Source organism: Canis aureus, chromosome 2, assembly GCF_053574225.1.
Source record: "Canis aureus isolate CA01 chromosome 2, VMU_Caureus_v.1.0, whole genome shotgun sequence".
Lineage (NCBI taxonomy): Eukaryota > Metazoa > Chordata > Mammalia > Carnivora > Canidae > Canis > Canis aureus.
Window position 1 is genome coordinate 53,607,693 of NC_135612.1, and position 128,127 is coordinate 53,735,819.

Sequence of the window (128,127 nt, forward strand, 5' to 3'; positions counted from 1 at the left end):
AGCACCTGCCAAGGGGTACATGGAACTGGAAGTGAGATTGGCCAAGACAGGGCTCAGGGTCAGAGGGACAGGGCTGCAGTGGGCAGGGGTGAGGCAGGGGTGGACACAGAGCTAAGGAGTCAAAGTCTGTAGCAGGAGCAATTAAACCCCCCAAGCTCCCACTTCTCTTCTGGCAGCAGGCAGCACCCTGCCCTCCCCACCCTCACCATGGGTGAGGCCCAATGTGTGGGGACTCAGAACTGGCAGTCACCAGACACAGGGGAAGGGTTGGCAGACTGCAGAGAGGCCCAGAGGTGAAAGTTTATATCCCGAATGCAGAGATCTCCAGTTTCTTCCCTGACCCTCAATCCCAAAGAATGAGCATCACCAGCTTTGTTATATAAGATAGAAGATGACTCTCTGGTCTCAGAGAAATACACTCATAGATACTAAATTTTTTTCTTTTTCTTTTTTTAGTAATCTCTATATTCAATGTGAGGCTCGAACTCACAACCCCAAGATCAAGAGTTGTGTGGTTTTCTAACTGAGCCAGCCAGGTGCCCAGTGGCTACTAATATTTGAGGGTCCCCATGAGGAATCACTTGGCTACCCAGTCATCCCACCTCCCCAACGAGACCTGCAGGTGACACATGTGACCTTTGCACGGAACTTCCAATGGCTTTTTATTGCCTCACCTTCAAATCCGAAGGGGGCAGCATAGCCTCTGATGTGGTCTCTCCAAAGACCAAAAACACCAGAAGACTCAGGAAACAAGTCAATGGAAAAAAAAGAAAGCTTTGTAAAAGCCTGAGACGAATACCTTCTGAATGTCCAGAGAAGATTTGCATAAGATGCTAGAACCAGGACCAGGACTTGGAAGTTTAAACGCGTGACAGAAGAAATGCCAGCAGTCTGTAGCAGAGAGGTGGCCTGCCAGGCGGAGAGGTGGTGCATCACAGAGGGCAGAACAGAAAGTCAGCGAGCTGGAAGCTGGAAGTCAGAGGACAATCAGAGGGCCAACACAAGAACAGTAAGTTGGATTAACAGGGGCCTGGGAAGGAGAGAACCCAACAGCAAGGAGGGGAGGGATGTCTTAGGAAGCAATGCTAAAAGGTCCAGATGGAAAGGGGAGGAGGAGGAGAAAGACTCATGCAAAGGCCCACTAGGATTGAGAAAAGAGCCCACAGGATTCTAGAAGGGAGAGAACAGCCACATTCAAATAACCAGGAATGAGCAAGACTCTGAGCTTCTCAATAGCAACACAAGAGGCTGGGAGTCCGTAGAGCAAGGCCTGAAAATCTCTGAGGAACAATTTCCAACCTAGAACCTTCCAAACCCAGGTAAATTCTGGGTCCAGGGGCACCTGAGTGGCTCAGTAGTTGAGCATTCGCCTTCAGCTCAAGTCATGATCCCGAGGTTCTGGGATCGAGTCCCACATGGGGCTCCCAGCAAGGAGCCTGCTTCTCCCTCTCCCTATGTCTCTGCCTCTCTTTCTGTGTCTCTCATGAATAAATAAATAAAATCTTAAAGGAAAATAAAAATTTTTTAAGTAAAAATGATCTCTTCAAGGGGCACCTGGGTGGCTCAGACTGTTAAGTGCCTCATTATTTATTTCTTTTCTTTTCTTTCTTTCTTTCTTTCTTTTTTTTTTTTTTTTTTTTTGGATACTTGTTTGATTTCAGCTCAGGTCATGATTTCAGGGTGGTGAGATTGAGCCCCACGTTAGGCTCCATTCTGGGCGCAGAGTCCAGATTTGGTTAAGATTCTCCCTCTCCCTCTGCCCCCCACCCAATCTCACCCATTAGGTCACTTTCTCTCTCTCTCTCAAAAAACAAACAAAAAGATCTCTTCAAGTATCATCTAAGGGCTGTGTACTATTCCATGAAATGGATCTTGTAGTTTACTTAACCAATCCCCAGCTGTTGGACATTTAAGGTCTTAGGTGCCTTTTTTTTTTTTTTTTTTTTTTTCGGTGAACCTGCCGAGTTTCCCTCTGGTCTCCCCCATGGGAGCCTCAACATATGTGCTCCCTGCTGCCACCCCAAGCTCACAGCTGTTAATACCTGCACCTCCCACCTGCACCTCCCTCATTTCACAGAGGGGTTCACTGGGGCTGATGAGAGTTGGCCAAAGCCATACAGCTGGTAAAAGTGGGGCCCTCCAACTCCCAGCTCAGTGGCTTTTTCTGTGCTCCTGACAGTGCTAATTTCCAAAACAACAAACCCCGCTAGAAGTCTGGGTCCTTTCTTTGTCCTCCCCAACCTGTTCAGTTTGTCAATCCCTGCTCCCTTCATCCCACAGCCCTCTCGCCTCTCTGAAGGGTCCCACCACCCCAGACCATGTTTCTGTTAACCCCCTAATGATGCAATTCCAGGCAATGAGTCAAGTGGTCCTTGGATCCTGCCATGACCTCCTGTACCTTCATGGGGCCGTAGACCTCAGAGCGGTCGAACATGAGCTTGAAGTAGCTCAGGCTGCTCAGGGCGGCCTCCCAGGGCATGTACTCTGTCTCTTGGTTCAGGAAGAGGGTGCTGTTCAGCGCCAGAGTGACAGGGACGATTTGGGCACTGGGGACAAACAGAGAGGCTCAAGTAAGTCAGCCACACTAACGGAACCCTGACCCGTTCGTGGAACCTGAGGTCGTGGAGCCCCAGCTGCGCCAGCTCTGGGGTTCACTGGATGAGCTGAGGGACATGGATGCTGGCCACTACCACAAACAAGGCCAGCTCAGGCCCTGCCCTCAGCCGCTGCCAATCACGTTCCCTTGCGTATTATCCCCATTTTACAAACAGGAAACTGAGGCTCAGAGAGGTCATGTGATTTGCCTAAGGCCACAGAGCTGAGATTCCTAAGTACAAAAAGTCTGTGCTCCTTATTCGGCCCACCTCTTCTCTGATTTTCTTGGCTCTCCGTCCCTTCCTTCCCCCTCCTTCTCACAGGCTGTGTGTGCACATTTGGTTCATAAATGTCCACGTCTCTGGGGACATCACTTAAATCAGAGGGCTGAGCACCTGCTGGGGATGCAGTAGGTACAGCATCTCCTGTCCTGGCCTGCTCAGATTTTTTTTTTTTTTTTTAGCACTTAGCATGGCCGCCTGGCACCCTGTGAAGCTTCAGAAAAAGCCTGGTGCTGTGCAGCACAGCATGGTGCTAGAGGTAGACAGGCCTGCGTCTGGCCCTCAGGGGCTACTTCTGTGTGACCTTAGGTAAAGCACTCAAACTAAGTCTCAGATGCCTTATCTGGGGGTGTGCAGCAGCTCAGGGAGCCTGCTGCCCTGTGCCCCGGATGGTAAGGCCAACAGGAAGAGTGCTGCTCTTGTTATGGGGCACCTCTTGCTAATGTCACCAGGCCTGAGTTGGGCTGTGCCCAAGAGGGAAAGGGTACTCACCTGGCCAGGTCGAAGGTGTCATGGATGACCTGAGCCCGGTTGATGACAGGGATGACCTAGAAGGGGCAACAGAGGATGTGACCTCAGGTTGGCGGTGGGGGCAGGCCCGGCTGTCTGGTGCACCATCCTTGGCCCGGGCCTGGTAGGAGGACAATTGGGTGGGGGCGGGGTGGGGGCAGACACCCACCGACAGGTCTGTCTGCAGCTGAGTATGGATCTTCTTCCAGTTGTTCTGGTCATAGTTCACCAGGTAGTAGCCCGTCACATTGAGGTTCAGCAGGACCCACTCATCACCGGTGGTTTTGAACAGGTCATTCTGGACTGTGGGGAGAGACCAGCACTGGATGGTGCTGCTCAGAAGGCCACAGGCTGACCCTTGGCCTTGGTGAGAGCAGCCTCCCATGTAGCCTCTGGCACTGTCTGGCCCTGAAGCCCTGGGTGATGCCGAGGAGTGGGGAGGAGAAGAAGCACAGGACTGCCGGTGACTTCAGATGGACCTAGTGCCATCTCTGCCCCTCACTGCCCACCCTGCCTCCCATAGGATCCACATGGCTGGGTCAGTGACAGCCACCCAGATATCTCCATCCGCACTCCCCAGGCTACTGCTCCTCCTCCCCAGCTCATAACAGCAACATCATCCCCCAGTCACTGAGGAGGAGGCTCAGGCAATGCCTCCCAGCCAGTCAACCCCTCAGTGTTGCCCCTCTCTTCCCTCCCTTCCAGCCTTTCTCCGGGCAGCCAGAGGAAGTCCTTCCATAGAGGTGGTCCTTGCCCACTTCCCACCTTCCCTGGCTTCTCCTGGCCTGAAGACACAGCCACTGTGTCCTGCAGCCTGCAGGGACCTCAGGAACCAGCCTTACCTTGAGGGCACACCTCTGCCCAAGTCACAGGCCTTACTTCTCTCCTGCCTCTATGCCTTGCACTTACTATTATCTCTGCCACCATGGGCCTGGCCAACTCCTTCTCTTCCTCTAAGACTCTGCTCACCTCCTCCAGGAAGCCTTCTCTCACCTCTCCATGAAGCCAAATCTTTCTTATTCCTGGCTTCCTGCCCCATGCCCCGGAAGCTGTACATGCCTCGGTTAAAGCATTCAACATGGCTCTGGAAAGTTCTAACTGCTTATCTTCCTTCTCTTCACCTGCAGTTCTGGCCTAGGCCAAGGATGAATTACCTTGAGCTTGGCGTCCTCAGTAACTGGCAGAGCAGGGCTGTTCATACTTTGTGCCAGGTACTGTTTTAAACATTTCATGTAGATTCTCTTCTTTAGTCCTCACACAACTCACACAACTAGATATTGTTCTCAGCCCCATTTTATAGATGAGGAAATGGAGACCAGAGAGGGATAATAACTTGCCAAGAGTCACACAGCAGATTAAAACTTAGGACCAAAGCAGTTGGCTCCATTAATTGAATGAAATGATGAAGGAAGCCATCACTGAGACCTGTCTTGACCCTCAGAATGTGGGCCAGGAGATGTGGGCCCAGGAATATGGGGTGGAACTTCTGTCCCCTAGGGCAGGGCTGGATTACCTTTTGCATTGTCTGGCATCCAGTAGTGTGCCTGCTGTGTGCCACTTTTGACAGAAGAGATGGGTATAATCCACAGGTAGCTGCAACAAGAGCCCCCAAACCAGGTGGTGAGAGATAGCAGCTCCTGGACATGGTCAGTGATGAGCAGCCCAGGCCCCGCTCCCCATTTCTGCCCAGCTCCAGCACAAAACACTCCCATCTTCCCAGCCAGAGAGGGAGAGCCTGGCTCCAGCCCCTGGGGCTGGGGCCACCGCAGGCCAGGACCTGCAATGGTTAAGGGGTGCCATGGCAACTGCCCCTCAGAGCCCTCACTGGGACGCCTGGGTCAGCGACCCTGTCTGCTCACTTGAACTTTGAGGGGCGGGTGACGTTGGACTGAGGGTCAAGAAGGAAGTGCTTCTGGGAGAGGGTGCCTGTGGTGGTGTCCACAGTGACGACGGGGAAGCCCATCTGCAGGATCCAGCGGTCCATGATGGCGCTCACTGTGTAAGGCAGGTTGATGGCTGTCTGATTGCCTAAAGCCTGGGGCAGAGCAAGATATAGCGGCCATCAGCGGACCACCCCTCCTACCTCGCCCATCCTCAGCAGCCTCCGTACACCTGGCACCACCCTGCAGGGAGGCAAGAGGGAGGTGGTCCTCAGCCAGGCTCTGCCTCTCCTTGGCTGCCAATGGTTGGGTAGGCTGAGAACTTCCAGGTGTTTGGTGCGTTGCACTTCGGTTAAGCAAATCTAAGCCCCCCCACTCCCTGCTTCTGTGGCCTAACGGGAGGTGGGTATGGGAGGGGGGCGTCCAGCATGAACAACCCCGGAGGAGGAGAGGGGAGAGGAACAGGCAGGGTGCAGAGTGAGGGAGAGGATGAGAGTGTGGGTGGTCTGGGCATAGGCTTAGTGTGGTTGCTATAGTCTTCTCAGGTCTTTTTTTCATCTTTTCCCATGTACATACGTTGCTTTTATAATAACAGCAAAAAGCCAACAACATCTGTTAATAACTGAGAAAATAAAGACAGGAAAGAGGAAGAAGAGTGTCAGAAGGGCAGAAGCTGAGCAGGGAGGGGAGCTGGGGGCTGCTGCAGAGAGAGGGGGCTCAGGGACAGAGCAGGTAGAAGGGAGGGGTGGAGCTAGAGGGGCACGTGGTTTGGAGGAGGGCTCAGCTTTGCAGGAAGGAAGGAGAGGGAGACTGAGGCAGGCCAGGAAGACAGTGGAGCCAGGATGTGGAGGGAAGGGACAAAGGCAGTGAGGTAGGTGCCCCTGTCAGCAGGTTGTGGGAGGTTCCGGGAGGGGGGATGTAGGGGTGGGGGTGGACCAGCCTCCTGGCAGATAGAAGTTGGGCTGCAGACCAGCCAGTGGGGGGCACTAGAGGCCATCTGTGATCCCATGACAAGGCCCTGGGTCTCCCCTCCCTGCTGGGACTGGGCTCGGGATTCTGGAGGGGTCCATCAGGCTGTTGGAAGGAAGGGGAAGTGATGGGAAGATGGGAGGATGCAGACTCCAGCCCTAAGAAAGGCAGGGAGGGGAGAGTGGAGGTGGGGAAGGTCAGAGGGTCTGCCCAGACAGGGCTGCGTGGGGTCTGAGTGGACAAGAATACAAAGCAGGGCTGGGTGGCAAGGTCAAAGTTGGTGCTGGGGGTGCCGGAGTGTGCACAGTCATGCCTGGGAGGGACCCATCGGGGCACAGGGCAGCCAGGAGTGCTGAGTAAGTAGAATGACTAACTCCAAAGTTCGAGGCAGAAGAGGCTTAGGAACTTTGCAGGCTGGTTGATGAGGGCAATCCTTGGCTTGCATCATGGAGCTCACTACAGTGGGGGGCGAGTTGCCTGCCAGGGATCCTGACCCTTGGTCTCCTAACACCTCCTTCATGGAGCTGTATCATTGCACCCATTTTACAGATGAGCAACCGAGGCTTCAAATGACCTGTCTGGGCTGGTAACCAGTGGAGCTGGACACATTCTCTCCCACATGTGCTGCCCCTGGGGACTTACAGCATCTCAGGACCCCAATAAAACCGCTCTAGGGGGCTGGCTTTACTGACCCACTGCAGGTGGTTCCACAGGTCCAGGTAGATGGTGTTTTGGTAGGCAAAGGTATGAAGGTAGGACTGTGGAAAGACAGGCCACAGTGAGCACAGAACCGGTGCTCCCCAGCCTTTCCCACTGAGCCCCTGTGGTGGGGGGCGGGGCTCGGGGACACAGGGCAGGGGCTGGGGGCAACCCACACCCCCATGGCTGGCCAAGGGTACTCACTGCCACACCCTTCTTGAACAGGTCCTCAGTCAGGAAGCTGGAGAGCATCCTGAGAACAGAAGCTCCCTGGGGAAGGGCAGGGATCTCAGAAAGCAGTGCTGTGCCAGCAGGACCCCGTGTCCCCCCTTGGCCAGGGCGGGTGCTCCCAGAGCCCTGGTTGGGGTGGCTTCTGTGGGCTGAGTCCCTGCTCCCTCTGCCTGCCTCCCCATTGTCTCAGTACCTTGCTGTAGGAGATGGAGTCGAACACCTCACTGATCTGGGCCGGGGTGTTGACCTCGCTGGCAGGCGAGGACAGAGGGTGGGAAGAGGCCAGCGCATCTACCGCCATCACACGGTATACTTCATTCAGCACTATGAGGTCTTTCTGCAAATCCCCAGTGGCCATGAGGAGGGACCAACCTGGTGGGGGGTGACCACCGACCCTGCACACAGGGGCCCCCCCTTCCCCCTCCACTAGGCAGCTGGCTCACCAGATTCCAGGTAGGCTCTGCATAGTCAGCGCCCAGGTACTCCACGTAGGAGGCAAAGCCCTCATTCAGCCACAGGTCATTCCACCATTCCAAGGTCACCAGATTCCCAAACCACTGTTGGGGAGGGAAGGTCAACCCAGTTAGCCACTCTGGCTCTGTGACCCAGAACTCCCCTTCAGTGAGCGTCCCCCATGTGCCAGGTGCTGGGCAGGACTCCCCTCTGCTGTTAGTCCAGGGTGGGGTCCAGATACCCAGGACAGAGTGAGGACTTGTGCCCTCTCCTCCCAGAGCCCCCCTGCTCACTTCCCAGCACTCTCTGGGATGGGGGGGTGCTACCTGGTGGGCCAGCTCATGAGCAATCACAGTGACCACGCGCTCCTTGTTGCCGATGGAGGAAGACTGCGGGTCATACAACAGCGCACTCTCCCGGTAGGTCACCAGCCCCCAGTTCTCCATGGCACCAGCATTGAAGTCAGGTAAGGCAATCTGGTCTGGGAGGGCAAGGCCATTGGCAGGATGGCCTCTGGGGAGGAAGCCCCATCCTCTGCCCCCACCCCAAGGCCCCTCACTCACCAGATTTATTGAGGGGGTAGGGTGTGTCATAATGTCTGGAAAAGAAGTCTAGGATGGGGCCTGTCACCCCCAGGGCATAATTTCCATGGCCTTGGTCCATCGCACTTGGCCGAGCCCAGATCCGGATCTGCAAAGACAAGGAAGGTAGGTCAGAGGTCCCTCCTGGGTTCTGGTGCAGATGGGCTGAGCCCCAGGGGCCCAGTAGGCTAGTGAGGGCATCAACTGAGTTAAACTGAGAGCTGTGGGCAGCAGAGGAAAAGGCTGGTGGTCTCTGAGGGGCTTTGAGTCTTAGGGAGGAGGCTTTGGGAATAATAGCAGTCATGGCCACCATATGTCTGGCACCCACATGTTAGGAACACCCCTCATGAGGAGAGACCCATTTTTCAGATGCAAAGACTGAGGGTTAGCATTTAAGACACTTGTCCAAGATCACTCAGAGCTGGGATTCAAACAAATCTGGGGCTTAGATGAAAATGAATTAAAACAAGACTATCTCTCCGGCCAGGACCAATCCCAGGGGAAGGACAGGTGGGCCCAGCTTCTTACCAGGACATTACTGGGCGTGTTCTCCTGCACATTCTTAAACTCGCTAACGATGTAGGCCAGCAGGTAAGTAGACATGATAGGCGTGGTTTCAAACTCAGTGACATTCCAGTTGGGTTCTTCGGTAAAAGGGACACTGGGACCTAGGCATGGAGCATTTGAGCACATAGAGATGCCTCCTCTCCCTTGCCCTGCCTCCTAGCCCTGGAGGTGCCTCCTTCCTAAGGGTGTGTGGCTCTGGGACAGACTCACTCACCTCTGGGCAGCATGTTAGACAGGGCCACAAGGTTGCTGGGGTGGATGAGGGTGATGTTGAACGTGGCCTTCATGGCTGGCTCATCAAAGCACGGGAAGGATTTCCGGGCATCTGCAGCCTGCATCTGTGTTGTGGCCAGCACCCTGTCCAAACCAGGATATTAGAGCGGGTGCCGGTGGAACGCCTGCACCCGTGAGGGTGAGCAAGGTGGGGTGGGGGATTTAGGGTGTGTTGCTGGGCATGTGGGAGAAGGGGTGCATGAAAGTCCGGTCTGGCCTCATCCCTGCCCTCCCAACTTCCAACTTCTGGATCCCGACAGGCCGCTCCTTTGAGAGATCAGAGTCAAAGTCCTGGCAGGGTAATACAGGTCTCCCTGTATTAGCCGGGAGACCTTGGGCAAGTTTTTCTCCTGTGAGCCCCAGTTTTCCTATCTGTTCAGAGGCTCTTTTACCACTTTCCCCTGACTCCCTATTGCGGGGAATGGGGGCCCCCAGGAGAGGGCTGCTTTCTAGGTAGCCGCTCCACCAGTACCTGTGGACGCAGTCATGAACCAGCAAAAGCCTCCAGGAAGTTCAAAGGCCTGCCAGTCCAAGCCCTCCCTCCCTCGGCCCCCAGGATCCAGCTCTGCCTCAGCATCTAGGACCTGCCCACCCCCCACCTCCCTACCCCCAGGTGCAGACCCAGCCACAACTCACTTTTTGACACCATTCTCTGTATACTCGCTGCGGTAGAAGCCCGCCAGGTCGTCGGCCAGCTCCCCCTCAAACTTACTGTCCATCTCATATTGGCTGTTGACCTGCAGTGGCTCCCGCAGGTGCACCACCAGGTACTCGGTGACCTCCACCAGCTCGGTCCTGTCAATGGCAGGAGCCTGGGAACCCCCCACGCCCCGCAGGGCCACCCGCTGCCCCTGGATGTTGGTGTAGTTCAGCTTCTTGCTGTGGATGATGATCATGCTGGTGGACTCCTTGCACGTGAAGCGAACTGTGCTGGAGCCTTTGAAGGTGTACAGGCCATTACTGTTAGGGGTGAGGTATGGCCTCAGCGTCACGTTGTAGGAGCTCGGAATCAGAGTCTTGGGCAGGCGGTAATGGTTCCAAGGTTTGCTTTGGTCCAAGGTGGTAGCCGCGGTGGTGCTGGGGTTTGTGGGGCTCACCGGGGAGCTCACCGGGGAGCTCACTGGGGAGCTCTCAGCGTTCTTGTTTTTCTCCTGGGCATACACCACAGACAGAGCGATGATGGTGGACACGGCCGCAATGCCCAGGACGATGGCCAGGATGCCCAGAGCCTTGGAAATGTAGAAGCCCTTGGCCATGGTGAGGGCAGGGGCGGGGAAGCTGGGGGAGGTTCAGGACGGCGAGAAGCAAGCGAGCCTCGGCCAGACTTATATCCCTGGGAGGGAGAAGGAGGAGCCCCACAGCCCACAGACTGGGCAAAAAATTAACCAGGGCTCACACAGGCAAAGGTCAGTGGATGGGGCAGGGGCACCCTGTGCTCAGGTTCCGGAGAGGGAGGAGATCCAGACACAGCGCGCCGGGGTGCCTGCTGGGGAGCAAACGGCGTCCGGTCATAGGCTGCAGGAAGAGGGTGCAGGGAGAAGGAGCAGCGGGGCCGGGTAGCAGTGAGCCTGCATGCTGTGACAGTGGGGACAGAAGCAGATCAGATGAGGTCAGAGTCAAGGAAGGACTTCCCAGGAGTGGGAGGTGGGAGATGCAGAGGAGAGTCAGTTTCTGGTTTGAGTCAGGTGTGTCTCGGGTCACCCCTATGGTTTGGATCCTGGCAGGACACCCAGGGCTCCTCAGTGGCACGGTCCTAGCCTCCCTTGCGATCTTCCAGGGCAGGAGGTCTCTCCTTCTCATCGCTTCTTGCCAAAAACTTCTATCCCAACTCTCCAGCATATTGAGGAGGAAGAAGATGTTTTGCCTTTTTTTTTTTTTTTTTTTTTTTAAGAGAGGAGGCTGGTGGAGGTTTACCCTCTTCCCAGCTGTGAGCTTAGGCAGGTAATTTTACCTTGCTGAGAGCTCTCTCCTCATAAATAGAAAATAGGACTCACCTTTCAGCTTTGTTGCACAGATTTAACAAGAAAATATATTAAACACTACAGAGCAGAACCCAAACACCATTCCCTTCTTCCTTACTCAGAGCATGGCATGGCCTCTTTTCCTATCCTTAGTAGCAATGAAGTTACTACTTATCATACGTAATAAAATAATGTTCAATATCACTCTTCTTATCTAGCAGCCCAGTGTCTCAGACATTGACTTCTATGTCCAATTCTGCCCCCATCCCCTCATCTCACCATGTCCTTGGTCAAAACCACTCTCCTTGTTTATGCAGATACTATCCCCTCATGGACTCGCCACTTCCACTCAGGCCCCCTCAAACCTGTTTGTCACAAGAACTGGATCACTTTTCATCATAGCTTGCTTGCTGGGGCACCTGGCTGGCTCAGTCAGTGGAACATGCTGCCCTTGATCTCAGGGTCATGAGTTCAAGCCCCATGTTGTAGGTAGAGAGGACTTAAAAATAAAATCTTTAAAAAACTCCAAAACTTCCCATTTTGCTCACAAAATCCAGATTAAATCTTCTAAAGGTCCCACAAATTCAGGTGACATCAGCCTGCTCACTTCCCAGCCTCATCTTCACCACATTCCCTTGACAGTGGTCCAGCCACTCTGGTCTTCAGCCCTTCTGCTACAGGCCCTTTGCACATGCTGGCCCAATGCCTGGATCATCTTCTCCTCCTTCTTTTTCTAGTTATTTCCTATTCATCCTTTAAGTCTTTCTCAGAGAAGCCACCTCAACCTTCCTGACCAGGTCAAGTCCCTATTGGTTCCAGTAGTCCCACAAACCTCTTCATCAAAGCTCTATAACTCAGTTGTTAGTTTTCCGTTTGATCTGTGTGGTAAAGACTTGAGTCCTGTCTCTCTCTCAGCAACTGCTGTCCTCATGAAAGCTGGCCTTTGGCTACTTCCTGGTATGCCTGGCACATAGCAGGTGCTCAATACATATTTGTTGAACGCACACATGCATGAATTGATTCAGGAGTCACTGCTTATTTGAAGTCTTTCTAGTCCATTTCCATCCCTGTCCCTGTCCCCACTCTGGCCCTGAGAGAAATGCCTGCCTGAACCTTCCTGCCCCTTCTCTGAACCTTCCTCCAAACATGCAGACAAGCAGTGCTCTTATTCAGGCCAAATGTATCTCAGGGCTCACATATGCCTGTTCCATCAGCTTGTAAGCTCCTTAAGAACCTCATTCATCTACCACTCCCTGCCTTGGCTTGGGTCAGCCTTCCCCTGAGCCTGAGAGAATGCTTCGTAGATGAAAGCTCACATGAATTGAATGGACACCTACATTGATTTATTCATGCATAACTACAAGAATGAAGGACTGCCACCTGTCATCTAGCCAGCGGAGGTGAGGGTCTGAGTGCGGGATCTTCAGGGGAATCCTTCGTGCCCATCTTTCAGATTGGGGGTGTTCTGAGCCCTTGACATGTATTTCTTTACTTCTCTCTAGAGACCTACCTTTGGAGCCCTGGTCTGGACAGTGTGTACTTCCCACTGTGGGGGCCAAAAGCCACCCTCCTCAGGCCTGGGCTGATGGCCAAGACCCACTAATAGGAAGCCAAGTGCCCAAGAAAAGGCTTCAGCTAGGGCGCGGTGACAGAGGGAACAGTGGCTCCCATGGGTGATGTGGCATGTGCTCCCAGGCTCCTACTATCGAGGCCAGGATTTGCCTAAGGAGGACATCTTTCTAGTAACCCTGTAGGCTGGCACCGAGTGCTACACGTCCCCCTAAACCAAGTTTAAATCTGACCCTGACTGGGCCTGCAGCCCCCCACCTCTGAGGCAGAAAGACCCACAAGCCCACTTGGCCTAATCCCTTCTCCAAACAAAGAAAGAGGCCCTGCCTGGCCCACTATGATCTCTTCCTGTTTGTTTTGGACATGGACCACACGCCCAGCTGGCTACAATCTTCACTATTTTGGAAAGAGCCTCTGGTTTTCAAAGTTGGTACAGCAGGCGGCTTATTGCCTTGTAATGAGGGGTCCCTGCTCCAGGCACCATGCCAGCTCAGGCTGGGGGCACAGGGAGAGGCATGCTCCATAGCCCATGGAGCTATGGCCCAAGCCTGGCCATCTTCACACCCCCCGAGCAGTGATGGCTGTCCCCAAGCTCACCACATACCTCAGTTGAAGAATTTTCCTTTCCTGATCAAACTCAATCTCTGGCTCCTCACTGCCTGTAGAATGAAATCTCAGTCTTGAGTCTGAAGACCTTCTGTGAACTTGACCGTCTGGCCTCTCCTCTTTCCAATGCCTATTGTGGCTCCAACTGCAGTCATTTCCCTACACTTGCTGGGCCTTTTCACTCACCCTGTTTCTGCTACTAGGAATGCCTTTCCTCTCCCTCCTGTCAAACTCCTACTCATCCTTCAAAACCCAGCTCAAATGTCACTGCCTTCTTGTGCATGGGGACCGGGACCTCTCGCCTTTCTGTGCTTCCCTGGCCTCTGGTCCACATCTCTATCACAGCATTCATGGATAGACCATCTATGTGTTCAAAAGCCTGACACTGGACCCAAGCACCTTAAAGGAAGACCCTAATTTTGTAGGCCTCCTCCATTTCCAACACAGGGCAGGAGTCCAGCAAATACTGGCTAAATGAATAAGCATACAATCCTTGCCATGGCTTCTAGGTCTGACATGGTACAGCTCTCCAAGATTCTCTGGTCTCATCTCAAGCTTTTTCCCCCTATCACCCTCTGGGCTCTGCCCACTGGCCTCTTTCTGTTCCTCAAGCTCACCACATTCTCCCCCTTCCAGCCGCATATCGCAATCCCCTCCCCACCTGCAACAGCTCTGGGAGGCTTCTGTGTTTCCCTCACCTATCCCCCTGGAGGCCCACTGCAGTGATGCTGTCCCAGGACAGTCCTCCCAGCACTCCCAAGACTCTGAGCATCATGGGGATAGTATCCCCTACACGAGGGAAGCACCTAGTACACAGCAGGCAGGTACCACATGCTTGTGAAATGGATGCATCAAAAAGAAAATGAGCCAGTGGTTGAAAGATGGAACTCACCCATAGTTCAGACACTTGATTCTCGGGGAAGATTCCACCCCCCACCCCACCCACATACCTCATACTCCTTGGGCTCTTGGATCACCTTCATGAGTTTTGCCATACCTGTGATACTCTTGTATATTATTCACTTAATATTTTTCTTGTGTTTTTAAAGATTTTATTTATTTGTTTGTTTGAAAAAGAGAGCGCACACATGTATAGGAGCAAGGGAAGAAGAGAGAAGCAAAGGTGGAAGGAGAGGGAGGGAGATTCCCAAGCAGACTCCACACTGAGCATGGAGCCCAACATGGGGCTCCATCTCACAACCCTGAGATCATGACCTGAGCCGAAATCAAGAGTCAGATTCTCAACTGAGTCCCCCAGGCACCCCAATATTTTTCTTCAAATCAATCGCTTCTTATTCTCTTGACCCATAATTACCAGGAACTCATGATTAGTTGTGTGAAGCTATCGTTTTTTTCCTGGGTACAACTTAATTAATGATTATTGATTTAAAAACTATTCATCTAGGTGGCCTCTCAAATCATCTTGCACTCACTTTGGAAATCACTGCTCCACCCTGTCTGGTTCTGGGGGTGGCGCCCCCCATGGGCTGTCTTTGGAATGGGACCCTTCTGCAGGTGAGCAAAATGTGTGTCCTTTTACTGTTCATCTCTTGATGAGGGAGAAGCTGCGGATCTCCAGCCTCATTGCAACCAAAGCAGCCTTTCTATGGGTTTATATGTTTCTGTCTATGTTTTGGTTTAGAGAACAAAAGTTCTTCTAAATTAAAAAAAAAAATTAAGGTTGACAACTTGGAGAATATTAAAGGCATAGATAGCCACACATGTAGGAGACATCAGCTGAACAAGAAAAGTCTCAGAGGTAGGGGGTACAAACTACTTTTTATTCTAACATGGGAAGACCAGGAGCCTGGGAGGGAGTGTGGTGGGGAGAGCCCAGGAATAGCAGTCGGGTGTGATCCAGGCTCCCTCCCAGCTTACCTCCCCTGGGTAAGCTGCTACTTAACACTCAGTTTCCCCTTGTCACCTGTAGGGTCAGGCAGGCTGGGTCCTAAAGTCTGAAGCCCAAATGTCTGTCCCGAAGGAATCATGTGGGGGAGGCAGGGACGAGGCTAGGGCCCCAGCATAGGGCACACCCTGGCCCCTCCAGCCCCTGGCCTACTCCCAAGCTTCTGAGGCCTCCATCTGCAGCTGCATGAGGCTGGGTGTGGGCCAGCCCCCAGGGTGCTTCCTCTGGGAGCATCAGATACTGTCTGTCCTGTGAGAACTCAGAAGGCCCTGATGGGAAGTTAGCTCCTGCAGTGGATTTTCTAACCCAACGAAGAGCACTCAGGAGGGAAAGAGCAGAGAGGCCCTGGTGGGATGGGGGTGGAGGGTGGGGAGTACACCAGCTGAGGAGGGACCATTCTGGGCTGTGGATCTTGCCTGACAGCTCCCATCTGTGTAACTGAGCATCTATTATGGGCCCCACCAGGATAATCACCACCAATGGGCTGCTGAGGAAACCAAAGCAAAAGGAGATTAAGTGACTTGCTCAAGGTCACACAGCTAGTTAGTGGCAGCTTCTGTAGGCTTAACTATACATGCACCTTCCCAAAATCATAAAACACTCTCCCAACCCATCCTGCATCTTCTCCTGGTTGGAGGAGACAAACACCTTTTAGCACAACAGAAGAAGAGTAAGTCACAAAGGCAGATCTGGGCAGGATGAAAGGTCTGATCACCTTTTAGGGGAACTGTATGTCCCTTGTGAATTTTTATTTTATTTTATTTTTGAGAGAGTGAGAGTGAGCACGCATGCACATGCTTACAGGGGCCCTTACACACACCCCTTACAGGGGTGAAGTAGAGGCAGAGGGAAAGAGAGAGAATCCCAAGCAGGCCTCAAGCTCAGCATAAAGCTCACGGGGCTTAATCACACATTAAGAGATCTCACATGAGATCATGATCTGAGCTGAAATCAAGAGTCAGACGCTGAACTGACTGAGCCACCCAGGTGCCCCCTCTTTCTGAATGTTATAGGTACATTAAGGGTCATGGAGCTGAAGCAGCTGTTGTAGTGAATGACCAAGATGCTGAAAATCTGATGCAAGCCAGCTTGGGGGCTCTGCAAGTGTGCTATGAGCCCCATGCCTCCAGACCAGGACTGGAAGCCAGGGGTGGCTCTAGGAACACGAAGTGGAACTTCTTGGCAGCAGGGCAGTGCTGGGGGCTGCTACCAGGCACAGGCCTGTGGAAGACCCCAGCTATACTTCCATGGCTGCAGCTGGGGCCACTGTGGGGTCTTTGATGATACCTGCAGTGGGGCCCAGGCAGGTGGTAATGGCTGTCAGTATGGATGACAGCACCAAGGGGCCTCGGTGTGAGCAGCTGGCCCACTGTCCCTGCCATCCCTCTCAGACTGTCCAAGAGCACCCAGCAAGGGGTCCTGGACCTTCCACCAGAGCCACAAGCTGAGGAACTATGCCCAATTCCACTCCCCTGGCCCCTTCCAATGTGGGGACCCCTGCTATCGCCTCAGAATGCTTAGCAATAAAACTTCAAGCAGAAGGGCTGGAAGACCTGACTAGGGGTGCGGGAGTGGTAAGGAGCTGGGCCCCTGGCCCCCAGCGGCTGGGGTGGGTGGTGGGAATCCAGAGTGGAGCTGGGTGGCCTCACACAGTTAGGCCTGTTCCCCATGTGCGAAATGGAAGCAGCTCAACCTTCTTCCACGATGGTCTAGTCTTAGACTCCAAGACTCCATAGGAAAGTGGGCTAGTAGGCCACAAGATCACCGTGGGCTGTCTGCCAAAAGAATTCCTCACACTTCTGGTGGTGACACCTCGGAAGGAGCAGCAGGCACCTGGTCCCGCGGCAAAGACGGCAAAAAGAAGCCCCTGAAGCAGCCCGAGAAGCTGGCCAAGGAGGGGGGTCAAGATAAAGCACTCAGGCAGGAACAGAAACAGGAGCAGGAGAAACTCCTACCACCCCCACCCCGCCCCGCCCCGGGCTCCCCCAGGGGAAGGGGAAGCCCCCCCCCCCCCATAGGTGCAATGAAGAACTCTGGCATCAGAAGCCCTTCCCGTGCCTGGGGCAGTGGGCGATGCTTCATTCCATTCCTGGGGAAACATCTGGGTTCCCTACCACAACATCTGTTGCCACCTACATCTAGAACGGAGTGTTGCCTTGGAACCTTGTACACTTAGGAATAAACTTTTGTAAAAAGAAGAGGAGGAGGAGAGGCGGGAGAGGAGAAGAGAGAAGTTTTCGCTCTCCCTGGGCCTCAGTGTACACGTCTGAGAAGGGGGCGCCGGCAGCAGACGTGGGGTGCTCTGCTTGCGCTTGCGTCCTTGTCCCCCGCTCGCTCGGGCTGCCGCCCCCGCGGCCCCGCAGCCGCCCCGCAGCCGCCCCGCAGCCCCTCCACGCCCCACTTGCCTGCAGCCGCAGAGGCGCCCGACCCAGGCCGCTGGGAGCTTCTCCCCGACTACGCCGCGCGCGGCGAGCCCGGCGGCCACCGACACTGCCCCTCCAGGGCCTGACTCCTCCTTTCCCCGGCTTTTTAAAGGGAAGTAACCTGACCCGACCACTACTCCTCAGGGTTAACCCCTTTCAGGCCGCGCGCCCGCAGCTCCGCCGGGACCCGTGCCCCCCCAGCCCTCCCATTCCCCGGAGCCCCCCGCGGGTGGGGAGCCGCTCCGCCGGGCCCGGCCGCGCCGCCTGGAAGCGCGCTTGGGTCCCCGATCCCTTGCGCACCCCCCACCGCGCTGCCCAGCGAGCCCAGCTGGGGCCCAAAGCCCCAGCGCCCCGCCCCTCCACATCTGGACAGCACGTGCCCCTGAGGGAGGGGCGCAGCGCTTCGCCCAGGGAGTTGAGGGTGGGGGTGGGGGCAGAGCACCACTCCAGAAAGCCGACTGGCGTCCCCTGAACATGAGTGTTCCAGATAACGGAATCATGCATGCCACCACAGAATTGAACTTTGGTAACACCTTCATCATCAAGAAGGCAGAGACGCAGCAGGACTTAGCTAAATAAATAAATACATACGTACATAAATTAAAAAAAAAAAAAAAAAAGACCAGAGCCAGAACTATGCATGTGCTTCTCCTTCAGATTCTGCTTCCAGGCGTTGTGCAACCAAGGGCAGGGCACTCTTCTTCCAGGGGCGTCGTTCTGCTGGGCAGTACCAGATCACACTCTCTTCCTTCCCTCTGGCTGCTGTAACAAATTAGCACAAACTTCACAATGCCCATTTATTACCTTACAGTTCCATTAGTCAAATCCAAAATGGGTTAAACTAGGCTAATCTCAGGGGTGTCCGCAGGGCCTCCTCCTGGAGGTTCTATGGAGCATCTACTTCTCTGCCTTTTCCAGGTTGCAGAGGCCACCCACATTCCTTGGTTTGTGGCTGCCACCAGTTTTTCAAAGCTGGCAATGGTCCCATCTTTCTGACATTGTATCAATCCAACACTAACTCTTCTTCGCCTCCTGCTTCTACTTTTAAGATCCTTGTGATTACAGTGTCCGCCAAGATAATCTCCCTATTTTAACATCACCTGGTTAGCTATTTTAATTCCATCTGCAACTTTCATTCCTCTGTCACGTAGCTGTAACGTGGTCACAGATTCTGGGGACTAGGAGGACATCTTTGGGGACAGGGGCATTATTCTGCCTACCACAGTATTCAGGATGCCTGCCAGAACCTCAGGTTGAGGAGCACATCTAGAGATCACCTGATCTAATCCACGCCTCCTTATCCATTGCTGGGGTCTGTGGGACAGTTAGCACTGTGCTGCATGGTCCAGACTCACTTTCTAACTCCATTTTATGATACTTTCACTTGCTCTTCCTTTGGAAACCGTACTGTGGACCAGGGTGCCTCTAAGCAGCAGTCTTGTTTCTGCTTCCTAATTTGTTGCCGTGCTCTTAAAAGCCAGATCACAAAGTTTATTGGAATATAGACATGTGTGTAAAGTAAGAGTAGGTAGGCTCTGAGTGAGACCCTAGCAGCTACTGTAGGTTTTCCTTCTCTTTCTCAGGTCTCATCCTGTCTCACCCCCTCCTCCAGCATATTTCACATTATCTGCTCTATGGCTATAAAGCCAAGGAAAGGTTCACTCAGGCCAGGAGAGAATCTTCCACCCTAGGTCCCTGCCACTCTGCCTTAGGCTCTGAGGACATTTTGAGAGGAGTAAACATGCCTCTGTGGCAGAAGTGCAGCCCAACTTTCAGGAGGGCAGTTTGGGGACAGGAATGAAGGCTGCTTTCAGGAATCTAGCCCAATGAAATAGATTATTTGGGGAACCTGGACAGCTCAGTTGCTTAAGCTTCTGACTTCAGCTTGGGTCATGATATTGGGATCGAGCCCCATGTCGGACTCCTCACTATGTGGGGAGCCTGCTTGTTCCTCATCCCTCTCCCTGCGCCCCTCCCCCTGCTTGTGCTCTGTCTCTCTCTCAAATAAATAAATAAATAAATAAACAAACAAACAAATAAAAATTTTAAAAGAATATTTATGGACAAGGCTCTTTACTGAAGTATGACTTATAATTCAGGAAAATCAGAAATAGCCTAAATGTTCAGCTACAGATGATTGGTTAAATAAATTATGGTTTTCTCATATGATGAAGTATATCCCGTCATGAAAAACAAATCATGTTTTCTAACTACTAAATGGACCCATGGGAGAATTAAAAAAACAAAACAAAAACAAAATAAAAAGCCAAAAAGCACAAATCCCAGAGTGGGGAAGTCCTTTCTAAGTATTACACGAAACCTAAAGTCTCAAAAGATTCATAAATTTGATTACAAAAACAACTAAAAATTTCGGCATCACAAAAACTACAGCAAGCAAAGTCAAAAGAAAAACTTTAAACTAGGAGCAGTGTGTAGAGGGCCGGGGCTGGGGGGATGGTTGTGCAACTCATGACACAGGCAGAGGGATGACTTCTCTAGTATATGAAGAGTATCCACAAATTATTATTTTTTAAAAAGATTTTATTTATTTATTCATGAGAGAGAGAGAGAGAGACAGAGAGGCAGAGAGACAAGCAGGCTCCATGCAGGAAGCCTGATGTGGGACTCAATCCTGGGACCCTGGGATCACGCCCTGAGCCAAAGGCAGACGCTTAACTGCTGAGCCACCCAGGCGTCCCTCCACAAATTATTTTTAAGTGAATCAGCAATGACTGAAGTAGAAATAGCCAAAGGATATGAAGAAACAGTTCATAGGAAAAGGGGAAATTCAATTTCTTAAATATGTGAAAAGATGCTCAAAACTCCCTTATAAAGGATAAATGAAAACTTTATCTCCAATGATACTGTTGTTCACTTACCAGATCAGCAAAGACAACAAGGTTTGGTAACATACTGGGTTTGCAAGTGTGGGAGAGAACAGACACCCTCCCACCTGGCTGGTTGGTGTGTAAACTGATTTAACCTTGACAGAAGGAATTTGGCAATATTTATCAAACATATAAACACACGTCCCCTTTGACTCAGCACTTCCACTTCTGGAGATTTATCCTACAGATATCCTCACATAGAAGTGAAATGGTGAATGCATCAGGCTTTTCACTGCAAAATCATCTGTAGTTGGAATGAACCTAAACATTCAGGATAACCTTCTTGTGTGTCTGTGCAACAAGGAATGTGGGTAGCTATGAAAAAAAAAGAACTAGTGTGCTACCTATAACAATCTCTAAGACACGCTGTTAAGCAATAAAACTAATAAATAAAATTTTAAAAAATATTTTATTTTGGGGAAGCCCCAATGGCTTAGTGGTTTAGCGCCTCTCTCTCTCTCTCTCTGCCTCTCTCTCTCTGTTTCTAATAAATAAATAAAATCATTTTTTAAAAAAGAAGATTTTATTTATGTATTCATGAGAGACACACAGAGAGAGGCAGAGACACAGGCAGAGGAAGAAGCAGGCTCCCTGTGGGGAGCCTGATGTAGGACTCCATCGCAGGACCCCAGGATCACAACCTGAGCCCAAGGCAGATGCTCAACCACTGAGCCACCCAGGTGCCCCAATAAATACATTTTTTAAAAAAGGAAATAAACAGATCAATGTCCAAGTAGATTATCAATTGTATTTTAAGCAGGAGAAAGCACATAATTCACTTTCACATATGTAAATAATGATTCTAAAGCTACACAAGACACTGATAACACTGGTTGTTTTCCAGGAAGGGAATGGGGGAGCTAGCAAACAAGGCAGAAAGCAGATTTTTCCATGTATCCTTTCATTTTTTGGCACATTGAGCCACGTGAATATGCTGTGTATTCAAAATATAAATAAAAGTGCAAGACAAAAAGACCAGAGGATTAACAGATTTTGCAATATAAAAATTGTTTAACTTTTCTATATTTGCAGATGAAATGACTTGATGTCTGGGGTTTGCTTGGAAATAATCCAGGCACAGGGGTATGTCAGGGCTGGCTGCTCAATATAGCATGATTTAAAGTAGGGGAAAATCACAAGCAACCTTAATATTCAGTAATTGGGGATTGATTAAATAAATTAAGGTCCTCCGTGTGGACAAAAAAAAAATACTATGTCATCATTTTAAAAATAACAAATCATGTTTTGGAAGTAGTAAAAGAATCTGTTTTTGTTTTGTTAATAAACATGGACTGGAAGGACCTTTCTAAGAATTATGCCAAGCCCAAAAGTCACAAAAGGAAAGTAAGTAATTTGACGTGTAAGCAAAAATCTCTGCATTACAAAAACCACTGCAAGCAACATCAAAAGGGAAACTTTATACTGGGGGGAACATCAGCCTTATCTTGATCACTGTCTGGGAGCTCAAAGGTGGGTACACTGGGAGTTTATTATACTGTTCTTATTATGTTGAGTATGTTTTCAAATTTCTGTGATAATTTAAAAATGATTTAAGTATATATGCACTTCTACGTGGCAAAAGACAACTGCCCTGGACTATAATATTTGCAACACATATAACAAAGAATATCAATAACATTCAAAAAGTTGCTACAAGGTGATTTTTAAAAATAAGGATCTCACAATTCAAAACTGGTGGAAGGGTTAGATTCAAAGACTTGTGGAAGAAGAAACTAAAACGGCCAATTGATATATGAAAAAATGTTCAATCTTAGTCCTATTCAGGAAACCATTTCAAAGCAAGGAGATGTCAGATTTTCCCCAGGATACTGGCAAAGGTTTAGACAATTGACCACACCTAGAGTTGGCCAGGGTGTGAGGGTCGCATTCCTGGAACACTTGTGAATTGTTCTGAGTGCTGGAGAAAGTAAAATGGCAATTTTACTGTTAAACATGTAAGGACATGGTGCCTGGGTGGCTCAGTCAATTCAGCATCTGACTCTTGGTTTCAGCTCAGATCATGATCTCAAAGTCATGAGAAGGAGCCCTGCGTTGGGCTCCACGCTCAGTGGGGAGTTTGCTGAAGATTCTCTCCCTCTGACCCTTCCCCTCCTCTGAAAATAAATTAATAAATCTTTTGAAAAATGCAAGGATGTGTAGGAGGAGGCTTATTGAAGCATTCCTTGTCATAGGAAAAATTAAAAGGCCAAAGGGTCCGCAGCATGCCATTTAAACAAATGATTATAAACATCCCAGGAAGCACAGCAGTTAGACAGAATGAGTTAATTCTGTATATTTACCTTGGAAAGATGTCCATGGATATTTTTAAGTAAAAAAAAGAAAAAGAAAAAGCATGTGCTAAAGGAACATGCGTACTATTGTTCTTCGTAAGAGCTCTTATCTTCGTAAGCACTCTCCTGGGGGTGGTGTCATGAGTGTTGGGATGAGTGGAAAGTCACGTGCCCATTGATTAACCTGTGTTCTCAGTGAGGTCAGTTTGCTGCTGCAGGGGGCTGGGGGGAGGGCAAAGAGACTGCCCCTATTTTCTTATACATCTGTGTACTCTTTAAATTATAGAACAAACCTACTATCTTTGTAGCAACCACCACCCCAAACAGTAAAATACTATTTAGAAAAGAAAAGGATACAAAAAAGCCCTGGGGAAGGGGGAGATGGGGGGAGTCAGCCCCCCCCCCCCCCCCGCCCTGCGTGGGGCACCTGGGTGTTCCTGATCCCGCTGCAAGCTCTGGAGCAGCTGTGCAGAGCCCTGGCCTAATGTCAGGGTGGGGTAGGGACCAGCCCAAGGCAGCTCAGTGAAGGTTCCCTCTCAAGCCCCCTCCTCCAAGCTGGAGTCCCTTGAGGACCAAGGAGTCCCTTCAAGGTCTCCATCTCCCCATGAGTTCATAAAGAGAGTGGAAGTAGGCAGGAGAGGGGTGGGGACTCCTGGGGTCCTCAGCCTCGAACACCAGCAGCATTCAGTTTCCTCATCTCTCAGGGTCCCTTCCCTCCACACTCCTCCCTCTCCTGGGGGAACAATGTAGCCTAGAACTGAACACCTATTGTGAGCAAGTGATTTAACTCTGAGGCCAACACAGTTCCTGCCCAGGAGCCTCAAACAGTGAAGAGAGAAAGGGTTACAGTTATTCATTCACTCGTTTGGTTGGTCAATCAACAGACATTTAAGGAGCACACACTGTGTGCGTGTGGACACCAAGCGTGGCTCTGTGGACACAGGTGGCACCTGTCCTGGGGGACTCGTGGTCTACTGAGGCAGCAGTAGCAGAGATCATAAACTCCAAGGGTGCAGGGGCCAGTCGGTACTGTTTTCCACGGGGCCCCAGTGCCTAGCGTGAGACTTGGCACATTTATCAGATGAATGAAGGAATCAAGTTCCACGTCATTGTTGTGACGACAGCAAGAGGTCTGCTCTGTGCCTGGGAAGGGCAGGAGAGGGTCAGTGAACAGGGGGAGCTATTTGAATTGAGTCTTGAGGATGGAGTTGAATTAGCCTAGTGGACAGGTGGAGGAAGCTTGTCTGGAGCAGAGGGACCAGCATCTGCAAAGGCAGGGGGTCAAGTGCATGATGGGGCATCAGGCTGGGGCATCAGGCTGGGGCAGGTGAGGATGGGACATTAGAGCCTTGGATGCCATGCTGAGGATTTTAGACTCTGCTCCTAGGGGATGCTGAGTCTCTGATGAATTTTGAGAGAAAGACCCTACTGGAGATAGATTTGCCTTTTAGAGCACGCTCCTGGAGACAGTTTGGGTCCCCTTTGGAGGGGAGTCAGGTGGGAGGCAGGGAGCCTGATGGGAGGGGGCCAGGCTTTCCAGAGGTGGAGGAACTCAGTGGACGAGGGAGGAGGGAGGGCTTTGCCTTCACCAAGGGGGCAGTCTGAGGATATTGAGGAGGCTTGGTAACCAGGAGCTGCAGGCTTGAAGAGGTAGATTTTCCAAGAAGGAAGGAAGGTGAACCCGTTGGCTGCTGGAGCTGGGATTCTTGTATTATTATTCCTCCTTGCTGTTGTTTTCAAGAATTCAGTTTGGGTTTTATTATAAAATTGATTAAAAACACATTGTTGGAAATAAAGGAGGACAAAGAGCAGCTTTGAGAGCAAACTGCCTTGGCTCAGGCAGGAAGCAGGAAAGGATTTTGATGTGAGGCTGGGCCCAGCAGGGTCCTGGACCTCAGAAGGGACAGATTGGACCCAGAGCACAGTGGGAGGGACAGAGGTCCCGAGCCCGGGTGAGAAGGACAGGCATGCAGGGTAGGAAGGCAGTGAGCCCTGAACCCCTTGGTGGGCTCCCACTTTAGTGCTCTCTCAGCCCCCCAGTCCAGGGAGTCTCCTCAGGGCAGGAGAGGGCAGGGCAGGGCAGGGTGCTCAGTAGGAGGCCAGCTTTGCAGTCAGACACATGGCCTCCTTTCAGGGTCTGACGCATACAAATGAGTTAACTGACTTTGAGTGGTTACTTACCCTGGAGCCTTCACCTTCCTCATCTGTGAAATGGGCACAGTCCCTTGTGGGGCTGTTGTGAAAACTATATGAGAAACAGTGTGTCCAGAGCATTTGAAACCCTCACTGATGACTCCACCGTGGAAGTGTCCATCTTTGACCAGCTCTGCAAGGTGTAAACTTGCACCTCTGGCCATGCACCTTCCTGGGCCTCTTTCCCCAGCAATGGTCAGCTCTGGGGGGGGGGGGTTCCCCATCTGCCCCTGTGACCATCCCTCCTACCTCCTTTCCCAGACCCCCCTGTCTCCTGAAAGTGCCCTTTCCTGTGCCCCCCTCCTGGAGCCCAGCTCTCCCATCCCTCTAAGAGCTCCAGATCCTCTGCCCACCTCCCACCTGCGTCTTGTCTATCCTTTGCCCTCTGCAGGCCTTCCTGTGCCCTCCCTGCCTGAACCCACCCGAGGTCACTGGGCAGCCCCGCTCTCTGGCTCTCCCTCTGTTCGTCCCCCTGCCAGTTTGTGAACCTCCTTTCCCATTGCCCTGTGCAGTGGAGGACTCTGTAATATGCTGGTTTTCACCTCCACTGTTTTGGTTTCCTAGGGCTTCAGTAACAAATGACCACAAACTGGGTGGCCCAAAACCATAAAAATGTATTCTCTCACTGTTTAGAGACCAGATGTCTGAAATCCAGGTGTCACCAGGGCCATGCTCCCTCCAAGGCTCCAGGTGAGGATCCTTCAGTGCTCTTCCAGCTTCTGGTGGTTCCAGGAGGTCCTTGGCTTGTGACTGTGTCCCTCCAATCTTTGCATCTATGATCATATGGCCTTCTCCTCTATGCATCTCTTATAAGGGCAGTTGTCGTTGGAGTTGGGGCTTACCTAAATAATCCAAGATGACCTCATCTCCAGAATTTTCACTTACTTATATCAAATATCCTTTTCCCAAATAAGGTCACATTCACAGGTTCTGGGGATTAGGAGGTGGACATACTTTCTGGAGAGCCACCATTCCACCCATCCTTAGCCTCTTCCAGGTCAGCCTCTGCCCACGCCCCATGTGGCTCACCTAGAGCACACCAACCCCTCACTCCACACCCCCTGTCCCAGCCTCCCCTGCTTCAGCATCAGACGGGTCCTTCCTCCCTGCTCTTGGGGCCCCAACCACCTCACACCAGGGAGACCTGCTCCAACTTGTCACCTCTGGGACCTCGTCCTCTTGCTCTGGCAGCCTGAACCCTTTTCTAGAATTCCCTTCTCTGAAACCCCAGACCTTGGACAGTCTGACCCCTTTTACAACCCAGGGAGCTCTCCACTCACACCTTCTACTGACCAGCTGAGAGGCTGTCAGGCTGTGCAATTCCTGGAAGTTCTGCTTTTCAGAGCCCTTGGGAGGTCCTGGGGCCTCCACCTATCCAGCTTCACCCCTAGTGCTCCAGGGCTCCCAAGAATGGCACCAAGCTGTTTTGGGAAAGAGGCCCACCCACCCTTGGCCTAGGTCTCTGGAGATGGGTTGGCCCTCTCCCTGGCACTCAGACCTGCACTGTGGTCCCCAGGACTAGCTGTGCACAGGAGAGGTGAGGCCATGGGCCTGGTGATCGCTGAAGCCCACTCCAGGTTTCTGGGGGCCTGGGGTCTGCACGTGGCTGAAGGTGAAGGTTTCAGGAAAGAGGCCAGACCCTGTGACCAACAGTGGTCAGAGTTGTGGGGGACAGAGTGTGGACAGTGACTGTTAAGAATCAGGCTGTGACAACTTATTAGCTGAGTGATTGGTCAGGTAGCTCCTATGTGCCTCAGTTTCCTCATCTGCCAAGAGAAACAGCACTCTGCCTCCCAGGGGTGTGATCAGGCTTTAAGTGAAGAAATACATTGGGCAGCCCTGGGCCTCAGTGCCCAGCTGTGCTTGCCCCTACCGCCCCTGCCACCCTCACCCCTGCTGGTAGCCAGACCCTAGGGCTCGGTGATGGGGATGGTTAAATGTTTAACAAGCAGCCAGTGGCGGGCATGAGGTAGCCCTGAGTTAGCATTTTCTGATCTCCATGTATAATTAACCCCCCTACATCTAAGTTTAGCTCCAGGCAGAGTTGGGAAAAGATGCTGGGGGCGGGGCACAGCATTGTAGAATGCTCCACCATAGGACACGATCAGCATGTGGAATCTCAAGGGCATAAATACCGGTCAAATGTGGGAACATAATTAGGAAGCCATGAGTTTTGAGTATTACCTTTGTTTTTGCTATACTTTATTTAATTGTAAGCATTATAATTTAATTTTTAATAATGGCTGTGCCTCACAACTGACTCACAAACTGTGTAATTCTCACAAGCTGGGACACACTGACTCTAGCCCCCCACTGCTGCCATGCACTCTTCCAGGAGAGGTAGAGTTGGTCTGAAAACTGGGGTCTGGGGTCTGCCCACTTCCCCTCTGTCCCAGGCTGACTCTCAGGGAGCATGTTTAAGCAGGGGCTGTCTCTGGGGTTCCTGTATGTAGCCCATGTCCGTATCCTGCCAGCCATTTGGATTCCCTCAAGGTTGAAAGGCACAGGTTTTGGATTCAGGTACACTGGGTTCAAATTCTGGATCCATCCTTTAGTAGCTGTGTGACCATCAGCACGTGATCTAAACCCAAAGAGCCCCATCTTCCTCATCTGTGAGATAGAGATAAGGATTTTATTAGAATTCTGATCTAACAGAGGTGGGTAGAGTGGAGTACACTTGACATATGGTAAACTCCTTAAAGTATACAAGTCCTGGCAGGTACATATTCATGACTCTGTCTCTACAAGTAAGATACCAAAGGTATCTGTTGACCCAAAGTCTCCTCGTGCCCCTTTGTGATCCCTCCCTCCCACCCCACCTCCTCTCCATCCCACCTCCTCCCCATCCCACATCCTCCCCACTCTACCTTCTCCCCACCCCATCACCAGCTACTAGCCTGCTTTCTGTCATTATGGATTAGTTTATGTTTCTAGAATTGTACATAAATTCAATCACGTATCTGGCTGCTGCTCTCACAGAGTTGTGTGTGGATTAACCCCACAGTCCCCAGGACAGAGGAAGCACCCCAAACCCAGAAGCTGCTGAGGCAGTCAGCTGAGGTCATGCTACACTGCAGTAATAAACAGCTCCAACACTTTACGTCTTACAACAAGGCTTGTGTCTTGTCCATGCTGCATGTGTCGTGGGTTGGCTGTAGCTCTGCACCAAGTCAGCTCCACACCCAGGATGAAGGAGCGGGCCCCCATCTGGGACACCACTGGTTCTCTGGGCAGAGATGAAAGCAGATATGGGAGCACCATACCATGATTCCAGAAGTTTCTCCTTAGAGGTGGCGTACCTCACTTATGGTCAGGTCACTGACCAAAGCAAGCCTGATGGTAAAGTTGTGGGAGGTGTCCTGTTCCTCCAGAGCAGAGAGAGGCAGTGGATCTTTTTGATCAGTAATAATGTCTACCACCGATGCTTTCCCTATTATTACCATTGTTTCTGAAACAACCCTTTCTACGAGATGGAGATTGTGCAAAGGCTCCACACACGTGGTCCAGCTTGACGTCCCAGGCACCATCACCCCATGCTGGACTCTCTTCTCCCCATGACAATATCCCCCTATTCACCAGTGCCCAGTTCACTGTTTTAGAAATGTAGAGATTAGCTAAGTCCACCAGACCCCACATCTCGGTTATCCTTGGCCACAGCTCTCTCTGCACCCTCCTTCCCACTGAGCCCCAGAAACGCTCCTTCCACAGCCCCCACTCTCCTAATCATTCTCTGAGGACATGGTTTCCCTTTCCTTCCATGACCTGGCCTCTCACAGACTTTGCCCACTGCATCTCATCTCTCCTTGCTCAGTTCCCCAAACCTAACTTATTGCACCCCTAATCTTGCTCTTCCCATGGCGCCTGGCAACACAGGGCCCCATCATCCACATGGCTGCCCAAAGCTCTGGTCATCACGTTCCTCCATGCCACATGACAAGCCGCAAGCCTTGTCAGCTCTAACCCCACTACATTCTGTGCATCCTCAGAGACCGACAAGTGACAAGGACAATGGTAATGACACTGACCTAACATTTATTCAGCTCATACCATGAGTCAGACACTATCCCAAGTGCTTCCCATGGATTCTTTTTTTTTTTCTCTTAAATCCATGGTATTTTGTAATGAAGTTTAAGAATATGAAATCATGTGAAGAACTCAATGAAGAAACTTCACAAAGTGAACACACAAGCAAAATCAGCACCCAGATCAAGAAAGTGAACATGCCCAGCGCCCCAGGAGCCCCCCTCCTGCCCACTTCCGCCTTTAGCCTTCCAGGAGGACACCTGCTATCCCAGCTTCTACCACCATTCGTTCAGAGCGCCTGTGTTTGCAGGTGCAAAGAAATGAAATCAGTCTATGTGGTTTTGTGCCTGGCTTTTTATGCCTGGTATTATGTTCACTAGATTTATCCATGATGTCATATGCAGGTGTAGCTGGCTTTTTCTCATTCCTGGGTACGTACTTATTCATTCATTCCATTTATATTTCGAAAGATTTTATTTGGGCAGCCCGGGTGGCTCAGCAGTTTAGTGCTGCCGTCAACCCAGGGCCTGATCCTGGAAACCCAGGATCGAGTCCCACATCAGGCTCCCTGCACGGAGCCTGCTTCTTCCCCTGCCTGTGTCTCTGCCTCTGTGTGTGTGTGTGTGTGTGTGTGTGTGTGTGTGTGTGTGTGTGATGAATAAATAAAAACTTTAAAAAATTTTAAAAAAAAGATTTTAATCATTTATGGGGGGGGGGAGAGAGAGAGAGAGCACAAGCAGGGGGAGGGGCAAAGGGAGAGGGAGTAGCAGCAGGGAGCCCGATGTGGGGTTCTATCCCAGGACCCCAGGATCATGATGTGAGCCAAAGGCAGACTACTTAACTGATTGAGGCAGCCAGGAGACCCCATGTATTCCATTCAGATGGGCACTTGGTTGTTCCTCTTCCTTGGCAATTATACATAGGGCTATCAACATTTTTGTCCACATCTTTTGGTAGGACACATGCACTCATTTGGTACCACTGAGTCACATGATAAGCATATGTTAACTCCAGTGGATTCCACCAGACAGTTTCCCACCAGCTGTAAAGGAAAGTTCTGCATTAACTCTTGACCCACACAATAGCCCTTGGCATGCAATGTGGTGGACAGCTGTCTCTACCTCGCTTGGCAAGCTCCCCACTGTGTGAGGCTGGGGCCAGCCTCCTCTACTTCTGCTGCCAGCCCCTGGGCCCTGGCTTCACCAATCAAAGGCACCTGCCTAGGAATCTGTGTCTTCAAGGATGGACAGCAGGGTCTGTGGCCCTGAAGTCCAGGGTTGGCAGTGTTGGTGACATGTTCCAGAGGATCTTTTTTTTCTCCCTTTGTGTCTGGGTCAGCTTGGTTTTGAGCTTTCCACCTTCCTTTTGAGTCTGTGAGAGCTTCACCATAGCCCTTCAGGAAGTTTTTAGGTTGGTTCTATTGTTTGTAACCAAGAACCCCAACTGATTCAAGGGAGCTATTTTATTCCCATTTCAGAGGTGAAGAAACAGAAACACAGAGGATTAAGTATGTTGCCTAAGGTCACACAGCTGACTTGCTGGAGCCAGGACTCAAACCAAGTTTATACCCCATTTAGGGCTTTCTGTCTATATGATCAGTGTTTCTCATACACTATTCCTACAGCTTGAAGCAGGCAGCTAAATGACTCACGCAGGGTCACATAGAGAATCATGAAGTCAGATCCCATGACTCCCACCTCAGAGCTTCCTGGCCTGAAGCCTGGAGTGAGTGTGGAGCTTCAGTCCTTTGAGAGGGAAACAGGGACATGCATTCAAGCGTTGAATCATTATTTATGTACTAACGGCTAATGGGGATCAGGCATTGTGCTGGGTACCAGCAAAATAGCAGCAGAAAATAGTGAAAAAAGCAGAGGAGACATTACATATGCTATCATGTCAGATAACAAGTGCCACGAAGGACAAAGGGGGGTGGTGGAGAGGGAGTGACTGGAAAAACAGGCAGGACAAGGAGGTCCTCTGAAGACAGTTGAGCAGAGACTCCCAAAGTAAGGAAGACCAGAAGACTGGCCATTGGGAGGCAAGGGTGAAGGCCCTGCAGTGGCAGTGAGCCCTGCATGTTCACGGAACCATGAAGGCCATTGTGGTTGGAGCAGGGAAATCAGATGGAGGAGCAGGAGAGGAGGACAGAGAGACAGGTAGGGGCCAGCTAGGCGGGGCCTTGTGCTTTGTTCAGAGGCTAGTGGAAAGCCTTTGGAAGGTATTAAACACTGCAGGGCAGTGTTGTGGTCTGCTGAATGCTTTAGAAGGTTCAGTCTGGCTGCTGGGTGATAAAACAAGCTATAAGGAGGCAAAGGAGGGGTAGAACAACAATTTAGGGGCTGTGATGGTGTCCAGGAAGGGATGAGGGCAGGGGGTGGGGCATGGAGGTAACCTGTGGGTTCTGGGACAGTCGGTTGGTTGTGAGACAGTATTTGTGAGTGGTGGGCAGTGGCTCCTGGGGAGGCGGCTTACCTTTGAGGGCTCTGAAGGAGTCAGAACATAGTGGTTTGGGCCACCTGAGCTTCATCCAGGCACAAGGCTGGGGACTGTAGGCTCAGGACAAAGGTACCACTTCTGAGGACACATGGGAGCTAGAGGTCACTTGGAAGACCAGGGGAGCCCAGCCTGGCCTTGGATTCGTGGCCCTTCTAGGGCCACATGAGCCTAGAGCAGCTCAGCAGGGCTGGGTGGGAGCTGGGAATGAGGTGGCTAACCGGGAAGAATTATGACCCTGAGTGAGCACTGCAGCTCAGGTGGGGCTGACAGGGAGGGCCCCCTCTGGGTTCTCAAACTGAGCCAGGGACAGCATGATGCCAGGTAGCACCACTGTAGCACTTGCCTGCTTGGCACAGACTTTGGACTCTGGGATTTCCTTCCAAAGCTGTAATGTCATCGTGCACTTTAAACAGTTGATGGCTTGGTCGGCACTTACGAGGGCCCAGAAGGGCCTGGCTGCTCGAGAGAAGGCAGTTAGAGGCTAGGAAATTCAGGCAGGGAATTTCAGCAGAAAACACCCCCAAGTGCCAGCCCAGCACCTGAGCGGGAGCCTCCTTCCCAGGGGATGGGTGCTGGGGAAGAAGGTATGCCCATACCTCCCAGCCACATAAAGGAATTTCCAGGAAAGCTGGCTAAACAGCTGGCACCTCAAAACAAAACAAAACAAACAAACAAAAAAAAAACCCAACTTGCCTCACTTTCCCCAGCAAGAATTACTTCCCAGGCTGTATGTGTCGCCATCTTTGGGCAGCCAGAGCGAGATTCGTGTGGCCTGTGGCTAGCTGGGGGAGGCCAGGGGAGGAGACCAGGGCTGAGAACTAAGAAGCTGGAGGGAAGCTCGCCCAGTCTGCCCAGGGCAAAAGCAGTGATCTCGACCATGGCATGTGCCCTGGGTTTGTGGCTGTCTCTTCACCGCCAGCTTCACTGCCTGCTTGTGAGGGTCCAGAGATAGGGTATGGGGAGGCTTCCTCCACTGCATCGCCCCATGTTGGAGGAGGCACGCTGGCTCACGTAGCCACACAGGCAAATCCAGGGGCTTATCTTGGCTGCACCCACGGTGGTAAAGGAGTGGCTCCTCCTGGGTCCTCTTCTATTGCCTCAAGAGAGACAAGGTCCTTCCTGGTGGCAGATCGACATGGACCACTGGTAACACCCCTATTCCCTGTCTCGTACCTCCACTCTGAGGAGTCACTGCCTGAGCCATGCTGGCAGGTAAATATTTTGAGGATCATCTCAATCTGGAGGACCAGTGGACTCCAGTCTTTGAGAATTTACCTGTTCTACCTTTATATCATTTTCAGCTGTGTCTTGATGTCAGGTGTTTGCAGAGGGCATTCATTTTCAGCCATGCAGAAGAAAACCTTCCACCTGCCCTCTTAAAGCCAGGGGCCAATTCTAGGAGGCAGGAGAGGGCATTCCTGTTCTCAAGTGCTCTCAGGAGGCCAGATGATGTCAGAGTTGAACAACAAAGTAAGATTTGCTCTAGCGAAGGCTCAGAGATTCCACTTCTCGTGGAAAGTGTGGAGTCCCTACAGAACTCCAACTCTCAGCCAGGCCTGCTTGTCCAGAGGCCCTCACCCCAGTCCTGGACAAACACAGACACCTTCCACTTCCCTGCTGCCTGGGAGGGGGTTCCAGACTGCGGCTCCCACACTTCAGGTCCTAACGATCAGAAGTTTGCTCTTCTGTCTTCAAACTCCTCATTGTAAGAAAAGCTTTGCTTTCCAGAGACTTCCCCACTTCCACTATGGCTTTACCCAGGGGTGGCCTGTGGATAGGAGCCTGGCCTCACTGCTGGGGCTGGGCCAGCAGCCTGCCCTCTGAGGCCCACCTCGGGTCCCCTCCCACCTTCCAAACCTCCTAGTTTACTGCATCTTCTGTCACTCTCTGCAAAACGCCCAGTGGTGACATCAGCCAGGGATTGGGGGCCCTCCGTGGTCTATAGCAGTTCTGTTAACCCTCACAACCCCTGGAGGCAGGGGTCCCTGGTTCCCGCTTTTTATGGCTGAGGATGCTGATCTTCTGCAGGCTGTGTATGTCCCAGAGTGGGGTTGTGGCCTACACAGACATGTTCAAATATGTCTTGCAGTTCAAATATGCCTTGCCACTTGGCTGGAGCCACCCTTCAACACCCTTCCTGAACTGTGTTGTCTCACATGTGGACAACTATGAGCCCAGAGACCATGTCCTCAGCCCCTTGGCCTCTTACTGAAGGCCCCTTGACTGGAGGTGCTGCACCGTCTCCTCTCCCTTCCCCTGCCCACAGGCCATGTCCACACTACGCACCCCTGCAGCTTCAACCGGTTTCCTCTCCTGCCTCCTCCCAGGCTCCCTGTTGGCTGGTGGATGTCTGCCCCAGCTACTCTCAGGCAACTCCAGTCTAACATGTTCACATCCAAAGTCTGGGTTTCTCTTCCTCCCAAACCACCTCCTCCCCTCTCAAGTAATTCCCTCGCCGGTCTTCCAGTAACTCGGGTTCCTTAGTCATCAGCTTTGTCGCTTTCCTCCCCCTCAGTTTCCACAGGCCATCACCTGGTCCTTTCCTTCCTGCTGCTCCCAGCGCCATTGCCCTGGTTCTCCTTCCCGAAGGACTAGCACAGGGCCCCAGAGAGCACAAGTTATACATTACCGTAAGATGGAATTGCAGTTTGCCTTGACTCTCACTTACCAGCTCCTGATGGAGCAGTATGCACCAGGCACCGTCCACACAGTACCAAACAAAGGATGAGCCTCCCTCATCGCCCCCAGGGGCATACATCCTATCTGGGGACAGACAGTAGCTACTGTCTGTAGCCCAAATATATATATTTCAGAGTGCCATGGAAAAAGAAAATGCAGGGCAAGGATAGGGATGCAGAAGTCAGGAAGCTACTTTATGTGGGGTGGTCTGAGAGGCCCCTCTTCTGTCCAGTGGGGGACATGCTATAACAGGCTGAGATCAATCACCAAAGTCAAAAGGAATTTAACTCTTTCAGAAAGAGAACACTCTCAAGTTTTGGTTATAAAAATCCAGGGACTTTATTTCTTAATCCTTTAAATTGGAAACCCGTGTTGCTACTAGAGGTAGGGGGCTCTGTGGTTTATGGGAACAGAGTGGGAATCTGGCTGAACAGCCTTCTGTTATCTTAAATTTTGAACTACATGAACAGATTTCCTTCTTAAAACATGATTCACTGAAATAGGAAAGAATGTGCAGTCTTTCGGAAAAGATTAATCATTTCTATGGAACCATTTCCTTAAAGGGGGCCTGTCTGCGTATCTGCTGACAGCTCCCAGAACAGAGCAGATGTGAACCCTCTCGTGCTCCTTAGAGGGCAAAATCTCACACTGGGGGACAGCCATTTAGCAGCCTGTGAGCATGGGCCAGGTGGCACAAGGGCGTGTGTGGGCACTAGAATAACCATGAGCACAGGGAGACAGGCACCCCTGGGAGGCAGGGCAGGTGTGGGAGGCTGAAACAAACACAGTGCTGTGACCAGGCCAAGAAGAAAAGTTAAGTAATTAGGTGCCTTGTATAGATGAATGTGTGTCCTTCAGATTTTGATGCTGAAGGAAGTCTAATCCCCAGTGTGATGGTTTTGAGGGGCGGGGAGGAGCTTTGGGAGGTTGTTAGATTTGGATGAGGTCAGGGGGGTGGAGCTCCCACGATGGGACTGGCATCCTTATAAGGGGATGGAGAACCCAGAGCTTTCTCTCTCTGCCACGTGAGGACACAGCAAGAAGACGGCAGCCCATGAAACAGGAAGCAGGTTCTCAGGAGACATCAGATCTGCTGGCATCTTGATCCTGATCAGACTGCAGACTGTGAGAAATGTTTGTTCAAACACCATCCAGTCCATGGTCTTTTTGTTATAGCAGCTTGAACTAAGACAAGCTATTTAGAGTATTGCCCAGAAAGGCATGATGGGGCTATTGGGGGTGGGAAATGGTTCTTGTCCTTTAAATATTCCATATTAACATAGTCACCAACTCCAGACTGCTAGCCACTCAATGTGGGCACTCAGAGGTACTCAGCAGAGACAAGAGTACAAATTCAGACTACAAATTCAGACTGCTAGCCACTCAATGTGGGCACTCAGAGGTACTCAGCAGAGACAAGAGCAGGAAGCTGAGCCTGTCATGTGCCAGGCACTCAGAAACTGCGTAACAAAATTTTTTAATTAGGGGCAGTGAGCACTGAAAACCCAGTATTCTGTCCCACGTCAGGAGGCCCTCAGTGTAAACAGTCCAGGGACTCCAAAATTTAGGCCCAGTCTCTATATTCATAATTGACATTTCTCAGCGGAATCTATATCCTTCTTCAAAAAAGGCATATAGGGATGCTTGGGTGGCTAAGTGGTTAAGCATTACACCCACTCAGGGCGTGATCCTGGGGCCCTGGGATCAAGTCCTGCATTGGGCTCCCTGCAGGGAGCCTGCTTCTCCCTCTACCTGTGTCTCTGCCTCTCTCTGTGTGTCTCTCATGAATAAATAAAGAAAATCTTATTTAAAAAAAAAGGCATACAATTTCCTCTTAATTTAAAAAAACAAAAAAAGAAAAGAGAAGTTTATGGCTTTGCTGGTAGCAGGCAAGAGAGCTGGCTGGATTTACAGGTAACCTCAAGTAGTTAATGAAGTTACTGTGGCTTGTCCAAAGGCACAGAGTTTTCCAAATAAAATGCTAGGATGAAGTTTTAGGCTACTTTTAGAGGCAGTCTGAGGAATGTCACTGGGATGCTCCACTTGTTGGGAGTCTACGGGACCTGTCAGTGGTCAGTGGTTCGTGGGAGCAGAGCAGAAACCAATGGTTTCTGGCAGCTAAAAACATTTGAAGGTTGTCCATGGAAATCTAGTATATCCAGCTGTCCTGAAGTAGTACACGAAACCACAAAACTAAATAAATGCAAGAAAAAGGACTAGGTTCTAGCTTTGTGACTCTCAATCCAACACTGAACACTCTGGGCTACTGTTCCCTCATCAGTTCCATGGAGCAAGTAAGGGGCCTCCAGCTGTTGCCCTCAAGGACATTGTCATTGGTCCACTGAGCAAATCAGGCTTGGCTTCATCAGTGTTTATGAGAAGCCACTAATCTGTTTCCTTATCTGTAACAAAAAGGATAAAATTGAAGAAGCCATCACGAGCAGTAAAGGAAAATGGAATTTAGATTTAGGCAGAGTCTCAATTCTTAGTCCTATATAAGCAGGTTACTTGACCTGAGCCTTACTCTCTTCACCTGCAAAATGGAGACAATCCTGTCTGTTCTAAGGGCTATAGAAGGATCTTGCTCACAAGGCCTTACGGTAGGTGCAAAGTAAGTATCAGTCTTCTTCCTTCTTATTCCACATTCGGAAATGTGAGGGGGGGGATATGAATGTGCTGAAATGTCTACTAAAAAAAATTAAACCCTTCAAAAAAAAAATGGTATCAGTGGGGACATCAGATAGAGTAACCTCCATCTCTGACAGAAGAGGGCCTAACTTCTGATCACCACACTCATCTCCGAGGCTATCAGGGACAGTCTGAAGGAGTGAGGACAAGAGACTGCAGGGAGCAGTGGGCGCCAAGGACAGAAGCACTGTGGTCCCATGGGCACCACCTCAGATGGGCTCTGCAGCAGCAGCAGGAGACTCAGGCGGGCAGTCTGGGCCCTCTGTCAGCAGGCACAGGAAACCTCCAGACTGGGGGGCTTTGCCATGATGCAGTGAGCTCCCTAACGTCCTGAGACCTGGCCCCCTGACGCAGCACAGGAAGAGGCACTACTCTAAAGTGCAGTTTTAGCTCTAAATTAACCACAGACAGAAAGATTCTCAGCACACAGAAAAATTTACAAGTTTCCAAAGCCAGCTATGGGAGGCAGTCACCTGAGGGGAATGGCGAGGGCCCATAAGCAGAGCTTAGGAAGGGACTCCTCCCAAGTTAGGGAGATGATGCTACACAGCCACCAGTCCTGGCCAGCACGCTTTCCATGTCCCCAACCTTCCCAGTGCCAGTTCTAGAACAAGTGATCCCAGCTTAGGTTCTCATACTCCACAAACTGGTACAGATGGCAATGGCTTTCCTGTATGGAGAAAACTCATCATTTATAACACAGCAACTGACCCGTCTGCTCCTCGTGAGAAGAATGTATTTTAAACCTCGAAAGAGTCATAATTCTGAGATGTTCCACATGTTGTCAGTTTTGCCTTCCACAGACACGGGGCCTCTCCCTGTGGATGAGGGACCCTGTGGCTGTGCTGAAGAAACAGCCGTGGGGAAGGGGGTGTTCTCCCTCCTGGCATGCGCCAGGTTCATGATCTGGAGTGTGTCCTGGGCAAACCGAGCTAGGGCAGTGGCAGTGAGGGAAACATTCTGTAGGTGGTGGTAACCAGAAAACTTGCCTATACGAAAGAACTCTGGGCATGACAACCCTAGTAGAGCCAGCAGGCAACTCCAGTTCTCATAAAACTCTGCCCTTGTTTGCCACTCACTACGTACCCTCATATGAAGTGTCAGCCCTTTCCTAGCTATGGCACCCTGCCAGCAAGTGAATGCTATAGGTCCCCAGGAGCCTCGCAGTGCTAAGGATGAAGACTCTAGTCAGGGAATGTCCTAGTGGTGGGTTCTAGGAAGCAGGTGGGTCCCAGTATAGTGCCCAGTCCCTGGAAGTGGCTACAGGTGCGAGGTAAAGGTACAAGTGGCTCGGGCATACTGACCCCCACGGAGGAAGCCAGGGCCCCCTCCCACATCTGCAGCAGCCACATGTATCAGAGGCCGGCAAGGTGGGACATATGAGAACCAGGTACATGCTAGCCATGAACCCAGGATTCCCTCCCACCCCCAACTCCACGGCTGCAGGTGTCAGGGCCCCAGGGCCTGACCCTTCTAAGGCTCAGGTGGGCTCTGTGGCAGGACCAGCTTGACTTGCTTCAAGGACTGCAGTTCAGTAGCTGTGGACTCTCAGACAAACTGGGACAGGTTGGGGACTTTGATGTTCAGATCACCAATGTTGATGTTGCGAGGAATCTCTGGCAGATTGATGTTTTTTACAGCAGACACGGCCCGGGCAGGGGCTGCGGAAAGACCACCCTGAGGAGAGACAGGAGGGGCATGAGACACGCTCAGCATCATCTGTCTAATGCTTAGGAACACAAGTGACGGAGACCTGGAACCGTCCATACTAAGTATACACAATGCGTGTTTTGATTTTTCCTCCTTATCCCTCAAAGATAGCCAACATAATGATCTTGAGGTTAGATGGGAGCTGTGGGGTAGGGACCTACACTCCGTGCTCTCAGAGGAGCTGTGGCTTATGCAGTGTTGTAGCCCCAGCACCTAAGAGTCCCCTGCATGCTGCAGGCGCTTAATAAATGCTTGCTGCAATAAACCTGAGATGGTTTAACCAAATCATAGTATTGGGGCACTTTTCAGGCTCTGAAACAAAATGCTTTCTTGAAGAGACTCTCAGAGACAAGTGTCATCACAGGGAAATTCATTCATTCATTCATTCATTCATTCATTTCACAGGGAAATTCTTAAAAGTAAAAGGAAGTCAGCGCTTCGGGCAACTGCTTGCCAACTAACACAGTGAGATGGGAAAGAGCTGGCTTTGGAAATGTCATGTGGCGACAAGTGGGAGGAAGGATGTGGGTCCGATGTACCCACACCCATAGAAAGGCTGGTTAATAAACAGAGGAAGGTGTCCATGTTCGGCAAGCCCCTCTGGCTCATCCATGGAGGGCAGAGAAGGGGAGGAACCAATAAGACTTTCAGAACCATTTCCTCCTTAGTGACTGCTTTTAGGAGACCAACTCCAGTTACACTCTCGCCCAGCACGTCTCCATTCTTCCGCTTTCCAAACCCCTTGCCTCTGACTCACTTACTATTCCTGGAAGCTTCCCAGCCTGTATCTCTAAAAAAACTGTCATGCCACTCTAGCTGTGGACTGGAAAAGCTTCTTTAGCAGGGCTACCAGTCCTCAAAGAGGAATTCCTGGTTTTGCAAGATCAAGTTCCATTTCAAAAGGCAATGAAGCCAAAAAAAAAAAAGGCAATGAAGCCTTTAAGACACTCAGCTCGTTAAAGAGGTAACTTCTTTTGTTCTCTCTGTCACGTATGAAGGTATATGCCTGTAGCCTCTACTCTCTGGTAAGGCTTATGGAGGTGACGGAGAGACTTCAGATGAGTAGGACAGAATTTATTGTGAGTTTTTTTTTTAAGTAACCTCTATGCCCAACGTTGGGGTCCAAACTTAGAACCCCAAGATCAGCATGCTCCATCAACTGAGCCAGCCAGGCATCCCTACTGAGCACTATACAGTGTTATTTGCAAACACTCTACTGCCCGAGTATAAAGCTAACTGGAAATAAGGAAACTGGCAACTCTGAGGTCTCAAAGACACCGAAAGAAATGGCCATGGGTAGATCAGACTGCCATAGCACTAAGAAACCATGCTGGGACCAGGAAAGGGCATTCTGGCTCCCTCCAGGGAATGTACAGCTTTAAAAGGAGGAATGACAAACCACAAATATGGGCCATAATCCCCATGTTGTCTGTCTTCCAGCGCCATCTGACTTTCCCGTTCATACTTTTAGCCATAATTCTTACAGGTTTAATTTTCACCACTGGCCTTCATATCAATTGGTTTTGATGGACCAAGGAAGAAAGAAGAGCATAAATATCCCTAAGGTTCCATAGCAACACAAGCCAACACACATATCCATTCCCTATTCTGCCTCAGTCTCTTCGAACTGGCTGGGGCAAAATCATAGTGATGCACTCACCTCGGATTTCTCCAGTCTGTTTTGAGCTTCAATCTGAGCCACAATTTCATTCATGTTGGTTTCCAATACCATCCCACCCATCACCACCTCCTGAAGGATGTAGTGCACCTAAAGAGGAAATAAAAATAAGAAGGGTTAGAGCACTCTGTGGTAGCTGGGGTGTGGCCCAAACAGAGACCTCATGGCTTTTCCTGCACCAGCCCAGCAGCTGGACCTGACACTAGCTCCTGATTCCCAACAGATATCTGAGCCCCTTGGTCATTGACCTCTCCAGTGAGAGCAGACAGATGCTCCGCACGTCTCAGCATTCTCTAACATGAACCTCTTCCATGAGCAGTGATAGCTCATTCTTACCAGCTGAATTGCCTGGCCACACTCAAGGCTGAGAGCACAGGCTCCAAAGTCAGACAGATCTTATTTAAATTTCAGCTCCGCTCTCTGTTAGCTGAGTGATTTGGGGCAAACTACCCTTTCAGTTCTCCAATTTCCTTCCAGAATTATGAGGACTGACTGCGATAACCTGTATCTAACACCTGGCCTGATGTCTGCCCCACAATGGTTTTTTTTTTTTTTTTTTTTTTTTTTAAAGATTTTACTCATCCATTCATGAAAGACACACACAGAGAGAGAGAGAGGCAGAGACACAGGCAGAGGGAGAAGCAGACTCCACGCAGGGAGCCCAACATGGGACTCGATCCAGGTCTCCAGGATCATGCCCTGGGCCGAAGGCAGGCACCAAACTGCTGAGCCACCCGGGCTGCCCCCCACAATGGGTTCTAAATGAGTCAGGATGGCTTTCATTACTAGTATCCCCATCATTGTCACCATTGATGACTAGTCCAGAACAAGCCCTGCCCAAGGGGTGTCTCCCAGCCTTCCTAAGATAGACCCTACAGAGCCTGTGCTCTACCGGGGGCAAAACAGGCCACTCCTTTGTACTTGTCCTCATCCCTTCCTTAGAGCCTGGATAAGAAACCAGCCTCAGCATGAATACTTCTCTGGTCAGCAGGCTCACGTGTGGGCCCAGGTTCCATCCAGCCAGTACTTCCCAGCAAAGCTGAATCTCCGTGTACTCGACTGCTGTGCCAGTGGCCGTGCTGCTGACTCAACCACTGTACCCTACAGTGCAGCAGGAAGGTGGCCATGGAAACCCCCAGAGGGTTAGAGGTCACAGGTACCTGCCAGGGTGAGGGGTGGAACTTCCTCTTTCCAATCAAATCATATAAACATGGCCTTTGAGGTGCTTTCAGTCATGCTGGAAAGATCACAGGGACCACCTTCTATTATTAATTAAGCACCAAATTAGCAGTCTGAGAAGGAAGAGGGCAATGGCTTCAAGGACCAGAGAGAATCACTGAGATGGTGGGAGGGCTGAGTGGGGCTCTGACATCAAAGAAGCAGAGAGAAGGACTTTAGGTGAAAGGCACCGGAGGAAGCAATTCAGCTAGTGTTGGGTATGAGGAGCACTGGATCTGGCAGGAATTGCAGATTTATGCAACAGTCTAGAGACAATGCCAACAAGGTAGTTTGGGCCTAATGTCTGGGTACTACTGCCATTTGGGGCTGGATAATTTTCTGTTGCAGGGGCCTGTCCAGTACATTGTATCATATTTAGCAGCACCCCTAGACTCTGCTCACTACTTTCCACTAGCGCCCCTCCAGCTGTGACAACCAAAAATGCTTCCAGACACGGTCAATGTCTCCTGGTGAAATCGCCCCCAGATAAGACTCATTGGTCTAGCATCTAGAATGGACCATGGAGGATCTGAGGGCCAATTTATACTGCAGACAATGGAGAGTCAAGACAGTATATATGTCCATGTGCCTATGTGTGTGCATTTCTTTTTTTTTTTTTTTTAAGATTTTATTCATTTATTCACGAGAGACACAGAAAGAGTGAGAGAGAGAGAGGTAAAAAACACAGGCAGAGGGAGAAGCAGGCTCCATGCAGGGAGCCCGATGTGGGACTCGATCCCGGGTCTCCGGGATCACGCCCTGGGCTGAAGGCGGCGCTAAACTGCTGAGCCACCCGGGCTGCCCTGTGTGTGCATTTTTGACACACGAAGCTCTCTGGCACATCAGTCCCTGGTATTTTGCCCAGATGTAACTAGGGTACTTCTTCTGGCTTCAGGGAGGAAGTGTAATAAAAACATATGTTTTTGGATACCTGGGTGGCTCAGCTGGTTAACTACCTGACTCAATTTCGGCTCAGGTCATGATCTTGGGGTGGTAAAACTGAGCCCCTTGTTGGACTCTGTGCTTAGCAGGGAGTCTGCTTGAGATTCTCTCTCCCTCTGTTCCTCCCTACAGTGTGCTCTCGCTCTCTCTCTTGATATATATATGTATATGTATATATATATATATATATATATATACATATACATATAAATAAATAAATAAATAAATAAATACATAAATAAAATCTTTTTAAAAATCATTGTTTAAATACAAAGTATATTGGTATGGTTGTTCCTCAAAAATTTTTAAAAAAAGAGAATAACCATATAATCAAACAATTCCACCTCTGGACACATACTCAGAAGAATTAAAACCAAGTATTCCAAAAGACACTTGTATGCCTGTCTTCACAGCAGCATTATCCACAGAACAACCAAAAGGCAGAAGAACCCAAGTGCTCATCAATGGCTGAGTGGATGTGACATGTATGTACAAAGGAATATTATTTGGTCTTAAAAAGTTAGAAACCTCGGACACCAGCTACCACCTGGATTAACCCTGAAGACCTTACACTAAGTAAAATAAGCCAGAAACAGAAGGACAGATACAGATGATTTCCTGATCTGAGGTACCTAGTACCCAAAAATAGAGGCAGAAAGTAGAATGGTGGTTGCCAGGCCTGACGGGAGGAGGGAATGGGGACAGTTTCAGTTGTACAAGATGAAGAGTTCTGGAGAAGACTTGCACAACCATGTGAATGTACTTAACATTGCTCAACAGTACACTTCAAAATGAAGATGGTAAACTTTATGTTACATAAAATTTACCACAACTAAAAGAAACAATTCTCTATACCAGTACTCCTAGTATTTTATTCCTTTTGTTTAATGAGCCCCTTCTTCATGGGCTTCTACTTCTTGTTGAGCATCTACTATACAATGAACACTTCGCGTGTAACTTAATTTTATAATATCCATGTGAGGTAGGTAATATAATCTTCACTTTATATATGAGGAAGTTGATGTACGGAAAAGTCAATCAACTATTCTGATGTCACATGTATTAGTAGCAGAACAGAGCACCGAGTCTAGGTCTGACTGACTCCAGAGCTCATGTTCTACAGGCTTTCCACCATTGTTCCTCAAAATCCCTAATGGTGTCTTTCATCCTGTCCATCCCTTACCGCTAGTCCATATGGAATCATTTTAAGACTTGCTTTTGGTATGTCAGAGATCTTGTGTGAATTCTTCCATGCTCTAACCCCAAGGCCTAGAACAATGCCTACTGAGAAGTAGGTATGTTGACTGAACAATGCCTAGTGAGAAGTAGGCATCTTTCCTAAGTCTGAGTAGTATATTCCTGGGGCTTTAGGTGCTTGGGAGATGGATGGCAGTGTGGTGGTGGAGGCTTGATGAGAAGGTGTAGTAAAAGGCCTAATACAGGATATCATGGTGACCAGCAACTGGTTAATAAAAAAACATCAGTTAAGATTTCTTTTAACATTGTATCACAAAATCATAATTTTAAGGTGCTATTCAAGATGTGTTTCTAAAAGCAAAAAGGAAAAATAAAAATGCAAACTCCATTTTTAAAATTTTTTTAAAAACTTTTATTTATTTACTAGACAGAGAGAGAGTACAAGTGGGGGGCCGGAGGGTGGCAGGCAGAGGGGGAGAGAGAAGCAGGCTCCCCACTGAGCAGGGAGCCTAATGTGGGGCTTGATCCCAGGAACTCAGGATCATGACCTGAGCCGAAGGCAGATGCTTAACTGACTGAGCCACCAGGTACCCCTCAAACTCCATTTTCAACACAACTGGAAGACAACCTAAATCTGACTCTAAGCTAGAAAAGCTGTCAAAAGTAGGGAGCGCAAACAAGATTCCTTTCCTTCACAGAAAGAAAAGAGGGGTGCCTGAGTGGCTCGGTGGTTGAGCATCTGCCTTTGAGTCAAGAGGCCTGATCCCAGAGTCCTGGGATCGAGTCCCGCATCAGGTTCCTCGAAGGGAGCCTGCTTCTCCCTCTGCGTATGTCTCTGCCTCTCTCCGTGTTTCTCATTAATAAATAAATAAAGATCTTAAAAAAAAAGAAGGAGAAGAAAAGATACTATGGAAATGGGACACGGGAGCTGGAGAGAAAGACCTGCCAAAATATACTTCCTGTAGGTAAAGGGCATGTTCTTTGGAACCAAACAGATTCCTTGTCTTGAGAGGCAGGAATTTCCATGGATCTGGAACTACTTGAGAAACCACACAAACAAGCTATATTCGCCTAACAGAGTTAAACTCTGTGGCAGCGTCTGCGTCGTGGAAAAGCTCACAGATGCCTATCTCTGCTGGCTGGATAGAGATAAAGGGTAAATGAACTCACCCAGAATCCTAAATCATGAGAATGACCACAGCCAGGCTGGAACACAGACTTGGCACCTCTTCTAAACAAGCATCCTGCAAACAGCTAGTCCCTGAAAAACTCACCTATTTAAAGATGAGTTATAAAAATGAAATCTGCACAGGATATATACAAAGATACAACAAGAAAAAATTAAGGAAGAAACTGGAAAACCAAAGGCAGACTAAGTCTACACACTGGAAAACGCTGTCACAGAGCAAATGAATGGCAATAAAATTTTTTACAAAACTGAAAAAAGAAAACCACAGAGCAAGCACTCAGAGCAGAAGAGCAAGAGCTCACAGGAGAGGTAGGGAGATGACAGTGTGAAGAGAAGGTGTCGACTAGCACAGCTCAGGGCAAAAGTGGAAGGAAAAAATGACCCCAAATGAGGGTGAAACCAGAAGGAACAAAAGGGAGAAGAGACATTGTGGAAAGAATGGTAAGGAACCAAATGGAGGGACATGAAAAAAGCACATAAAATGAAACAGAAAAGGGGTTCAACAGAATAGAGAGAAGGGGAGCTACAGAAGACTGCCAAGGACTCCAGTGTATGCAGAAACAAGATCTGTAACATGCAGCAAACAAACAGGCAGATCTACTGGAAGATCTACTGCAGGATGTTATGAAACCAAAATCCACATACTAAAAGGGCACACTGCACCCCAGGAAAACTTCCAGAACAGTCAGTGCTAAGACAGACCCCAAGGGTAAGATTTCTGCAACTAGGCAAAAAGATCAAATCACTTACAAGAGGGGCAAACTCTTAAAAATTCCCACAGTAAAATCCAGCACTAGCAGAAAAAGATGCAGTACTTACACAATTCCCAAAAAGAGAAAGTGCAATCCAAGAACTCTGTATGAGGCTGAGCAATAACAGAGGCCAATGCTACATGCCTTATGATGTCGAAAAACTACAGCTATAAAAAATTAGGACGAGGGCAGGAGACAGGAAGGAGGGAGAACAAGAACCCTGATTCTCTCCTCCTCAGTCACTGAGAACCAGAGGGTATCATCTAAAACAACAACTCATGTAATAAAGATACAGTTATCATGACTTTTACTGTGACCCCTCTCTCACCATGTCCAAGCCCAGAGTCACCTGCTATCAACAAAACTTTAAGAGCCACCAAACTTGTGACTTGGGGCCAACAAGATCTTCCCTGCAGACCAGAGTTCTATGCCACTTTTCTTCCATAAAAGTCACCCATATGCATCAGTTTCTCTAAAGCAGGGAGAACTCAGACCCCCATAAAGCAGTAAGCACAGACTCCTAGATTTTTAGGAGCCTCCACTTCTAGTCTTCTACACCTATCTTGCCCAAACCTGATTCAATTTCATTTCCTTTTTTAAGTAACTAGCCTTTCTAAAGGGTTCACCTTAGTTTTCAGAGAACAATTCTCTTTGCTCATTTATGGTTTACCTGTATACTATTAAGTTATATAATTACAATATCAGTTTGTCACCACAGGTCTACAAATATCACAGCTGATCTTTGGTCAGCATAGTGACTCATGTGCTATAAATGAGCAAAGGATGAGCAACTAAGAGTCAGCTTACCAGCTGCCTGGGTTAATCCAAGTCCATGAAGATGCCTTCCACTGAGCATGAAGTACACTGTGAAAGAGGAGTAACATTTCTTCAAGTGGAGACAGAGGGGACATGACAGAGTTGGAGGTTGCTAAGCATGGGTGTGTAGAAAAGGCAGCCAAGAGTCAGAACCACACACACACACACACACACACACACACACACAAATATGACTTAGCAATAAAGACGAATGAGATCTTACCATTTATAACACAGATAGACCCAGAGGGTATTATGCTACGTGAAGTGAGTCAGAGAAAGACAAATACTATATGATTTCAATAATACGTGGAATTTAAGAAACTAAACAAACGAACAAGGAAAAAAGAGATATACAAAAAACCAGATTCTTTAAAACAGGGAACAAACTGGTAGTCACCAGAGGGGAGGTGGTGGGGGGAGGGGTAAAATAGATAAAGAGGATCATGACTACACCTGCCATGGTGAGCACTGAGTAATGTATAGAATTGTTGAACCACTATATTTTACACCTGAAAATAATGTAACACTGTGTTGTTAATTATACTCAAACAAAAAAAAAAAAAAGAAAAATCAATATTAAACTCATGTACCTAAGAAACTAGATACAGGCAGATCACAAAGAATGGTTCTGTTAAATGATCAGAGTTGATGGATGGACTGACTTTGAGGACACCAGCAGAAATATAGGTGAGTACCTCAGAGAACACAGAGAGTCAAAAGTACCAAACCAACAAAAAGGAGACAGGGGAAAAGGAAATCTAAAATCTGAGTAATGCAGGTGGCAATAAAATTCACAAGAATAGAAGAAAGCGAAGAGTTAAAGGTCCTCAGGAGCCCTAAACCCAGCCTAACACCATGTGCGCTGAACAAACATGAATTATCAAGTAATAATAATTCATAGCTCTCTGATATTTTCACAACTGCCTAAAACAATGACAACAGCAAAATTCATTCAGAAGTACCTGTTAAGAGAATTTAAACAAAAGCACTACTGATTTCTTAGTTCTTGGCAAATCTAATGGTAATCTGACTTAGGAAATAATCACAACCAGGAGTTTCAATTGAACATAAGATTAAGATAACCCCAATAAACCAACTGGTCAACTTGATGTAAGAGGAAGGCAACAGAAAAGATACTAGGTGATGAATCTGAAATCTTAACAGGTAAAATGCAGGGTGGAAATGATATTTTATAAGATCAAAGAAGCATAAATTTGTGGCCATACTTTATTTTACCTTATTTTTATTTTATTTATTTATTTATTTTTAATTTTTTTTTTTTTTTTTTTTTTTTTTTTTTTTTATGATAGACACACAGTGAGAGAGAGAGAGGCAGAGACACAGGCAGAGGGTGAAGCAGGCTCCACGCACCGGGAGCCTGACGTGGGGTTTGATCCCGGGTCTCCAGGATTGCGCCCTGGGCCAAAGGCAGGCGCTAAACCGCTGCGCCACCCAGGGATCCCCTATTTTACCTTATTTTTAAAAGATTTTATTTATTTGACAGAGAGAGAGAGAGAGAGTACACAAGCAGGGGGAGCAGCAGAGGGAGAGGGAAAAGCAGACTCCCCACTAAATAGGAAGTCCAGTGCAGGGCTCAATCCCAAGACCCCGGGATCATGACTCCAGCTGAAGGCAGATGCTTAACCGACTAAGCCAGCCAGGTGCCCCTATGGTCACACTTTAATGAGCAAAAATTGGTTTTTATAGTTCTGTCCTATTTAAATTTTTCTCCTAAAATCCCTCAAAACAATCAAAAAGAAAGATATAGCTGAGTCCTGAACAACAAGAGTTTGAACTTTGTGGGTCCACTTATACAGATTTTTTTAAATAAATACACTCCAGTAGTGTTGATGTATTTTCTTTTCCTTACAATTTTTAAGATTTTATTTACTACTTGATGGAGAGAAAGCACCAGCGGGGGAGCTGGAGAGGGGGAGGGTGAAGCAGCCTCCCTGCTGAGCAAGGAGCCCAATGTGGGGCTCTATCCCAGGACCCTGGGATCATGACCCGAGCTGAAGGCAGAAGCTTAACCAACTGAGCCACCCAGGCGCCCTCCCTTATGATTTTCTTAATAACAATTTTTCTTCTCTGGCTTATTTTTTTTTAAGATTGATTGATTGATTGATTGATTTATGATAGTCACAGAGAGAGAGAGAGAGAGAGAGAGAGAGGCAGAGAGAGACATAGGCAGAGGAAGAAGCAGGCTCCATGCACCGGGAGCCCGACGTGGGATTCGATCCTGCGTCTCCAGGATCTCGCCCTGGGCCAAAGGCAGGCGCTAAACTGCTGCGCCACCCAGGGATCCCAAGATTTATTTATTTATTCGTGAGAGACAGAGAGAGAGACAGAGAGAGAGAGAGAGGCAGAGACACAGACAGAGGGAGAAGCAGGCTCTTCACAGGAGTCCAATGAAGGACTTGATCCCCAATCCCAGGAAAATGATCTGAGTCAAAGGCAGCCGCCCAACCGCTGAGCCACCCAGGCATCCCTCTGGCTTATTTTATTGTAAGAATATGGGAGAGAATACATATAACATACAAAATATGTTTTAATCAACGTTCATGTTATTGGTAAGGCTTCTGGTCAACAGGTGGTTATTAGTAGTTAAGTTTCTGGGATAGTCAAAAGTTTTATTTGGATTCTTGTGTTGTGGATTGGTGCTCCCAACCCTGCATTGTTCAAGGATCAAATGTAATTACCAGAATCAAAATGACTATTCCTCTGGGGTGCCTGGGTGGCTCACTGGTTAAGCTTTTGCCTTCAGCATGATCCCAGGGTCTGGGATTAAGCCCTGGGGCTGGCTCCCTCCTCAGCAGGGATAATCTGCCTTTCCCTTTCCCTGCCCCCTACCCCAATCAATCAAATCTTTAAAAAAAAAAAAAAAAAGTCTATACCTCTAAAGGCAATCTAACCTGCTATTAAACCTCTGTACTATCTTCCTAACACATCTGGATAACGGTCTTCTTTGTTTCTCTTTTCTAGGAAGCTGTTACATTGTCCTCTCTCCCCTGAAGATATCTACTTCTAGAACTGGATCCTATGGGCATCTGATGTGACCTCAATATAAGTTAACTGTCTGAGACCTTCCCCGTCTCATTTCCTACAGGCAATAATGAGTGTCCTTCAGGATGGAGACCTACAAGATTGTGGCTTGTAGGGCGCCCCTAGGAAGTTTTTCTGTGACCCAGTTCATGGAGAGATGAAACAGGAAGAACAAATCTGGTGTGTCTGAGGATTCAGCAGTGCTTGGGCACAAGTTCTGGGATTCCTACTAGGAAGTGTGATTCTCCTGTTTTGAAGAGCCTGAGTCAGAGGTTCTGGACCAACAGAGGCTTGGCCAGCAGTTCCACTGCAAAGATGCAAAGAAAGGGGAAAATGATACAGGGAGGCAACAGTGGAGAGTTTAATGACTATTGAACATGTTGGGACCCCCTAAAGCAAAGAAAGCCCTTTTCCAAACTGGAACAAGGGCTGGCACTGCTACTGACTCTGCGGAGATTTCTAATCCTAACCTTTACTACCTTCTACCATTCTTTATGCTGATCATAGAAATCAGATTGACAGAAATCATTTCTGTCAAGAAATGCTATAAAAATCAGAGACATTCTTCTAGGATCTGAGGTGCTGAATACCCATGGCTTGGGTCAAGTAAACTCAAGAAAAGCTAAAGACTCTCTTGGTTGAGACCATCACATTCTTCTCAGTGATAGTACTGGGGCCAGTATGCATTTATACTGAGGTACTTAATATAGTTCACTGTCATATTTTTTACTTGTCTGCCTCTTCCCCTAGACCATGATTTTCCTTAAGGGTACATTTTTTTTTTGTTTTTGTTTTTTTTTTTAACATTCAATTAATTAATTTCAGAGAGTAAGCGAGTGAGAGAGCAGAAGGAGGAACAGAGAGAGGGGGGCAAGCAGACTCCAACTGAGCAAGGAGCCCAACTTGGGGCTCAATCCCATGACCTTGAGATCATGTCCTTAGCTGAAACCAACCGTCAGGTCAATTGAATGTGTCACCCAGGTCCCTTGAGGGTAGATTCTAGGTCATATTCATCTTTGGGCCTCCAGTGCTAAGCACTGTGCTTGGTAACAGCAGAGCCTTCATTAATGCTGGCTGAATGGATGAAAGAAGCTCGTCTGGTTCAGAAGTCCTGATTTTGAGGAGACACAGCTTTTTGAGTTGGTCTGGTTTCCCATTTTGGCACTGAGAAACAAACTCTACTGCCCAGAACACAGAGTTATCCTCTACAGATAAAAGTGGGTTAAAATAAACTTGTTAGTTTTGTGTCAGGATCGAGAGTCTAAGAGGGTACATAAAAGTATCACTTCAAGGATAGAGATGCTCCTTAGATAGGGACACAGCTCCGGAACTGCTGGGGATGGAGATAAGTTGATTTCAACATCCCTATCCAAGGACAGAGGATTCCAGGATCTGCCAGAGTTCTACACTTGGTTATGTTTCTCACTAAGTCAAAAAAATTCCGAATCCAATCCTAGCTCAACATCTCTATCACTAAAACCAAACTGATCTGGAGCTTAAAGATAACAAACAAGACATTATTTTCTCCTCTAGTGAAAACACAGTCTTCACATCTTAAACTGCCATGTTCCATAAGTTTAAGTATTAAACTTACAATTAATTTTTCTATAGATATAAGTAAGGTTCTCATGCTAGCAGCTCATAAAAGCAGACTTAAATCCATAATGGTACCCAGAATATGGTACCAGTGAGCAGCCCTATGTCTACAGCTAAATAAATTTCTTTACAAATTTATAAAGTAAAATATATAAATTTCTATATCAGTTTCTTTTAATTAATTAATTAATTAATTAATTAATTAATTTATGATAGAGAGAGAGAGAGAGAGAGAGGCAGAGACACAGGAGGAGGGAGAAGCAGGCTCCATGCCGGGAGCCCGACACAGGACTCGATCCCGGGACTCCAGGACCACGCCCTGGGCCAAAGGCAGGCACCAAACCGCTGAGCCACACAGGGATCCCCTATATCAGTTTCTTTAGTAAAATGCAGTTCTTATTGGGATGACAGGAGCCTATCTAGTAGAACTCCTCACGCAGAGGGGATCAGTAAGATCTTCTGAGATACTAGTAGCACATTAAGCTTAGCACACCATACTCTAAGCTTAATCATATCCACAGAAACCTCTAGACTAGATAAACCCTTCCCCAGATTTTTGCATTAGAGGACAAAAGCCTATAGTACCACAAAAGGCAAGGGCTCCATTATCCATACTTTCATTTTTTTCTAAAAACTGTGTTATCACACAGAAAATAGTTAAAAACTAATCAAACAAAAAGAGCATGGTCACAGTCCTTATACTGGAACAGGAGGATATCAATATTTTAATATCTAAGTTTTAAGAAAGAATCACTGATAAGATATAGCTAAGTGCTGGGGTGCCTGCCTGGTTCAGTTAGAAGAGCATGTGGCTCTTGATCTCAGGGTTGTGAGTTCAAGCCTCACATCAAGCACAGAGATTACTTAAAAAAAAAAAAAAAAAAAAAAGCAAATGCTGATAACTTTTTTGACCTCTTCCTGGTTTGGCTGGGAGGAAGGCTCCTAGGAAAGCCCAGGAATTAATGAAAGCCTCTGGAGAGTAAGGAGAGAAGAAATTCTTGGTAGGACGAGGTCTGCATCATCCACCTCCTTGTCCATGCTAGAGTGTAGTGGCTCTCAACAGACCAAAGCATGAAGGATACTCTAAGTGGGCTCAGTACTGACAGTAGAAAAGAAATCATTTGAGTCATCTTGGCCAAGAGTCAGCCTCTAGTTCCCATATTTTCAATTTTAGAGAGAAATGAAAAGGGGAAGAGGACATAAAAGGCCTTTCAGAAACCTGATACCTAAGCCTTCTCTCTTCTCCCTACTTTCATTCCAAAGTCCAATATTTTATCAGTGTTTTGAAACATGCTAAGGACTGCCCATCCTCAACTCTGTGGTTTGCCTTTCATCTCACCTGTCTACAAATGAACCATGGTAATTAGACTTAACCACTGTCAGTCAAGTGTCTATGTAGATGCAACTGCAAAGAACAATATGGATCACACAGAGAAGTACCAGGCATACTTGATTCCACTAGGAAGTTGATTCTCTAGCTAGAGAGACAAAGCCATCTATGAAAAGCCCACAGCAAATATCATTCTCCATGGAGAAAAACTGAGAGCCTTACCCCTACGATCAGGAACACGACAGGGATGTCCACTCTCACCACTGTTATTCAACATAGTACTAGAAGGCCTAGCTTCAGCAATCAGACAAAAGAAATAAAAGGCATTCAAATTAGCAAAGAAGTAAAACTCTCTCTCTTCATAGATGACTGTATATAGAAAACTCAAAAGACTCCACCCCAAGATTGCTAAAATTCATACAGCAATTTAGCAATGTGACAGGATACAAAATCAATGCACAGAAATCAGTGGCATTTCTTTTTTTTTTTTTTTTTTAATTTTTATTTATTTATGATAGTCACAGAGAGAGAGAGAGAGAGAGGCAGAGACACAGGCAGAGGGAGAAGCAGGCTCCATGCACCGGGAGCCCGATGTGGGATTCGATCCCGGGCCTCCAGGATCACGCCCCAGGCCAAAGGCAGGCGCTAAACCACTGCGCCACCCAGGGATCCCCATCAGTGGCATTTCTATACACTAACAATGAGACTAAACAAAGAGAAATTGGGGATCCCTGGGTGGCTCAGCGGTTTGGCACCTGTCTTCGGTCCAGGCATGATCTTGGGAGTCCCGGGATCGAGTCCCGGGATCGAGTCCCACATCGGGCTCCCTGCATGGAGCCTGCTTCTCCCTCTGCCTGTGTCTCTGCCTCTCTCTCTCTCTCTCTCTGTGTATGTCTATCATGAATAAATAAATAAATAAAAATCTTAAAAAAAAAAAAAGAAAGCGAAATTAAGGAATCAATCCCATTTACAATTGCAACCAAAATCATAAGATACCTAGGAATAAACCTAACCAAAGAGGTAAAGGATCTCTACCCTAAAAACTACAGAACACTTCTGAAAGAAATTGAGGAAGACACAAAGACATGTAAAAATATTCCATGCTCATGGATTGGAAGAATGAATATTATGAAAATGTCTATGCTACCCAGGGTAATTTATACGTCCAATGCAATCCCTATCAAAATACCATGGACTTTCTTCAGAGGGTTGGAAAAAATAATCTTAAGATTTGTGTGGAATCAGAAAAGACCCCGAATAGCCAGGGGAATATTGAAAAAGAAAAATCTGGGGGCATCACAATGCCGGATTTCAAGCTGTACTACAAAGCTGTGATCATCAAGATAGTGTGGTATAGGCACAAAAACAGACACATAGATCAATGGAACAGAACAGAGATCCCAGAAATGGACTGTCAACTCTATGGTCAACTAATATTCGACAAAGCAGGAAAGAATATCCAATGGAAAAAGGACAGTCTTTTCAATAAATGGTGCTGGGAAAATTGGACAGCCACACGCAGAAGAATGAAACTAGACCATTCTCTTATACCATATAGAAAGATAAACTCAAAATGGATGAAAGACCTAAATCTGAGACAGGAATCCATCAAAATCTTAGAGGAAAACACAGCCAGCAACCTTATTTACCTCAGCCACAGCAACTTCTTACTAGACTTGTCTGTAAAGGTAAGGGAAACAAAAGCAAAAATGAACTACTAGGACTTCATCAAGATAAAAAGCTTCTGGGGACACCTGGGTGGCTCAACGGTTTGGCACCTGCCTTCGGCCCAGGGTGTGATCCTGGGGACCCAGGATCGAGTCCTATGTCAGGCTTCCTGCATGGAGCCTGCTTTTCTCTCTCTCTCTCACTCTCATAAGTAAATAAAATATTAAAAAAAAAAAAAAGAAAAGAAAAAAGGACAAATACCCACCATTTGCTTTGACATGGATGGAACTAGAGGGTATTATGTTGAGTGAAGTAAGTCAATTGGAGAAGGACAATCATCATATGGTTTCACTCACACAGGGAATATAAGAAATAGTGAAAGGGATTATAAGGAGAAGGAGGGAAAATGAGTGGGAAAAATTAAAGAGGGTGAAAAACATGAGAGACTCCTAACTCCGGGAAACAAACAAAGGGTAGTGGAAGGGGAGGCGGGAGGGGGCATGGAGTACTGGGTGACAGGCACTGAGGAGGGCACTTGATGGGATGAGCACTGGGTGTTATACTATATGTTGGCAAAACGAACTTTAATTTAAAAAAAAAGAAATGCTTTATATATCCATAAAAAAAGAGTCAAACAGTAAATTAGCATTCCATTAAACTATTTTAACGGAAACCTTCAAGAATATAGACAATCTGAGTAAACATTTTTCGAAAGAAGACATACAGATGGCCAATACATACGCGAAACGATGCTCAAAATCACTAATTCTCAGAGAAATGCAAATCAACACCGCAGGAGATCACCTCACATCAGAGTGGCTAATATCAAAAAGACAAGAAGTAATTTGAGTATTGGTGAGGATGTGGAGAAAAGGGAATCGTCATGCATTGTTGGTGGGATGTAAACTGATGCAGCCACCTTGGAAAACAGTATGGATACGGAGGTTCTTCAAAAAATTAAAAATAGATTCAGCAATTCCACTTCTGGATATTTAGCTGAAGAAAATACAAACATGAACTTGAAAAGATGTATGTACTCTCATGCTCACCATAGTATTATTTACAATAGCCAAGATATGAAAAAAATCTGTGTTCATCAATGTATGAATGGATAAAGAAACGGCAGAATATATATACATGACAGATTATTATTCAGCCACAAAAAGGAAATTTTGCCATTTGTGACAACATGAATGGACCTTGAGGGCATTATACTAAATGAAATAAGTCAGAAAAAGAAAGACAAATATTGTATGACCTCTTATATATGGAATCTTTTTTTAAAGTTTAATTAATTTATTTTAGAGAGAGAGAGCATACGTGCACCTGCAAGTGGGGGAAGAGGCAGACAGGGAGGCAAAGGATCCCAAGCAGACCCCACAGAGTGTGGAGCCCCACACAGAGCTTGATCTCACAACCCTAAGATCATGACCTAAGCCGAAACCAAGAGTTGGACGCTTAACTGAGTCAACCAAGTGCCCCTCTAATATATGGAATCTTAAAAACAAATAAACAAACAAACTAATAGAGAACAGATGGTGGTTGTCAGAGGTAGGAGGAAAGGGGATGATGGTGAAGGGGATGGGAGAAATATGTGAAGGAGGTCACAAAGTAAAAAAATTTTTAAAAGAGCGATACAATATGTATTACTGATATGCCAGAAAAAGAAATGGAACAATAGAAGAGAGAAAGTATACTCAAAGATTAATTAAAAAAACATGTAATTTGATTTTACATATTGAAAAGATCAGATGATATCCCAGAAAAACTGATTCAGAATGATTAACACAAGACTAGGAGCTTCAGGGGACACATGGGTGGCTCAGTGGTTGGGCACCTGCCTTTGGCTCAGGGTGTGACCCTTGGGTCTGGGACCAAGTCCCATATCGGGCTCCCTGCAACGAGCCTGCTTCTCCCTCTGCCTGTGTCTCTGCCTCTCCCTTTCTGTGTCTCTCATGAATAAAAAAAATCTTATAAAAAAAAAAAAAGACTAAGAGCTTCAGGTTTTATATTGTTTCGAGGGATGAGAAAACTGACTTCCAAATTGGAATTTGTAGATTGATGCACCCAGCTATCATAAAAAATTAAAGGGCAAGCAAGGCAAAAAGAAAACCAAAAAAGAAGCAAGAAGTGTTTTATGATGCACACTTGTGTGTGTGTGTGTGTGCGCGTGTATATGCTTATGTATAAATGAGATAAACGACAGCAATGACACAAGGGACAGCAGAGAGGCATTAGGATTATTTTGCTACTATAAGATATCTGCACTGCCAAAAAATTATGCTGTAAAGAAATATTACCTAACAAAACTATGGATGCTGAATTACTAGGTAAAAAATAAACTGGGTATAGAATAGTAAGAAAAGACCGAAAAAGTATACTTCACATTCCTATGACTTCTAAAACAGAGTATCATGAACACAATTTAGCTTTTTCTTTGCTGCTCGCTGTTAACTTCTGTCAGTGAATGCACTCTGACTCTGAGATACCCTCTGGGAATGCAGGCACAGGGCTGTCTGGTCCCAAGCAACTCTGCTGAAGTAAAGAAAGCAGGCAAAGAAACAAACTGCTTTGTAAAGTTCGATTTTTCTGTTTTCCTTGTTATGAGTGTCTCCTGAACTACATTTATGACCTTCCTTAATCTTCAGATGGAGACAGGACATTTGCACTGTTTCCTCCAGATGTCCTCTTGTCATGTAACTCCACAAACCTCAATTCCTCGCCCTTGATTTTCCTTCCTTTTCACATTCACATAATCACACATTCTTTCAGTGAAACAGGAAGGGAATCTAGCGGAATCTCATCTTACATGAGTTTAAGCTGTAAGCCATCAAAAGAGGTAGAAACATACGTAGCCCCCCATCCCTGACATTGCCGTAGTCTTCCTTCCTCAATGGCACTGCTGCTTTTTTTCTTCCAGCTAGCACTAGCTAGGGACCATACAGACTGAAATCTGTATTGTGTCTATAAGCATTAAAGTCACTCCAAGCAGCAGAAGATGCTTATGAGAGGCACTTGACAGCCACATTAAGAGCAGAGACAGAGAAGAGCCGATCCCAGGCTCCTATTTCACACTCACTCCAGGCACACATGAATGGAGCAGAATTGTGCATGACATCAGTCTGTATTTGGAATTTTCATCCTTTATCTTTTTTCCAAATGGTGAGAGTTGAATCTGTATGAGCTAAATATGTTCATCTGAGCCCACCTGTACTCCCTACACACAAGAGGATGTGTTAGTTCGGGGCATTCACTCATTTTCACCAGAAGAATGTGACCTCAAGCAGTATCTGTTTTCAAATATGCTTAACATCACAAAATGGTAAGAGCTGGAAGGAGGAAATGAAGATAAGATGTGAACCCTGTCCTCAAAGGGTTTAGAATCAAGTAAGGAAGATAAAGCATGGACAAAATGAACTGATAAAAGGAAGGCTGTAATAGTACTCTGATCCTAGTACAAAATGCTACGGAAGTTCAGAGGAGGGTGGGCCTCAAACTGGTAAATGGAGGAGAAGGTATATGGGCAGAGGAGACGGCACATTGCCCTGTAACTCATGAACTATTCTCCATGCTCCCCTAACAGTTCTTTAATAAAAGGACTCCTCACTCACTGGCTTCATGTTTGACACTGTTTGAGTGTTTACAGTTGACTACAGCAAAGCATGCTCATTGTATATTATTCCTTTTTTCCAATTTTTTTCTTTTTCCCAAAGAATGCCTATTGTGAGTCAGAATGCTCCGTGAAATAAGTTCTTAAAGATATGCCAGCAAGACTTTCTTACTTGTCTACTGTTTCATCCTCCTTCACCTCCTGCCTATCTTCAGTATTTTGCAATGCTGGTCCCAAATGGTAAGCACAGTACTGGGTAAAGGAAATGACCCAGGCCTTGTCCTCTTGAGTTTCATCCTCTCTTTGATTGGTTATCTACTAACAAAACATGACCCAGATACATTTCTTTCCACACTGAGGATGCTAGAGCAGGAGACGACACTAAGGGCAACATGTGGCTCTGGAACCAGCAAATCCAGGGTCTGAATTCCGTCTCTGCTACGTATCAGAATTGTGTGGCCTTCGAGAAACTGAGGTTTCCTATCTCTGAGCTCAGCTTCTTCTTTGGTAAAATGGAGAGAACTAGAGTTCTTACCTGAGAACTAGAGTTTTTGCCTAATCTAAAGACAAAATAAAATGATGCAGGAAATAAATGAGACATTGTATTTCAGGCACTTAGCTATTATGTGCTTGAAATGTAAATAAGCATTTGATGAATACTAGTTAATAATTAGTATTATTTTTAATTTTTATTTATTTATTCATGAGAGAGAGAGAGACACACACACACACAGGCAAAGGGAGAAGCAGGCTCCCTGCGAGGAGCCAAATGTGGGACTCGATCCCAGGACCCCAGGATCACAACCTGAGCCAAAGGCAGACTTTCAACCACTGAGCCACCCAGGCGTCCTGTCAATAGAGTAATTATAATCAAAATCATCTTGTCCAACCTCCTTCCCAATGCAGGAATTTATTCTTTAGGTCTTGAGGCAGAACAGATCCTTCCCCTAAGTGGAGAGAGTCCACTGCGTTTCTAAGCTGCCCAGCCTACTGTGGAGCAACAGTAATTGTCAGAAATGTTCTTAATTGTTCTGAGCTGTGATGTGCTTGGAACCATTTCCATCCCCTGCCCTTACCTCTGCCTGCTGAAGCCGCAAAAAATAAGTCCCTGCCTTCTACTCTGGGATTATCACTCTTCTTTATCTGACCAAATGGCAGGAAGTCAAGTAAGGGAAGCACAATTTATTTGACCATCAAGAAAAAATTTCAAGTGCCATGCTCTAATCCACAAACCTGTTTTTAAGGAGATGATCTACATCCCCTTAGCTCCCATTCCTTCTAAAGCACTGCTCCTGGGATGGTCATGGGCCCTGCTCCACTCTCTCTAGCCCTTTACATGCTGGATCAGAAACTTATGAATTTATTACATCCCTAAATACAAGTTATATCAGTAACTCAGTATTGCTGTAGCACAAAGTTCAAAGCAGGAAATGGTGAGAGAGAGGCAGGCTGGGACAGGTGTCAGAGGTCTTCGTAAACAATGTGAAAAGGCCTCAGTGCCATTACTTTGGCAATGGTCCCCAACTCTTTCTACACTAATGAAAATGCATTTGTATGACACGCTTCCTCAATCACACAGGTGTCATTTCGCATTCATAAGGCTTCTCAGGAGGCAGGGCAAGGAGTGAGGCAGGGGATGGAAATGGTTCTCTCTTTAAGAATCACTACTGTGGGACACCTTCTCTTTAAGAATCACTACTGTGGGACACCTGGGTAGCTCAGCGGTTTACAGCCGGCCTCTGGCCCAGGGCATGATCCTGGAGTCCTGGGATCAAGTCCCACATCGGGCTCCTTGCATGGAGCCTGCTTCTCCCTCTGCCTGTGTCTCTGCCTCTCTCTCTCTCTCTCTCTCTCTCTTTCTCTCTGTGTCTCTCATGAATAAATAAATAAACCTTAAAAAAACAAAAAGAATCACTACTGTATAGGATACAGAGCCACCGAATAACTCAAACAAGGGAGGCAGACAGTGAAAACACATTTTTAATGTCATTAGGCAGGTGTGTAAAGCACGGATTTAAGGGAGTAATATTGGAGGCAGAGAGAACAGTGGGAAAAAAGTAAAAATAAAGACAAGATCACTATTTCTTGAGATAGACAACCACTTACTAACTCCAATCCTCAAAATAACCAAAAGTGGTGGCTGTTACTGTATTTCACCAAAGTCAAGTTACTGTACTCCACCAATTATAAAAACACCATTATTTTATGTACCACTAAAAGAGAAAAATATTGCCAATTAAACTATGAAGTGCCAGTGAAGTAAGACAAATCCTGACCTGGGACATGAACGTGACAAATATACCAAAAATGGGAGTGCAAGAATCAATGAAGTATGGTATCATCTCTGTTTTACAACTGATGACAGTGAGGCACTAGGATGTTTTTCTTCAAGAGGGTTGCTTATGTAGCACAACTAGAATCCAGTAAAGACAGAAGTCTACAAAGTCACTTCAGGCAGAACTTCCTCAAGGAATATAGGAACTCCTTCTGCATCCATTCAAAGACTATCCATCTCCCAAGGGAGCAAGAGCAAAGCAGAGTCCTACCTTGAAACTAGTGAGCATGCACAGGTCATAAACCTTAAAAGTCAAGGATTAATTAAAATCTGGTTTACAAAAAGAGGCCTCTCACTGTGCTGATCAGATATATCTAAAAAGCACTTTGAAAAGATTTTTAAAAACCACACATAGAGAGCAGCCCAGGTGGCTCAGCATTTTAGAACCGACTTCAGCCCAGGGCATGATCCTGGAGACCCAGGATCGAGTCCGATGTCGAGCTCCCTGCATGGAGCCTGCTTCGCCCTCTGCCTGTGTCTCTGCACCTCTCTCTCTGTGTCTCTCATGAATAAATAAATAAAATCTTAAAAAAAAAAAAAAACCCACACAAAGAGAATTAGGACACAAATTTATTACATGTCAACTGATCAACTATATTTCAGTGCCCTGTGCTGTTCAGAAAATCAACAAAGCATTACAAACTGACGCTCTTCCAAGAATTTTCAATATACTGGAAACAACGGAGACTAAAAACTTTAGAAGAAGGGCAAGACAAATAACCTGAAGAACTAGAACACTGAAATTCAGAGAAGACTTCATCAAAGGGCTGGGCCTTGAAGCCTGGAAAGCCTGACACGACGAAAAGTGAGGGTGTTGGGAGGAAGGGGGACTGGTGTGGGCACAGGCAAAGAGGTACAAATTGGCATAGTATGTATGGAAGTATGTATGGAAGACCTGTCTGATGGGCCTGAGAGGTCTGTGTCCCAAAGCAGAGAGATCCTAAGGGCAATGAGGGTCCACAATCCAGAGATCCTTGGACACAAAAGGGAAGAATGTCAACAGGAGGAAAAATGGGAGAAATATTTTCTATGGAAGATTAGACCAGTGAGGGAGGTTGGTGGAGAGACTGGATATAGCTGCTAGAACTATAATGTTAGTTACCTGGATTCAGGTCAGAGGAAGAAAAAAAAGAAAAAAGAGAAGAAAAAGAAGAAGTAGACCTTCTGAAAATACTGAAAGAACCAAGACCACCTGGTGATCACTTGGAACTGGAAGGTAAAGCAGGCATCTCTGAGACTGCATGCCCTGAAGGAAGATAATGTACTGACATGCTGGGGAAGTTGAGAAGATACTGGGTGGAGAAGTAGTGGGTGAAAGGTAGGCAGGAGAGGAGGTAGAGTGGGGAGGAGAATATGGGTGTGGTGGCAGATCATCCAGATGAAGGAGTATCGCACACTTTGGGAAATACAGCCTTTAACTTGGTTAGAATGAAATGTAGATGTCATGGGACACCTAGGTGTCTGCTGGTTGGGTGTCTGACTGTTGGCTTTGGCTCGAGTCATGTCCTTGGGGTCATGGGATTGAGCTGGGATTTTCTGCTTTTCCCTTTACCCCTCCCCCTGCTTGGCACATGCACTCTTGCTCTCTTGCTGTCTCTATAAAATAAAATTAAATAAATAAATAAATAAAATCTTTTTTTTTTTTAAAGAAAGAAATGTAGATATCATCACCATTTTGATCAAAGCATATGTGTGCTCAAGGTTGAATGCATAAAGAGAAAGCCAGCAGGGTGCCCAGGGACTGAGATATGGGCTACACACCCATTTTTCTCACTCTGTAGCTAGGAAAAGGAGCACCAGTCTTAAAGCCCAGGGGATCGGGCCCAGTCAGCAGAGAGCCTTCCTTTCTTGAGGTTTCCATAATCAACATTAAACATGACACATACAGGGTAAATTCAGGCATGTAGATTCTGAAAAATCTAAAGGGCCACACTTATGTAGTGACTGGGCAAAAAAACAGGCAAGTGCTCAGCTCCTGGCTTTGACAGGATAACTCTTCTTTAGTACTCTCAGCAGTTAAACCAGTGGGGGTGGACCAGGGCAGGCCTCTACCACAGCTGCTGAAAATATCTCATGGTACCATGGCACAACTAGCTGACATCACAAATGGGTTCAATAATTTGTTCTCCTCAGAATGTGAACCTTAATTCTTGAGGTCATAAATAGATAAGGCCACAAAGATTTCACAATGACTGAGAATTAAATGGAGTATATTGCTTTCACCAAGCCTATAGATCCATCTGCTTTCAGGCTTATAAATGTATCCTAAGGCACACTCTGGGCCATTACCCTTGCTCTGCACATACTCCCTTGGCCCTCCCCACTTGTGCTCTGGGCATAAATCATAGTTCCTAGGCTAGGGTAAAGGGACTAATTTGCAAACCATCTATCAATTTATCTGGCTTCAAGCTCAGACTCTGCCTTAGAGCAACAGAGAGCGATTTAACTGTTTACAATGCTAGGCAATAAAGCTTGTATAGAAAGAGAATTGCCTATATTCTTCAGTGGAGTTGGCCTTAAGACCCCAAGTAATAAACAGGCAATACATTGTCAAAAGTACAAACATTTGTCAAAAGTAATTCCCCACACTTACCTAGTTCCCCTCCCCAGAGGCAATAACTCTAATTTCTTCTGTAACAATGGCTTACAATGACCTAACTCTTATTACACAGGTGACCCTTGAATTACTTGGGAGCTAGGAGCACTGACCAACACCGCCCCCTTCAACACACAGAGTAAAAAATCTGCATGGAAATTCTGACTTTCCCAAAACTTAACTCCTAATAGCCTACTGTTAAATGGGAGCCTTGCTGATAATATAAACAGTCAAGTAACATGTACTTTGTATGCTGTAACGTATTCTATAGTGTATTCTTACAATAAAGCTAGAGAAAACATTAAGAAAATCATAAGGAAGAGAAAATATAGAGTACTAGACTATATTTATTAAAAAAATAAAAACAAAAACTTGCATATAAGTGGGCCCATACAGTTCAAAACCATGTTGTTCAACGGTCACTATACCTCCCGTTTCTCACTTCCATCCAGCCATACTGGCCTGCAGGTCACTGTACCTGCTATTCTATCTACCCAGAATGCTTCTGTCCAGAAAGCCACATCTTGCTCACTTCTCCTAGTTTTTTGGATATTTACTCACATGCCACCTTATCAGAGATACCTTCCCCAGCCACCAGATATACCCAACCCTTAGCCGGCTCTATTTTCTCCCCTGCCTTATTACCACCTGATCTATATTTTGTCTTCCCCTACCAGATAAAAGGTTCATCAAGATAGGAATGTTTTATTAACTTTCCCAAGCACCTAGAATAGTGGATGGATAAATGTACTCAACGATTGAGTAACTAGAATGTTACCAAGTACTGTTAACCAGATTCACAGTAGTGAACGAGATAGTCTGATCTCCACCTTAATAATGGTATGAGGGAGAAAATGGGCAAACAAACAAGAGCTATGTGCTACCATGATTCCCTGTCCACATGTAAGTTCCTAAGGCATAACTCATACAGTTCCTATGTGGCGGAACCAGGATTCAAGCCCAGGGATGCAGGCTCTGGACTCTGTGCTCTTAATCAGATAAGTAAGCAAAAACACACTACATTAAAGGCAATGGCAAAAGTAGTTGAAGGGTGCTGAGGGGCGGGGGAGAACAAGGCAAGATACTCATTTCCATCTATGCGTAGGGAGAGGAATGTCAGAAAGGTTTTTTGAAGACTAGCTTCCTTGAAGGGTGAGTCAGAGTTGTCAGTCTGGGGATGCAGGGGGCTAGAGATTCAGTTTGGGACATAAGCGAGTTTGAACTGAAGTGAGTTCGGTTGGTAATTTAGAAGTTACCAACAGAGATAACTGTATGAGATTTCCTGAGAGTGTCTAAAAGAAAAGAGAAGAGGGATTAATATACGAGGGGTCAGCAGCCCAAAAAGCCAGATGGAATGGTCAGTACAGTTGAACGTGTGCAATGGGGACTAGGAACCAATAATGTTTTAAGGAGGAAGTGTGGAAATGGCTTGATGAGAAGGTCCCTGGGAAATGCCCACTGGACTCACCACCACAGAGGATGAGGCTCTCTACAGTCTGCTCACTATTCACTCCTTCAAACTGTGCCAGCACCCCATAGGGCATCTGCACATGTATCAGGCAGGAGCCCTACTGGCATTTAGTCTAGGGGGTCAGGGATGCTAAATACCAGCAATTCTATGAAAACCTACACTACCCAAAAGGTCAATAAGGCTCCATTGGCAGACCCTGAGTAGCTGAATGTTTGGTTGGGTCCAAGTCTCCCCTAATGTTCACAAACTCCTGCCCACCCTTTGCCATACCTTCATTTCCTACTGCTTTATCTCTTTGAATTCTGGTTTTAGAATGAAAAATGAACAATTCTTTGATTGTCTACATATCTATCATAATATTCATGCTTTAAAACTGTCAAATTCTGAAATTTAATGAAAGAACGTGGGTTTTTAATGTTCTAAGCATTTCAGCCTGAGACTTGGCTTGCTGATTTTTTTTTGTAAATTTATTTTTTATTGGTGTTCAACTTGCCAACATATAGAATAACACCCAGTGCTCATCCCATCAAGTGCCCCCCTCAGTGCCCATCACCCAGTCACCCCCACTGCCCCACCCACCTCCCTTTCAACCACCCCTAGTTCATTTCCCAGAGTTTGGAGTCTCATGTTCTGTCTCCCTTTCTGATATTTCCCACTCATTTTTCTCCTTTCCCCTTTGTTCCCTTTCACTATTTTTTATATTCCCCAAATGAGTGAGACCATATAATGTTTGTCCTTCTCTGATTGACTTATTTCACTCAGCATAATACCCTCCAGTTCCATCCATGTTGAAGCAAATGGTGGGTATTTGTCATTTCTAATGGCTGAGTAATATTCCATCGTATACATATACCGCATCTTCTTTATCCATTCATCTTTCGATGGACACCGAGGCTCCTTCCACAGTTTGGCTATTGTGGCCATTGCTGCTATAAACCTCGGAGTGCAGGTGTCCCGGCGTTTCACTGCATCTGTATCTTTGGGGTAAATCCCCAGCAATGCAATTGCTGGGTCATAGGGCAGATCTATTTTTAACTCTTTGAGGAACCTCCACACAGTTTTCCAGAGTGGCTGCACCAGTTCACATTCCCACCAACAGTGCAAGAGGGTGGCTTGCCGATTTGTTATACAGGAATATTACCACCTCCTTTACAAAAGATGACTGGGCATAAAGTTCCCAGGGAAATGTCTGGCACCAGGCAGCTGCCCAATCAATATTAATTTCCCTTTCTGTGACTACCCCTCCTCTTGATGAGTGCTCTACTCAGGAATTTATACAGCCTTCATTGTTCCTCTGTGGCAGCACTGATCTTCCACCTCAGGCTGCTAGGGTTTTTCCCCAGCTATTTGACTTTGGGCTGCCACACCTATGGTACTCTCCCAAGCTCACCCATGTTGTTACCAGAACAGACCGCTGCACTCACAGGCTGCCTAACACGCTCCCATGTCTAGGACCCGACACCTAGCCAAAAGTGGAGATGGGCCACCATCTACCCTGCCTACCTCCATTTCAGAGCCTAGCCTCAGAAATAGCCATCTCTTCAAAGTCCCACTCTTCTTTCTACCTCTGATTACATATCATTAAATAAAAGAACTCATGATTAGGTACTATATTTTTCTACATACATTTTCTATATATATATAAGCATACATATATACTTTAGTTTTATGAAATACTACATGCAAAGATAATATATATGTGTGTATATATATACACATGTGACTAAATGCAGTGCTTGTGTTCACTTCTATAAAAGGTGGTGTAAAAAGAGAGCCCCCTCATATAACACGCTGCCTACTGAGAAATTACACTCAACTTATGGAATCTTTTCCAAAAATGTTGCTTACTAAGGAATGCCTCTATGGGACCCACCTTTCTAGCTGGACTATGAGCTTCTTGAGGGTTGGGCATTTGTTCCATTTTTGTATCTCCATATCTAGCACAGCGTCCTTCTCATTAATGTTTCTTATTCATCTAATAACCAGAGGGAGGAAAAAGACAAAAAACATTCTCAACAGACATTAGTACTTTAGGTCAGAGAACCAAGGTAAGGATAGACAATTTGAGGAAAGCCTCTATAAGGAAGGAGGCAACTGTCTCCCAGATATGGAAGCAATTTATTCTGTTGAGAAATTTTAATTTTTTTAAAGGAATTTTAATTTCTTAAACACCTTAACTTTACATGATAGGTATAGGATATGAATGCCATAAATTCTGGTAGAGAAACTGAAAAGCTGCCACATGAGATGCATGAGATGAGATTGACTTTAAGAGTCAATCATGCTTCCTTCTTACATGAGCATTCTTCTATTTTTCAGATAACAAAACTTCTAAGTTCTTGCTTATAAAGTGATTCTGAAAATGTCAGCTTTTCTTCTAAGAAAATACACGAAAAAAGTGTGGTAGTCATTAGTATTATTTCTAACTATTTCAGGTTCCCTCTAACCCTGGGTGCATTGGAGGAGTGCACTTCTCTAGTCACTTAGGTGTAGGCAGGTAACTTCCCCGGACCAATGAAATTTGAGTACGGTGGGGTGGTGTGTCATTTTAAGAGCCAGGACACAAGTGCCCAGCTGGAAGTAGAGGTTGAGGAGGCTTTCATCAGCCTAAACACCCAAGTGACTATAGTGAACAGAGACACCACAATGGCCACACAGCATAAGTGAGGAAACCCTTGGCTATATAAGCTACTGGAATTATGGAGTTATATATTACCTTGTCTACCTAGATTGATACAAACATCAAGCCTGGCAAAGGGTTCTCAACTAGGGATTAAGAAATTCTGGGTTTTGTCTCAGAATAGGCCAATTCTCTCTTGAATCATCAAGGATAACAGTAAGAACAATAGAATTAATCTCAATCCCAGCCTTTTAGGGGGCCTACAAATCAACAATATATAATTTGTTTTATCTGCAACATATCCCAGTAATATCATTAGTAATAAGCCTTGCCATTGACTACAATCTTGACAAACAGTGGGTTTTATTGAAAAGGAAGGATAACAAACGGAGGCCTCTAAAGGTCAGATTTTACTGTGTTGTGTACACTGTCATCCTATTGCCCTTAACCATTAATAAGGAATGATTAAACAAAGTAAATAGGCTCTGTGCAATTTCAATTGGCAGACAATGAGGCAGTGCAAAGTTCAAGTAAGGAAAGTAAAATGTGTAGTGTAGCAGACAGTAAGAGTGGTTTGGAGCAGTCTTAGCTTTTCTTTCTTTCTAAACAAAGTATAGTGACATAGGAAATTTAAGAAATCATCATTGCTAGTCTCTGTCAGTTGTTCTGAAAGGATAAGATATTGGCCTCTGAAAAATATTCTGTTACAGAATTCTTATCTATCAAGCATCAGTAGAGAAGGGCTCAGGATGTGATGGGACAAAAGGCTGGCCTATGCTCCCCTCCTCTCTCTTAGGCATTTTCAGAAAGAAATAAGTAGCCAAGGATGCTTAGCAGGCCAACTAGCACCTTCTCAAGCACTAAAACTCAAACAGAATGTCTTATTCTTCTACGCCAAAACAGCAACTCCTTCATCACTAAAAACACACAAAATATGTGTCCCTCACTTTTTCTTCCATTCTTGGAGACTAGCAATCAGAATACCTGCTTTATGTCACTAGGGTGTGGAGGACCTGACTGTCATTAAGGTGTGGAGAACCTTAATGGGCTCTGTTATCACAAGCTGTGTTCCCAGAAGGGACATTAAATGAGCACCCTCCTTTATTACGTTTATGATCCTTTCATCTTGGGCTCACCAGTTCTTTCTAATCTTGAGCAATCAGCATTTTTCCATTTCAGCAGCCTATACTTAGCAGAGATTTTTAAATTCCATACTGAGGTTTCTTGGCTTCAGACTCACCCAAAAGCATATGTTCCAAGTCTCCTGAGACAGCATTGCAAACTCAAGACTAGAAAAAGGCTAGATAAATTCCCTTGGCACCACCACTGAATTATAATTCTGATGACCAAATCTTGAAAGCCCAATGAGTGCCAAATCCAGCTTTGCTGATGAAGCACTAGTAGATCAAAATGTTAGGCTACCCACATAGTTTTCTTTGAACAAAACTCAATTCACCATAATTAACATCAACACCCAACTTAGTCATGACATTGAGCTGTGTTTGGGGATTTCTGAAAGCAAAAGGGAACTAACTATCCCAGGCAAGATAAGCTCCAAATGGCACAGTCTGTATTGAAGACTATCCCAAAGACTGTGAAATCAGACTTCATCCAGCCTGCAGCAGTTTAAATCATGAACAACCTTTTGAGTCTAGTTACCTGGGAATCTTTGGGACACTCATGTGACGACTACCCTACCCCACTCAGGTACCATGCTGGATTTAGTAAGGACGACAGGGCAAACCACGGTCTAACCAAGTAGGGAAAACATACCAACTTATATAGACTAAGGTACACATAGCCAGAAATAGCACTATAAATGGTCCACAGAGATCATGATAGGCTAGTGTAAGGAAGACAAGCTTTAGGGGGTAGGATTCGAGCTGAGCCTGAAAGACAGGCTGGATTCAGTTATAAAAAGATGTAAAAAAGCAATTCAGGCAGATTCTGAGCAGGAATTACAACATGACTAAGACTAGTCCAGTCTGGCTGCAGCAAGAGGTATCTGGCAAGAAGTAATGGTAAGCAAGGCTAAGATAAAATAGGGACAATTGTCGACACCCTTGAATGTCTGGCCAGCAGATCAAGGCTTGATAACAGGGACCAAAACTGGTCTGTGTTCAAGGGAACAGATAGTCCAACAGGGGCTTTAGGGAAAAAAATATAATTATGACATGCAGGGTCAACAAGAAGATAATGGAAATAAGGTTTGAAAGCCTGACAGACACAACTGAAACCATAACTAAAGACAGTGCTTGACCCATAGTTGGAACCATAATGGACATAATGGACATTACTGGGGTAAGAGAGGAAATTTAAATATGAGCTATGTATTGAGTAACAACATTTATTAGTTATGTTAAGTATGTTAAATATGTTAAGCATATTATGGTTAATTTATTACATTAATTACAGAATTATGTACAATATATTATATAAGACAATGTCCTTGCTCTCAGATGTCTGCTGAAGTATTTAGGGATGAGAGGTCATGATGTCCGCCACTAACTCAGATGGGTAGAGAAGAAAAGCATATATGTATGTAGAGAGATATAAAAGCAAGTATGCCAAATGTGAATAACTGGTGAATGTAAGAATGGATATAAGGAGTCTATGGAGAGAAGCAACAGATTTTAGCAACTGATTGGCTATTGGTGGTAAAGAGGGGCAAGGTTTTGAGGTTTTGAGTACATTTGCCAGAGTATGATAGCAGCACCACTGGAAAAGGAAGGCTGGAGGAGGAAATGGTTTTTAGGAGACACATGCTGAGTCTGGCTTTGTCTAAAAAGTAGCAGGGAGAAATAAAATGCTGGAATGAAAGGAGGAAGAAATGCCATCTGGCAGTGGGAAATTCAAAGATGGAACTCAGGCCATACCGGACTAGAAATTATAAGTTTGGGACTTACCCAGGCAGATAATAATTTAAGTCAAAGAAAAGGATGAGATCTAGGCTAAAAACAGGACAGCAAGAACGAGGTAAGAGATGACTGACAACGTAAGTTAGTGAGAGAGGTGGAAAGAGAATAAGAGAACAGCCAGGAGGCTTCTATGTAACAGAAGCAAAAAGTGGAGAAAGGACTAAGAAGGCAGTGCTCCACGGAAGGATCAGTAACATTGAGTGCTACAGAAATCTTCCAGGTGATACCGGCAAATAGGATTAGGAAATCATCAGTGCCTTTTGGGTCAGAGTGAAAACCTGGTAACAGGGCTCTGGAAAGGGAACAGATGAGGCAGAAATTCAAGACTGAGTGCAAATCACTCACGCATTCAAGACGTTCACCTTAAATGCAAGGGTGGAGATAAGACACCAGTTACTCTTTTAGTAGCAGCAGGACAGGGAGCTGGGTTCTGTGACGGAGTGCAGCCACAGCAGAAGGAACAGGTACAGACATTGTGGTGTATGCCAGGGAGAGACAGGAAAAGGATCTGGTTCTACATGTGGAATGAAAGAAACACTTTCCTCTAAGCCAGGAAGAAAGGAAGAGCGAGGAGGTAAAGAGACTTAGGATAGAGAGGTTTCTTCAAGGTGACATTCCTATTGTCCTCTGACAGGTCCTTTACCTACCTATCAGTAGAAGATACACCTGAATTTGCAACCACTCTACATGAGGGCACATCACCTGCTGGAAGACACCTTCAGAGACTATAAAGGTGAGCAGGGTGAGGCCCTGGCTCCTTGTGCCATCACATTCCAAAAATCTCAGGAAATATGGACGATAATTTCTTGACGTTAGGAACTAAAAATAGTTTTATAAACTATAAAAGGAATCTGCAGCAGCAGCAGCAAACTACTTTATGGAGCTTATTTGAAGATAAGACACAGAAGAAAGAAAAAAAATTTGATGGCTTTTTATTTCCTTTTAAAGCCACGCCCACTAGCAGAGATGGACTCTGGGTTTGAACTATGGCTTTCCTTAAGAGAAATTATAATATAGCGCCTTGAACAACTAACAAGCTTAAAGCAACTCTAAATGCTTGCAAAGAGGGCCAAAAAGGTCTCTGAAGTTTCTAAGATTCTTTCCTTTGAAAAGGGAGAGGGACCACCTCAAAAGCACCAGTGAGCTCTGGATGCCTTGAGCCTGTCAAGGAGTCCCAAGGCAAGGATCTCCAGTAAAAATGAGCTTCTGTGATTCTCTTGTACCAGGTTGTTCACAGACCCTCAGAGCCAAGCTAGGTGTTGAGAGAGAAAACTTCATTCCTTTCAACATCCAACCATAAGAATACACTCCCTGCATTCGCCAGAGTGTCATCTGAGAAACAGGAGAGCTGATGGAGACTCAAAATGACAAGAAAGTCCTCTAGATGGCAATGGCAATGGCAGATTTATGAACAACTACCTCGCTGGGATGAAAAGAGTAATGAAGGATCATGGCTCAGCAAGAAGCCATTGTCTCTTAAAAAAATCATTCACTCTCTCCACAGGCCACAGAGCATTGTGATGACAATCAACTGAAGAAAACCAGGACCAAGCACATCTAAGGTGAACAGCACAGGATACACCATAAGCTCAGCTCCATAAAATACACATGGCAGTTCCTGGCCCCTCGCTGGCTATCTCCCAACTTTAACTTGACACATGAGGACACAAGCCATGTCAAAATTATGTCAGCAGCAGATCTGAGAACATGTACTTTGCACCACTTCAATTCTGCCTGATAGTCTGCTTCCCTACAGAATATCACCAACCTCAAACTACGTTATAAATGTCTGAGTCACTCTATATTACTCTTTGGGAAAGTTATAAACTTTACTGGCAAGATGAAAGACCGTGTGTCATGATTCTTCCGAAGTTTCATTGTCACTAGATTATGCCAAGGAAACTCATTTTACTATCAACATGAAACAATTTCTCTCACCTTTGTTGTGGCAGCCAGTCATTACAGTGACATTACTGCCTTCTACCAAAAAATCTGTCTGTAAAAAAAATGAACTGTGACATAGGCCCAGTAATCTCATGTGTGTGTTAAAAGTGGTAACTGATCTTGGCAAAACACTCCCAAAACTATTAATAAATTCTTAAATGAAACACGTCTGGGACTATACTTAGAGTAAAAAGCCAAAAGAAAGAACATAAAAGTGTAGAGGTAGATAGAGATATACTAGGCTTTTAGTTTTCTTTTCTTTCTTTTTTTTTTTTTTAAGATTTTAGTTATTTGTTCATGAGAGACACAGAGAGAGAGGCAGAGACATAGGCAGAGGGAAAAGCAGGCTCCTTAAGGGGAGCCTGATGTGGTACTCGATCCCAGGACCGTGGGATCATGACCTGAGCCAAAGGCAGACGCTCGACCACTGAGCCACCCAGGCATCCTAGGCTTTTAATTTTCTAATAACGCTGGTTAGAAAGAGAAGGTACCTTATCCATATGGAAGATCAAATCCAATTCACAAACATTTTCAAAACACTTATCCAAGGTCTCCACAAAAACCTAGGAAACAAGGAAAAATAGATCAAGAAATAGGAACATATTCACATCTTTATAAATGTCACATTTAAAAGTAAAGGGCGGCAGTCATGATACTATTTACCTTAGGATAAATCTCAAAACAAACCAAAAAACTACCAATTTTAGGCAATCATCTTGCCTATCCCAATTTAGAGGGCACAGTCTAAGACAGGACAGTCTTGTTTTTGGTAGAGCAATACAACTGGTATTAAACACACGGGGTTTTCTTCCCCTCTCTATAAGGTGCTAATTTACATAGGAAAATAACAAATTGAAATATCAACTACTTGCAGTATTATGTCCTTTCCACAAGCCTCCATATATACCCATACAAAAAATTTTTATTATGGTATTGTCATAGTTTTGTCCTAATTTCAATTAACTCAAAACACCTTTCCACGAATCAATTAACATACAACTTTTTTTTAACTTAATATAACATTTAAACAGAAAAGTGTATAAATGATAAGGGTGCAGCTTAATGAACGTTCAGAATGAACATACCACATAACCAACCACCATCCAGATATTGCAATGGAATATTAACAGTTCCTAGATGATCTCCTCATGTCCCTTCAGACAAAACACCCTCTCCAAAGGTAGCCACCATCCTGATTCCTATCATCACAGCTTAGTTCTGCCTGTGAACTTACATAGGTGATTTCATACATGTCTGCTTTTTGTCTGACTTTTGTTCAACAGTGCTTGTGAATTCTTCTGTGTTGTCATAAAAGAGCTTGTTCATATTCACTGCTGAACAGTATTTAATAGAAATATTTATGTGTTCTCCTACAGATGGGACATTTGAGTTGTTTTCAGCTTTTGACTGGGTATAAACTAATATAAGTGGAAATCATATTTCTAACCACTTTGGAAAACTATTTGACATTATTTATATTATTTATTTACTTGCTACTCATTGTATTAGCAATTCTACTCCTAAGTACATACCCACCACAAATGTACACATGTATATGCCAAAAAAACATATAATAATTTCATAACAGCACTATCCATAACTTTTCACATTTTTAGCAGTGGCTGAATATTTTTCTGAAAGGATAACATCCTTGAACAGAGGCTTATTTTCAATCCTGTGCTAGGTGGGCATTTGGTGAGCTCTTACAATCCAGCAACTCCAAGTCCTTCAGTATGGGAAAATTTTATCAAATAATTTAGTTAAGAATTTCCTCCCTTTCCTGTCCCTAATATGTCTTTTGGAGCTGCTTCTACTGAGGTATTTGACCTCTTCAATTTCTTATCCTTTCTTTTCTTTCTTTAAGGAATGAATGAATTAATTAATTAATTTATTTATTTATTTGAGAGAGAGAACAAGAACAAGCAAGAGGAGTGGTTGACAGAGGGAGAGGGAGAAGCAGGCTCCCAGATGAGCAAGAAGCCTGACACAGGTCTCCATCCCAGGACTCTGGGATCATGACCTGAATTGAGTCACCCAGGCATCCCTTCTCATCCTTTCCCTTCCAGTTTTCTCTCAGGTTTTTAATTTTTCTAAAAAAAATTTTATTTGACACAGAGAGAGAGTGCACGCACACATGTGTACAAGCAGAGAGAGTGCACGCACGCGTGTGTACAAGCAGAAGCAGAGGGAGACGCAAGCTTCCTGCTGAGCAGGGAGCCTGATGAGGGAGCTTGATCCCAGGACCCCAGGATCATGACCCAAGGCAGACTCTTAACTGACTGAGCCACTCAGGTGTCCAGGTCTTTAATTTCTAAAAGAACATTTTGTTCCATTTTTCTTTTTTATTTAGCAGTCCGTTTTTTATTTCCCTGTGGCTTAAAGACAGGTTTGTTTGTTTTATTGTTTTCCTTTCTTTTATGGTCTCTATCTCCTCTACATTGCTCTTTATGGTTTGTTCATTTAAGCTCCATCTGCAATGTTAGAGGCTTTTATCAGATTACTGATCATCCTTGTTTTTTTAATCAGAAGAATCAAAGGCTGATTGGAAGCTCCACAACTCTAACTATTTGCTGGGGATCCTCCCCTTCATCCCCTTAAGCCTTTTTAAAATTCCTTCCCCTTAGATTGCTCAGATTTCCCAAAGAAATTTTACGATTTCCAGCCTGAAGACTAAAAGACTAGCTACCCAAAATTTGGGTGCTAAGTGGTGGCAAAGGGCTAGGAAGTCAGTATACAACATTTACAAGGCACATGTTCATTTGATCCCCATGACATGCACCATCAATCATGTCTGGTGTCCCCCAAACCGGATAACCAGAACTAGGGAAAGGATTTAGGGATCTAACTGGTTCTCAGGCATCTTTCCCTGCCCACTCCACACCACACCCAGTGGCTGTGGTGCCAGCTCAGTGCCTTGTGAGGCTTCCATGCAGTGTAGCAGTTTGGCTGTCAGCCTTCTCTAGGCTGGCCCAGGATGTGGCTTCCTTGGACTTACCAAGTCAATTACCAAGCATCCATATTCTTTCCTCCTTCCAAAAAGTTACTTGCTATTGTTTCCTCTCCTGTTCTATCCTTGTGTATATATATACATGGCCTCTAGTTTTAAAAGAAAAAAATGAACTTAGAAATCTGGAAGTTCCCAATAGGACTTAAAAGAATGACTAGTGTTACTAGGTATCAAAATTCACTGCATAGCTTTGCTCATTAAAATAGTAAAATACTAACATAGGAATAAAAGTATGGGACAGTATATAAAATACTGATATTTATAGATGTGTATGAGAAAATACATTCCCTTCCCCGAAGATGTAGCAAATCATTTTAATTACTGTCAAACGCATAATCCAAAAAAAAAAAAAAAACGCATAATCCAGTTTTGGAAATTTGTTAAAGGGTTAAAATTCATACAAAACCTACTATAAATTAAGACAAAGGTAAATTAAAGTGCATTGTATCTATGTCTTAAAGCAAAACCTTCCATAAAAAGCAAAAGTGGGCTTTTGCCTTAAAGCTTAATAATGCTGGCTCTAGAAGTCTATGCAATTATGAACAAAAATGAATTCTCTGAAATTATTGGGTCAATAGACCAAATTCAAATCATGATAAAATCTACCATCGGCTTGAATTCTGTACTTCAAGAATTTCAGACAAGTTATGCTGAAAAGCCACTGTTGAGAAATCCAGTGAAGCACAGGGACACATCATGGGCATATCATGGGTTTTGAAGCCTAAGAAAATTAAAAAGTTGACTTTGTGTGTAATATTTTCAGAGGTACTCTAGGAAGACCAAAAGCATGAAAGCCACAGCAGTCTCTGAAAGAGTCACTGTAGCCTGCAGTTGCCCGGCTGCTTCCACGCCCAGCTGCTTCCAAGCCCAGAGCTTCCATACCTGTTGCCACATTCATGTAGCCTCCAGTGGCTGACACCACTAAATCCTCTTCCTCTCCCTTTACTGCGCATTGCCTTTCCTCTTCCCTGCCCTACCAGGTTTGGGGACACACTTCATCATACATGGGGCCTCTCATGCCAAGAAAATACAATTTTTGACAAAGTGATTTGACAAAATTTTTAATTGGTGGGGAAAAGATGCAATAGTTGACCGTACTGGGACAAATGGCTATTCTTCAGGGGAAAAATTAAAGGTAGCTACCTGTCCCAATACAGACATAAAACACCTTACAGATACTACTGAGCTAAATGTTAAAAACAAACTAGAAAAGCAATGGAAGATCCCCTTTGTGCCCCTCAGGTCTTGCAAAGGGAGCAGATTTAGTCAGTCCATGGGAAGCTTCTGGGTGGCTGGTATTGTTAAAATAGCACTGCCACAGCAACCAGGACTCTGGAGTAAGATGCCTGGAACATCACATAGGTGAGGAAAAGGAGACTGTATTTCTTAACAGCACTGTGCCAAGGGCCTGCTTTTATTAAAGAGGGTTAATGAAATTAAGATTGGTGTATTAGTTATCTTGGGCTGCCATAACAAAACACCACAGGCTATGTGGCTTAAACAACAGAAATTTATTTTCTCAGTGTCGAAGGCTAACAATCCCAGATCAAGGTCTGGCAGAACTGGTTCCTTGATGAGGGATTTCCTCCAGGCTCACAGACAGCCACCTTCTCACTGTCTTTGAAGGGACTTTCTATGGTTTGTGCACATGGAAAGAGAGAAATCTCTAGTGTCTGTTCCATTTCTTTTTTTTTTTTTAATTAATTTATTTATTTACGATAGTCACACAGAGAGAGAGAGAGGCAGAGGGAGAAGCAGGCTCCATGCACCGGGAGCCCAACATGGGATTCGATCCCGGGTCTCCAGGATCGCGCCCTGGGCCAAAGGCAGGCGCTAAACCACTGCGCCACCCAGGGATCCCTCTTCCACTTCTTATAAGAACACAAATTGTATCGGATCAGAGCCCCACCCCTATGACGTCATTTAACCATAATAACGTCCTTGAAAGCACTCATTTCTAAATATAGTCACACTGGGGGTTAGGGCCTCAACATATAAATTTGAGGAGACCCAATTTAATCCCTAAAAACTGGGTTCTCAAATAGGCCAGTAATACAGAATGAGATGGGATAGCTTCAGAAAAGATATTCCCAGATAAAGATAAAAAAGAGCAGTCAGATGTATCTGTTTCTTTTAGAGCTTCAAGATACCATCATTCAAGATCATGATCAAGATCAAAAGAACATAAAATTCAGATAATGTAGGAAGAAAATGCAGGAGCCAGAGCAGAAGCAAAGAATATGCTAATGTATGAACAAACTGAAGATGCTACAGACTCAGATAGCAAAATAATAAGACATGAATCTAAAAATAAATCCTATAAGAAATACAAACTTGAGGAACATAATGACAAAGAACACTTTTCTTATAAAGGAAAGGAGAGGCTAAATTCATCTGAAAATGGTGTGGACAAAAAAAAAAAAAAAGAAAAGAAAAGAAAAAGAAAGAAAAGAAAATGGTGTGGACAGACACAAACACAAAGAAAGTAAGTCATCAAGAGGCAGAAGTCACTCAAGACCTACCGTCTCATTAAAGGCATCATCACAATAGAAGCAGGGAGTGGAAATGATCAAGAAGTCATAATCTAGAAGCAGAAAAACGAAGGAACAATGATCCAGAAGCAGGGGAAGCACTGTGGATCAGATCTAATTCCTGCTCAGCACCAACAGGCATAGGGGTAGAAGCAGGAGCAGCACAGGAAGAGATGACAGGTAGAAAGAAGACAATAGAAAAGGAGAAGTTTTTTTTTTTTTTTTAAGATTTATTTATTTATTTATGATAGACAGAGAGAGAGAGAGAGAGAGGCAGAGACACAGGCAGAGGGAGAAGCAGGCTCCATGCCAGGAGCCTGACGCGGGACTCGATCCCGGGACTCCAGGACCGCCCTGGGTCAAAGGCAGGTGCTAAACCGCTGAGCTACCCAGGGATCCCTAGAATTCACAAAACTTTAAGCCAAACTCCTAGTCTAGCCTTCTTCAGAGACAGAAATAGCTATGGTTGCACAAAAAGCTTTAGCTAGGGGCCTGGAAAGGGCAGAGGCTGAAAATGACAAGACTGGCAAGAGGCAGTTGTTGAAAAACAAAAACAAGAAACAGCCACAGCGACAGGAGGCTGTTCTCAATGCTCTGGCCTTGTGGGTGGTACAGCAAGCTCCCCTTGTCCGTGGGGGAGCACCCTGGGACCCCTGTGGGTGCTGAAACCACAAGCAATACCCAACCCTGTACAGACTATGGCCTATATGCATACATTTGTGATGGTTTAGTTTATGAGGCCCACTAAGAAATGAACAATAGAACAATTATAATAATATATTGTAACAAAAGTTACACAAATCTGGTCTCTTCCTTGCTCTCTCAAGATTTTACTGTTCTATACTCACTCTTCCTGTGATGACAAGAGATAAAAACATGCCTGCATGGTGAGATGAAGTGAGGTGAGTGATATAAGTGCTGTGACATAGTATCAGGCTACTACTGACCCTCTGATAAGTCAGAAGGACAAGCTTCTGGACCTTGGTTGACCCATGTGACTAAAGCCAGGAAAAGCGAAGCTGTGCATAGTGGGGGACTACTATGACTCCTCAAACAGCTATGGCTCAAATGTTAGCCCAAACTAACACTTTGGCAGAGATCAGAATAATCTTATCTAGTTATTACAACCTAGTAGTTGTGAATCCAGTGAAACCAGCTGAACAAGAGGAAAAAGCAGACGCTTCAGCATGGCAAGAAAGAAGGGGACAAATCCCAGCCTCCTTAAAATATAGAATATACTGAATTTTGAAAACAACCAAAATATCAAATTTAGAAAACTAAGTGGTATTGCAAGTGAAGATGAAGATGGATATAGCTCAGCTGATGTAGAAAGTTCCAAAACTAAGCAACAGGAAGAAGTATGGTTGACTCTAGAACATGGAGATTAGAAGCGCTGACCCTCCCACACTTCCCACACAGTCAAAAATCCATCTATAACTTGATTCCCCCCAAATTTAACTACTGATAGCCTACTACTAGTAGCTGGAAGTCTTACCAATAACAATCAACCAACATATATTGTGTATGTTATATGTATTATACACTGCATTGTTACACTAAAGTAAGCTAAAAAAATGTTATTAAGATCATAAGGAAAATATACTTACAGTAGTGCACTATAATATTTTTTTACTCAAGAAAATCCATGTATAAGTGGGTCTAGCACAGTTCAAGGGTCAACTGTATTTGGAAATCTAGCTATCAGTATGAAATGGCAAGATCGTAAACCTACACATAATGCAAGGAATGGATTCAGCTTGAAAAAAAAAATCACACTTTTAAAGTCTGGACTTTACAGACTTCTTGTTCTGATGTCAGGTCCTTGTACACCAGATGGCTGGCATTCTAGCTTGCATGGGTATCATACTGACTTTAATTTATTGAAAAATAGGATTCTCACTACAAAAATAAAAAAGGTAATTGTGTGATGCAATAAGAAGTGTTAGCTAATGATACAGTGCTAACCATTTTGCAACATGTAAGTGCACTGAACCAACAGACTATATATTTTAAACTCACACAATACTATATACATGTAATATTATACATCAATTATACTCAATAAAGCTGGGGGGGGAATATAACTTTATAAAAATCTAATCAGTGACACTGGTGTTAGTGTTACAATCAGGCTAAATCTCCTTCCATTAAACTTTATGGGACAATTTTTTTACATTTTATTTTATTTTATTTATTCATGAGAGGCACAGAGAGAGAGGCAGAAGGAAAAGCAGGCTCCTTGCCCGGAGCCTGATGCGGGACTCAATCCAGGACCCCGGGATCGCAACTTGAGCCAAAGGCAGATGCTCAACCACTGAGCTATCCAAGCATCCCTACAGGACAAATTTTTTAGTTTATGAATTCTACTTTTAAAATTTATAAAAGCTGCAGGTGGGATGAAGTTTCATACATGGATTATCTGTGCCATCTTGTGTACTTTTGTACTGAACCTTTTGCAGTTATTTTTGTCTCTTGAAACATGAAACAAATGTTATGCAGATGTTCTATAAGCAATCTGGCCATTTGCTACATAATCTAGTGCAAATAAACTGGGTGGTGATAGTGATAAAAATGGTTTTCTCAGGAGAACAAATACTGTTAAAATGGCCAGACCACCCTAAGCAATTCACACATTTAATTTAATCTCCATCAGAACACCAACAGCATATTTCATGGAACTAGAACACAAACAATTGTAAAATTTGTATAGAACCACAAAAGACTCCACATAGCCAAAGCATTCCTGAAAAAGAACAAAACAGGAAGTATCACAATCCCAGATTTCAAGATACAGTACAAAGCTATAGTAATTAAAACAGTATGGTACTGGCACAAAAACAGACACATAGATCAATGGAACAGACTAGATAGCCCAGAAATAAACCCACCCACGATTATATGGTCAATTATTCTGACAAAGGAGGCAAGAATATATACAATGGAGGGCAGCCCAGGTGGCTCAGCCGTTTAACGCCGCCTTCAGCCCAGGGCATGATCCTGGAGACCTGGGATTGAGTCCCGTATCGGGCTCCCTGCATGGAGCTTGCTTCTCCCTCTGCCTGTGTCTCTGCCTCTCTCTCTCTTTCTCTCTGTGTCTCTCCTCTGTGTCTCTCATGCATAAATAAAATCTTAAAAAAAAAAAAAGAAAACTATTATTTTAAAAAGAAAAAGAATATACAATGGAAGAAAGTCTCTTTAACAAATACTATTGGGAAAACTGGACAGCTCCATAAAAGAATGAAACTGGGACCACTTATATCATACACAAAAATAAACTCAAAATGGATTAAAGATCTAAATTTGAGACTAGAAACCATAAAAATCCTAGAAACAGTAATCTCTCTGACACTGACCATAGCAACATTTTTCTAGAAAGGTCCCCTAAGGCAAGGGAAACAAAAGGAAAAAAACTACGGGGACTACATCACAATAAAAAGCTTCTGCACAGCAACAGAAACAGTCAACAAAGTAAAAAGACAACCTAGAAAATGGGAGAAGTTATTTGCGAATGACATATCCAATAAGGAGTAACCAAAATACAAAAAGAACTTATATAACAGCAAAAAAAATTAATAAAAATTAATAATAATCCAATTTAAAAATGGGCAGAAAACACGAATAGACATTTCTCCAAAGAAGATATACAGATGGCCAACAGGCACAGGAAAAGATGCTCAACATCACTCATCCTCAGGGAAATGCAGAAGGAGGTATCACCTACACCAGTCAGAACGGCTAGAGTCAAAAACAAAAAAACAAGAAGCGTTAGCAAGGATGTGGAGAAAGGGACCCTTGTGCATTGCTGGTGGGAATGCAAACTGGTGCAGTCACTATAGAAAATTGTATGAAGTTTCTCAAAAAATTAAGAACAGAATTACCATATGATCCAAAAATTCCACTACTGGGTATTTATCCAAACAATATGAAAACACTAATTCAAAAAGGTATATGCATTATGTACAACAGCCAAGTATGGAAGCAACCAAGGCGTCCAAAGATAGATAAATAAAGATGTGGTGTGCATACACACAGAGTATTACTCAACCATAAAAAGAAAAAAAAAAAAAAAAAGAAATCTTACCATTTCCAACAACATGGATGGAGCTAGAGAGTATTATGCTAAGTGAAACAAATCAGTCCAAGAAAAACAAATATTGTATGATATCACTCATGAGGAATTTAAGAAACAAATGAACAACAAAAAAAGAAACCAAAAAACTAACTCTTAAATACAGAATAAACTGGTTGGTTACCAGAAGAGAGGTGGAAGGGGGGTTGGGTAAACTGGTGAAGGGGATTAAGAGTATACTTAGAGGGGCACCTGGGTGGCTCAGTGGTTGAGCGCCTGCCTTTGGCTCAGGTCATGATCCTGGGGTCCTGGGATCGAGTCCCGCATCAGGTTCCCCACAGAGAGCCTGCTTCTTCCCCTATGTCTCTGCCTTTCTCTGTGTCTCTCATGAATAAATATAAAGTCTTAAAAAAAAAAAAAAAAAAGAGTACACTTAGAATGACAAACACTGAGTAATGCACAGAACTGCTGAATCACTATATTGTATACCTGAAGCTAATATAACACTGTATGTTAACTACACTGGAAATTTTTTTTAAATGAAAGAAAAGAGCTGAAGAATAAGGAGAACAAATAAGAGTTATCTTTATATGTCATCAATCAAGTTTACTGAGTCTAAAAATATATATACATATATATATTTGAAGAAATTTTTAAAAATAGTTTTCTCAAAAGAAAAATAAAGGAACTGCAATATTGGAAAACCTTTTTATAGCTTGGAATTATCAGGAAAAATATCAACCGGCATAACTACCTAAAGTTAAAAGACCAATGGCTATGAGAAAATATTTGCAGCAAGTTTAACAGAAAAAGGATTGATATCCGAAAGTTAAGAAAAAATGCAACACTTACAAATGAATAAAACAAATGGCCATGAGAAAAGTGAACAAACGCTATGGTCAGATATTTTCAAATATAAATGACCAATAAACACTGAGAGCCATGAGGTTCATCAATATTCAAGAAAGCTAGGGAAAACAATGAATTTCTCTGTTTTCACCCATCAGATTTGCAAACATTTGGAAATAGTCTTCATATTGAAAGTTGGTGAAGTTATGGGGAAACAGGCCTTTTTCGGGGAAACAATCTGGTAATACCTATCAATTTAAAAAATACACATCCTTTAATCAAAGCAGCAATTCCAATGTTAGGAATCTATCCCAAAGAAACTATCACATGGGCATACAGATACATGTGCAAGGGTAGTAGTACTCAGTGCTGTTTGAAACAGATGCTGGGAAAAAAAAAAAAAAAAAAACATATACTGGGTGCCGCATAAAAGATTATGGCAGACTCATTTATATTATTATAATTCATTTATATAATGTAATATATATATTATAATATATATAATATAATAAACTTTATTATAAAATCATGCACTAATAAAAAGTATATATGAAATGGAAAAAGCTCCAAGACTTATTATTAAGTGATAAAAAGCAAGTTACAGAACTAATATTGTGTGACTATTTTTTATTTTACAAAGTTAATGTGTATAACACGTGTGTGTACATGCATTGAGACTTAATAGGGGCTACCTCTAGAGAGGGGAGTGCTGTATGAGAGAGAAGGGATGAATGCCAAGGGAAGGACTTCTCCATTATACTTAATAAACTATTTGAATTTTTTATAAAAAGAATATATTGATGTAGTATTTGTAGGATTTTTTAAAATATTTTTTCTACTTATATAATTTTAAAAACCCAAAACAATAACCTTGAAATTCCAGGAATAGGCCTAAATCTATATAGAAATTTTAAGTTTAAGCTAGGGGTAGCAAAATGACAGGAAGCTGAATAATTTGGAGAAACTGGATAATGATATGGAAAAGAAGAAAGTTCCATATCTCAACATATATTGAAATAAATCTTGTGTTAAAAAGATTTAAATCTTTGTGCTAAAAAGCTTAATAACATATATACTTTTTAATTGGAAACAATGGTGATAGGAAGATAAACTTATGATTAGCGACTTATGATTAGCGAAGAAGAGGAGATAAGTATAGAGTTTCAATGGAGAGTGAACAGTTTAACAGAGTTAAAGGGAAAGTTGTATAATTATATGAAACATTTGTGAAGTTTTCATTCATTGTGAATGAAAACTTAATATCTTAAAATTTCAGAATAAACCATAAGATATTAGGACTTTATGTGAAAAGAAACAAGACTTTAATAGAGGATCTGAAAGAAGAAATGAATAAATGGAAAGAAATGTTATTTTTAATTCCTTTCTAAGTATAAATCCAACAGAGACTTCTGGGACTACTGCAAATTATTCAAGAATGTATACAGCTGGATAAATGGTTATAAATATCAGAGAATATATTGAAAAAGAACTGCATCTGGGGGAATAACTGATCTTACTAAGTATATGAACCTACATTAACAACAATAAATAAACAGCATGAAACTCATGCAGAAAGAGAAACAATTCTGGAACAAAATGATAAATAAAAACTAAATCTCACTAAGTATAATGTTTATTTAACCAACATTTAGTTGAGTGGTTACTACGTGCTAGACACAGATCATTCTACTCTACTGAGGGGCTGCCTCAGCCAACAAGTCATGTTCTCGTCAGGCTTATGTTCTTGGTGTGGAAAGAACAAGATATGAACAAGGTCTTTTCTACTGTCATAAGTGCTCTAAAGGAAACGAGCAGCATGATGGGGTGGGAGTTACTTCAGACAAGCCTTCATGAAAGTCTTAGAGGATCAATGCTTGAGCAAAGTCATGAATAATGAAGCCAGTCATTTGAAGAGCAAAAGAGGAAAAGAACTCAAGCGAGAGCATTCTAGTGGACAGAACAAGTGCAAAGGCCCTGAAGCAAAAATGTACTGTGTCTGAGGAACAGAAAGAAGGCAGAAATGGCTAGAATATCCTGAAGGTGTGCATGAATATGATGACTTCAAACAGAGAAAAACAAAGGAGCTAGATCATGACCGCCTTGTAGGCTGACAGGGAGTTTGGATTCTACTCTAAATCTTATAAATTAAGGTTTCTTCAACATGGGAAGTAAAATGGATTATTTACATTTTAATATAGTAGTTTAGAAAAAAGTTTTAAGATAAACTCAAAAATATACAGAGAATTACTTTTCATTGATTATAAGAGAAAACACTATTTTTGTGGTAAGAAAAAAAATGCTACCAATCTAAGGTGTCATTTATTGTAATATATCCTGATGTACGAGTTACTAAAGTGTGGGAAAATAAGTGTGTATCATAGAATAGATGAAATATGAAACTATAAATCAGGATCTAGGCTTTACTGGACAAGCGGTTCAATTATATTATAAAAGGTCTATCTGAAAATAACTGTAAATTTACACATGGAAAAAGTAGGCATGATTAATATGTAAAAATTCAGATATTTGAGGCACCACTCTACCTTTGAGTAGAGACTAAAAAGGACATATTTCAATGTTGGAAGTAGGAAGAAACATGAACTCAAACAGTCCTGGAGTCATTGTACATTAATATAGCTTTCCTGAGTATCTATCTTGCTACAGGCATTATAATTAGAAATATTCATCTCTTTGACTCAGGAATTCTGTTTTCAGCAGGATGTGAATAGACCTAACTGTCTGCATAAAGACATACAATAGTTTTATTTGTGTTAAAAAGAAAAAGGAAAATGGAAATAATCTAATATCTCTTCTACTTCTCTGCTGCCTGAATCAGCTGATGACACACATTTTTTACCTTCACTGAAATGTGCTTTGACTTACTCTTGAAAACCTTGAGTATGGGGGCCCCTGGGTGACTCAGTCAGTTGAGCGTCTTCCTTCGGCTCAGGTCATGATCTCTAGGTCCTGGGATACAGCCCCGCAATGGGCTCCCTACTCTGTGGGGAGTCTGAATCTCCCTCTGCCCCTGCTCCTATGCTTGTTCATTTCTTTCTTTCTTTCTTTCTTTCTTTCTTTCTTTCTTTCTTTCTTTCTTAGAGACTTATGATTAGCGAAGAAGAGGAGATAAGTATAGAGTTTCAATGGAGAGTGAACAGTTTAACAGAGTTAAAGGGAAAGTTGTATAATTATATGAAACATTTGTGAAGTTTTCATTCATTGTGAATGAAAACTTAATATCTTAAAATTTCAGAATAAATAAATAAAGCTCTTAAATGATAAAGATGTCCTGTTTATGTTAATAAGATGATTTTTAGAAAGCACCTAACAATGGAGGCTGGTAGTCAGAGAACCAACCATACAATTAGAGGATTGGAACTTTCAGTCCCACCCTCAATCTCCAGAGAAATCCAACAGGACATTGTTTTGAGAGCTTCCGGGTTGGTGGACTTTGGAGAGTGGCCTGACTGGAAAGGGCATGTCCTTTCCTCACTTCCCCATTCTTTGCCCTGTAAATCTCTTCCATCTGGCTATTCCTGAGTTATATCCTTTTATAGTAAGCTGGTAATCTAGTAAGCAACATGTTCCTCTCAAGAGTTCTATGAGCCACTCTAGCAAATCAAACCCAAGGAGGAAGTCATGGGAACCTCCCTGATCTATAGCCAGTCAGAAGCACAGGTGATACCACCCTGGAGTTGTGATTGGTATCTATCTCCAGGTAGATAGTGTCAGAATTGAGTTAAATTTGTGGGACACCTAGTCACTGCCCACAGAGAACTGAGTTAACTGCTAGGTGGTGGTGGAGGGGGAAGCACACACATTGGAATTGGTGTCAGAATTGTACATGAAAACCAAAGGCAGTGAGAGGGCTCAGTAGAAACCAATGAGTCCAAAAGCTCTAGTTTTTAAGGGTTGCTAGGAGCTTTCTTACAGCACCATATGGTGGACATCTGGCAATTCTTACCAGCATCAATAAAGAGACTGACAAAAAGATCTACAGGATGGTTACTCAAAAATCCAGTGCAAATTCTCATTAGTGGCTGCCATCATTAGCTGACTACACATACCTGGATGAGGTCCAAGATTCCAAGTTCACTCTCTGATGAATCCACACAAAACACAAAGTAGAGTGTAGCATAGTGCCGATAAATCAATTTGTAGTCAGAGCCACCAATCAAACTGTGGAAGATGGGAAATGTTTAAATGGCTGTATCTTAAATGTATCGAAGAAAACTCCATGCCAAAGAATGAGAATAGGCGCAACAGAAAGGGGAAGACAGGCAAACAACAGGCCATTTCTACCAGGGGAACAGCAACCAGGTTTGGCAGAGGTACCTAAAACCACTTTACCTCACTTTTTCTTCTACCATCTTCCCAGAAACCAAACATCTAAATGAGTAATATCTGAAGCACAATCATTCAACAGCTTCCCAAACAGAACTGGGTCTCTTCCTGGGCAGCTCAGGTACCCACCTGACACCTGAGTACCACTTGAAGAGGCAACAGTGATGAAGAACACCCAACAGTAGATACACGGATAGAAAACTGAAGCCCATTATTTACCTTCCACCTTCCAAGAAGTTACAAATGTTGTCATCTCGCTTGAGAACTAGATGGAAGGTCTCTCGAACAATCTGTTGTTGAATTTCTTCTGGCTATGGAATAAAAGAAAGTGAATCAGTGGGGATGTCTGAAAAACTACATTCCATGGATGAACAGGGAGAGAAGTGTTTCTAAGCAGGAACGATCTAAAGATTTGGTACCAGTTTCCAGAAAAAATAAAAGGGGAATCTATGGAAAATGGTAAGACTCAGTTACAGGAATTAAGCTAGGGCACATTTATCTGGACATCAAGTCACTAACCATTACTGTCCTGAGAGGTAAAGCGACACTTCCTTATGGTTAATAACCAAGGAAAGGAGCAGGGTGCCTGAGTAGCTCAATTGGTTTAGCATCCGACTGGGTTTCGGCTCAGGTCATGATCTCAGGGTTGTGAGATGGAGTACCACCTCAGTCTCCATGCTTAGCGAAGAGTCTGCTTGAGATTCTCTCTCCCCTTCTCCCTCAGTCCCTCCTCCCACTCATACTCTCTTTCTAAAATAAATAAAATCTTAAAAAAAAAAAAAAAAAAAGAAACAAGGGAAGGAGAACTAATAAACTCTCATAAAAGACCAAAGAATAACTAGAAGATCCAGTCCTGGAGTATTTTGCCTTCCCCTAGAATATATCTACACCAGGGCAAATAACAAATGTCAATAGGTCTAACCTTTCAGGGAGGTCAAGATTTAATTGTGTAACCATGTTTTTAAAACCTGAATTTTCCATCTTTTGTACTGGTAAAATATGGTATTACATATAAGATGGGGTATTTACTCACCAACAAAGTATTATTGACAGAAAAAAATTCTATTTACAGATTAGAATTTTAAGTTATACTTTTCTTCACTACCATACACAAGAAAGCTCAACTGTAATGATACCTCTTGATAACTCATACTGATTTCTGTCTATACAGAGGAGGTTCATAGTAACTATGGTTTAAAAAAAAAAAAAAAGGACGATGGGGGGGCATCTGGGTGGCTCAGTCACCCAACTCTTGCTTTTAGCTCAAGTTACGATCTCAGAGTCGTGAGATTGGGCCCTGCCATGGGTTGTGCACTCAGAAGGGAATCTGCTTGAGATTCTCTCTCTGCCCCTCCCCCTGCTCTCTCTCAAATAAATAAATAAATCTTAAAAAAAATAAAAGGATGATGGAAAAAATACACTGATCATTAAGACAAAAGCAATTAAAAGCTCTAGACCAATGCCCTTACATTTCAATATGCAACGAATCACCTGGGAATGTTATTAAAATATAGGTTCTGATTTAGTAGGTTTGGGGTATATTCTAAGATTGCATTTCTTTTTATTTTTTTTATTTTTTTTATTTTATGATAGTCACAAAGAGAGAGAGAGAGAGAGAGGCAGAGACATAGGCAGAGGGAGAAGCAGGCTCCATGCACCAGGAGCCCGACGTGGGATTCGATCCGGGGTCTCCAGGATCGCGCCCTGGGCCAAAGGCAGGCGCTAAACCGCTGCGCCACCCAGGGATCCCTAAGATTGCATTTCTAACAAGCGTCCAGGTAATACCGATGCTGGTACCAATGCTGCTGGTCTGGGTATACATTTTGAGTACCAAAGCTTAAGAAAACCTTCAGATTGGACTTGCCCTAAGAGTCAGAAAATAGACTCAAGTAATGTTAATCCCTTCTTTCTAAAGCATTGAATTTAAGTTTGAATTTAAGCACTGCCTTAAGTTTGAAAGGTTATTTAATAGACTGAAAAAAAAAAAACAGGGAAAATGTCATTGTGGAGAAATTACATTTCATAATTTTGACTTAACATGGATAAACAATGGCTCAGTATTTACTGAATGAATGAAAACCTGCTAATCACTATTCGCTTTAAGTTTGAGTCAATCAGTCACTGTTTTCCGGGTTTCCATTTAAAGTCACAAAGCTAACTGACGCCAGGATACTGTAAAGGATTAACTCTGTGTACTTGGAAGTACAAAACATGCTAAAATATCAGCACTTTTTTTAACCTGACAAAAACATCTTTCAAACTAAAGCCATTTATCTGACCCTAGGAGGAGGTTGCAGCAGAGAAGTGCTATGAAATGGTGAAGCTAACTAATTTCTAATTTCAACAGAAAAGTGAACTAACACTTGCTTAGATATCTCAAAGACTTTTAACAACCCCTTATATCTCTTAGTTCTCTGCAATTTTCAAGGTAACTTTCACTTACAAGCTAATGTGGTTCTTATAAAAATCCTATGTCCTCCAAAGAAAGTTTACCAATGGCCAATAAGGACATGCAGAGTTGCTCAACATCATTAGTCATTAGGGAAACAAATTAAAACCATAATGAGAATCCACTTTATACCCATTAAAGTGTTTCTTATCAGAAAGATAGTAACAAATGTTGATAGGGAAGTGGAGAAATTGGAACTCCTATACATTGCTGAAGGGTACATAAATCAGTACAGCCACTTTGGAAAAACTGTTGGACAATTTCTCAAAATGTTCACCAGAGTTACTATACCACCCAGCAATTTTAGTGCTAGGTTTATAACCTAGAAAAATGAAAACAGGGGATCTCTGGGTGGCTCAGTGGTTTAGTGCTTGCCTTTGGCCCAGGGTGTGATCCTGGAGACCAGGGATCAAGTCCCGCATCAGGCTCCCTGCATGAAGCCTGCTTCTCCCTCTCTCCCTCTCCCTCTCTCTCTCTCATGAATAAATAAATAAAATCTTAAAAAAAAAAGAAAAATGAAAACATATGTGCACATAAAAACTTGTACATGAATGTTCACAGCAGCATCATTCACAAGAGCCATAGGTAGAAACATCAACTGATGGACATCAAAATGTGGTATATCCATACAACAGAATATAATTTGGCAATAAAAAGGAATGAAAAAAAAAAAAAGGAATGAAGAACTAATACACGCTACAAGCCAGATTAACCTTAAAAACATACTGAGCAAAAGAAGCCAATCATAAAAGACCACATATTGAATACCATTTATATGAAATGTCCAGAACAGGCAAATTTAGAGACAGAAAGTAGAAAGCAGACTAGTGGTTGTCTAGAACTGAGGGAGTTAAGAGGAAATAGGGAATGATTCCTAATGGGTATGGGCTTCTTTTTGGGGAATTGGAAATGTCCTAAAATGGACTGTGGTGATGGTTCCACAACTTTGTGAATGTACTAAAATCCACTTTTTAAAAAGATTTTACTTATTTAAGAGAGAAAGGGAGAGAATAGTGGGAGAGTGAGAGAAAGAAGCAGATGCCCTGCTGAGCAGGGAGCTGGATGTGGGACTCGATCCTAGGACCCTGGGATCGTGACCTGCGCTGAAAGCAGATACTTCACCCAGTGAGCCACTCAGGCACCCCTGAACTGTATATTTTAAATGGTTGAACTATAGGGACGCCTGAGTGGCTTAGTCAGGTCATGACTTCTGGGTCCTGGGATCCAGCCGCATGTGGGGCTCTGTGCTCAGCCTGGAGCCTGACTCTCCCTCTGTTTGTCCCCCCTTGATTGCTCTAAGTAAATAAAATCTTAATAAAGTAGTAAGAATGAAAAGTAAATTTTAAAAAGTAAGTGAGCTATACATATGTGATTTATTTCTCAGTAATGCCCAAAGGTGGAAAAAGAAACATGCACAAAAACGCGAAGACAAATTGAATGGTTGTATTGAATGTCCATAGTTTTATCTCAAAAGCATTTAATAAAATGTCATCTAGCTTTAAAAATTCTATGAAGGGGCACCTGCGTGGTTCAGTGGTTGAGCCTCTGCCTTTGGCTCAGGGCAGGATCACCAGGATCCTGGGATCCAGTCTGGAATCAGGCTCTTCACAGGGAGCCTGCTTCTCCCTCTGCCTGTGTCTCTGCCTCTCTGTGTCTCTCGTGAATAAATAAATAAAATCTTTTTTAAAAATTAAAAAAATAAAAATTCTATGAAAAAGGTTAAAATTATTTTGTTCATTTCTATTTGACAAAAAAAAAAAAGAAAGAAAGAAAGAAAAGAAACACGGAATCAACAGAGACAAAAAAAGAAAAAAAAAAGATGAGCTGATTCCTGAACAGTTTTCTGACTCTACCGTCTTCCTTTCACCAATTATGCCTGTAACACTGTGCAACCTTGTCACGAAGAAATCCAACACCAAAGGGCGGGAGGCAAATAATGACATTTGTGTTTTCCCAGAAGTTGTTTTTTTTTTTTTTTTTTTTTCTTTTTTTAGAAAAACTCAAGTTTCCATTTATCAACTATTGAGCCCTCACGCGGCAGCATTTATAATTTCTCATCACTTCCCACTTTTAAGCAGACTTTCTTCAACTCTACAGGAGGAAGGGGGCAGCCAGTCCCTGGGCGGTCCTAGCCAGCACTGAAGCAAAATAAGCGCAGACCTTTTGGCTCAAGCAGAAACTCTTAAGCTGGTGTATTTCTTCCTGCTCCTACAACCGCGCTTGGGGACCAAGGAGATGAAAGGGACTTCCACCAGGCGAGAGCTCGGTGGGGCACACCCCCGCCGTCGTTCAGCGCGCCCTGAGACCTCAGGGGAAGTGTCACACGTAGCCGAGAGATGCGAGGGTCCAGGGAGGGGTGAGGGACCGCGAGGGTGGACAGACCGCCAGACAGCGCCCGCGTCCCTCCGGGAGCGCGGAGAGGGAGAGTCACGCCCCGGGCCGGAGCCGGCAGGGGAGCGAGGGGTGGGGACTACACGGGCGCGCCGAAGGGACGGGAGGAAGCTAGGCCGCACTCACGAAACGCTGGTAGAAGCGGACCAGCCGCGGCTTCCCGTGGTTGTTGAACACCAGAATCGCTTGAATCATCTTTGCGGGCCACGTTTCTTCCAGCGCCGGCGGCTCCCACAAAGCATCTCCTTCCGTCACAACACGGCCACTTCCGCTTGGTGCGCGGCGGCGCGGGGCCCGCGGAAACGTGCGCCCGCGCCCAAGGGTCCGGCTTCCCTGCGCCCCGAGGAGGAAGCTCCAGGTGGGGCGGCGAGGGGCGCGGCGAGGGGCGCGGCGAGGGCCGGGCCGGCGCGGACCGCGGGGCTGGGCCGGGTCGTCCCCTCGGCTAGCAGCGGCTCGCCCGTCAAGGTCTGGCCGGGGCGTGCGCCGGGATGGGCCGCCGGCCGCAGAGCCCCGGGCGGAGCACGTCAGAAGAGCGGATGCCGGAGCCGAGGCTCCGAGAACGGCCGCGCTCCCGGTGCCCGCGAAAACCTACGGTGCTGCCTTCACCGTGACCCCCGCGGGGCGGCTCGCCGCGCCACTGCCCGCCGGGGGGACGTTTGCTTCTTTGCCGCTCTTCCGTGTTGCACGCAGGGCTGCGGTGCATCGGACAGGTGCCTGCTCGTGCAAAGGGGCCGTTTCTCCGAGGTCGGCAGTGAATGGGCCAATTCAGGGATCTTCAGTAAATCCGTGCGGCGACCCCAAATTGGTAGATTTTGCTTCTCCTTTGAGTGACTCAGTGGGGGAGACGGGGAGCAGGTCCCTATCGCACTTAGAGCGACAAATTAGCATCACCCCGTCCAGAGGACAGGCAGTGGGCATCCAAAGCCTTTAAAATGTATAGAACATTAGGCCCAGCGATTTCCAGTTTTAGAATTTCTAATAAAAAGATTGTGGACGTGGGGCACCTCGGTGGCTCAGTTGGTTAAGCGTCTACCTTCTGCTCAGGTCCTGGGATCCAGACCCGAGTCCCGCTACTTGCTCAGCAGGGAGTCTGCTGCTCCTTCTCCCTCTGAGCCTGTGTGCACCTGCTCTTTCTCCTCTCATAAATAAAATCTTAAAAAAAAAAAAATCGTGTACATGGGAAAAGCCTCAAGAATTTACATCTCAGCAGTGTTAGCTGCAGGGAAAAATGGGAAACAAACTATTCGGAATCAAGTTATTTATTGAATGCCTTGTTCCACATGCACATGAGAAGTATTAAATGGTCATTAAAAATAATATTGTGAAAAGTTTAGGGTATAGATAAGTGTTCATGGCGTATCTCTAAGTGAAAAGATCACACAAGGTATGCACATGGATATCCCACTGTATAAAAGACTTAAAGTAGTCTGACAGCAAGAATGAATGTGAATAATTATCAAAATATTAATAATAATTATCGTGTCTGATGGAATGGCGGCAACGCAAAGTGTTGAGCGTAGGTCACTGTAACAACACTGCCTACTTTGGTCAAGTGCCTTCATCTGTAAAACTGGCATAGTATCCGTTTCCTTTACTGCAAAACTACTATTCTTTACTATAAAACTTTTCCACTTGAAAAAAAATTATTCTACTTAGATGGTTGTATACACAAAATTAGTTACTGTTTGTAAGCACTTGGAACAATGCATGGCATATGATTGAGTAGTACATAAGTTAATAAACAGTGAAATTCTGGTTTTCACTTTTTGAATTTTCTAAACTAATATGTATTACTCTTGTAGCCAGACTTTTTAACTCAAAAAAAAAAAAAAATAGCCCAAGGGCACCTGGGTGGCTCAGTTGGTTAAGCCAACTCTTGATCTCGGCTCAGGGCTTGATCTCAGAGTGGTGAGTTCAAGCCCTGCATTGGGCTCCACCCTGGGCATGAAGCATATTTAAAAAAAAAAAATCCCAAGTCAATAAATATGCATTGAAACTTGAAAAAATGTTTCAAGTGTTGAGGAGAAATATTAAAGAAAATTCTAAAACAAGAATAATGAAGGGGACCTAGCTCTACCAACTATTAAAACCTATTATAATGGTTCAAATTGTCACTATATATAGGGAGACTAATTAAAATAGAATAATAATTTAGGTACAAATTAATATGTGTTATAGGACACATCATAACTTGTGAGAAGGAATCCAACAAATATGCTGGAATAACTGCTTACCAATTTGAAAATAAGCTATTTAGTTGTCTCACTTTAATTAAGGACCTAAATGTAAAATCAGGTGATAATGGAAGAAATTGAAACTGAGTAACATTTGAAAAGAGAATATAAGCTTAGGTGCAATAAAAATCACAAAGAATCAATAGATATATCTATATAAAGAGTTGTTTGTAAAAAGATTAACTTTTTAAAAGTGGAAAAGAACTTCTTAAAATGGTCAGTGGTTATATTTAAAATGTAAATAACTGAAAGACTTTCTCCCTCAGTATATAAACAGGCAATGAAACTGAGTAAGCAAAGAGGAAACATACTTAGGTAATGAACATGAAAAAAATGCTTAAGCTCAGTATTAATTGGGGGGAAAGGCTAATCACAAAGTATTAACTTTAAAGTACTGTTTTTACCTTATCAAATATCATTTTTTAAATGTTATTACACCCAATTCTGGTAAGGGGAGCATGAAAATGGTCCTCTCCTACAGTGCTGGTGAAATTATAATTTAGAATAACCCTTTTGGAAAGCAATTTGACAACCTAAAAAGAGTTTTACAAAAAAAACTCCTAGACTCCCCGTAATGTGACTCCTGCAAATCTGTCCCTAAAGAAATGACCACAAAATACAAAAATATGGTGGTGGGGGATTTGGGGGTGCAGGGAGGTTCTATGGGTGATATTGAGGGAACTTTATAATCTAAAACAGTTACTAACACATTAATTATATTAGCTCTAAAGAGGAATCAATTAATTACCCCAAAATTGGACCATGTTAGAGCAATTAAATGATAGTCAATCTTAAAAAACAATGGCTATGAAATCTGTGTGGCAATATGGAAAGTGATTAGGTAACATTAATTGAAAAAGGATTATCAGGGATCCCTGGGTGGCCCAGCGGTTTGGCGCCTGCCTTTGGCCCAGGGCACGATCCTGGAGACCCAGGATTGAATCCCACGTTGGGCTCCCGGTGCATGGAGCCTGCTTTTCCCTCTGCCTATGTCTCTGCCTCTCTCTCTCTCTCTCTCTGACTATCATAAATAAATAAAAATTTTTTAAAAAGGATTATCAAATTTTATGTGTAGGTGTGGTATAACCACCATGTACAGAACTTGCATATTCAAGGAACGAGCCACTCCCCCACCTCCATGGCTTGGCAGATACTTTTGTCTTGCTGGGAAGTCCCTTTCCTCCTCTGTCTACCTGGATTTCTTTCCATCTCCACTCCCGCCACTATACACCAAACCACTCCAGCCTCTCACTGTGACAGTCTACCAGTGGGGCTCATTGCCTTCAGTTTCTCTGCAGTCAAGTGATCTTTGGTATAAACAAATCAAATCTTATCACTCTCCCCAGAATCACTGGCTTCTAGGAAGTTGAGGATAAAGTCCTAAAATACTTAACATGCTAAAAATGCCATACCCGATCTCCTGCCTCATCTCAACAACCTCTAACTCCACCCATTCTCTGAGCTCCAGCCACAAAGGCTTTTTCCTTCCTTCCTTTCTTCCTCCCTCCCTCCCTCCTTTCATCTCTTCCCGATCCTCCCAGGACACCAAGTCCATTTGTTCCCTAGGGCTTCCCCCACTGACACACTGGGCCTCCTGTTTTGGGATGGTGGCCTACCTACCTAACCTTGTCACATCCTTTGGCCACAGTGCTTTGGACAGCAGGATGCCTTCACTGGGTATCTCCACGCCAGATCAGTATCTCCGGTCTTCCTGCTGTTTAACCACTTCCCTGGCCACACCCATGGTTGAGGCCCCAGCATGCTCAACAGCTAACTGGCCCCATTCAGACACAGGACACCAGGGGCGCAGCTTCTGTAATAGTCAAGGTGAGAGGTCACAGGGATCTGAACAAAGAGCAACAACAGTGCAGTCCAGTGACTGGTGAGTTCAGGTGGCCTCAATGAAGTGTGAATCCCAACCCTCACAGCCATATTGTCAAGCCCAGCCTCCAATATGCAAGACTGTAAATGAAAATTGGAACCATGATAATAAATTCTGGAAGCATAATAGGACCTGCTCAACTGCCAACAGCAATAGGACCAATTTCATCCTAGGCAGATCAGCAGTTAAGGGGTTAGGCAAGTTTCCTAAAGTCTAGGAATATAACCCCACTTCACAGGGCCAGGACTCCTCTGGCCCCTGTGTCCAATGTCCTTCTGTAGGCCAAGGAAGCAAAGGACAGTGGGGGTGGGGGTGGGGATGGGAAGAACATGAACTTTGTTTTTGACAGCTCTGGATTTGTTTTATTTTATTTATTTTTATTTATTATTTATGATAGTCACAGAGAGAGAGAGGCAGAGACATAGGCAGAGGGAGAAGCAGGCTCCATGCACTGGGAGCCCGACGTGGGATTCGATCCTGGGTCTCCAGGATCGTGCCCCGGGCCAAAGGCAGGCGCCAAACCGCTGCGCCACCCAGGGATCCCGACAGCTCTGGATTTGAATCCTGGCTGTGCCACTTATTAGCTGTGACTCTGAGCAAGTTGCTTTAACCTCTCTGAAGCCTCTTTTCTCTCCTGTAGTCTACATGTGGAAGCAGAATAACCCAGTAAAGAATATAGAGTTTGAAATATGACTGCCTGGGTTTAAATTCCTCACCTCCATATACTATGGATAGAGACTCTAAGCTTCAGAATCATATGAAAAAAAAAAAAAAGAAAAGAAAAAGAATCACATGTACCTCATGGGTTAAAAGTGACAGTTAAAGTAGGCTATTGCAAGCACTTGGCAAATATGGGTTCCCCCACTATCCAAAAAAGTACAGCATTCCTATGAAACTTTTTGTAAACTGAAATGAGAAACAGTGGAGAAGCAATCACCATTAACTTACAGGGAAAATTTTTTGAGCATTCTTAGGCTTTTCTGAAACCTTAGGGCAGCTCTTGCTAATGCATGCACAAAATCAATTGAGATAAAGCACAGATGCTCAGACACAGTTCAAAGCTATGGAGGCTTGATGCTTGAGTATAGTTCCCTAGGACGGTGACTGGTGGAGACATTCTCACTACTTGGGGTGCATACAGACTCTATAACGGCTCCCTGCAAAACAAATGCTGAATGCTATTTTCATTTTTTCCCTTCTTTCATAAAAATGAAAACCCACTGCAGATTTCTTTTGGTTAGAAAAAACAAGTACTAAGGTAGTTCTTTCCTAAAAGCCAAGTGTCATAATGTAAACTTTTGAAAAGTGGGAGATACGTGTGCTAGCACCAGGAATTACTCAACAGTCAGTGGCTAGAATTATTATTATGGAAAGCACCTAGTGCTGTGTTTGATACACTGGGGGACTCAATACTTTTTCATTTACCACCTTCTTCTCTTGTCCCTGAGGCCAGCAGGATCCATGCCACCAAGTCTCTGCCCATTCTTAGGACATGTGGATTTCAACTCCACATCTGGTCACAGATCTGTGTGGGCACACTAGCTACCAAGGCAGTGTTCATGATCAAAAAGTCATGGCTTCCTTCTCATAGGATCACTGCTCGGCTTGAAGACTGTTTGCACCTAACAGAACCCAGTCAATGCAGAGAATCCTTTTTTGGAGATTTACTCGCTCATAAAATATTCTCAAAGTACAAAAAAATAACAACAAAGCTGTTATCAAAATGTGGCCTTGTAGAGTCTGAGAGGTGGGGACCTGGAGGACTCATCCACTTCCTACCTCTAGAAACAAGGCTGTTATTCAGGGCAAGGGCCACCATGGAAATGTCTAGATCTAGACTCACACCAAGGGAGGGCCCCTCCATGAGCCAAAGCATGGCACTACTGCTCATGTCATGGTCTTAGGTTTGATTTTAGCAGCACTTATTCAAAGGTTATTCCATTGCAGCTGTAGGAAGAACCAGGTAAGGTTTGGCAGACTGCTCCCTTGAGCTCTAGAGTAGATGTGGATGGAAGAGACTCTCAGCAGTGCTGGTGGGACCAGAGGCACTTCACTCCCACTCACTTCAGTCGTCCTAGGGTTAAGTAAAGAGGCGTTAACAGAGTACATTTCATAGAAGTCTCCTATAAATCATCAGATAAACAAGGGTTCAATTGAGTGGTACCAGTGGCACCCTCAGCCACCTTCCTTGGCTTCCCCTCGTTAGAGCTGGCTCAGGGAGCTGGCCTGGCAGCTCCAATTATTTTTCATTCTGAGACTCACTTTATTAAGACAAATGGGAATCTAGACACTTCCTGCCCTGCCTTCTCTGGTGAATGTCATCATCTGCATCACCTAGATAAATAGCCCATTTTTCTGTGACATTGTTTTAAATGTTCAATTAGGGGCCTTTTCACATCAACTCAAATCTTCAGGTGAAATACACTTCAGAAAAACATATCAACTGTGGATAGACTGGAGATCAAGTAGGGGGCTGATCTTTGGCAAAAAACAAAACAAAACAACAACAAAAAAACCCTAGTAAGGACCAAGCCAGCCATTTTTCCAGCCACTTTGGGCAGGAAGCCCAGAATGAAGGAGGAAAAAAAATGCTCATTCAGCTCAGCTGCCACAACATGTCTAATGTATTCACTTGAAGTGAAAATGTTTAGAGATTTAATGGCATCAGGTTTCATTGGTTTCCCCTCCATAGTCCATTCTTTCCATATCTTGCTTTTATCAACCTTTGGGACTTTCTTGAAGATTGGCACAGTTCTGACCCACTAAAAAGAAAGGTCTCAGGTTGCCACCCTTCATTCCCTGAAAAGAATTTTCCTGAAGCTAACACACCCTCGGGAATTCCATGGAATTCCACTAAAGCTGGGAGCATAAAATTTATGGTGCTGTGTCCCTGTCCTACACCCAATCTCAGGCCATACATCCAGAACTCCTGTCAAGAGATAAGCTATACTGACGCCAGTTCCACAGTCAACTCCCCTGACCTACCCACTCCTCATCCTCTGCCCCGTCTCCCTGCTCTCGGGTCTCTGCCATGGCTCCCTCCGAAGACTTCTGGGCCATGATGCTGTCTGTCCAGGATGCCCCTGTCTTTCCATCACCAGCAAAATTACATTTGGTTACTGTTCCAGCGTCAAGTTTGGCTAATGACTCTGAAAGAAAGAAAGAAGTTGAATGGCCCATCTCCCTATTTTGGAAACGTAGTGGGGGCTGGCCTGCTCTGCTGGGGTCTCCAAGGCCTGGGTTATACCACTATTCTCTCAGGCCTGGGTGCCCTCAAGGAGGCCCTGAGTGTGACCCTCAAGGCCCTAGATTGGAGACTTCACCCACAGAACCCACGGGATTGGGCGGCACCCCAGGATTCAGAGTGTCTAGGCTGCTGGCCCCAGGGCACTTGTCCAGAGACTTAGGAATAAATCGCAGGAATGAGCAGACTTGGTGCGCTCACCTGAGTTCTAAGCAGGAGGGGTAGAGGAGCCTCTACAGGCCATGGGGACATGAGGCCATGTGAGGCCAGTACTGCTCACCCAAGAAGGGGCCATCGCCTCGAGTTTTCAGCCGTACTCCAGTCCCCAGCTCAAGCTCCATCGCCTCCATCTCTGACTCAGGTATCCAGAACGCCACTGTCTGGTCAGGGGTAAGGCTCTCTGTCAGTGCAAGCAGCTCTGGCTTTTGTACCAGTGCCTTCAGCATGTCAGGTGTGAGTCTGTCGGTGTCTCCCATAGCTTCCACCTCTGCAGGCACACAGCACAAGGTCATTACTGCTGGGGTACCTGGGTGGTTCAGTAGTTGAGCATCTGCTTTGGCTTAGGTGGTGATCCCGGGTCCTGGAATCAAGTCTTACATCAGGCTTCCTGAGGGGTGCCTACTTCTCTCTCTGCCTATGTCTCTGCCTCTCTCTCTCTGTTTCTCATGAATAAATAAAAATCTTTAAAAAAAAAAAAAAAAGACAAGAAAAAAGAAGGAGGTCATTACTGCTGTAATAGCAAGCACATAGAGAGGGTCTTTTAGGAGACCAGGTGAGGCCTGAGTGTTTTACACAGTCATAACCACCTAAAGGTAGGGCTCTGCATCCCCATGGTGCCAGTACTCACCGAGGAACTCCAGGCAGAGGGGTAATGGGCATGTGCTCTGGAACCAGGCTGCCTGGTGCAAATCTGCATGCGAGCCACGTGAGCTTGGGCAAGTGACTTAACCTCTCTCTGTGCCTGACAAGTAGAAGTGAAAATGGTACCTACCTGATAGGGCTGACGTGAGGTGTCAATGAAATGACAAACATAAAGCACTTAGCACAGTGTCTGGCACGTGGTAAACCCTCAACGAGTATAAATGTTGTAATTACTCCTTTTTTTACACAAGAGAAAACAAAGGCTTAGAGAGCTGAAGTGAGTCGCCCCAGGTCATACAGCTAGTCAGTGGAAGAGGCAGGATTCAAACCCTCCATAAATTTCTGCCGCCCTGTTGAGTCTCCAGTGACTAGACAGGGTTCTCTCCAGGCTCTAGGGTCTCCTTGCTGGGCTAGGGTCTGCTGGAATGAGCAGCGAAATGTGGCGCTCCCCATACCCTCCATTGGACTGCTCATCCCAGCCCTGGGAAAGCTCAAGGCTCAGGGAGGATTCCAAGAGCCTCATCTGCCTGCCCCAAAATGTCCCAAATCTGCAGATCCCAGGTTGGAGACTTGGGGAGGGGGAGACCAGTGTCCTAGACTGAGAAGTGAGGCTTCACGGGGCCAGGAGGACTCACAAGGCCTTGAGATCTCACAAAGGTGTGCACAGCCAGCCCAGCTCAGCAACCCGAGGCTGTCCTGCAGGTGCCCTCTCCATGCCAAGAGACTGGGGCAGGGCTCTGCTGGAGACATCAAACCCATGGAGCCCACACCCTGTTCCAATCAGGATTCCATTCAAAATTCCCAAGCTCTTTCAGGGATGCTTCTGGGGTTCCCCAGATACCTCACTCCCACCAAGGGCTTTCAAATTGCCCTACTCCTCATTCCCCACCCTGCTCAATGTCCCTCGGATGAACCACCTCACCGCCACTTCCCAAGATAACAGAAGCCAGAGGTGGGGCTACTAGTCCCTGGCCAGCATCTACCTGTCAATTTACCCATAGGCATATGAAACCTCCTCTCCTTCCCTTCTGTTTGTCTCAAAGGACCACATGTCCCCTTCCTGCCTAGAGCCAGCTCCTCCATCTGGGCTCCTGATCTAACACCCTCCCCCTCCTCACGGACCTGGCTCTTCTTCTCTACACTGGATCTTTCCTTCATGCCCTCCTGAATCCTGGCTCTGATACCGAGTACTGCAGACGCCCATCACCCCCAATCAGAGTCACTGGGAGCCCTTCACTGGGAGGCTGCTGGATCCTCTGCAGTCTTCACTTTACTGGGTCTCGGGCAGCACCTGATCCTTTTGCTACCTCCTCCTACATATCTCCCCGTGCCACCTTCACTGGGCCTCAGAGACACATAGGCTCCCCATCTCCCTCAGCCCCCTGCAGGGGTCCCTTCTGCTCCTTATGGGCTTCTTCCCTATTCTCCCATCATTGGTCTTCCCGAAAACAGCCTCCTAGGCTACTCCATCCATTTTTACAGTTTTAGTACTAGCAATGTGTCATGACTCCTCAACATGTGCTGCCAGCCCAGCCTACTTCCTGGGTTCTAGAACTGTATTTCCAAGACCTCAGGGGACATTGACCTTTGCCTAGAAGTGTGACCACACATCCCACGCAGAACTCTTCCCCCAACACCTGCACCCAAGCCCAAACCCCAAGGTCATCCCTGATTCCTCCTCATTCTCCCCATCGCCAAACTCCAAGGCCACTGTCCCTCCTCTGTCTTGAGGCTGTCCAGTCTCTCCATCCTAACTGACAGGCCCTTATTCTGGCCATCGCAGCTCCCAACAGGCCTGCTGGTCTCCCTTGTTTTTAAAAACTATTCTATTCATGTTACTTGCCTACTTAGAACTACTCACGACTCTGGAGCCCTTCTCCACCTGGCCCCTGCCTCCCTAAGGGCTTCTCCTCACCTGCATCATGAGCCCCCAGCACCCAGCATGCCTTGGCACACAACCCCCTCCTGAAACACCCTTCCAAGCTCTAGTACCCTGCTGATTCCTACTTTCCTTTCAGCATCCTATAACAGTGTTCCCTTCTCCAGGGCAGCCCTTGACCATCCTGCCTGGGCCCAGAGCCCCTTCTCAGTCAGCTCCAGTCCTCGGCCTGTCCATCTCCTCTACCAGACTGAGGACATCTCGAGTGCAGGTCTAAGTGTTGTTCATCCCTGGACCCTTGGCATGTGGCTCAGGACCTGGCACAGGGCAGATGCTCATTAAATATTCAGAGAATGGGGGTACCTGGGTGGCTCAGTGGTTGAACGTCTGCCTTTGGCTCAGGTCAGGATCCTGGGGTCCTGGGATCAAGTCCCACATTGGGCTCCCTGCAGGAAGCCTGCTTCTCCCTCTGCCTATGTCTCTGCCTCTCTATCTATGTCTCTCATGAAAAAAAAATCTAAATATTCAGAGAACGAACAGACAACTGAAATACGGACAGGATGATGGATGGATTCTCCTTCAACCTCGAAACCTCCTTCCACGGGGCAGACATCAAACAGGTCCTTGTAGAGCCACAATTGGAAAGATGGATGAGGTCACAAAGGGCCTCAGAATCTCAAGGGAATTTGGGCCAGAGAATGGAGGCTGCCAGGGGCCTGGCCTGGGCTCTGCACAAAGGTGGTGAGCCCCCAGAGCCAGGTACTTGGATGACTCTGCCAGACTGAGGGAATCGGCAGGAGTTGGAAGGCCAGTTAGGCCCTTGGGATTGAGGTGGGGCACTGGGGATCCTGAGTGAATGGTGGGCAGGAAAGAGTCCAGCCAGGGGCCCTCAGGCCAGACACACACTTCAAGGCCACCCACACTGAGAAGACACTCCAAGGGGCCCAGAGAACCCAGAGACACAGAAAGGCCACAGGGGGGCCCTAAGGGAGGAAGGATGGAAGATACCTACTGTAGGATGACATGAGGAAGCCCGTGTTCACCTTCCTGGTGGCGCTGAAGTTGGGCTCGATTTCATTTCCCTTGGGGTCAAACTTCCGGCGATGGATGCGATTGGGCCTGATGTACAGCACATAGTAGCGCTCCTGGGGCCAGAGAGAGAGAGAGAGAGAGAGAGAGAGAGAGGAGGCTTTTTCACTCCCCGTTCCCTCCAACACACGCACTCCCCACAGGGCTCCACTGCAAACCATCTCCAATCTCTCCCTCCACCCCGAATCCCACCTCAGCTCCAAAAGATATTCAAGCTGGGCAGATGCCCCCCTTCCAATCAATATTTATGGGTTAATCCAATCATGTGCTTAGTACAGCACCTGCCACACCTAATAAACCATGTAGACAGCTGTGAGATGGCCGACTCTGGGTCTGACTCCAAAGTCTCCACCCAGCCAGACACAGAAAACCATAACCCAAGCACCAAGAACCCCAAATACTGTGACACAGGAGTGAAAGAAGCCAAAGTGTCCTGGAAAGGGCATTGTAAGGGCCACGACTGTGCCCTTCCAACATAGGTGGGACCTGAAACAAAAATCCTTCCTAGCCTCAGTTTCTCCTGTGGCAAGGGGATAATATAGCACGTTATCCTATGTTCAGGAATGTTGTAAAGGTCCACTGAGATGATAGAGGAGCAAGCCCAGTGTAAAACACGGAGTGTGCTGTCAATGCTGTTTGCCAGCTACTCTAATCCAAGTAGGTGGATGACATGCTCCCAAAGATTGAAGAAGAGGAATCCACTTCATAGGAGAAACATAAAAGGCAAGGTCTCGAAGGGGGAAGAAACCCACAACTGCAAGATATAGGGTGTAGGGAGACTATTAGAAGCCTGGGACAGGTAAGAAATAAATTCAAGGTCCTGCATACGTGTCTGAGCCACAACTAGAGGGTGCTCAGAGCCATCATGGGTGCCCAGGCTGGCAATGCAAGTAGGATCAGTTTGAGATGGGCCTTAAATTGGTATTTGGAGTTTAGACTTTATCTGGTAGACAAGAAGGAATCTCAAAAGGTTTTTGAGCAGCAGTGAGATCCTCAGAGATGTCTTTCAGGAAACAAGTTGGCAGCAGGGCAAGAATGAGCGTTAGGAGCAGCCAGAAAGCAGGAGGGGCAGGTGCGAGGTGTGATGAGGACAGGCCAAGTTCCTGAGGCCTATCTGAGGCCAGTGGAAAGAGGAAGGGCAGGACAGGGGAAGGGATGGTCCAGGTAGGAGGCCAATAGGACCAGGCATTGCCGGCCTGGGGGAGAGGGGAGAGGAGGAAGAGACAGTGGAAGTCTGTAGGCCTGTGGCCAACTGCTGGCTGGAAGGTCTACTGCCTTATCATTAGGAAGGGAGAACTCAGAGAAAGCAAGTTTGGGCAGGGCTAAGAGAATGCTCTGCCCTGAGGGCAACTGAGGTAGGCCAACTACTCTACATTAGGCTGGAGCTACTACTACAGGCTTTGCAGGCGGGGGGGGGGGGGGGGGGGGGGGGGGGGGGGGGGGGGGGGGTTGGTGTCTGCATTGCTGTGTCCACCCTGCTGACTTGCATACTAAGGAAGGGGTGAGGGAGCAGAGGCTCTCCCTGGGGCTGTAGGACAGCAACAGGCTCTGAGTAGCACCAGGCCTCTAGCTTGCCTCCGGGACACTGAGGTGAGCTCAGCTTTACAGGTAAGGTGGTCAGCACAGTAGACAGGCGCTATATGAAAGGGGGTGGAAATTCAGAACTAGTGCTCTGGAGAGCGACACCAGCAAGAACAGCAGGTGTCTGTGTACACCCAAGATGGTGATAGAGGGCATGACCCCAAGGGCATGAGAAGGCACCCATGTGGGAACTGAAGCCCCCAGATAGACTTCCCAAGTAGGCTGGACAAAGGCCCCCCACACAGCAACTTGCATCCTGCCCCAGTGTCCCTGCCTGTCTGCACAAGGAGCTCCAGGTCTGGGGCTCCTGGGTGGCTTAGTGGTTGAGTGTCTGCCTTTGGCTCAGGCCGTGATCCTGGGGTCCTGGGATTGAGACCCACATCGGGCTCCTGGCAGGGAGCCTGCTCCTCCCTCTGCCTATGTCTCTGCGTCTCTCATGAATAAATAAATAAAATCTGTTTAAAAAAAAAAAAAAAAGGAGCTCCAGATCCACAGTACTGACCTGCTGTATAAAAATCCAACATTCCAAAGTGTCCAACCACACACAGTGGTGTTCAAAAACCAGCGAGCCCATGCCAAGAGATTCACCACTTTGCAAATGGGGAACTTCAAGGCTCCTTCTCAAATTCACCAGAACATTTAAAATAATGCAATTCCAAAAGAATTCCAAGGACATGCAACCTCCCAAGAACAGATGGCATACCCAGAAAGGGGAAGATCACTGCTGATCTCCCCCACCCCCACCCCCCACATGCTGCTAACCCCACTCTGATCTTATCCATCAGGCCCTAGGGCAGTGGGAACCACCAGACCAGAAGCCAGGAATCTGCCCCCTCACTCAGCCCTCCCAGAATAAAGAGCCACTCATCCTGCCCACCCAGCAAGGCTCCCAGCACTCTAAACAGAAGTGACAGGACCTCTTTGGAGTACCTTCCAGCCTTGTAGCACCCAACACCTCAGCCAGTGAACCAATCACCTCACCCCTTCCTACTCTCAACCCTCCCAATCCCGGCCCCAAACCTGCCTTTGGGGTTAGGGCTGGTCTGTCTTGTCAGCAAGATCCCAGGCCTTGCCATCTGTTCTCAGCCCAGCACCATCTCAGTTGACCCCTTTCCACCCAGGGGCCCCTTTGGCCTGCTGTCTCTCAACCCATCCCCTACCTGTCCACAAACCCCTCCAGGAGTGAGTTGCCCAAGTCTGGGCACCGGCAGAGCCAAGCACAGGGAGATGCCTTGGTGGGTGAGGACCCTGAAGCCAGTGCCCTGTGGGAGTCCCCAAGGAAGCCTCTCACCTTTTTGTCATGGGCATCCAAGATGCTGTGCCGAGACACATCTACCAGTTCTCCCTCCAGCAGGACGCCTTCTCCCCTGGGGATGAGAGAGAAAGAAGGGATTCACTGGTTCCGTCAGACCTCAGAGAAGAACTACAACTACAAGTTCAACGTCCCAAGCCAAAGTCTATACTGAGGACAGAAGTGTCTCCTACAGGCCTGGACCCTGAGCAGGCCTGGTACTGAGCAATGCTTTTCTTTGTGGAAGGGGAAGCACAAAGGAATGGGGGCCTCCATTCCTCCCAAGGCCCCAAAGGCTGGGGCTCTGCACAGAGGGTAGGGGGTTCCCCCTGGGGCTATAAGACCAAGCTGTGGCCCCTCCTGCAAGGGGTTACTGTAAGTAGAGCCTCAGAGTAACAGCCATTTCATTCTGCTTCTGTGATTATGACAGCATGAGACCATGTAAGCGAAGGTGTTTGTAAACTATTAAATGCTTACTCAATATAAAGGATTTTATTTTTGTATTTAAATTTGAGGGAGGGGTCTGAGCTGCTATAAAGTATCCTCCTTTTTCACCTGTTAAAAAGCACTTTCTATTCCTCTTCTCATTCATATCCACTTAGATGTGGGTAAACCCAAACTCCTAAGTTTTAGGACTAGCCCAAGATCGCCGGGTCCCTCTCACAGAGGAACTAGATCAGCGCTTCCCGCTTCTAGTTTGCATTTTAAAAGCAGAACCTGGGGCTTCCCTTTGTAGAGCCACGGAAATGGAGAGGGGTGGGGACTCGATCGAAGGGATGGGGACCAAAATGGAAACTCCTACTTCACCTGCCCTACCCACCGCCTCACCTCCGAATACGTCAGTGTCCGTACCTGCAAATGGAATGACCCATTTGTTCCCCCCCGCGCCCCCCCCGCGCCCCGAGCCCTCCCGCGGCCACGCCAGGCCGCCGCCCCGCGCTGGTTCCCCGCGTCCGGCTCCCGCACGGCGTCCTCCCTTCCGGGGCGGGAAGAGCGGCGGCCTGTGCCAGGGCCTGCGGACCCGGCGGCGAGGCAAGCGGCAGGAGCTCAGAGTCGCGGCCGGGGGGCGGGGACCGACAAAGGCCGGAGCCTCTGCGCTCCGTTGAGGCGTCGGGAGGGCCCTGGGGCCAGGGGGAGTCTCGCGCCGATCTGTGTCCTAGGGGGCGCGCTCCAGCCGCAGGGTCCCGCCTTCCCGCCTTCCCGCCCGGAGCCCGGAGCCCGGAGCCCGGCTGCGCGCCCCGCGGGGTCGGGGAGGCGGGCGCAGAGGGCGGCGGGCCTACCCCTGGTGGGCGGCGGGGTCCCAGGCCCCCGGGAGCCGCGCGCTCCGCACCGCCTTGTTCCGGAGGGCGCAGTCGTGGTAGATGCGGCTCATGACGCGCGCGGGGCCTCGGGCTGGGCGCGGGGGCAGCGCGGGGGACGGCGGCGGGGAGGGGCGCACCGGCTTCCCAGCGGCGGATCCAGGAAGGGCGCGGCCCCGGCCTGGCCCGGCCCGGCCCGGCCCGGCGGGATTTAAAGGGGCCGAGCCCCATTCCTGCGGCGGGACGGCGCGCGCGGGGGAGGTGGGCCTCCCGGAAGACCCGCGGCTGGGGGCTCGGCGTTGGGGAGTGCGGGGAGCCGCGTCCTCCTCTTTCTTGGTACTGGACGGAGACCCCCGCCCCAACACACGCATAAAGGGGAAATTGAGGCCGAGAGATCCTAATAGGATCGGCTCTGGAGGGAGCAGGAATGAAGAAAAGGGAACAGCCCTCTGGGATGGCGGGATGCTCAGCACTGAAGCCGCCCATTATGCTGCGGCTGTGGAAGGGGTTCCTGGGATCCGTGTCGAGGCTTGGGCGTCAGAGCAAGGACACATTAAGGTTGAATCCCAGCTGTGTGAGCGTGAGCAAGTTTCTCAACCTCTCGGAGCCCATGCTTCCCCTCTAGGGGGTCAGTATCAGAGGGGTAATAAAGATTCTTTTTTTTTTTTTTTTTAAGATTTTATTTATTGAGAGACACACAGAGAGGCAGAGCCATAAGCAGAGGGAGAAGCAGGCTCCCTGCAGACAGCCGGATGCGGGATTTGATCCCAAAACCCCGGGATCACAACCTGAGCCAAAGGCAGATGCTCAACCACTAAGCCCCCCAGGTGCTCCGGTGGTAAAGATTCATAAATTCACTCTAGAACATAACATTTCCCCTCTCTGCCGTCCCACACAGTTCTTGAGCCCCTCCCCAGCTCCCTACTGCCTTTTGCCCATGTATGTAACAATGTAGAGAGGCACTTTTCAAGCCTAGGTTCAGGACCTTATTTTGATCCTGGGAACTTGGGGAGCCTTGGTTCTGCCGTTTGAGAAGGAACCCTTGAACCCATTCATTCATGGAATTCATCTGTGGCCTCTGGGGGGAGCATTCAAAAGGGGAGTTGGCCATTTAGATACCTGGGAGCGGAAGATGAGCTGTCAGTGGTAAAGCAGCACACTACCCCCCCCCCCCCCCCCGCCCACACACACACACACATTAAAACTTTGGTGGGTCCTAGGCACTTTTGTTTTCAAGGCTCCTTCCTTGATTAAAAAAATATTTTTAATTATATTTTATGGGTGGGTTGACATAAAAATGAATGTATTAATATTATATATGAAAACATTTTCTTCAGCCTAAAAATTCTTTTTTTTCTTCTAATTTTAAAGAAATTAAAACATTTTCATGGGTCATAGGCTTTGTGTCAAGTGGATTAGCCCTTCCCTCCCCCCTCAGTCTGGCCAACCTGACTGTTCCAGAAAGTCTGAGAGAGAAGGACAAGAGCCCTAGTGGGAAGCCCTTCTGAGCAGAATCATCTTTGGGCTTTCTCTTTTCAAAACTCGCCCTGACTGATTAAGGGAACTCCTACAACTTAATAGCAAAAAAACCTAATAACCTGATCAAAAAATGGGTAAAGGAACTGAATAGATATTTCTCCAAAGAAGACATACATGGGGGGCACCTGGGTGACTCAGTGATTGAGCGTCTGCCTAGGTCCTGGGATGGAGTCCTGCATTGGGCTCCCTGCAGGGAGCCTGCTTCTCTCTCTGCCTGTGTCTTTGCCTCTCTCTCTGTGTCTCTCATGAATAAATAAACACAATCTTAAAAAAAAATAAAGACCTACAAATGGCCAACAGGTACATGAAAAGCTGCTTAACATCACTAATCAGCAGAGAAATGCAAACCCAAACCACAATGAGGTATCACCTCACACCTGTTAGGATGGCTAGTATCAAAAAGATGAAAGGAAAGTATTGGCAAGGATATAGAGAAAGGGGACTATTGATACACTGTTGGTGGGAATGTAGACTGGTGCAGCCACTGTGGAAAATCAGGTATGGAACTTTCGCAAGAAATTAAAAATAGAACTACCATATTATCCAGCAATCAGACTTCTGAATATACATCCCAAAGGAACTGAAATCAGGATCTCAAAGGGATGCCTGCCCTCCCATGTTCCTTGCAGCATTGTTCATAATAGCCAAGACATAGAAGCAATCTAAATGTTCATCAATGGGTAGCTGGGGGGAAAATGTAGTATATACATACAATGGAATATTATTCAGCCTTTAAAAAAAAGGAAGGAAGTCCTGCCATTTGCAACAATAAGGATGAACCTGGAAGAGAAAGAAACAAGACACGGGAAGACGAATACTGCATGATCTCATTTACATGGGGAATCTAAAATAGACTCGTGGAAGCAGAAAATAGAATGGTGGTTGTCAGGGGCTGGGGGAGGGGGAAATGGGGAGGTAGAAGTCAAAGGGGTGCAAAGTTTCAGGTATACACGATGAATTAAGACCTAGAGATCTTAAAAAAAAAAAAAAAAAAAAAAGACCTAGAGATCTACCGTACGGTGTAGTGCCTATAGATAATATTGATATATATACTTAAAAATTTACCAAGAGGGTAAATCTTAGGTTAAGTGTTCTTATTGCACATGTAAAATAATAATAGTAGTAAGCTTTTGGAGGCAATAGATATGTTTATGGCATAGATCGTGGTGATGGTTTTTTGGGTGTGTAATTATCTCCAGACTCATTAAGTTGTATACAATAAATATGTACAATTATTTGTATGTCAATTATGCCTCAATAAAATGATTTGAAAAATAAACAAAAAGCCCCAGGTTGGTTGCGGCCATGTGGCTGGAGTGGCCGGTCCCCCTTCTTCCCTTTTGTGTTGACTTCCCATTCCAATGGTTTCAAATCTCCACTGCCTTATATGGCAGCCACTAGCCACATGTGGCTGTTTTAATTTTAGTTTTAATTCATTAAATCTAAGTAAAATTCAGTTCTTCAGTCTCACTAGCCACATTTCAAGAGCTTAATAACTAGCAATATGTGGCTAGTGGCTACCATTTTGGATAACAGACAAGGACACTTCCATCACTACGGGAATTTCTATGGGACAGCACTGCTGTAAATCCTTTCTTGAGAAGAGAATCTCTTGCTTCCTGGGCTCTGTGACTTCACCCCATCAGCACAACTGGTAGACCAGGCACCGGCAAGACAGGAAGCTAAAAAAACCAAGAAAACATTTTTTTAAAGGTTTTGAGATTTATCTCCTAAAGAGTACCAGTCATCATGGGGAAGAGACCAGAACTTTGTTGGACTTTCTTATACCTATATGTATGTTACTGATGTTTCTATCTTAAATTATAACATGGAGATAACCAACACTTTGGGTTCCTCACTTCCACAGCCCCTCTTAAGGAAAGGGTTGAGGATCCCTAATAATGTGTTCATATGGGCATATGCTTTTATAAAATTTTCACAGGTGGGGCAGTTTTTGGTGCAGTTAAGACCAATCTTTTGTTAAGTTATAGTTAAGACCTATCTTTTTTTTTTTTTTTGCCTGAATTTTCCTCATGTCTAATGGTATTGGAATGGACATGAATGAGAGAACAGTTAACACGAGATATGTTTAGTTTGGGTATTGTGGATAGGTTTGCAGGGTCTGTAGTCTTTCCCACCTATCGTTCAGTTTTTGCAAGCTGTCCTGGGGTAAGATGCCCTACCAGGCCTTTTGCTAACTCACCTAGCTGAGGGCACAGAGGTGTAGGGCAAGGGGTCATATCACAGTAGAAATGCATGCTGCAGGGCCTGACACTGAGACTTCGTGGGGAGAGGAGAAGAAACAAATTGTAGAACATAAGGAATCAGGAACTGCTGTGTAGAAAATTCGTCCGCTCACCAGACAGGTAACACTGTAAGCGGAGGATTGGTTCTTATTAACCCTAGCCAAATTGAAATTCTCTCAGGAATGTTCTCGCTAAAGCTACACATGTAATTATAAACCTACCACATTGTTTCCTTTTTTGGTGGGCATTGGGCAAAAGTGAATGTATCAGGCTTTCTGTAGAGCAGAAATAGGCAATAGCAAAACACACCAGAAGTGCCTGAGTGTGTCGTCTCAGGTTTTATGCATCACATCACATCTTAGCATATCTGACACATCTTGTCTTGACAAAGTCTGCTGGTTCCGGAAGAAAGAGAGTGCCAAATTGCCACAAATGCAGTGAAATCACCTGAAGAAAATACACATACACACCACAGAGCAAAAGATGCAAAACAAAGGAAGCAGTGAAGGGAGAAAGCATAATATAAAATAAGATGCCAGAAGAGAACTAAACCTATCCATCACATTACATCAATAAATGCAAATAGGACAAGCCTTGTTGGGAAAGAAAATCTATGACATGCCTTTGTATCAGACATCTCTTAATGCCACATCAGAGCCTCTGGTCTTCACATGCCTCCGGGGCCCTTGACCTGTCCTGTCCTAGCCTCTCTGCAGTGATCAACCCTGCTTGGGTTCCAACTGACTTCACACAAAAACCATCCTCCATGCCTCACCTCACAGCTACACTGCCACACTTGCCCCCTACAAGAGTTGGTCCCAAGGGTGGCCCTTAAAAGAAGACTCTCAGGGTAGGATTGTGAAATTGAATTACCTATGTGGTCCAATGGCAGTCAGGACACTTGCTATGGAAAGTGGGTGGTGGTAACCCTTGTCATGAAGAGGTATTGCAATTACTGAGGTTTTCATCTGTGGTTAAATGGGGTGAGGTGCAGGTGGGAGGTGAAATTCAGCTGGGAGATGGAATGTCTACAGTGTCTGATTGCTCTGGGGGCAATGATAATTGTGAGAAATGTGGAATAGGCCAGCTTTTATGAACAATAAGGGAAACCTTGCAGAAAAGAAGATGATAGGCTCTGAGTAGCTCACAGCCAGCTTCGGGATATGGAAAAGCCATGGGGAGCTGTATGGCAGTTTTTAAGGAGACTCTCATCTCCTGCAGCTCCAGGGGAAACTGCTAAAAGGCTCTGCAGCTGATTATAAGGGTGACAGAGTTGCTGGTTTCAGCTGTTGGTGGGATGACAGAACTCACGTCATGCAAGTACAATCCAGCAGTGCCTTGAACCCTCCCGGGTGTGTCTCCCTGCTCTCGCCCCGTGGCAGCAGGACTCTAATGCAGGACTCAATCCCAGGACCCCAGGATCACGACCTGAGCCAAAGGCAGATGTTCAACCACTGAGCCACCCAGGGGCCCCAACAAAGTTAAACTTAACACAAAATGCATAAACTCAGGGGTCTTTTTAAATGGGATTGTATAGTGCTAAAAATTACAGTCCACAAAGGAACTGAATGAAGATAATAATGGTATGTCAAATAAAGCAGGATTAGAATTCAAAAATAGAACATTATAGGACAAAATATGAATCAAAAGGGATCAATTGAGATCTGAATTCAGACTCATTAAGATTACTATTACATAAAAACAAAAACAGAAATAACAAAATTGATGAGAATGTAGAGAAATTGGAGTCTTTGTGCATTGCTGGTGGGTATGTAAATGGTGTAGCCACTGTGGAGAGGAGTATGGAGGTTCCTCAAAAAATTAAACATAGAATTACCATATGATCCAGCAATTCTACCTCTGGATATACACCCAAAAGAACTGAAAGCAGGGCTTCAAAGATTTACTTACATACCCATGTTCACAGCAGCATTATTTAGAAAAGCCGAAAGGTGAGAACAACCCATACGTCCATCACTGGATGAATGGATTAAAAAAAAATGTGCCATATACATACAATAGACTATTATTCAGCCTTAAAAAGGAAGGAAATGCACGGCACCTGGGTGGCTCAGTCAGTTAAGCATCCCAGCTCTTGATTTCAGCTTAGGTCTTAATCTTAGGGTTGTGAGATCAAGCCCTATGTCAGGATCCATGCTGGGTATGGGGCCTGCTTAAGGTTCTCTCTCTCTCTCTCTCTATCTCTCTTTTCTCTTTCCCTCCACCCCCACCCCTGGCTCTCCCCCCCACCAAAAAAAAAGGAAATTCTGATACATACCACAACATGGATGAACCTGGAAGACATTACACTAAGTGAAATAAACCAGAAAAAAAAGGACAATATTATATAATTCGACCTAGATGAGGTGCCTACAGTAGTCAAAGTCAGAGACAGAAAACTGAATGGTGGTTGCCAGGGGCCGGAGGAAGGGAAGAACAGGGAATTTTTGTTTAATGGATGTAGAGGAAAAAAATGGATAATGAGCTTCGGGGCACCTGGAAGGCTCAGTGGTTGAGTGTCTCTGCCTTTGGCTCAGGTCATGATCCTGAGGTCTTGGGATTGAGTCCCGCATCGGGCTCCTAGCCAGGAGCCTGTTTCTCCCTCTGTCTATGTCTCTGCCTCTCTCTGTGTGTCTCTTGTGAATAAATAAATAAAATCTTTTTAAAAATTGATGTAGGGATCCCTGGGTGGCGCAGCGGTTTAGCGCCTGCCTTTGGCCCAGGGCGCGATCCTGGAGACCTGGGATCGAATCCCACATCGGGCTCCCAGTGCATGGAGCCTGCTTCTCCCTCTGCCTGTGTCTCTGCCTGTCTCTCTCACTGTGTGCCTATCATAAATAAATAAATTAATTTTTTTTAAAAAGTCTTTTAAAAAAATGGATGTAGAGTTTCAGTTTGTGAAAATGAAAAATTTCTGGAGAGGCATACATCACAGGAATGTGACTACACTTAACAACACAGAACTGTACATTTAAAAATGGCTAAGATGGTAAATTTTATGTTAAATATATTTTGTCACAATAAAAAAATCAACATACACATGCACTGTAGAAAATATGATAAGCAAAAAGAAAACATTTTTAGAAAATGCACTAAGGGGGAAAAAAGAAACAGATTTGAGTCTATATCTAAGATGATATATGTAAATTAAAAAACAAACACATGCATACACCAACACTGGATGTCTTAGTTTACTAGGCTGCCATAACTAAGTCCAATAGCTTAGACAGCAGACATTTATTTCCTCACATTTCTGGAGCTAGAAGTCCAAGATCAAAGTGTCAGCAGGGTTGGTTCCTACCAAGGCCTCTCCCCTTAGCTTGTAGATAGCCATCTTCTCCCTGAATCTCACATGGTCTTTTCTTTGTGTACGTACATGCCTGTGTCTAAATGTCTTCTTCTTATGAGCACACCAGTCATACAGGATTTGGGCCAATCCTAAAGACCTCATTTTAACTTAATTATATCTTTAAAGGCTTCATCTCCAAATGCTATTTCATTCTGAGGTTCTAGGGATTAGAACTTCAACATAGGAACTTTGGTGGAGACACAATTCAGACATGATACATACCTAATGAAGGACATATAGTTAAATGCATAAAAGTGGGTGCTAGAGGTTGAGAGTGGCAGGGGAACAGAATTAGAATGGGAGGGGAAATAGTGAATGGAGGGGAAATGTCATTTCATTTTATTTTTAAAAGATTTTATTTATTTATTTATTTATTTATTTATTTATTTATTTATGAGAAAGAGAGAGAGTCCAACCAGGGGGAGTGGCAGAGGGAGAGGGAGAAGCAGGCTCCCTGTTGAGCAGGGAGCCAGACATGGGGCTTGATCCCAGGACCCAGGTCCATGACCCAAGCTAAAAGCAGATGCTTAACCAACTGAGCCACCTAGGTGCCCCAGAAAATGCCATTTTTGAAAGTACAGGTCTATAGGGCACCTGGGTGGCTCAGTCAGTTAAGTGTCTGACTCTTGATTTAGCTCAGATCATGAGCTCAGTGTTGTGAGACTGAGCCCCGCCTTGGGCTCTGCACTGGGCATGGAGCCTGCTTAAGATTTTCTCTCTCCCTCTCTCTCTCCCTCTCCCTCCCCCATCTAAAAAAAAGTTAAAATGTATATGTCTGTGTATATATGTATATTAGAAATATAATAGAACATGGGCAGCCTTGGTGGCTCAGCGGTTTAGCGCCGCCTTCAGCCCAGGGCATGATCCTGGAGACCCGGGATTGAGTCCCATGTCAGGCTCCCTGCGTGGAGCCTGCTCCTCCCTCTGCCTGTGTCTCTGCCTCTCTTTCTCTCTGTGTCTCTCATGAATAAAGAAATAAAATCTTCTAAAAAAAAGAAAGAAAGAAGAAAGAAAGAAGAAAGAAAGAAAGAAAAGAAAGAAAGAAAGAAAGAAAGAAAGAAAGAAAGAAAGAAAGAAAAAAGAAAGAAAAAAAAATACAATAGAGTGAGATGACAAAGGAATTTATCCCAAATGAAAGAACAAGATAAGGCCACAGCCAGAGATCTAATTGAAACATAGGTTCACATCAGGCATATAAGTAACATGCCTGATGAAGAATTTAAAGCAACAATCATAAGGATGCTCACCGGACTTGAGAAAAGAATGGAAGACATCAGTGAGACCCTTACCACAGAGATAAAAGAGTTAAAAAAGAATCAATCAGGGACAAAGAGTGCAATAAATGAGATTAGAAACATGCTTGATGCAATGAACAGCAGGCTGGAAGAAGCAGAGAAACGAATTAATGACCTAGAAGACAAAGCAATGCAAAGCAATGAAGCTGAAAAAAGAGAGAAAGGAGAATTATGCAAAATGAGAATAGACTTAGGGAACTCAGTGACTCCAACAAATGTAATAACATGCGTATTGTAGGGGTGCCAGAAAAAGAGAACAAGGGGCAGAAAAGTTATTTGAAGAAAAAATAGTAAAAACTTCCCTAATCTAGTGAAGGAAACAGACATCCAGATGCAGGAGGCACAGAAAACTCCCATCAAAATCAACAAAAACAGGCCAAGGCCAAGACATATTATAAATAAATTGGCAAACTATAGTAATAAAAAAAATCCTAAAAGCAGCAAGACAAAAGTAGTCATTAACTTACAAGGGAAAATCCGTAAGTCTAGCTGGGGATACTTTCAACAGAAACTGTGCCAGCTGGAAGGGAGTGGCATGATATATTCAAAGTCCTAAAGGGAAAAATATGCAGCTACGAATACACTATGCAGTAAAGCTATCATTCAGAATAAGAGAAGAGATAAGGGAATTGCTCAGACAAACAAAAACTAAAGGAGTTCATGACCACAAAACCAGCCTGGCAAGAAATATTATAAAGGACTCTTTGAGTGGAAACACCAAAAGTGACAGTATAAAGGCAGGAAACACAAAAGCAGTAAAAATGAATATTTCTGTAAAAAAAATCCCAGTCAAGGAACTCATACCAAAAAAGAATATAAATATAATCATACATATGTAAAATGGGTATGAGTTCAAACTTAAGTGACCATCAACTTAATATAGACTGCTACATGCAGAAGAGGTTATATATAAACCATATAACCATGTATCAAAAAACACTAATAAAAAAACACTAATAAACATGCAAAGAATAAAGACAAAGAAATCCAAATATATCACTAATTAGCAAACCATGAAAGAAAGACAAAAGAGGATCAGAGAAAATCTCCAGAAACAACCACAAAACAAGGAACAAAATGGCAACAAATAAAAGATCTACCAATAATTACTTTGAATGTAACTGAACTAAACCCTCCAATTAAAAAAAAAAAAAAATAAGATGACAGACTGGATTGAAAAAAAAAAAGATCCAGGTGTATGCTGCCTACAAGAGACTCATTTGAGAACTGAAAGATACCAGCAAATTGAAAGTGAGGGGATGGAGAAACATCTATCATGCAAACAGATGTCAGAAGAAAGCTAGAGTACCAATATATGGACAAACCAGACTTTAAAACAAAGAATGTAACAAGAGACAAAGAAGGAGGGCAGCCCAGGTGGCCCAGCGGTTTACCGCTGCCTTCAGCCCGGGGTATGATCCTGGAGACCCAGGATGGAGCAGGCCCTGCATGGAGCCTGCTTCTCCCTCTGCCTGTGTCTCTGTCTCTCTCTCTTTGTCATGAATAAATAAATAAAATCTTTTTAAAAAGAGAGAGAGACAAAGAAGGACACTATATAACAATAAAGAGGATATAACAATTGTAAATATGTATGCGCCTAACATGGAAGCACCCAAATACATAAAACAATTAATAACAAACATAAAGGAACTAATTGATAATAATACAATAATAGTGGGGTCTTTGACACCCCACTTACATCAATGGACAGATCATCTAAACAAAATCAACAAGGAAACAGTGGCTTTGAAGGACACACTGGACCAGATGGATGTAACAGATACATTCAGAACATTCCATCCTAAAATGGCAGAATTCACATTATTTTCAAGTGTACATGGAACATTCTCCAAAACAGATCATCTATTAGGCCACAAAATAGGCCTCAACAGATTCAAGAATATTAAAGTCATACTATGCACCTTTTCTGACCACAACACTATGAAACTAGAAGCCAATCACAATAAAAAATCTGGAAAGACCTCAAATATATGAAGGTTAAAGAACATGCTACTAAACAATGAACATGTCAACAAGGAAATAAAAGAAGAAATTAAAAAATATATGGAAACAAATGAAAATGAAAACACAATGATTAAAAATCTCTGAGATATAGCAGAAGCAGTTCAAGGAGGAAGTTTATAGCAATACAGGCCCACCTCAGGAAGCAAGAAAAATCTCAAATAAATGATGTAACCTTACACCTAAAGGAGCTAGAAAAAGAACAACAAACAAAGCCTAAAACCAGCAGAAGGAAGGAAATAATAAAGTTTAGAGCACAAATACATGATATAGAAACTAAAAAATAATAGAACAGAACAATGAAACCAGGAACTACTTCTTTGAAAAAAATAATAAAATTGATAAACCTGTAGCCAGTATCAAAAAGAAAAAAGAAAGATCCCAAACAAATAAAATCACAAATGAGAGAAAAGAAATAACAACCAGTACCACAGACATCAAACAATTACAAAAGAATATTATGAAAGCCTTATGCCAACAAACTGGACAACCTAGAAGAAATAGATAAATTCCTAGGAACATATAAATTACCAAAAATGAAACAGGAAGAAATAGAAAATTTGAACAGATCTGTAACTGGCAAAGAAATTTAATCAGTAATCAAAAAACTCCCAACAAACAGAAATCCAGGACCAGATGGCTTCGCAGGCGAATCCTACCAAACATTTAAGGAAGAGTTAATATCTATTCTTTTCAAACTGTTCCAAAAAATACAAGAAGAAGGAAATCTTCCAAATTCATTCTATGAGGCCAGCATTACCCTGATACTCAAACCAAATAAAGACACCACAAAAAAGAGAACTACAGGCCAATATTTCTCACAAATATAGGTATAAAAATCTTCAACAAAATACCAGCAAAATGAATCCCACAATACATTAAAAGAATCATTTACCACTATCAAGTGGGATTTATTCCTGGGTTGCCAGGGTAGTTCAATATTTGCAAATCAATCAATATGATACATCACATCAATAAGAGAAAGGGTAAAAACCACATGATCATTTCAGTAGATTCAGAAAAAGCATTTGACAAAGTACAACATCCATTTAAAAAAAAAAAACCCTCAACAAAGTAGGTTTAGAGGGAACATACCTCAATAAAAGCCATATATGAAATATAGTTAATATCATCCTTTACGGAGGAAAACTGAGAGCTTTTCCTCTATGGTAAGGAACAAGGCAGGGATGTCTACTCTCACCATTTTTTAATAAAGATTTTATTTATTTATTCATGAGAGACACAAAGAGAGAGGCAGAGACACAGTCAGAGGGAGAAGCAGGCTCCCGTAGGGAGCTGGATGCAGGGCTCTATCCCAGGACCCCAGGATCATGACCTGAGCCAAAGGCAGACACTCAACCATTGAGCCACCCAGGCATCACTACTCTCATCATTTTCATTCAACATCTGGAAGTCCTAAACACAGCAATTAGATAACAGAAATAAAAGGCATCCAAATCATCAAGGAAGAAGTCAAACTTTCACTATTTGCAGATGACATGATACTACATATAGAAAACCTGAACGACTCCACAAAAAAACTGCTAGAACTGACAAATGGATTCAGTAAAGTTGTAGGACACAAAATCAAGGTACAGAAGTCTAATGCATTTCTATACACCAATAATGAAGCAGCAGAAACAGAAATTAAGGAATCAATCCCATTTACAATTGTATTAAAAATGATAAGTTACCTAGGAATAAACCTAACCAAAGAGGTGAAAGACCTGTACTCTAAAAACTACAAAACAGTGATGAATGAAATCAAGAATGACACAAAGAACTAGAATGATATCCCATGCTCATAGATTGGAAGAACAAATATTGTTAAAATGCCTATACTACCCAAAGCAATCTACATATTTATTGCAATCCTTATCAAAATACCAACAGCATTTTTCACAGAGCTAGAGCAAACAGTCCTAAAATGTGTATGGAACCACAAAAGAATAGCCAAAGCAACCTTGAAAAAGAAAAGAAAAGCTAGAGGCATCACAATTCTGGACTTCAAGCTATATTACAAAGCTGTGGTGATCAAAGCAATACGGTACTGGCACAAGAACACACACGGAGATCAATGAAACAGAATAGAAAACCCAGAAATGAACATAATTATATGATCAATTAATCTTTGAAAAAGCAGGAAAGAATATCCAATGGGAAAAAGACAATCTCTTCAACAAATGGTGCTGGGAAAACTGGAGAGCTCCATGCAAAATGAAACTAGAAAAGAACACATACAATAGCTTCTTTGACATCAGCCATAGCAAATTCTTTCTAAATATGTCTCCTGAGGCAAAAGAAATAAAAGCAAAGACAAACTGGGGGTGCCTTGCTGGCTCAGTCAGTGGAGCATAGGACTCTTAATCTTGGGGTTCTAAGTTCAAGTCTCACATTGGGTAAGAGATATAAATATAAATATAAATATAAAACCTTAAAAAATAAATTAACTATTGGGACTATATCAAAATAAAAAGCTTCTGTACAGCAAAGGAAACAACAAAATTAAAACGCAATGGGAGAAGGTATTTGCAAATGACATATCCAATAAAGTGTTAGTACCCAAAATATATAAAGAGTTTATATGACTCAACATGCAAAAAACAAACAATCTAATTTAAAAATGGGCAGAAGACATGAATAGACATTTTTCCAAATAAGACATATAAGATGGTCAACAGACACATGAAAAGATGCTCAACATCACTCATCATCAGAGAAATGCAAATCCAAACCACAATATCACCTTACACCCGTAAGAATGGCTAGAATCAACAAAACAAGAAATAACAGGTGTGATGAGGACATGGAGAATCCCTCCTATACTGTTAGTGGGAATGTAAACTGGTGCAGTCACTTTGGAAAACAGCATGGAGTTTCCTCAAAAAGTGAAAAATAGACCTACCGTATGATCCAGCAATCACACTACTGGGTATTTACCCAAAGAATACAAAGACACTAATTCAAAGGGATACATACACCTCAATGTGTATAGCAGCATTGTCTATAATAGCCAATTTATGGAAACAGTCCAAATGTCCACCAACTGATGCATGGATAAAGGAGATGGGTATATATGTACAATGGAATATTACTCAGGCATAAGAAAGAATGAAATCCTGCCATTTGCAATGACATGGCTGGAGCTAGAGTATTATGCTAAGCAAAATATGTCAGAGAACGACAAATACCATATGATTTCACTCAATTATGGAATTTAAGAAACAAAACAAATGAGCAAAGGAAGAACAAAAGAGAGAGAGAAAGACAAACCAAGAAACGGGCCCTTAACTACAAAAAACTAACTGCTGGCTACCAGAGGGGAGGTGCGTGGAGGGATGTGGGAAATAGGTGATGGGGATGAAGGAGGGCAGTTGCTATGATGGGCACCCAGTGATGCAGTGGAGCATTGAATCACGATATTGTAACCTGACACTAATATTACACAGTATATGAACAAACTGGAATTTCAATAAAAACTTTAAAAAATACAATAGAAATTGTGGACTAATTTACTTTTCTCAGGCTAGAACAGATGAAATAGACAAAAATTATTTGTTAGCATCTTAGGATAGCATCTTGCCATGAGTGTGCTTTACCCTGTTTTCTGCACTGTTGTTTACCAGTTTTTAATTTTTTTCTTTTCAAAAACCATTCCTGTCCTGGCATTTTGAACCTCTTCTCTCAGCTACATAATTTCCTTCCTTTTGCTTTCCTTACACTTATTTTGTTATTCCTTTAAAAAATGCCCAGAATTGAATGCTAAAAACCCATTTGTTTTCATTCTATCTGGTTTAGTGACCTCAGTTTGTAAAGTTGTAAATTTCCCCTTGAGCCACTACCCCAAGCTCTAACCCTCTCAGGCCCTGCCACCAGCCCTGTGCCCTTCAGATAGAGGGCCAGGAGTGCTCCCCCCTGAGAGCTCTAGTTTTGGAATATATTCCTTTTCGGTACTTCTTTTCCCTCACCATGGCATTGTGCCTCAAGATTCCTGGGCTTCCCCACAATAAAATCTCTAGGAAGGGATCCCTGGGTGGCGCAGCGGTTTGGCGCCTGCCTTTGGCCCAGGGCGCGATCCTGGAGACCCGGGATCGAATCCCATGTCGGGCTCCCGGTGCATGGAGCCTGTTTCTCTCTCTGCCTGTGTCTCTGCCTCTCTCTCTCTCTCTGTGTGACTATCATAAATAAATAAAAAGTAAAAAAAAAAAATCTCTAGGAAGATGGTGTCACACATTCATCTGTGACTTTACGTTCTCATAGCAAGTGTGTGTTAGATAAATGGAACACCAGTGTATGATAAAGGTACCATTGCAAATCAGCAGGGAAGAGATGGACAGATCAATAAGTGGTATTGGGAAAATTGAATCCCAGTTTATTAAAGGTGAAAATTCTAAAAAAAAAAAAAAAAAAAAAAAAAAAGGTGAAAATTCTAAAGTACTGTAGAAATACTAGAAAAAAACATGCAAGAAAAGCTTAATAATTTCAGAGTGGTATGGCTTCTCCAAACAAACCCTAAAGTCTCAGCCACAAAAAAAAAAGGCACCAACATGCAAATGGCCTAAAAGCAAGCTGGGGGGAGCACTGGTCTAGATTTATAATTGCCTTATAAACATGGTAAAAGATGTTCTTCCTCATTCATCATGAAAGCTATGCAAAAAAAAAAAGTAAGTAGGGTTGAGCATCTTTTAACATGTTTTATAAGCCATTTATATTTATATTTTCTGTGAAAGCTGATTTTTACTTGTATTCATATTTTCCCCCAGTTTGATGAAAATCAGAGCATTTGGTAATACAAATTTGGTTACAACGTGGATAAACAGACACATACATCTCTGGGGAAAATACATGCATGAGTTGGTGTGACTTTTTTGAAAGGGCACTTGATCTATTAAAAGCACAAACACAGATCATTAAAGTTCTCATCACAAGAAAGAAAATTTTGTAACTATGTGTGGTGGAGGATGTTAACTACACTTACTGTGGTGATCCTTTTACAACATACACAAACACCGTACACCTGAAACTAGCATAATGGCATATGTCAATCACACCTCAACAAAATATAAAAACCTATACACACAACATGCCACTTAATCCAGCAATTCTATTTCCAGGAATATATTCCTATGTGTGTGAAATAATATATATGTGAGCATGTTCGAAATACCAAAATACTACAAATGATCTAATTGCCGTCCATGGGGAACAGGCTAAATGAATTATGAAATATTTATGAAGCAGTAAAATGAATGGAACATATATACACACAACATACATATGTGTGTGCATGTGATACTGAATTACTTCACTCATTATGAAGTAAAAACAGCAAAGTACAGTACAGTGTGCCCAAGAGCCATTCATTCAACAAATATTAGTTGAGGACTTACTTTACGCCATGATCTGTCCTGGGCACTGGAGAAATGGAGATAAACAGAATGGCTCAAATTGAAGCTTATGTTCTGTCAGAGGACGGGCATAAGGAACAAATAAACTATTCAGAAATGAGATCATTTCACATAGTGGTAAATGCTGCAAAGGAAACTGTGCACAAAGGGATGTGACCATGAGAGATTGGGGGCAGTGGGACTGCTTTAGAACACGTGGTCGTGGGGACTTCTCTACAGGTGCCATTGGAGTAGAGGCAGTAGGGTGCAAGAAAAAAGACCCTGAGGCAGGAAAGAGCTCAGAGTGAGGGCTACAAAGACAGCCAGTCCAGTCAGAGTGTGGTGACTGGTGGGGAGGGCACCCCAGATGGGGTCTGAGCAGTAGGCAGGGCTTGGGATCTGTATTTCTCTCTAAAAACATGTTCTTGCTGTGTTACAAAAAAGATATATATGTATTTAGATGCATTTTTTTCTTGTGTGTGTGCTTGTTTATGTACATATTTCTGGAAGGAGAAACAAGAAACCGATCACTGTAACTGCCTCAGGAAGACTAGGGCTCCAGGACAGGAAGGAAACTTACGTTTCATAGTGTATGTTTTTATGCTGTTTGATATTTATACCATGTACATGAATTACTATTTCAATTAAAAACTTAATTTTTTAAACTCTGGAAACATCATAATATTCAATCTCAGTCATAATCAGAGAAATGCAAATTAAAACATCAGGGAAATAAGACTTTTCAGAAAGGATTCAAAAACTCATAAGTCTCATAGTTGATGAGAATATGAGAAAACGGACTCATGTATTGTTTGTATATTAAGTCGTGGGCATGAGCATTGGTAAAACTTTCTTGAGCATCTCTGGACATTTTTGATATTAAAGGCTTTAACTTTTTAGTGTATTCACACCTCAACCATTCCATGTTCATGAATTTCTCCAGAGGAAAGAATCAGGAACAGGTACAAATAATAAACTATGAGGTTATTCAATCCAGCATGATAATAATAGGGAAATTATAGAAGCAAGTTAAATTCTAATGATAGCTACCTATTTATTTATTTTTTTAGATTTATTTGAAAGAGAGAGAGAGAGAGTGAGTGAGCACCAGTGGGAGGGGCAGAGGGAGAGGGAGTGAGAACCTCAAGCAGACTCCACACTGAGCATGGAACCTGACATGGGGCTCGATCTCATGACCCTGAGATCATGACCTGAGCCAAAATCAAGAGTTGGACACTCAACCAGCTGGGCCACGCAGGCACCCCAGTAGTCACCTCTTTATTTTATTATTTTTTAAAATTTTATTTATTTACTCATAAGAGACATACACAGAGAGGCAGAAACATAGGCAAAGGGAGAATCAGGCTCCTGGTGGGGAGCCTGATGTGGGACTTGATCCTGGGACCCCAAGATCATGACCTGAGCCAAAGGCAGACACTCAATCACTGAGCCACCCAGGCAACCCAACAGTCACCTCTTTAAATGAACTATGGTATATCCATACAATGTATTTTATGACTACACTTAAAATACTGTTAAAGAATATTTAATGACCTGCAAAAATGTTATTAATTTATTGTTAGGTGAAGAATAAAGTTATAAAAGAGAGTGCTTCATATTCCAATTTTAGCACAAATATATGTATACATAGTACCTATACAAAATGAAGACTGGAAAAATATTAACAATAGTTAATAAATCATGAGTGATTTAGAGTCTTTTCTTTTTTTAAAGTAATCTCTACACACAACCTAGGGCATAAGCCCACAACCCCGAGATCAAGAGTCACATGCTCCTTTGGCTGAGCCAGCCAGGTGCCCCTAGAGTCTCTTCGTTTTGCTTAAAGTGCATTTTTCAAATGTTTTTTTTTTTACTTTTTGGACCTAAAGTGCATGTAATTAGATTATAATTTTGAGATAAGAATGCACTGTCGTTGTTTAGCCCATGCATGGTCACTTTTATTTTATTTATTTTGATATGTTTTTTTTTTTTTTTTTTTATGATAGTCACAGAGAGAGAGAGAGAGGCGCAGAGACACAGGCAGAGGGAGAAGCAGGCTCCATGCACCGGGAGCCCGACGTGGGATTCGATCCCGGGCCTCCAGGATCGCGCCCTGGGCCAAAGGCAGGCGCCAAACCGCTGCGCCACCCAGGGATCCCTGTTTTTGTACGCATTTCTATAGTGAACTCCCATGAATCTAGCACCCAACCAGAATATTGCCAATAACTATCCATGGGCTCTTTGCCTTTCTCATCTCCATCCTCCCACAACCAAAAGTAAATACCATCCGGAATTTTGTTTAGACCATTCCCTAGCTTTTCCCCATTTTTCTATTCTAAAAATGTGGTAAAATATACATCACATAAAAATTAACATATAAACCACTTTTAAGTGTACTGTTCAGTGGTATTGAAAACATTCATAATGTTATACAACCATCACCACCATCCATCTCCAGACCTTTTTTCATCTTCTTAAACTGAAATTCTGTATCTATTAAACAATAACCATGTTCCCCTTCGCCCAGCCCTTGGCAGACACCATTCTACTTTCTATCTCTATGAATTTCACTCCTCTAGATACTTCTTTTGAGAGAATCCTATGGTATTTTGTCCTGTTGTGACTGGCATATTTCACTTAGCATAATATCCTCAGGTTCACCCATGTTGTAGTAAGTGACTGAATTCCCAACCATTTTAAGGCTGAATAATATTCCATTATATGTATATACCACCTTTCTTTATCCATTCAACCCTCAGCAGACACTTGGGTTGCTTCTGTCACAATTTTTTCTATTGCAGTGTACAAGGATTTCAACCTCTCAAGACTTTCACAAATACTTTTTATTTTCTGTTTTTTTTTTATATCCACCCAATGTATGTGAGGTGCTATCTCTGTGCATTTGATTTGCATTTCCTAATGATTAGTGATGTTGAGCACCTTTCATGTGCTTATTGGCCATTAGTGTATCTCCCTTAGAGAAATATCTATATAAGAAATTGCCTATTTTTAAAATCAGGTTAGGGTTCTGTAGTTGTTTGAGGTTGTAGGAGTTCTTTATATATATTCTGGATTTTAATCCCTTATCAGATATATGATTTGCAAAAGTTTTCTCCCATCTTATGTGTTGCCTTTTCACTGTTGATCATGCCTTTCAATGCACAGGCGTTTGTCCAATTTATCTATTTTTTCTTGTGTTGCCTGTGCTTTTGATTTCATATCCATATGGCCCTTAAAAATGGTTTTATCACATATATGGATGCCTAAACAATGTATTGTTTTCCTTGTTTTAGAGTCTTCTAAAAAGTGTATTGTGCTCCATATGGTCTTTTAAGAAGTACTCCTTTCATTCATATTATGTTACCCAGATTTATACCTGTTGTTGCCTGCAACTATATATGTAGTTCCTTCATATTCAGAATTGCATATTATTCCATTGTGTGAATATACCAAAGTGTATTCATTCATTCTCCTACCAGTGGGCATTGCATCAGTTCCAGTGTTTCGCTACTCTGTACAATGCATCTGTAAACATCTTCATAGTGTTTCTTGGTGCATATATATGAGTCCTCACTGGACCATAGGGTATAAAAATGTTCATGTACAAAATAATGCCAAATTATGTCAAAGTAATTGAATCAATTTACAAACTCACTAACAATATTTATGAGTTCTCGTTGATCCATATTTTCTCTAACACTCTAACACGTAATTCAATTTCTTAATTTTTGTCAATCCCATGGATGTTAAATAGTATCTCCTTGTGGTCTTGATTTGCATTTCCCTAAATACGATGGAGATTGAGTATCTTTTCATGTTCTTATCAGCCATATGTGTTTTCTCTTTTGTGAAATGCCTATTCATGCCTTTTGTCTCTATTCCAATAATGTTATCTTTTTCTTGATAGATCTGAAGGCATTCTTTACCCATTCTTGACAACATTCTTTATTTGGATACATATGTTGTAAATATTTTTGCCCCTTCTTCCCTCAATTTTTTACATTGTCTTTTGATAATTAAGTGCCCTTAATTTAAATGCAATGTATACATCGTTTCCTTTATACTTAGAACTCTCTAGCCTCTGGATTAAGAAATCTATCCCTACTCTAAAATTAGAAAGATATTCCCTATATTGTTTTATAAAAGGTTTTAAGCTTTACTTCTGGCATTTGGATCTATAATATGCCCAGAGTTGATTTTTCATATTGGTTTGAGAAGAGATGTGGTATATTGTTTTTTTCCCCATATGGATAATCAATTTGCCAAGCTCCATTTATTGGTATTGAAGGTAGAATGGCAGAATGTGAGGAACAGATCAGGCAATAAATGGAACTGGGCAAGGAAACAAGGCCCTAAGAGAGGTCTGCAGTGGCTCCTAAGGCATCCTCCTTAATATTATTAATGGACAGGTGAAAGAAGACTGCTTTCTGGCATGTTGTCATATGAGCATTAGGTGCTAGGGGCTGTTGTAGCCATTGTGTCCCCCAGAGAGGAATGTTGTTGATACACAGAATATGGACAATTGAAAATCTATAAAAGACTAAAGTCTTGGGATCCCTGGGTGGCGCAGCGGTTTGGCGCCTGCCTTTGGCCCAGGGCGCGATCCTGGAGACCCGGGATCGAATCCCACGTCGGGCTCCCGGTGCATGGAGCCTGCTTCTCCCTCTGCCTGTGTCTCTGCCTCTCTCTCTCTCTCTGTGACTATCATAAAAAAAAAAAAAAACACACTAAAGTCTTGGGCAGCCCCGGTGGCGCAGCGGTTTAGCGCCACCTGCAGCCCAGGGAGTGATCCCGGAGACCTGGGATCGAGTCCCACGTCGGGCTCCCTCCATGGAGCCTGCTTCTCCCTCTGCCTATGTCTCTGTCTCTCTCTCTATGTCTCTCATGAATAAATAAATAAAATCTTAAAAAAAAAAGGCTAAAGTCTTTGATCATATAATTGAGCTACTGAGCTAACTCTAGAAGCAAGCATCTGGAACCTATTAAGTCCTCAACAAATATTTTGGAATAAGCGAATGAATGAATACTTATTCCACACAGGACCACTCCCTGTGCCTCATACACCTAGTTCTTTTCTGCCTCTATGTCTTCATACTTTCTGTTCCTTCCACTGAGAAATTATTCCTTCAACATCTCCATCTCCTAAAATTTGACTCAACCTCCAAGACTCATCTAGAATGCCACCCCTTCTTTAAAACTTATCCCAAACTTCAAAGGCAAATGTGGTTTCTCCCTCTCTCAAATACTCATAGTACTTTGTATTTACCATATCTATCTTTTTAAATTTTTGACTTTTAATTATTTATGCCTAGTCTTGCTCTACAAAAGATTTGGAGGTGCTTATACAAATACAGAGGACAAAAAAAAAAAAAAAAGAATACAGAGGACCATCCAACTCAACTCAACTTTATGGTCAACTAATATTCGATAAAGGAGGAAAGACTATCCACTGGAAGAAAGACAGTCTCTTCAATAAATGGTGCTGGGAAAATTGGACATCCACATGCAGAAGAATGAAACTAGACCACTCTCTTTCACCATACACAAAGATAAACTCAAAATGGATGAAAGATCTAAATGTGAGACAAGATTCCATCAAAATCCTAGAGGAGGGGGATCCCTGGGTGGCTCCGCGGTTTAGCACCTGCCTTCGGCCCAGGGCGTGATCCTGGAGTCCCGGGATCGAGTCCCACATCGGGCTCCCTGCATGGAGCCTGCTTCTCTCTCTGCCTGTGTCTCTGTGTCTCTCATGAATAAATAAAGAAATAATTTTTAAAAAAGAATCCTAAAAAAAAAAATCCTAGAGGAGAACACAGGCAACACCCTTTTTGAACTCGGCCACAGTAACTTCTTGCAAGATACATCCATGAAGGCAAAAGAAACAAAAGCAAAA

General features: G+C 44.8%; 3 protein-coding genes and 2 long non-coding RNA genes across 10 annotated transcripts in view; 1 reads left to right on the forward strand and 4 right to left on the reverse strand.

Moving 5' to 3' along the window:
* The window catches only part of ANPEP (alanyl aminopeptidase, membrane), a 22,416-nt gene extending 4,771 nt beyond the window's left edge, over nt 1–17,645 (reverse strand). The window contains exons 1-15 of one of the 3 annotated variants that reach the window (XM_077872247.1): nt 17,487–17,645; nt 9,676–10,522; nt 8,981–9,123; nt 8,728–8,867; nt 8,182–8,308; nt 7,945–8,099; nt 7,609–7,722; nt 7,359–7,502; nt 7,139–7,204; nt 6,928–6,993; nt 5,246–5,421; nt 4,900–4,979; nt 3,556–3,689; nt 3,369–3,424; nt 2,399–2,546 (exon numbers count right to left, since the gene is read on the reverse strand). In XM_077872247.1, the coding sequence (XP_077728373.1) occupies nt 2,399–2,546; nt 3,369–3,424; nt 3,556–3,689; nt 4,900–4,979; nt 5,246–5,421; nt 6,928–6,993; nt 7,139–7,204; nt 7,359–7,502; nt 7,609–7,722; nt 7,945–8,099; nt 8,182–8,308; nt 8,728–8,867; nt 8,981–9,123; nt 9,676–10,295 (2,169 nt within the window). In that variant the 5' untranslated portion in view covers nt 10,296–10,522; nt 17,487–17,645. Of the gene's footprint in view, nt 1–2,398; nt 2,547–3,368; nt 3,425–3,555; nt 3,690–4,899; nt 4,980–5,245; nt 5,422–6,927; nt 6,994–7,138; nt 7,205–7,358; nt 7,503–7,608; nt 7,723–7,944; nt 8,100–8,181; nt 8,309–8,727; nt 8,868–8,980; nt 9,124–9,675; nt 10,615–17,486 lie in introns of all 3 variants that reach the window. The other 2 variants (XM_077872241.1, XM_077872246.1) reach the window with 2 other exon arrangements.
* A 19,836-nt stretch (nt 17,646–37,481) lies between these two features.
* On the reverse strand, nt 37,482–91,322 carry AP3S2 (adaptor related protein complex 3 subunit sigma 2). 2 transcript variants are annotated; one of them, XM_077872266.1, is made up of 6 exons: nt 91,164–91,322; nt 86,417–86,508; nt 85,921–86,032; nt 71,889–71,960; nt 40,133–40,240; nt 37,482–38,439 (listed from the first exon to the last, which is right to left on the reverse strand). In XM_077872266.1, the coding sequence occupies exons 1-6, from the start codon at nt 91,230–91,232 to the stop codon at nt 38,311–38,313; spliced, it is 582 nt and encodes a 193-aa protein (XP_077728392.1). In that variant the 5' UTR covers nt 91,233–91,322; the 3' UTR covers nt 37,482–38,310. The 2 variants fall into 2 exon arrangements, with proteins under 2 accessions (XP_077728392.1, XP_077728403.1); XM_077872277.1 differs by lacking the exon at nt 71,889–71,960.
* A 5,480-nt stretch (nt 91,323–96,802) lies between these two features.
* On the reverse strand, nt 96,803–106,543 carry ARPIN (actin related protein 2/3 complex inhibitor). Of its 3 annotated transcripts, none has more exons than XM_077872251.1 (6): nt 106,379–106,543; nt 105,099–105,174; nt 102,150–102,282; nt 98,678–98,884; nt 98,139–98,302; nt 96,803–97,227 (listed from the first exon to the last, which is right to left on the reverse strand). In XM_077872251.1, exons 1-6 carry the CDS (start codon nt 106,468–106,470, stop codon nt 97,219–97,221), a joined length of 681 nt encoding a protein of 226 aa, XP_077728377.1. In that variant the 5' UTR covers nt 106,471–106,543; the 3' UTR covers nt 96,803–97,218. The 3 variants fall into 3 exon arrangements, with proteins under 3 accessions (XP_077728377.1, XP_077728378.1, XP_077728381.1); XM_077872252.1 differs by lacking the exon at nt 106,379–106,543 and adding an exon at nt 105,951–105,989; XM_077872255.1 differs by lacking the exon at nt 106,379–106,543 and adding an exon at nt 105,927–105,981.
* On the reverse strand, nt 98,891–102,143 carry LOC144297995 (uncharacterized). Its single transcript, XR_013365001.1, has 3 exons — nt 101,501–102,143; nt 99,245–99,358; nt 98,891–99,078 (listed from the first exon to the last, which is right to left on the reverse strand). It is a non-coding gene; the product is annotated as an uncharacterized LOC144297995 (long non-coding RNA).
* On the forward strand, nt 101,830–105,585 carry LOC144297992 (uncharacterized). Its single transcript, XR_013364999.1, has 2 exons — nt 101,830–101,968; nt 105,162–105,585. It is a non-coding gene; the product is annotated as an uncharacterized LOC144297992 (long non-coding RNA).
* Nucleotides 106,544–128,127: the final 21,584 nt, after the last annotated feature.

Coding starts and splice junctions, on each gene's coding strand:
- AP3S2 (XM_077872266.1), bottom strand. CDS start 91,232: ATGATTCAAGCGATTCTGGTGTTCAACAACCACGGGAAGCCGCGGCTG. Junction 86,033..86,416: donor AACTTCTTGGAAGGTGGAAG/GTAAATAATGGG, acceptor CATCTTCCACAG/TTTGATTGGTGGCTCTGACT. Junction 38,440..40,132: donor ACAGACTGGAGAAATCCGAG/GTGAGTGCATCA, acceptor GTCTCTCCTCAG/GGTGGTCTTTCCGCAGCCCC.
- ARPIN (XM_077872251.1), bottom strand. CDS start 106,470: ATGAGCCGCATCTACCACGACTGCGCCCTCCGGAACAAGGCGGTGCGG. Junction 102,283..105,098: donor TGGATGCCCATGACAAAAAG/GTGAGAGGCTTC, acceptor CTCTGGCCCCAG/GAGCGCTACTATGTGCTGTA. Junction 98,885..102,149: donor CTTCCTCATGTCATCCTACA/GTAGGTATCTTC, acceptor GTGTGCCTGCAG/AGGTGGAAGCTATGGGAGAC.